At 44.1% G+C, this 142,423-nt stretch overlaps 4 protein-coding genes across 5 annotated transcripts; 2 read left to right on the plus strand and 2 right to left on the minus strand.

The window, feature by feature from the left end:
- Positions 1-6,977: 6,977 nt before the first annotated feature.
- Positions 6,978-17,052, plus strand: DOLPP1 (dolichyldiphosphatase 1). The gene is made up of 8 exons (XM_036748067.1): positions 6,978-7,075; positions 10,452-10,552; positions 11,141-11,225; positions 11,369-11,468; positions 11,956-12,054; positions 12,727-12,855; positions 13,732-13,821; positions 15,247-17,052. The coding sequence occupies exons 1-8, from the start codon at positions 7,000-7,002 to the stop codon at positions 15,281-15,283; spliced, it is 717 nt and encodes a 238-aa protein (XP_036603962.1). The 5' UTR covers positions 6,978-6,999; the 3' UTR covers positions 15,284-17,052.
- Positions 17,053-26,158: 9,106 nt separating this feature from the next.
- CRAT (carnitine O-acetyltransferase) lies at positions 26,159-42,686 on the minus strand. 2 transcript variants are annotated; one of them, XM_036748926.1, is made up of 15 exons: positions 42,383-42,686; positions 37,772-37,947; positions 36,696-36,959; positions 35,021-35,139; positions 33,671-33,724; positions 32,761-32,926; positions 31,812-31,986; positions 30,866-31,044; positions 29,753-29,853; positions 29,179-29,298; positions 28,875-28,997; positions 28,565-28,700; positions 28,294-28,356; positions 27,604-27,741; positions 26,159-27,450 (listed from the first exon to the last, which is right to left on the minus strand). In XM_036748926.1, exons 2-15 carry the CDS (start codon positions 37,799-37,801, stop codon positions 27,235-27,237), a joined length of 1,884 nt encoding a protein of 627 aa, XP_036604821.1. In that variant the 5' UTR covers positions 37,802-37,947; positions 42,383-42,686; the 3' UTR covers positions 26,159-27,234. The 2 variants fall into 2 exon arrangements, with proteins under 2 accessions (XP_036604821.1, XP_036604822.1); XM_036748927.1 differs by lacking the exon at positions 37,772-37,947 and having other exon boundaries at positions 42,383-42,648.
- A 386-nt stretch (positions 42,687-43,072) lies between these two features.
- Positions 43,073-75,547, plus strand: PTPA (protein phosphatase 2 phosphatase activator). Its single transcript, XM_036750979.1, has 10 exons — positions 43,073-43,320; positions 48,115-48,212; positions 50,418-50,504; positions 59,153-59,278; positions 60,511-60,628; positions 62,365-62,464; positions 63,254-63,378; positions 64,365-64,465; positions 69,523-69,630; positions 73,520-75,547. The coding sequence occupies exons 1-10, from the start codon at positions 43,290-43,292 to the stop codon at positions 73,595-73,597; spliced, it is 972 nt and encodes a 323-aa protein (XP_036606874.1). The 5' UTR covers positions 43,073-43,289; the 3' UTR covers positions 73,598-75,547.
- Positions 75,548-87,176: 11,629 nt separating this feature from the next.
- On the minus strand, positions 87,177-90,211 carry IER5L (immediate early response 5 like). The gene has a single exon (XM_036748592.1). It carries the CDS (start codon positions 89,888-89,890, stop codon positions 88,706-88,708), a length of 1,185 nt encoding a protein of 394 aa, XP_036604487.1. The 5' UTR covers positions 89,891-90,211; the 3' UTR covers positions 87,177-88,705.
- Between the last annotated feature and the right edge of the window lie 52,212 nt (positions 90,212-142,423).

Here is a 142,423-nt window from a genome sequence, read left to right on the forward strand (position 1 = left end):
CCAACATTGAGAAAGTCTAAGATAAATGTGGTCCAATAACTAACCCCCCAAACACCGCCCCCCCCCCCACAAAGGAGCAAGGGAGGGAGGTGTCTTCTCAGATCTTTCCTTTGAGGTCAAGCTTGGACATTAAAATTTTGCAGCATTCAGTTTCAATTGCTTTGCTGTTTTCTTCCCTATCATTGTAGTCATTGTGTAGATTGGTTTCCTGGTTCTTTTTACTTCACTTTGCATTCAGTTCATATAAACCTTTCCTTGTTTCTCTGCATTTGTATTCATCATTTCCCACAACACACTGACATCCTGTGACATTCATGTCCCACAACTAGTTTAGCCATTCCTCACACACGTGTGTATTGGGTGTGAGGCCCTTGGCTTTGGATACAAACTGGAATGACACAGTCCACTGAGCTAAAGGAGCTTCAGTCTGGTTGGTGCAAAGGGATAATGGAAATATAATTAAGTGCCATAGGATCCAATCCTATGCTGGAGAGGAAGGCAAAAGAAGGACAGAAAACTTCCTGATCTTTGGAAAGGTTGTGGAGGGTTTCATACTGGAGGGGGGACTAGAAATGGAGACTTATGGGTATAGAGGACTTAGTTATGCGTGTAGAGGATTCAGCAGGAACTTAAGGAATGGGCAGCTGTGTGAAGATCTGTAGGTACTAGAACAGTAATAACTAATACTTAAATAGTGCTCTAAAGTTTATTGTTCAGTTATGTTTGTGACTCCATTTGGGGTTTTCTTGGCAAAGATCCTGCAGTGGTTTGCCATTTCCTTCTCCAGCTCATTTAACAGATGAGGAAACTGAGGCAAACAGGGTTAAGTGACTTGCTCAGGGTCACACAACTAGCAAATCTGAACTCCGGAAGATGAGTCTTCCTGACTCCAGGCCTGGCTCTCTATCCACTGAGCCACCTAGCTGCCCAATTACAAGTGCTATTCCCCTTTAAGGAGAAGAAAACAAGCTTGGCTAAGTTAAATGACTTGCTGGTACAGTCCCCACTGAGGAAGCTGGAATGTTAATGATTTTGGATGTCCATTCCAGTACTGATATTTTAGGATTCCCAGATTTTATTTTGTCATCACCAGTATTTTGATGATGGGAAAGGACCCTACTTGTAGACATTACTGTGGCAGCAATAGATCTTGGTCATTTAAGGGATTCTTTGTGGAACTGAAGTTGTAGGGCACTGGGGATTCTGCCAGGTATTGTTCCAAAGCAATGTTCCTATGGGGAGGTCAAGTCTCTCTCTACCTGTCTTAGGCCCTCAGAGAAAACTTAGGGACTTGGGAATGCATGAGACATGAGAATGGCTGAGACCTAGGGCATAAGACTTAACTGTTCCAGGGGCAGCTAGGTGTCTCAGTAGATAGAGCATCAGCCCTAGAGTCAGGAGGACCTGAGTTCAAATATGACCTCAGACACTTACTAGCTGAGTGACCCTGGGCATTGCCTCCAAAAAAGAGAAAGAATTGACTGTTCCAGTTATGTTATTCTTGTTAGTATTTTGGGGGAAAGGGAGTATATAACACTAATCCTGTTTTTTTTTCCTTTCAATTAAATCATAAGCTATTAGAAGGCAGAGATCATATTTTTTCTTTCTTCCTAGAGTTCTTTCCCTGAAGTCGGGGAATACTAAAGTTAGAAACAACTCGAAAATATAAGATGTTCAGAATGTGGGAGCTAGAGGAGATTTTATAGGGACCACCTAATTCAACCCCTTCATTTTAAAGATGAGGACATGGTGATTCCTAGAGGGGAAGTGACTTGTCATACATTACATAAAAAGCAAGAAGCAGATCTGGGCCCTCAGATCTCCCCAGTCCCAGACTGGTGGACTTCCCAACTGCACCCCTCTGCTCTTACTGTCCTACCTCCTCCACCCTCCCCTCCATGATCCAGTGCTGTTCCTCAAATAGCACTCCCAATCTCTCTACTCTGAGCATTCTCCATGGCTGGCCCCCATGCTAGGATGCTCTCTCTCCTCATCTCCAGTTACTGATAAAATCCCACCTTCTTCTATAGGGAGCCTTTCCCAACCCCTCAATTCTAGTATTTTCCTTCTGTTGATTAAAGTTGTCCACGTGTTGTTTTTCTCATTAAACTGTAAGCTCCTTGAAAGCGAAGACTGTCTAACTTTCTTAGTTTCTCCAGTGCCTGACACATGGTAGGTGCTTAATATATGTTTATGGACTGTTTTTAATAAAACCTCAACTAGAATGCTTGAGGAATTTGGTGGGGAAAAATGCTGGTTAATTGAATGTTCAGATTAACAGTGGGTTAAGCATAAAACCTTTTAGGGCTTATTTTTTAAAAATTGAAAGCGTCTAGATCTGTGATTTTTCTTGGTATGGGAAACTTCCGGGTGAAGAAATTTCCTTTACTAATACCTTCTCTACAATTTAGAGTTTTCCACAGCACTGAGAGGTTAAGTGATTTGCTGAAAGTAACAAAGCCAGGATATGTCAGAAGTGGGACTTGAATTCAGGTTTTTCTGACTCTGAGGTCAACTCGGTTCCCAATGCCATGGTGCTTCTCCTGTATTTTTATGGCCCCTTGATTCTGAATATATCCCTCCATCTTCCCCTATCCTTGCAAGCCATTCCTTGCAACAAATGATAAGAAGAAAGAAAAAAGTTAAAACAAGCCAACACGTCAACTTAGTCTGATGATGGTACATGCAGGATTGAACAGCCGTAGTCCTTGGCAAAAAAGAGGAAGGATGTGTCTTTTTTCAATTCTTTTCAAGAGTTAATTTTCAGATCATTATAATTATATAGAGTTCATTTCAACACTTCTTATTAAAGAAATACAAAACCAAAAACTTAACTTGAACTGATTTTTCTTTTCTTAATAAGTGTAGTGAACACAACATATTTGATGATGGGGAAATTAGTAGAAACCCTCCATTTCTTCCATGGTGTGAAATAAGACCCTCTCCCTTAGCCCTGAGAAGAGCCCTCTATCTTGGATCTCTACTTCCTTTGCTCTCCCCTGCAGAGTAAGTCTTGTGACTATTTGGACCTTCGGGTGTGCTTCCTTTTTATATATATTTTAATTTATATATTTAATTTTTTTCCAATTACATGTAAAAACAATTGTTAACATTCATTTTAAAAAATTTTGCATTCCAAATTCTCTCCCTTCCTCCCCTTCCTCCTCTTTGAGAAGACAGGCAATTTGGTATAGGTGATAGATAGATAGATAGATAGATAGATAGATAGATAGATAGATAGATAGATAGAGAGATGGATATAGATATAGATATGTATGTATGCAGTCATGCAAAATTTATTTCCATATTGGCCATGTTGTGAAAGAAAACACAGAACAGCAACAACAACAAAAAAAAAACTCCAAAAAACAAACAAGAAAAATAAAATAAAATAGTATGCTTCAATCTGCATTCAGACTCCATCAGTTCCTTCTCTTGAGGTAGATAGCACTTTTCATCATAAGTCCTTCAGAATTGTCTTGTATCATATTTCTGTAAAAGAAATGATTATTTTTCTCATATTAATAACCAATTATTAATTGAGATTAAGATTTTTCCTTTTCTATTTCCTCATGCAAAATCCAGTTTCAAGGAGATTTCTAATCTTACCCCCAAATTTACCACCACCTCTCCCTCCTCCCCCCAGACCATTTTATCTAGATGGAATTCTTATCCCACCCAACTAGAAAATCTTACAAAGAGAATCTAAGCTAGGTGAATTCCAGCCCATTATGTTCTACAGGCTCAGGTTGGGGGTAGATCCCTTTTTCTAGATTGCCCAGTTAGGAGTAGTCTGGCTTGAGATGAGTCTTTGTCCATGAGTAACATAATCAGTCACATGTCTAGCCCCTCATTCGAATAACCTCTCATTATAATATTCTCATTAATTGTTAACCAATCAGAGTTGATTGTGGAAACCCACACCCACTCTTCCAAGGGTATATAAGCATCAAGAGACCTCCATGAGAGGTCTTTGGTTTACAAGAGAAAGCCAAACAACCATCCTTTTATTAATTATTCACTAGTCATAATTAATAAAATGATTACCCAGAAATTATGTTTCTTGAACTTTTCATTTGTCACAGCTGAAAATAGCTAAGTCATTCACAGTTGATCATACTATTACAATGCTATTACTATGTACAATGTTCTGGTTCTGCTCCCTTCATTTTGCATGAGTTCATATAGGTCTTCCCAGGTTTTTCTGAAAGCATCCTGCTCATCATTTCTTATAGCACAATAGTATTCTATCATAATCATGTACCTCAACTTGTTCAGCCATTCTCCATTGATGGGCATCCTTTCAATTTCCAATTCTTTGCCACCACAAAAAGGGCTGCTGTAAATATTTAAATATTTTTGTACTTATAGGTTCTTTCCTTTCACTTTCTTTCCTTCTTTCTTTCTTTTCTTCCTTCCTTCCTTTCTTTTTTTTTCTTAAATTTCTTTAGTATACAGACCTAATAGTAGTATTGCTGGGTTGAAGGGTATGCACAGTTTTATAGCCCTTTGGACATGGTTCCACATTGCTGTCCAGAATGGGTAGATCAGTTCACAACTCCACTAATAATACATTAGTGTCCCAATTTTTTCCACATCTCCTCCAATGTTTACCATTTTCCTTTTCTCTCATATTAGCCAATCTGATATAGAGGTTAGGTGGTACTTCAGAATTGTTTTAATTTGCATTTCTCTAATCAATAATGATTTAGAGCATTTTTTCAAATAATTATAGATAGCTTCTTCTGAAAACTGCCTGTTCAGATCCTTTGACCATTTATCAGTAGGAAAATGACTTGTATTCTTATAAATTTGACTCAGTTCTCTATATATTTGAGAAATGAGGCCTTTATCAGAGACACTTGCTATAACATTCTCCCCCCTCTTTTCTGCTTTCCTTCTAATTTTGGCTGCATTGGTTTTGTTTGTGCAAAATCTTTTAAATTTAACATAATCTAAATTTTCCATTTTACATCCTGTGGTGCTCTCTATCTCTGATTATAAGTTTGGTTTGGTCATAAATTATTCCCTTATCCATAGATCTGACAGGTAAAATATCCTGTGCTTTTGGGGTATGTTTCAAAGTCCAAACAGAGTTAGGGCTGTCTGAGGAGTATGAAGGAGGGTGTCTGAGGGCAGGATGTAAAGGAAAGTTTCCAGTGGCTTTTGTGAAAAAGGGGCAAAATGATGCTGACCTGGAAACACTGTAAGTTGCCTTGAGGGCAGGACCAGAGTCTTTCACATCTTTGTACATCCCCAGAAGAGGGGCAAATGGAATGTTTTGAAATGATAGAAAACAAGGGTTATTATAAGCCAGTTTCCTATAATGTTTCCCCATACACCCACCCCTGTAAGGTAGATAGGACAAGTATTATTATCTCTATTTTACAGATAATAATAATAGCTAGCATTTATATAATATTTTAAGGTTAGGAAATACTTTACAGATAGGATCTCATTTTATCCTTACAACTCTGCTATTATTATCCTCATTTTACAGATGAGGAAATTGAGGCAGACAAAGACTTCAATTGGAAGTGACTTACCCAGGGTCATAGTCATAGCCAATAAGCATTTATTAAATACATACTACAGTGCCAGGTACTGTGCTAAGCACGTACAAAGATAGATAAAAGCAGGTACAAATGCAGACAAAAGAAAGTTCCTGCCCTCAAGGAGTTTATAATCTAATAAGGGAAAAACACTACACAGAAAAGGAAGCTGAAAAGTTGGAGTGACAGAGGAAGAGGCTGTGGGAATGTATTCTGAATAATGGAACATGATGGAGAGAAATACAAAGAAACACAAAAGTAGTGTAGTTGGTGGGAAATGAAAACATTGGGGTAGGCCCCCTCAAATCCCCTGGAGCAGATTCAATCTTGTGGGATAATGAGATTTCCCAGATCACACAACTATTTTCTAAAGCTGGATTTATAACTCAGGTCTTCCTGACTCCAGGTCCAGTGCTCTATCCACTATGCCAGTTAGCTGCCCTCATAAGGGACCAACTCCCACAGACAAGTCTGTGGATATAGGCGTAGGAGTTTAGTCTGAGGGATAATGAAATTTTATTCTAACACTGTAGTTGATAAAAAGTGCTATCCACCTGCAGAGAAAGAACTGATGAATTCGGAACCATGCTTTGCTTTATTTTTCTTGCTTCTTTGTGTTTTCTTTTGCAACACGGCTAATATGGAAATATTTTGCATGACTTCACATACATGATTTTATATTGCTTGTCTTCTCAAAGAGGGGAGAGTAGGAAGAGAATTTGGAAATCAAAATGTTAAAAAAGAATCTTAAAATATTTTTACATGTAATTGAGAAACAGTTAATGAAATAAATGAAAATATATTTTAAAATAATATAGTCTATTCTAATTGTCTTTATTCTTCCAAAGAGACTGATTTGGGTCCTCCCGATTAATAGTGGTTTCTGGTTCTCTGGGCATCAGGTCGGCTGACTTGTGAACTATGGATGCCCCAGTCCCGTAACCCTTGTAGCCTCCCCCTGAGCTCCGTCGAGGAGTTGGCGGTCCTAAAAGCCCAGAGTCAGTATCAGGGCGACCCCCAACTACACTAGAGCACGAATAAGGTTAGAACCAGGACCCCAAACTAAAGCTCCCACCAAAGGCCAACACGCCCCCCAAGCTAAAGACTGATTGGTTCGTTCTGTCCGCCCCTTTAGCGCCAATCTCTCCTTCTGATTGGTCACACTGTTCCAGTTTATGGGCTGTAACCTTACCCTATCCTGATTGGCTAGGTTCGTACCTGTGCTCGCAACGGATTGAACCCTGGTGGGGGAAGCTCAAAGGTTCCATGAGCCCCACTCTCTGATTCGTTGCTCTGGCTAGGCCGATGGCCTGCGCGCTGATGGGCTGCGCCACTACCTGTAGCGGCCGACGATTGGGTGTGAAGAGTCTTCCAAGCGGGATAGGTCAGGACCATCTCCCCTCTTTTTCCTGATTGGCTAATAGGCAAAGCCCGGTCTCCGGGTAAGATGGCAGCGGACGGACAGTGCTCGCTCCCCGCTTCATGGCGGCCGGTGACCCTCACCCACGTCGAATATCCCGCAGGTAAAACTCAGCCCCAGGCCCTCAAAGGAGAGCTCCTCTGTGTCTCGCCCCTCCCCACCCGACCTCTCCCTCCCCGGGTGAGCCAGGGGAGGGGGCAGCAGGGGGCTGGGGTGGCAGCTGTCAAATAGTGAGCCATTGAAGGCTCCCTTCGAGGAGCATAACGCGCAGGCGCAGTGAGGCGGCGATGAGCTGTGCTAAATTGTGAGCCGCTGGCTCTCTCACTCTGCGCCTGCGCGGCTGGCTACCTGGGCTCAGTGGCACGGACCCGTGAAGTGGGCTTGTGGGGTGCGGAGACATTGGGTGCGTGGAGTGGTTAGGGTCTCTAGACCCCCTCTTCCCCCGTCATTGCCCCCTGAGGACTAGAGAAGCAGGCGTGCAGAGGGGGGTGTTGCCCCTCGGCTCCGGAGGGGACGGTGCGTGAGCACTTGAGAGTTTCCTTGTCTCGGACCAACCGCCCACCGTCGCCCCTTCTAGATGCAGCCTGGTCTCCTCGTTGCTTTCAGGAGCTAGGCAAGCCCCCACCGGAGCTGCCTCTGATTCCAGCCAGAAGACCCTTCCTTCTGGCGCCCCGGGGCCAACCCCAGCCCCCTCCCCCTGCCCTTGACCCCTACCCTCTTGGAACCCTTTGGGCCCCGCGGTGTGCCCCCAAGGCTGGACTGAGCCCAGGTTGTCTGGAGCGAGGACGACGTGTGAAGGAATGAGTTTGCGCCTGTTTCTTGTGAACTGCTAGGAGTGGGGAAAGGATGCTGACCCAGAAAGCTTGGCCCTGCCCTTTGTCCGCACAACCTTCCCAGGCTGACACAGAATTCAGAAGTCGCATTTTTTACCTTTTTAAGTTTACAAAGTGCTTTCCCCCCCACCATCTGGCGAGGCCAGGTAGCAATACAGAGATAATACAGGTTGTACCAAAAGTCTCGGTGCAGTTTGAAGCTTTAATAGCGGTATGTTATTCCCATTTTACAGATGAGAAAACTGAGACTCAGATGAAGTGAGTTGCCCTACATCTATCTCACAGCTCTTTGGGAGCAGTACCTGGTACAGTATTGCTTTTGAAACAGCCAAAGGCCATGTCCATCCTGAGGATGAAACGATATCCATATGGGAGAGAGTCTCCTTAGGCTTAAGTTAGGGTGTACAGGGGTTCCAGGGCCACATAGCCAAGCACCATCCTCCTGCAGGAAGGGGACAGCTAATGGAGTATCAATTTCTGTGATGCCCACGTAGCACACAGTCTTCCTGCTAATTTAAGGCCTAGTCCAGAGGGAAATGTATGTCGGGCTAGTTTCACTCTCTCTCCCCCTGAGCCGAGTCATGACAGAAATGTCTGTCCTGGCTCACTCATCTCCCCCAAAGGTGAAGGTATGCAAATTTTCCTAAGCCTTTTTTTTTTCCCATAGCCATCCAGATAGTTTTTTGGGCAACATTAACCACCAGCACCCCCAAACTCCCAAGCTGAAAAAATGTGGACAGTGATTTCTTGCTGAAGTCAGTGAGAATATCCCTACCCTTCCTGCCTCCTGCTTGCTTTAAGAAGGATACATAATATTGATGGGCAGATTTTGCTTCTTCAAGTGTCCTTGCTTTTGGGCTCTGGAAAAAGGAGGGGAATCCACAAAGGGACATCCCCTGTCATATGCCATCATCGTGTGTTCACTGTTCTGTCCCTGTTGCTGCTGCCCAAAAAAAACAAAACCACAACTCATTTAGACTCTTTGTAGGGAGTGGAAGTGGGCAGGAGAGCCATTTGTGGCCCTCAGGGAGATGACTGAAGGCATTAGAGGCCGTGATCAGAAGCCTTTGCATGTGTGGCTGTACGAGGTACTCCCAAGAACGCAGACTCGAGAAATGCAGCCTGCTGGGCTTCTCTCGTCACTAGTCTTAGAATCAGATAGCTTGGGTTTAGAAGTCTCATCTCTGACCTCGGGTGGTTGACCCAACCCTCCTGAGCCTCAGGAGGTGTCTCCAAATTGAAGCAACATTTCAGTGCCTGCAATGTGCCAGACGCCGTGGTAGGCGCTGAGCATAAAAGATGAGAATGAAACAGCCCCTGCCCTCTAGGAGGTTTCATTCTGTAGGATATTACAGGTGCATAAATGAGTTCAGTTAAGGTAGGGAATGATGGGAACCAAGAGACCCAAACAGATGCTCTTAGAAGCTTTGAGGTAGGAAAGAAGATAGAAGATAAGTTCTTAAAACTACAATTGGGCTTTTTATTACCATAGAATTTTACAGTGTTAAAGCTGTGCGGGACCTTAGAGATTCTGTAATTTAACACTTTGTTTTACAAATGAGGAAACTGGCCCAGAGAAGGAATGTGACCTGCCCAAGTCCCACATTTAACTACAGTATCAGACCTGAACTTGTCTCTTCACTTTTAGTCTGGTGTTCTTGACATCTCCTGCCCTAGCTCTTTGCTATGATTATGCTGAAGGAAGTTTGGAGTGAAGCCTGCTTGGCGTATGCTTCCCTCTCGGCCTGGGTTCCTTGAGTCATTCATTGGACTTTGAGGGTGTTGGTCTCCTCTCTCTCCCCCGGTCTTCTCTACCTGGGGCTGGGGCTTGGCTTGCTGTCCTCTGGATTCCTGTGCAGACTGGCTTATGCCCAGTTAGGTTTCTTTGGGACCGTTTCCCAGGTTAGAGTTTTTTCAGTGTGGATCTGGCCTTTGGCCTGGGCTGTTTTCTAGGAAATGTACCAGGTATTGGCCTTAGGGAGAGGTTTAAGAGGGGTAAAGTGCCTTCTGGCACAGGCAGTCTGGATGAGGTGAAACTAGAGGTGAATAAGAACTCCCCATCAACATAACCTCTCTGTCTTCCCTTCCTACCCTCCCCCCCTCTGAGTTTTAGTTGAGCCTAGGGTAAGAATTAGGAGCCTGGCTTGGTCCTGGGACTTATTCCTGAAAGAAGGAGAGAATGCTCCAAAACCCCAGGAGCCTGTGGGAGGTCAGTGAGAGGCAGCCACACTAGGGCAGGGGGATAGGGGTGGGGGTGTGCGCCTCAGGCTGTGTTGAGTCAGTTTGCCTATATCCCCCTCTCTGGTCACTGCAGGGAAAGACCCCGAGCGTCCTCTCCTCCTTTCCTAGGCTTTCCTCCATGCTGTCTCTGGGGAAGTGCCAAGGAGATGCAGCTTTCTTTGGAGCCTGCTTTCTCCCATTGCTAAGGCTGGCTAGCTGGAGCTTCTGCTCTGTGATTCCTGCTCCCTTCTTATGGTGTGGAGCCGGCTGTCACTAACGGAGCTCCTGCTGTCCTGGGTCAGACTGGAAGCTTCTCCTGGGCCCTGTGAGCCCTTGGACTGGCTTTCTCTGGGGTGGCTCGGTTTCTCCTTTGAAGAGATGGTTTTTGACCAGTTCGTCCGTTTCTTTGCCTCCCACCTTCCCCAGGTGATCTTTCAGGCCACCTCCTTGCCTACCTGAGCCTCAGCCCCATCTTCGTTATTGTTGGCTTTGTGACACTCATCATATTCAAGCGAGAGCTTCACACTGTGAGTCTGCCTTGCCTCCTGCCACGCCCACCCTGCAGTCCTTTCCACTGTGACCAATGTATACATTCCCTCTGCTCAGTGGTGGGTGGGGGGCGAGGGAGCCTCACCTCTACAAGGCTGGCAAGAGGCAGTGGGGATGCATCGACCACTGGGAAATGGTCTCCTTTCCATGTTGTGGGCAGTTGTTCATGGTACCTTAAGGCAAACCAGAGTGGTCCCTAAAGACAGGACTCCTACTGACAGGAACCTCAGAAATCATCTGTTGCTGTTGTCTCAGTTTACAGAGGAAGAATAGAAGTCAAGAGACATGATGTACTTGCCCAAGGATGCTTGGTAGTAGGTAGTACAGGCATGATTTGAACCTACATCCTCTGGCTCCGAATCCAGTGCCTTTGTCCATCGCACCAGGATGGCAGCTCCACCCCCACATACACACATAGGGATCCATGCGCCAGTGTTTTTGAGTCTCCTGCTGGCCTCAGAGTCTGTCATCTAGGAATAGTGGCTGGGGTCAGCATCTGGGGGGGCTGGGAGGGACTTGGTTTATGGCTTCCAAGGGCAGAGTTGACCCTACTCCTTCTTTTACAGATTTCTTTCCTGGGGGGTCTGGCACTCAACGAAGGGGTCAACTGGCTAATAAAGAACATTATCCAGGAGCCCCGGCCCTGTGGAGGTATGGTGGGACCTTGGAGGGGTGCAATGGGAGAGCCGAAGCTGGATGAAGGCATCTCCTTGCTTGGGGGAGCTGGATATCCAGGGGGAACACAGATCTGTGGCCCAGACACTGCCTGATGGACATTGTCTGCTTCTTCTTAGATACGCACTCCATGGTGAATACCAAATATGGAATGCCTTCCAGTCATTCCCAATTTATGTGGTTCTTCTCAGTCTACTCCTTCCTTTTCCTTTATTTAAGGTAAAGTACCTTCCTGGGGAGGGCAGGGGAGGGCAGTTGGGGTTACCGGCTTTTCAGACTTGGTAGGCATTTTTTCCTGAGCCCTCGTCTGCTCCAGGCCTCCCACTGACCCTAGCTTTGTCTAGGGACTGGCACCTCCTGTACCCACCTCGTAGAATGTCAGTGACATTCACCTCCACTTGGGTCATTGTCCCTGGGTCGCTTGGTTGGGATATCTTCAGTTAAGAGCAAGATAGAAAAGTAGATCCATGCAGAGTGATTTAGGTGAGCAGTAAGAGACGAAGGAGAATCAGGCAAATGTGGTGTTCCAGAAGCCACATTTTCAGAAGGGGGTGGTGGGCATCAGGGTCAGAAGCTGCAGAGCGGTCAAAGACGATGAGGACTGAACAATGGAGACTGCTTCCTTCCTTCCTGCTGAGGAGCGGAAGGACAAGGAGCCGCTTTACCTGTCCCCTCAGTGGCCCCCCTTTCTTTCCCCTTTCTTTAGAATGCATCAAACAAACAACGCCAGATTCTTGGACTTGTTATGGAGACATGTGCTCTCTCTGGGCCTCGTGACAGTAGCCTTTCTCGTCTCATATAGTAGGTATGCAGCAGTATTTGCCCTTTCTTCTTGCTCCTCATCTTCCTGCTCCCTTCCATTCACAGCTCCTTCAGTGGCCAGAAGACCGTTCCTCCCCTCAGGGCCTCTCCAGTGTCCCTGAGGCCCTTTACTTAACCCCAAGCTTGGCTTCTCCCCTTTTTGGCTCCTTTTTTGGCCTGGAAGCTTACCCTAGGCCTCCCTCCCATGAATTCAGCCATAGAGGCCACCAGATTAATCAGAGTGAAGGATAGAGTAATCCACTGAGCAGGAGTATATGGTGGAGCTGTTTCTTAGGATTCTATTTAACATTGAAGAGGGAGGCCTAACTACTGCTTGTAATGGTTCATCATTCCTGGTCCCTGCTCAGCTCACCACATTTTGGTTGGATCAAAGAAACTCCCATATGTGCTAGACTTTGCCCTGCTGTTCTTGGCATCCTCCTTGGGTTTGGAGTTCAGGGATCCTGGGCTTTAGGTCAGGATCTGGCTGAGCCATTAAGAAAGGAGCTGTCCCACTGAACCAGTGCAAAGGGTGGGTCTCATCTCAGGTGCTAGGCACTTGACTATCTTTGGTTCTAATCTCAGCTCTAACCTGGCATCCTGGTCTGCCAGGAACTGTCTGTCTGATTTATCCATTTCTATCTCATTGGTTCTTCCCCATCCCTTTCTGCTGAAGAGTGTATTTGTTGTACCACACCTGGAGCCAGGTTCTCTATGGAGGGGTTGCAGGAAGCATCATGGCTGTCGCGTGGTTTGCCTTCACACAGGAGATCCTCACTCCACTGTTCCCCAGGATAGCAGCCTGGTAAAATTTCCTCCCAGAACCCTTTTCCCCACACTTCCCCTCTCCCAGGGAGTTCAGGGACCTTTCCCTTCCCACCCCATATTCTCATTCTTTGCTGGGTCCATTGGGAGCTCTTCTTCCAGGGCTGGTTTGCACACTGAGGATTCTGACCTATGGCAAAGTTAGGAAGAGAACCTGCCTGCATCCTGATTCCTAATCTAGGCCTCCATTGTCAAGGCTCTCTTTCTGCTCTCCAGACTGTGGGCAAGCCTTTCTTTGCAAAATCCCAAGTGGATTCCCACTGGCCACTGGGTAGACGTGCAGGAAGAAGGTGTTTTAGGATTCTGAGTGAGCCTCAGGAGCCATATGTGGAAGACCTATGTGTATTGGTTATCCCTCCCACCCCATCTTCAGACTCAGGAGTTTGCTGCTTGGCCTCTGGGCATTCCCCTGGGTTAGGACCTTTGACTCAAGGACAGCATCTTCTCTCTGTGTAGGCACAGTTCATAATCCTCAGGTCTCAGAGTTGCATGTACCAGGCTCTGTGCTCAGGAATATGTGGGAATATATTCAGTGGAACTTTGACCCTAGTCCGTGTGTCAGGCCAGTGCTATCTCTTTTGACACCACCCATGCCCTTTGCAGCAAGAACTGGCTGCTGTTTGACCCAGTCTCTCCTCCTCAGGACTTGGATCACCCTCTCCCCTGCCCCACCCCAGACAGTGGAACTCTTTCCCCAGGACTTGGTGGCTAGATCGATATTTTTCGCCCTTTGGAAAGTTACAAACAAAGGGGAAGGGGGCGTAGCCTGAACCCTTTAACACCTTGGAATTTGGGGGGCTTCCAGGATGACTTTGTCAAAAATGAGCACCCTGAGTGTGCTGTTCTTTTTCCCTAGGCCCATATCTGAGTTCTTCTTAATTCGAGACACAAGCCTCATCCCCAACGTCCTGTGGTTTGAGTATACGGTCACCAGAGCAGAGGCCAGGTGAGTAAGATAGAAAGCCCATTTAGACTCCCATGACTGGCCTTGAATAAAGAGCCTATCCCTTTGGCCAAGGTTTCTCCTAGAACAGCTCTTACCTATGTAGGGTCTGGGATTTAGGGGGCATTTGACCCCATTTCTCCAATTGAGGGTCAAGTTGGAAGAGCCTGGATTATTAGGTTTTATTTTTTCCCAAACCTTTGAATTTTATTGTTATAGAGAACACTTAGTGAGGAAACTCTCCTACCAATGCAGATTGGCTCTTGCTTTCTATTTGTAGTCTTAGAGAAGTGTCTGGGCCAGTGAGAAATTTAGTGCCTTACCCAGAGGTCACATAGCCTGTATGTGTCAGAAACAAGATTTGAACCAAGCCTTTCTGTCTCCTAGGTCAGCTCTCCATTCACATTCCCTTCTAATTCTAGACTATTTGAAGCTTAATTTTTAGAACTCAAAAGAACAGAAGCCTGCATAGAACTCAAGGCCAAGAATTACACAGGTCATAGAATATTAGATCTGAAAGGGCCCCAGTTTCTGAGTTCTCCGACAAAAAGGCCAGAAGCAGGGGAGCGAATGGTACTGGAGGCAGGGGTGGGATGGGGTGGGGAGGGGATGGTCAGAGAAAGTTGATGTGGAGCAAGGGATTAGGAGGAATGGAAAGGAAGAGGACAACATTCTTTCCTATTTCTCTTTAAAATTTCCAGAGGATTTTTTTTAACTACAGCTCTATGAAGTAGATAGGGCAGCCTTATGGTTTTCCAGTCCTGGAGGTTAATAGTCCCAAAGCAAGGGAGTTCATGAAGGGCTGAAAAGAAAGGCTTGGTGGTGTGTGGGCTGGTGGGTGGCTTGGGAGATGTGCGTTGTGAATGCATCCTGGCCAAATTATAATAACAAGCTGAATAGGTAAAGGGCCCATCTGTTAGGAAAGGGGATTTGAAGGCTTTGGGGCAAGGCAATCCCATTAATGGCATAAAGCACACAGCTGGCCAGAGGCAGAGAGAGCATTCCTGCCTGCCTGGGGATTATGATGTAGTGAAGATAGTATTAAAAGGGATTGAAGGTGCCTAGGCCCAAGTCTACCTCTTTTTGGCTATGTAACCTTGAGCAAATAGCTCCCCCCCACCCCGCTCTGAGTTTGAATTTCCTCCTCTATAAAGCAGACATGATAGTTCTTGGCCAACCTGCCTGCCTGCCTGATGAGGTTGTCGCGAAGAGCAAATGAGACAGTGGACACGAACCATTTCTTTCTGAACTGAGAAGTGCTATCCACACATAGGGGGGTGTTAATAAAAATAACTGGGTAGAGAGCAGGGAAAGGCTCTTTTGGAAGAAAGGGAAGTAAATGATTTGCTTGCCCTTTGTAGGGGAAGATCTCATTTTTTGTTTCTTTTTTACCATTCTCCGGTCCACCTGTTCAATGTCACCTTGCAGAAACAGACAGCGAAAGCTGGGTACAAAGCTACAGTGAGAGTGCTTGGGCGTGGCTGTGCCAGCCCCACAGATCTGACTGGTAGGATGCCGCCACGGAGACCTCGACAGACCCAAGTCACCACGTGGAGCCTTTTTCTTTCTTTTTTTCTTCTTTTTTAAAAAAATCAACAAGATGGACCAAAGGCCAGTCTGGGGCCTTCAGCAGGAGTCTAGAGGCCTGGGCGTTGGTTTGGGCAGCTTGCTAGGCATCCCCACTGCCCATGGGACCAGGACGCAAATGGACCTTGCCCATGTCACCACCGTACGCTGAGAGGCAGAATGTACCATAACTTCCAAGGCCAGAGGAAGGATCTTAGGGTGGGATAATAGGGGAGAAAGAAGAAGACTTTCATCTGAGAGCTTGAGACAGGGTGGGTGGGGAAGAATCTGACAGCCAAGTATTCTGTGGAGTTTAGGTGGTATGAAATATACATGCTATTTATTTTTTTTCCTAAGGTTAATTTGATTTTTTGAGTTGGGAGCTGGGGCTGGGGTAAGACCTTTCTGAAGAGGAACCCATTGAGTGGGATTAGTTTCTCAGTGGTGCAGGGAGAGTCTAATTCCAGATCATTTGGATGATGTCAGTTCCATCTATCTGTACTTTGTAAGGAAGAAACAAAACTTGATGGACATTTTGCTTTGAACACCAGAAAGCAACCTACCTCTCCTCTTAATGTGGTTGTGTAACATGGGGGCTTAGGGCAAGAGCCCTTGGGGAAATGAGCCCTTTCTTTGATTCCTAGTTCTTCTCTGCCGATAACAGCCTCATATGGTGGACACTGTTTCTGAGTCTTGTTCCCTGTAACACAGCTATTTCTATATCTGGGAGAGTGATAGCTCAGAGAAACAGTGCTTCTTCATTGGTCTGGTGATGACATTTCCTTACAACAGTAATCTCATTCAAGGGCCTTCTCTGATCCCTGTCCATGCCATGGGTTGTACCTTCTATAATGAAAGAACTTTTTTTAAAATGCTATTTACATTGTAGATGGGGAAACCTGAACTGTTTTACAGATTTCTTTTTGTCTTGCCATCAGGTAGCAATTGCTTTTCAATTCCTTTCATCCCTTCCCACTTCCAGTATCCCAACCACTTCAGAAACCCCCTACCCACTCACCCAGAACAAAAGGCAAAGAACCAGGAGCTCAGCTGGGTGCGTGCTTGACACCACCCTTCTTCCCCTGCTGTGCTCCAAACATTTGTCTTTTCATGAGACTTGGCTCCAAAGGAGCTAGGTCTCCACTCTTTCACAGGCGGGTACTACAGACTGGAGGGAAATGTGCTGGTTGGCAGTGTGTTCGGTCAGACCAAGTCTCATGCCGGACAAAAGAACCTGGATGTCTTGAGGAAATCATCATCAGGGTTATTTTACTTGTACTTGGGTCTCTTGTTTTAAAGTTGCTTTCAAAAGGAATCATTGAAGTAGAATGATTTAGATGAGTCTAAAGCCCAGGGAATATCTAGAATTGAACTGGATGGTTTGGGACATGTTGAAATCATTGAAGAAACAAAGATTGGTTTCCTGAGCTGCTACTGCTGCTGAAGCACGCCTTGGTGGTGCTTTTCTTTTCTTTCCTTTTGCAAAGACAGTATCTACAAGCCATTCCAGATGTCAGGAAAATGGGCTTATTTCCAGGGATGTTAGGTTAGCCCCCATGTTCCCTTCCCCTCCCCATTTTACTTTTTGGCCAGATAAGCCAGATGTCAGGTGGTTTGGATTAAGACAATAAATAAAATTGTTTACTATTGTTTTAAAATAAAATATGGAAAACAACATGAGTGTATGATCTGCAAGATGGCTGGAGTACTGGGGCTGTCCGTGGGATGTACACCTTACAGTGGTCCCCATTGAGGGGGAAGAGATTCAGAAACAAGCCACTTAGAGGACTGGCTCAGGGAATGACTCCTCTGGCAGCAGGAGCTCTTAGGTAACTCAAGGTATGTCCTTTGCCCTCTCTGGGCCCTATCGTTCTCATCTACAGAATAAGGGGGTGGCAGCCCTAGTCTAACTGATTTAATTCCGGTGACCTCTAGTCCATCCTCTCAAGAAGGCCTGGAGAAAGCCCTCTGCCTGGGGCCAGAAGTTTAGGACAGGAAACTGACACCTGCCTCCCCCAGCAAAGCCAGCGCAGGCTGAGTCATCAAGTCTCTGTGGTGTTGCTGCCTATTGTTCTTACCACTTGGGACGTTATGTGGATGGGCAGAGCTGCGTCTCTGACTAAGCTGCCTCTCTGCCAGATCTTCATACATTAGCTCAATTCTGGGAGATAGGCATGGGCAACATATTTGGAGGAAAAAAAAGAATGTTGCATTAAATGAAGGCGAGAAATGGTGCTCAGCTTCACGGATGATTATTTCCCAAGAAGTGCTGAAAGTCATTGTTCCACTTCCTCGCCAGAAGAGTCATTTCAAAACTAGGTAAATGTAAAACAGTAGTGAATAGCTGACACAGAGAGCCACACAGTTTAGACAACACTTGGATCGTGGTCCGGTTTTGAGGTAGGTGGCATGAGTGGCTGTTCTCATTTTACAGATCAGAAAGCAGTCTGAGATGGAGAATGACATACCGAGTTAGGAAGAACACTTGAAGCCCGGTCTCTCAGACACCAGATCCAATTCTCTGTCTGCTATCCCACGGTAGCCTGCCTAGCCACCATAAGGATCGCTCCCTTTAGATGTGGGTGGAGTTTCAGGCAACCCAGCCTTCTGAAATAGAACTGGGTAGAAGTTTTTGCTTCAACACAGTGAAGGCAATATCAGGGGTATGTATGGAATTCCTAGGTCAGGAAACATTAGCCACCAGGCTAATGCAATAATCTAGGTGTGGGATGTTGAGGGTTTGTACTAGGTGATGAAGGCATTGTCAGAGGGGAGAACGGGGCTTATTTGAGAGATGTTGCAAGGGTGAAATCCACAGGTCTTGGCCACAGATTGAGAAAAGGTCATTGGGTTTGGTGTCTAAGAGATCATTAGTAACTTTGGGGAGAGCAGTTTGGGTGGAATGGAAAGCAAAAGTGAGACTGTAAGGGATTAAGAAGAGAGTGAGAGGATAGGAAATGGAGGCACCAATTGTAAGCAGCCTTTTCAAGAAGTTTGGCCACAAAGGGCAGAAGAGAAATAGGATGATAGTGAGGTTGGAAGAATCAAGCAAGGATTTTTTCAGGATGCTGGTGGGCATGTTTGTAAGTCATAGGAAATGAACCAGTAGAGAGGGAGAGATTGAAAAGAAATGAAATTGGTGGTAATGAGGCAGTCCGTTGGAGGAGACAGGATGGAATGGGATCCCTTCAGCAGGTTAGCCTTGGTAAGGAGGGAGGCAGGGTGAAGGAGGAGAGTGGCAGAAGTTCTCTGATAGGAGATGAAGAAGAGGGGAAAAGTGGGAACTCACCGCAAATAGCCTCGATTTTTTCTGTAAAATATGAGGCAAGATTCTCAGCTGAGAGAGTGAGGGGAGAGGGCAGGGAAGGTTTGAGGAAGGATGACAAGGCTTGGAAGAGTTACTGTGGAAAGTAGGATAGGGTTGAGAAGGGAGGTATAATAGGATTTCCTAACAGCAGGGAGGGCCCACTTGTGTAATATAAACATGTGGTGGGCCCAGTTAGAATGGTTGTGTGATTGTTTTTTCAGTCGTGTCTGACTCTTTGTGACCCCATTTGGGTTTTTCTTGGCGGAGGTACTGCAGCGGTTTGCCATTTCCTTCTCCAGCTCATTTTACAGATGAGGAAACTGAGGCAAACAGGGTGAAGTGACTTGACCAGAGTCACACAGCTAGTGTCTGAGGCTGGATTTGAACTCAGGTCTTCCTGACTCCAGGCCCAGCACTATCCACTGTACAAACTAGCTACGCTGGTTGTGTGATTTTTTTCCATCCGTGTTCAGCAGCACTAAATCCAATGTGCTTTCCATCCATGGAGTTGAAACCAAGCAGAACTGTTAGTGGAGAATGGAGAATTACCTGGGAAGTTCTGAAAGTTGAGCCTTTATAAAGCAAGGCTTTGGGTAGCTACCCTCCAGCCCTCCAGTCAGATGAGGGAGGCAGTTGACTAGGTGCCGAGTATCAAAAACTGAGTCAATCAGCATGGTGGTGAGATTTCCAAATTTTGAAGTCATCTTGACCTTCAGGTTAGTCACAAGTCCTGTACATTTTGGCTTTATAGAACTGTGTCCCCTCTTTTCCATTTCTGCTGTAACCCTAATCCAAGTCCTTGTTACCTCATTCCTAAATAATTGCGCCAGCCTCATTAGTCTTCCTGTCTCTTGGGGGCTCTGCTCCATCCTGCAAAAACTATCAGACTGTCAGTCAGCCAGTCAACTACCATTTAGTTGGCACCACAGTGCCAGACACTATGCTAAGCACTGATGATTTGTTTAGTCCTTTTTCAGTCATGTCCAACTCTTTGTGACCCCATTTCGAGTTTTCTTGGTAAAGATACTGGAGTGGTTTGCCACTTCCTTCTCCAGCTCATTTTACAGATGAGGAAACTGAGGCAAACTAGATTAAGTGACTTGCCCAGGGTCATACAGCTAGCCAGATTTGAACTCAGAAGATAAGTCTTCCTTACCCCAGACCAGGTGGTCTATCTACTGTACCATTGACAAAGGTGGCAAACAAACAAACAAAACCCCTAGTTGCTGCTCCCAAGGAACTCACAATTTATCATCCTCTCACCCCCTGTTTTAAAACTTTCATCAGCTCTCCACATAAAATCTAAACTCTGATGGGTTTTCAAGACTCTGTGTGATCTGGCCACATTTTAATATAGGAAAACTACCACCCACTACTCCTCAGCATATATACTCTAATGCTGCCACGCTGACCCCTCCCCCAACACAAATCACTCTCATTCCTATCTCTCTGCCTTCTACTTATCTGTAATGTCCTGGTCCTCTTTGCCCTTCTAACCAAATTCATCTCTTCTTTCAAGGCTCAACTTAAGTTCTCACTTCTGGAGGTCTTTCCTTGATTATTCCAAATCCCTTCCCAATTAATTCATTGAGCTCCACTTATAGGCAGCTGGGCCGTCTCCAGTCATCCTGAACTATATCTCACCACTGGACCCAGCTGGCTTCAGAGGAGAAAGTGAGGCTGATGACTTTGCAGGGCCCTCTGTCATTAAATCCAATTCATTTGCAAGTCATGGAATTATCTTTTTGATGTCATGTACCTCTTCAAGAACAAAAGACAAACAACCACAACTTATAGTCAAGTCACCTGTGTTGGTACTGGGACGGGAGAGGTGGGGTTTGCATGAGAACAAGATGTGGTTCTTGACTTCAAAGACCTTCTAATCTAATAGAAAATGATGAGACAAATTCAATACAAAGCAGAATGCGGTAATTGCCATAAGTCAGAAGAAACAGAGACTGTGCAGCTCAGAGTCTGGGTCACCAGCATGTGGCCACCACTCTGAAGTTCTAGGGTAACTTCCGTGGGTCTGCATTCCCTAAAACTATAGTTCAGAAGTCCTCGCCAGTAAGCTTCTCCTTTAAGAGTCAGCCCATAGACACAGTTAATTCAAAGAAATGACATTTACTGAGATATAGTTAGAACACTAGTCACAAAACTTGTCTGTAAACCTGGGTCACAATCTCCCACAGATACAGTATTTGTGAGAAGACCCAAACACAAGGTTAGTGAGAGTACAATGCTAATGAGGCCCAATGTAGATAGCACATGTGGTCAAGACAACTCACATGCCTAGTAGTTCTTGTTGTATTTTCTTTCCTCGTGGAGCTTATGTTCAGTGAATGGTGAATAGTGCAGATTTACTAAAATGTAGGACGCATGAAGGGAAGCATTGGGAACTAGAAAAAACTAGCAAGATAGGTTGGGGGCATCTCTTAGAAAGCCTTAAATTCCAGGCTAAGAATTTTAGATTTTCTTCTTTAGAATGTGATCAGGATTCCATTTTTTGAACTCAGCATTTACTATCAATCTTGCACAGTTTACCACTTGTTATGTTAGTATGGTTTGTTATTACCTTGCATGTTCTAGTCTTATTTCCCCAAAAGAGACTAAATTTGTAGAAGGCCAGAATTTTAAAATCTCAATTTAATGTAACAACAAAATCAAATTAAACCTATATTTATAACTTACACAGTGGCAGGGTTTTTCATGGGTTACCCAACTTTACTTGTAGGTCACCCTTCACCTTGCTATTTGATTTATTCCCCCATAAAATATTATCAGCCTGAGCTCTGTGGTAATCCAGGGACGTATTTGGATATTTTCTTATTAGTAAATAAAATTGCAATCTCTTTCTTACTAATCAGTAGACTCAATTCCTTGCCCCAGTTTATTAAATAGCATTTGTTAAATAAACTGGAGAAGTCTCCTTTCCTCATTGTAGTTAATCATATCTTTCTCTGTATTAAATCCTTTAATCTCATATGATTAAGTAACTATTACAATTATCAAATATACAATTTATTAACAAATGAAATCAGTAATAAAACAGACAGATATTTAATTATAATACACTGGGCAGTGAAAAAGATTATATCCAGGGAACCTCAAAAAGCAGATGATTTCTCTTTACTTCAGGAAATACAATTTTGCCATTCATCTCTCTTTAGATACTGTCTCTTAAGATCCTCCTAATTCTCCTCAGGAGTTAAATTCAGCTTCTCAGGAAGTAAGTTATGGTAGTACTTTTTCTTTGTCTTCTTTTTAGCCATCACAGGAAACAATCTTTATAGAAAATATTTCTAGAAAAAAAAAGTAACTGGAAAGTCTCCACCAATTCTTCATAGAATTCTTTTACAGACAGTTCTCACAAGAAAGAAATTTCTTCTCACTCTTTTAAAAAATTAAAATTTTTTTCAGTGAACACAAATTTATTTTTTCTCCCTCCCATCTGCTTCGTTGTTGAAAGAACAACACTAAATCAATAACCTTACAAATATGCAAATATATAACAAATATGGCTATGTCCAAAAAATTTGTTGCAACCTGCACCCTGAGTCCATCACCTGTGACAGGAGGTAAGTTGCATAAGAGAGACGTAAGTTGCACATTTCACCATCTTTTCACCTGTCTGTATTCTCTGTGTCTCTCTGTTTTCTAGATCAAAGGTTAAAAAACACAATCTCCTGAACTCTGTAGGGAAAAGTACCTCATTGCCAGACAGTTAGAATAATAACTCCAAACTGCTAGTCCCAAATGCCTTTTTTGCAATATTATATTTGACTCTTAAAAGATACCATAACAGCATCTATAGTCTCTGTGGGAGAGTTTAGTGAAACAGGTGCTAACAATACTTTAAAATGAATTTCTATGTACAATATGCCCAGTTTAGCTTGTCCCTTTCTTTATTCATACCTCTCTGTATTTATATAAATATATAGTGTGAATACTGTTTCTGGTTCTGCCTTTTCATTCCATATGACTTTATATAGGCCTTTCCGAATTTCTTTCTGTTCCTCATGTTTATCAGTTATAATGGCACTCTGGTGTGGCAGATAGAGAGCTGGTCTGAAAACCAGGAAGGCTTGGGTTCAAGTCACACCTCTGATACACCCTGGCTGTGTATCACCTAACTTGTCAGAAACAAGGCCTCTGGGCCACATGTAGCCTACAGCCCTCCTGAGTACTGCCTGAACTAGATTAAAATGTAATTGGGAACTATTTAACAAAATAACTAAAAATACAATAAAACACAGCTAACTACATTTTAAAACCAAGTAAATATATGGCCCACAGGGATCCTTACATATGGTTCTGTGGCCCCCATTTCTATTTGAGTTTGACACCATGACACTGGACAATTCTCTAAGTTGCTGAGAAGGTGCCAACCTGCACTGGTAGAGGGCATTTTCCAGGAAACCACAGGTCTGGTCCCTAACCCTAATGACATTGTAGTTTCTAATCATGATGCTATGACTCAGTTCATTCAGCCATTACCAACAGTTTGACATAATTCAATTTGTTTCTAATTCAATTACATATAATCCTGTTTTACATATTTCTAACAAAATTTTCATGATGATATTCTTAGGATATATTCTCAATAATGAGATTGTTGGGTTTAAAGTTATAATGATTATTTTTTGACTCCTTAACTGCTAGATTGCTCTCCCTGAAGGTTCTACAATTTGCAGTTCTACCACCAACGTTTGAGTGCTTTTGTTTCTCTATAGCCTTGCTAGCAATGGATTTTGTCACTTTTAGTTATTTGGGGCAGAAAACTTTCTATTATTTATCTTCTATAGGCATAGAACTAAGTGTATGGCAAGTGTTGAATACCAACATTCCTTGATTCTGAATTTGAAATTCTCACATCTCAGACTAAAAGACCACTGGAATAGAAAGGAGAAGCTGAGAATGTTTGATGCCTTTATTGACAGACACACTGCCCAGTTTTCACTAGTCTCTGCCTTAATTTTTTTCAGGAACAGTGGTGGTACATGGGTTCAAGGATTTAGAGCTGGAAGGGACCTTTGGTCCATCTACTTGAATACTCTAATTTTATAGGTGAGACAATTGAGGCACAGAGGGTGATTTGGCCAAAGCCACAGGAAAAGGGCTGGGATTTGAACCCTAACCCTTTTCGTCACAAGTTCAACATCCCACTCTACCTCATTGCCTGCTATGTTGGACCCTGCTTAGTTTCTAAGATCAGGTGAGACTGGGCAAGTTTGTATGATTATAGCTGGGAAAGCTTATAACTCTCAAAGGGCTTTGCTATGGGATAATGAATAAGAATGGGGAAGGGCAGCACTATTTTGGGGGGTCAGGGCTATTGCTGCTGCTCCTGAAACCAGAATCCTCCCTGTGCTGAGAGCTGGGACTGGTTCTATCGTGACTGGAATCTTGTATGACAAGCACTAGCAATCTTAATCTCTTGGCCAGGGATTTTTTTTTTTTTTAATCTCTGCTCATCATATATCGTACTTTGGCAGAACTTCCTGCATGTGATAGAACAGCATGGGAAATAGTATGGCATAGAGATTTGGAGTACAATTAGATCTTCTGATGTTTGTGGAGCATATAGGGTCTCCCTCTTCCTTCCTTCCCCATTTTGGAAATAGGGGAATGCTTTGTCTTATATAAAACCATAGACAATTACAGCTGAAAGGTACTTGAGACCCTTCATTCCTGTACTCTTATTTTACAGATGGGGAAACCAAAGCTGTCCTCCTTCCCCTGGTGTTCCAATAAGTGAGACATTATTCTGTCTCAAAAGGGCATAGGATTTGGCGTCTGAAGCCACTTATTATCCATGAGACTTTGGACATGTTGTTTAACAGCTGCATGGCTCAATTTCCTTATCTGTAAAATGGCAATGCCTATTTTGCCAACCTTACAGGGTTGTTTTGAGACTCAGATGATGACTCTGAAAGCACTTTTTAATTGTCAAGTGCTATATACATGTTTTACTATGCTCAAACAACAGAATATGTTGAGGGACCAGAAAGGGTTTGTTTTTTTTTTTAACTAAAGCCCTCTCAAAAACAAGGGGATGCAATAGTGATGTTTTTGCATGTCTTGGACACTGAATACATTTGCTCAGGTTTAATTCCCTTTAGGGTTGGCTTCCAGCAAAACGGTGAAATTCCTGGTTTGTCTCATCTGGTCCAAGGCTCTTCCTGACTCTCAGGCCCTGTCTTGAGTCCTGATTTCATTGGGCTAGCTCTCAAGTAACCTGTAGCAAGGTACCACAGCCGGAAGAAGGGCTCTTGAAACCCAATTTTTAAGAGCTATAGCAAAGCATCTACTGTGGGGGAATTTCAGGCATTGGGCTGGGTAGTGAGAAAGTGATTGATTTTAGCCCCTCTCAAATTCTATCTTGTTTCCTTGATGGGCTTAGCTATTGCGGGGGCGGGCGGGGGGAAAGAGTGGGTTGTCTGCTTCTTTACTCCAAGGTTTGATTCATGAACCTCCCTTCCCCTTTCCACCTGGAGCCCCCCAAAGCCTTTCTCAATGCCTTATTAGTTGAAAAGGCTGCACTACCTCCCAAAAGCCAGTGTGTGGCTGTCACACTATTGGTTATTTGTGCTCAAGAAATGGTAGACACAGAGGGCATTAAAAGCCCCATGGAAAAGATACTCCCTTCTCCCCATTAGATCCTCCACAGATGATTTGTACAAGGATTTGGGCAAGAACCACACAGGATGACAATAGTATATGAATGGATTGCAATCTGCACTGGTAAAAAGGGAGTGCCCATGTCAAGATTATGGATCCGTTGAAATTAATCAATTTCCTTAAGGAAATTGCCTTAAGGGCAGGCATATTTTTTTTTTTCTGCCTCCTTTCCTATGCCAAGCAAAGGGTTGGGGACACGGCAGATGCTCATTAATATTCAATGAATGAGTCCCAGAGGTTGGCCCAAAGGAGAGATATGTACCTAGTGTATCCTACAGAGTAAGACTAAAATAATGCCTAGGTGTGGAGTTTATCACGAGCCCAGAGGCTTCCAAGTGCATTGTTAAACAGAGCTGACACTGTCCTGCCCCTCAGAAGGTGATTTGGAAAAAATATTGACCACTTCATTTACTTTTAGAAGTCACTTGTGTTTTCATTTGGAAAAAAATAAGAGGCTGGGATCCAGGGAACCTGGGTCCTCAACAAAGCCTCATTGTGATTTTTTGAGGTACTTTACTTCTCTTGAAAGATAGTTTGCCCATCTGAGTGGCTTTAATCGTGAGGTTTGCTGCTTCCATGGCAGATGGGATTGTTGGAGAATTGGATGAAGTGAAAGTACTTTGTTTCATGTTCCCTACAATCACATCAGGTTTCTGGGAGAAAGATCATACAACTGCGGTAGAGTCTTCCTCTTTCCCCTTGGCCTGCACTATGAAGATGATGCTGGAACATGAATGGGGATGAGGTGGGGGCCGTTTCTGTAGCTGGTCCTTGTATTCCACGTAGTTTTCCAACAGATTTCCCCTTTATTAATTCCCATGTTATTACTATACAATCATTCACAATGGTTCAGGAATCACAATGACAGAATTGAGGGGCCCAGGGCATTAGCAACATCATCAAAGATAGTATCCGAGCCATAACATGAACAATCAAATTCATGCAAACCTGGGGTGGAGTGAGGAAGGTTGAGGTGACCCTTCCCCTGGGGCTCCAATAAAGGCTTGAATCCGGCTAGTTCTCCAGGACAAAGTTCATCATCCCCTGACTCCTCTCTATAAGGCAGGGACTGGGGTGAGGAGGAGGGCCCAAGCTCCAGAATAGACTATTTCTTTCCTTCCACCACAGGGGGCAGGGCTATTTCTTGTAAACTAGGCTGCAGGGGTATTATCCTTCACAGGTGTCCTTGGCTTGCTCTTCCCCAAGATGGAGGATTTGAAGTTGAAGCTCATAGCCACTGTCAGATGCAGCCCAGACCTGGCCTAATAGCTCAAGAATTCCTATTGTAAATGGCACCAGGGGCTTCTCCCACCATAGGCTCGGAACCAGGGAGAATGGGAAACTCCTATGATGGGAACAACAGGGAAAATGCTATTATTGAAGGCACTTGATTTCTGATATCCAAATCTAGCCCTGGTCCCAGTTTACTAGGGAGAGTGGGGTGGCTGAGATACCTCAGACCTCTTCCCCCACAACTACAGCATATAAGGAAGCTGGATGGTGAAGGTCAGACAAGATTTGGTGCTGGCCCTGAGCTGGGGCTGTGGGGAGAGGGATCCTTCTTGTGCTGGGCCCACATGGAGCTATATCAAGAAGAGTTGGAGGTGGGAAGTAAACCTGTATCTCAGGAGGGTAATGAAAATGAGGTTTCAGGAGGAGTCAAAAGGTAGAAGAGATTAGGTCCAATATCCTGGGCAGTGGCAGAATCGGCCGGTGAAGATTGGCTGGGGACCTGGATTTGCCCTGCCAGGAAGTCCTTTTACTCCTGAGGCCCCAGCAGTTCAGAGGCCTGTGGCAAGACAGACCCTGCCCATCTACTCCTGTCTTTCCCCCAGCGTCTCTTCTCTTGAGCCTGAGATGGCTCACAGCTTGGCTCGTGGGTGTTCCTGTAGCAGGGTGCGCATGTCCAGCAGGGCCTTCTCCAGGTAGTGAGCGAGACGGGCAGCGTTGGTCTCAGCACAGCTGTTGTAGGCAGAGATCACAAAGTTGATGTGCTCCGGCATGGGGTTGTAGCAGACACCATAACCATCAGGGACCACCGGCCCAAAGCACATGACGCAGTCAGTCTTGGCAGGGACCTGAAAGACCCAGAGCCTGAGTCTAGAGAGGGAGCAGGCCAAGTAGGAATTGCCAGCTATTATCTTCCATTTTGACCCAGTTCTTCTCCCAAGTGCCCCTGGGCTGGGGCTTACAGCTAAGGATGTCAGGAGTGGGGTTTGGGGGAGCCTCACCTGGCTGGTAGAAAGGTTAAAGTGCATTGCGATGGCATAAGATGTGTCCATGAAGATATCAGGGATGCTCACTAGATCCTCGATGGCCTGAAGCTTTAGGCCCAGGAGGTGGCGATCAATGGCTTCCCCTCGGATGGCCTGGGAGAGACGGGGGATGAAGGAAGAGAGATATAGGGAGTGTGGTGGGGCAAAATGATTAGCTGCTTTCTTGGGGGATATAAGGCTGGCCTTGTTTAGTTGTGATAGAGGGTTGTGTTAAAAGAAGTAGGAAGGAGCCTGAGGAGAGGCTGATTAACTACAGTAAACCAAGGTCATGGAAATATGAAGAGAGGAAGGAACCTCAGGGATCATATAATCCAACCTTCCTGTTTAACAGATAAGGAATCTGAGGCTCAGAAATGACTTATTCAAGGTCTCCTGACTCCAGATCTGGGCTTGTCTCTTTGTTTTCTCTATCTGCTGTCCTCAGGTACAGTACAAAGCTTTGGGCATGGCAGACATCCTCCAAATGTCCATGGAATTAATGAATGAGTCAACGGAAGGTTAGCAGTAAGGGCAGAGGATGTCCAAGGGCTTGAGAGGGAGACAGGCTCTGGCCCAATCTGCACTTTCTAATGGAAACCCTTCCTCCCCCATCCCTCTCCCCCAAGGACCAACCTGAAGAGAGAGGTGACCCCCAAGCCCACTCACCTTGTCAGTGTAGGATCTGTGTGACATCACTGCCTTCCTCAGCAGCTCGACCTTCATCTGCTCCTGCAGGAAGCAGTGGGTCAGAGAGGCTGCTGGCTCTGGGACAGAACCCTGGTTCTATTCTCTGGACTCAGGGGATCCCAAGTGGGTGCCGAGGAGCTTGGCAAACTCTCTGGATTATATGGGGCTCCACCACGGAGATTCTGAACTAGGAGCTACTAGATTTTAAGGGTGAACCACCTCCTCCAACTGCCACCTGGCCTGGACTCACAGTCGTGTTAGCGTCATCCATGGCTTTGACAAAGTTGAAGGAATCAATAGAGTTGGAACGGATGGTGTCAGTACGGCCCAAGTGGAACATTCGGAGCGAGGCACTCTCATAGGTGGAGCAGCTTTGGCCATAGATTCTGATGGGGAAAGTGGGAAGGGAAGGACTGGTCATGTGCTTCCCAACCTAACCAGCACTTTGGGATCTCTCCTTGTGACCCCAGAGGTACATTCAGTCCCCACAGAATCTCAGCACAGTGCTGTAGCCCCCTTCCATCTCCCATATTCCTTCCCTGGGTGGGGGTGGGTCTAACCTGTAATAGGCCAACTGTAGGGCCATCTGGATGAAACCATCTGGGCTAATCTTCTCTGTCTTAGGGAAATTCTTTCCAAAATGATGGAACACTAGCACTGTAAGGTCTAGGTCCTGTACCATGCTGTAGAAAGAGGACAGGAAGAGCAGGATGAAGGGGATCTGAAGGAGGGAGGGGAGGGAAGGACAGGCTAGGCTCCTAGTAAGGGAGAAGGACTAGAGCCTGGGAAGGGAGGTGGGAGAGGCATTTCTTTCCATGGGATAAGAAGGCCTCTAGGGTAGAGGTACTTCTTTCAGGAACTCACATGTTGAGGTTTTGCTTGGCCTTCTCAATGTCACTCTTAATCTCCGGGGTGATGTTGAAGCGCAGCTTCTTGGGCATGGGTAGGGGAATCATGGGTGACCTCACAAGCTCTGGTTTCTTCCTGTATAGGAGAATGGGATTTTGGTCTCTACTCTAAGCCCCAGAGGCAGTGAGAGAATGTGAATATGGGGAAGGGCCCTATCCAAAGCAGAAAACACAGATATATAGGTTGAATTATTTTCACTTTATGGGAGGGGGGAAAGGGAAAAGAGATCTAGGGTCTAGAAGATCATCTAGGGGTCAACGAGGAAAGCCCTCTTCAGCTGGAGGGCTGAAAACTGAATGATTTTCATGCTTTTGAGGTAGATGGGGCAAAAAATCTTCTCAGAGAAAAATGTTCTTCTTCCCCCTCCTTAGATCAAACCCACAAAACACAGCCAGTGATCTTGTAAATGTGTGCCACTGGTCACAAGGGGTTGGTCAAAAAGAATAGCTATGACTCAGCATCAGCCAGTACCACTTTGGGAAGGAAGGCTGTTCTATTTCTTAAGACAAGGAAAGGAAGGGCTCCTCACGAGAACTCCACGATGTGGTCCAGAAGCGCCACAATGGGGGGGCCCTCTGCAGCAGCATGTTCATACACGAGGCCGCAGGAGCCATCTTCTGCCACTATGAACTAGAGCATAATGGTTAGCTGGTTAGCTCAGGGGCTCCGAGAGAGCCTGTCTTCTGCACCTCTCAGGAAGCATGTGGTTCCAAGTATATCTCTCCATCCCTCTATTTCCCTCTATCCTCTCCTGGTCTTGACTCGAGGCAGGGGGCCTGGGTCTAAATCCAGACTCCAGAAACTGCTAATGAGCTCTGGGACCCTGGGAAAGTCGATTAACTTTCTAAAGAACTTCCTGTAAAATAAGGCTAATAGCATATTATTAACTATTAAATTAAATTAAAAATTAATTATCTTAAATAACACTGTTTCCCAACCAGGTTGTTTTGAGAAAAGTGCTTTATAAACCTTACTAGTCATGTGAGATAGGGCCTGACCAAGCTGCCATGGTGAGGGAGGTTGGCTAAGAGAAGGATGATGAGGAGCCTTCAATGTACTATATTATACAGTCTTCACTCAAGCTCCCTGAAGCCCTTGTGCCCCTTAATGACAGGTTGATTGGTCAATAATTATAGAAGCCATGCCTGCATTCCTGGAGCTCAAAGTACTTTATGAGCTGCCAGGTCTGGAGAGAAAACTGTGAGCTAACATTGCCCCAGGATGGGGCGGGGCACCAGAGAAGAAACCCATCAGAGGCCCAGTAGAGACCCAGGATCTACCAGAAGAGGAGTATCTGCATGGGTGGCACAGGCCAGGGGCATGTAGTTTAGTGGAAATAACACTGCAATGGGAGTAAAAAGATCTAGGCTCTACTCTCAGGTCTGCCACGAACTCTCTCTGTGACTCTGGACAAACCTCTTCTCTCGGGGTGGGGGGGGGTGGGGGGCGGGGTCACTTCCTAGTCTGGGGACATAGACAAGTCCTTGGAGGGAAAAAAAGATTGCTGAATTGAATTGTTCTACGTTGCCCTTCTGAAGCTAGGATTCTAAGGTCTGAGTTTGAACTGAGGCTTCCTTTTCTTTCCCGGGGAACATCAGGGATTTTGCTGGATGGCTTGGTGGCTGAGCCCCAGAGCCTCTACCTGCAGGGTTTTATCAAACCAGCGGTTCCCACTGTTTTGCTTGCTGCCTCCACCATGCAGCATCTGGCCAGCCACCCGGCTCTTGTAGATGTCCTCCGACACCCGTGGCATGGGCGCGTCCAGGCACACGATGAAGATGCTCTTCTGTATCGAACGTACTGAAGCCTTGTTTGTTTTGTCTGAATCAGGGATGGAGGGGCAGGGGAGTAGAGACAGGAGGAGAGAATAGGGAAGAGAGAGTGAATCAATCAGCAAGACTTTACCGAGGACCTATTTGCCCAGACCTATGCCAGGCTCTGTGGAGGAGACAGAGGTATAAAATGTAATCCTTGCCTTTGAGAAACTTTAAATTCTAGTTGCGAAGACAGCATACATGAAACCAGGCTGAATGTGATAGGGAGTCTTGGTGGGAGGTCAGAGGAGGGAGAGGTCACTGTTGATGGGGGAGGTGGGATAGGACTTAAGATGAGCCAGATTTGGACAGGCAGAAGAAGGCAGGGTAATATGAGCAAAGGCCCAGAGCTGGAAGGGATGCTAGAACCTCCAGCTTTAAAGATAAGGAAAGTGAAGCTCAGAAAGATTAAGCAGATTGTCCAAGGTATTACAGGCAACAGTGGCAGAACTGGCATTCGAGCCCAGGTCTTCTGAATTCAGACCCAATGCTCTTTTCACTGTACCGCACTAAGGCAACAGGGAACCATCGTAGGTTCTTGAAGAAAGACTAGATCGACCTGTTCTTTTGGAAGGAAGCCTGTGTCTCATGTGGGCCGAGACTAGGGGCACTTTCCTACTTTATCTAGTCCCATTACTTTTCTGAACATTAAAGAGCCAAGGTTCCGGGTCCAGCTGGGTCCCCTCTCCCTCCCTCCCTCCTAGCCAGCCCAATTCCTGGCTTTCTCTGGAGACCCAGGGAATGGAGGGAAGGCAGCAGCTCCTTTGCCTAGACCTTTGAGGAGGTTACTGTAAGCCTTGGCCCAGGTGTTCCGGTGATTGGTGGTGAGAATGCCAACGGGCTCCTTGTTGGTCTGCAGGGATGAGTTCCAGATCTTCTCCAGCTGGATGAAGATCTGGTCTGCGGTGAGGGGTGTCCCATCGCTGTGGTACACGTCCAACTCAAAAAACTGAAAGGAAGAGAAATGTGAAGGAGGGTATGATGAATGAGAGGAAGAGGAGGTTGGACTAAAAAGGCCTTTGGAGACTGCCAGTGGAGAACAGCCTTCTCAGGGCAGGCAGGGATGGCCTCTTCTGAAATGGCGTTCCCACTATCAGAACAAAGACACTCCTGGTGCGGGGGGAGGTAGAGATAAAGGCCGGGTTCCCGGCATGTTGCTCTAGGAACCAGACAGCTACAGTTGTTCGATGACTTAGAGGGAGAAGGGGACCAGGTGACACGGCTGAGGGCCTGAGAGTGGCCACCAGGGCCTTCTTTCTCTTACTTTTCCACACTCACCTTCCTCAGGCTGTGGGTTGTACTTTTGTGCCAGTTTCTACCCTTAACATTCATTTTCAACCAAATTTTCCTCACATGATGCTGTTGGGGGCCTAGTTTGCCACATGCTCTAGGGATCCACTTACACCAGGATCACCTTGGTCACAGCCAGTTTTGCTCCCAGATCTCCCCTAAGGAGCAGGAGCAGTCCCAGACTCAAGGGGCAGGGGAAGGTTGTATCCCTCTCCCTGCCTTGTAGCCACTGTCTGAGAGAAAAGAATGGGACAGCTTTCTCAAGGAGGATGGGAGAATCCCTCATGATTCTGGGCCTTGAAGCAGCTTCTGGGGACTGGGGAGGATACAAGGGGGGTTCAGGTTCTCCATGAATCAGGAAGAGTAACAAGCAAGCGCTGATGGCTTCCCTCCCTTCCTCCCAGCTGACCCCAGCCACTGCCCTAGCTCAAACCTGGAAATTGTGCACAACGGTGATATGTATAGGGGGCTTAGTTGTCTTGCTGTAGTTAATGACCGAGTCCTGCTTGGGGCCTGGGATTCGGCAGGAAGAGAGGATCTGGTAGTACTGGTTCATACATAGTGGCTTTCCTCCAAGATATTCCACTGGCAGAGTCTCACTGGAAAGGGGAAGGTAGGAATGGAGAAGGGTCCAGGGGATGGGTCATTGGGGGTACTAGGGAGATGGTGCTCATGCTGACGCATCCTCCTCAATGGTTCCCTCACTGGTCTCTGAGGACCTAGATGGCTTCCTGCCATTCGTCCCCATGCCCCCGACATTTCCTTTCATTGCTGAGGCCCAGGACCCTCTTACTGGATGCTTAGTGTGACAAGAAGGAACCCTTGGTGGGGAGTTTATATAATGATGCTCTATTGTTCAATGTTTTAGAATTCTACTGAATCATTTCACCCATCCCAGGAAAATCCAGAGAAGGAGACAACACAGCTTACTCTGGATGGCAAACCCAGTTGTCCTGCTTCTCATTAACTAGATTCCACTCCTCCCAACCCAGGGAGGGGCCAGGAAACAGGAAGTCAAACTGACCAAGGCCGAGAGAACTCAACCACCTCCAGCCCAGCATGGGGGAAGGAGAGTGCTTGGCGGCCGAGGGATGAAGCAGAGGGCAGCTTTGACAACAACCCGAGCTGTAATTAGGTTGGGCATCCCAGGCTTGGGGAAGGAGGCACAGTTCTGGGTTCCTGGATTTGCGGAAGGCAATGACTGTGATTTGAAATGACCTTCACCTACCCCCTAACTTACTACCAAATTGGTGGGAGGGCAAAAGGAAGTGCCTACGGGGTTAAGGGCTTCGGGATGGGGAGGAGAGAGATCAAAGGGCAGAGATGGCAAAATGCATGCTCACTTGTCAATCATAGCCTTGAAATCCAAAGCTCCTTCTATGAGTTTGGCTGCAAACCTGCGGGGGCCAATTAGAGATAAAATTAAAAATAAAATTCAGACAACTAATAATAATAACAGATCAGAGGGGAGGATTGCAGGCTTGGCCCCTTGCCTTACCACAATCTGGCTAAGGAAGAACATGTATGCCTGGTGGGTGGGGAAACTTGGCAGGTGAGAAGATGGCTTGGCATAAAGGGAAGAGCACTATACTACCATGGAGTTCTGCTGCAAATTAAGTGCACAAGTGAAGACAAGTAGCTTCTGGGCCCCTTCTCTGGGCCTCAGTTTCCCCATTTGTCAAATGAGGGGATTGGATTAGATGATCTCTAGAGACCCTTCTAGCTCTGACTTTCTATGATGCCATGAGTCTCAGCTACTGCAGAGAGGGAAAAATCCCTTCACTCTACTTCTACCAGAGTCCTTTTCACCTTCAATAGATACATGGAGCCTCAGCTATCCCTGGCCAATGGTGCTGGGTAGGAGAGGAATGTCTTGGAATCTCTCCTGACATATCAGAGCCTTTAGAACCAGGTGCAAGAACTTAGGCCTCTAAACTGCAGCCATAGGCAATCTCTTTTCCCCCAAGGGGAAAATGAAAGGAAGTTGTCAAATTCAGTAACAATGACACATCCTGTTCCAAAGGGCCAATCCAGAAGGGTAGGAGGTGTCCCTTCCCCCAAAGTCTCAGGGATGGGACCAATCAGTGGTTTAACGTGATCTGTCTTCTTCCTTCACTCTGCCCCTATGTATTAAGAATCTATGACTGCGGCCCACCTTGACTTATTGTTCTACTGCACTCACATAGAACCCACCGTGCCGTGAGGGGATGATGGCACCTTCAACTTTAAGGGTAGAGAGGAGTGGGGCTTGAGTGGTCAGGCTAGGCAGGGGATCCCTACTGAGTGGTATTTTTATCGAGAGCCAGACTAGAGTTGAGGGCTGGAGCAGGAGACAAGGCTAAGTATGGAAAAGGTAACCCTGTACAAAGGTCGTCTGAGAGGCAAGAAACATGGGAGTTGGGTTTCAAAGCAGGGGGAGGAGGGGCAGCCAGTGATGATAGGAGGGAATAGACCATGCCTAAACTCAAGGAAGCAAAACTCAAGTCCAGGGGCATGCATCTAGAAGTTCAGAGGAATGCCTCTAAACCCAATGGGAAGGGGTGTGTGTGCGTGTGCGTGTGTGTGTGTGTGTGTGGGACTCCTGAAGGTGGCTGTAGATCTAGGTAGGTGCTAACCTCACTCTCATCTGCCCTAGAATGCTATCACAGCTCTCCCCTCCGCCTGTCCCTCCCCAGAAATACTCTTACACTCACCGAAGTTGACCCTGGGAATCCACAAAGTCTTGTTTGGGTAGCACCAGGCCTGGGCTGGAGTGGATCACCACAGGTTGTCGGTACTGAAGGTAGGCAGTCTTTAGCCACCACTCAGACAGCTGGGGAAGGTAGCAGAAAGGGGGAGACCTGTTATGGACCAGCTGGCTAGGACCTGGAGCCTCTCAGAGGAAGCAGTGGAGGCTGGACTTTATGTCACTCAGTCTGGAGACATGCCACCCAAATCCCTGTTTTAGTTTAGTAAACTCTACGTTTTGTACAAGTGGGTTATCTAAGTCGGTGCTGGCCAATGTTAATCCCAGAATGGCTTCCCCCCTCACCTCAACTGATCACTATCATTCTGCATCTGCCCGGGGGGCCAACATTAGAAAAGTAAACACAAATGTACTTCTCTCACCTCATTCATAAAATCACAGTCCTAGAACTGGAAGAGACCCCAGAGATGAACTGGTTCATTTAATTTAATTCAATTTAATTTTATTTTTTCCTCTTAATTTTATAGATGGAGAGACTGAGGTCCAGAGGGGGGAAGTAACATTTTAAAACCCCATACAGCTGTCCAATGGCCAAAGCAGGACTAGAACACAGGTTTCCTATTATTAGTGTGGACTTCATTCTACATTCATGGGGCTTAGTCCAGGGCTCTGCCCATAATGGGCCTTTGATAAACACAGTCTGATCTCTTGGACAATCTCTAGAGGAGATTGTCTTGCTGGAACCAGTCACTAGGGTAGGAATGGCATGAGGCTCATCTGAATCCCAGATAAAGTCACTTCCTGATTCTGTGCCTTAGTTTCTCCTTATAGTTTCTTCATCTGCAGAAATGAAGGGGTTGGACTAGATAAGGTCTCTCTATTTGTCTGTCTGTCTCTCTCAGAGGCAACTGAAGGTAAGTGACTCACACAGCCAGTAAGTGTCTGAGGCTGGATTTGAACTCAGGTCCTCCTGACTCCAGGGCCAGTGCTCTATCCACTTTGACACCTAGCTGCCCTGATAAGATCTCTTTCAGTTTTAAAATCTATGAGACTATGAGCTCACCCTCAGCCTGCTTCATGGGGTCCTCACAGAGTAAAGACCATTCTGAGACACTCAACTAATATGAATTAGCTAGAGCTAGGGGAAGACAAAAGGCATTGATTCTCAAAACTTTGCTCATAAAGGTAATGTGATGGTGAAGAGAACATGAGAGAGGGAATCAGGAGACCTGAATTCTAGCCCCAACTCTTCATTAACCCACTGTATGACATTGGGCAAATTTATTCCCCTCTCCAAGTCTTAGCCTCCTCATTTGTACAATGGGGGGAAGGATGGAATGATCTTCTGTGTCCCTTCCAGCTCTAGAAGTTCATGATTTAGTACCATGGGAGCCACCACAATCGTTAGAGGTGAAGGAGGCAATGGCTTTCTCTCTGGTGGGAATGGGGGTCCAGGCTTGGGAGCTGAGGCTAGAAGCAGAGAATCTCTCCATCTTGGGGCTTCCTGACTTTCTTGTGGAAGTCTTCCAGAGTTTGGGAAAGTAGAGCTTTCTTAAGTCAAGGTTAAGTGGCAGGACCAAAAAGACAGAATGGTAGGGAGGCTCCCAGTTGGGTGGATGGATGGGATTAAAAGTCTGAGACCATCAAAATCGTAACTCCTACTGCTCGATAAGAGGACATACCCAGTTGTCTGTCTTTCTGGCTCGTCGTTCCAGGCTCTTCTGCAGCCGCTCCCCTACACCTCCGGAGCTCCGGAACTCATCCACCAGCTGCTTGGTGTTATTCCATTCCTCCTCGCTCACAATGGGCTGCAGGACCTCAAGGTAGTTATCCAGGGTCTGCTGCAGGGGCGGCACTGGCAGTCGAGGCAGGGAGTTCTGATGTGCCTGAAACCTGCCCGGCATCTTCCTCAAGGAGATGGGCTTGAGGAAGCCCAAGGGCTTGATCTGCAGGCAGCAAAACATTCTCTTAGGTGCCAGAGCCTTGAAGGACACCTTCACCACACAACTGGAGCCACACCGGGCAAGAATACCCTAACTATTCAAAGATGCTGGACAGAGACTATCCAGTGTACTTATGTTCTCATCCAGAGGATGCAAGGAGAAAGCACATCAATTGCCCCACCCCTTTCCCCAGGCCAAATAGATGTTTCCACCTATGAGGGGATGGAAGGTGAGGGTTGAGGATGGGAAGGGGTGGGGTAAAGGCTGGCCCCATGTGTAGGAGTTGGGCTGAGCTAATGCCATTGATCTTAGCACAGAAGGAATCTGGGACTGTCCACCTGTATACCTTCTTGCCCGAAAAATAGGAGAGTTGAGATGACTCCTCTTCCTTGCCTCCCTCCCCCCCTCCACCCATCCCTCAGGTTAAAAAATATGACAGAAAGGCATCAGAAATCAGAGAAAGCCCAAGGGGGAGTGCTACCTATAAACTTAGGGACATTAGACCCTTTCCCAGAATGTTCTTTCTTTTGTCTTCCTCAAAGGCTGGAAGGAACCTTTGTTAGGGGGTGGGGAAGAGTGAGAAAGAGCAAAATGGGATATTCCCAGGGAACATCTCTTGTGCTTTGAGACAAGGAAAGGGAAATCTTGCAGGAGATGAAGGTCAAAGAAGTAAAAAAGTGAATAAAGCCAGAGAGGTTGCACAGGTGGGGGGGTGGGGGGGGAAGAGGGGAGGAGGGAGGGAGGGAGAGAGAGAGAGAGAGAGAAATGGAGCTGGGGGGAGAGAGAATATCACTGATGATGGCCTTATGGCGTACCTTCTCTCCCTGCTGCTGCCTCCCAACCATGGCCGGAGTGAGGCTCTGAGCTCAACCTGTTTGTCTGCCTCAGGTTCAGGCTCTGAGCCTAACCTGTGCTAGCAAGCCAACGGACGGACGGATGGACTGGACGGACGGGTGGGACCTAGTGAGTGAGAAGCCACCAGCCTCCTGGGCTGGAAAGAGAAGGCAAGAGCCAAGTTTAGGAGGGGCAGAGGGTTAAGCTGGCTGGTTTTCTGGATGCTGTTCCACCTTTCTCGGCTGTCAATAACTCTGGAGGAACCTGAAACAAGTGTTGGGGTGTAATGTGCTTGTGGAGAGAGGGTTGAAGGGAGTTCAGGGATGGGTGGGAGGGAATCTGCTTGGAAAAATGCCCTGTTTCATTTTTGAACTGGCTCTGCACTTGCTCTGCACTCAGAGGTACCTGAAAAGCAAGTAAAAACCTCACTTGTTTGATTTTATCTAGGCCTGCTGGAGGAGAGAATTTGCCATTTGGGTAGAAACCACTTAGCATTGAGGGAATGTCTACTGCTCAGTCAGGCTGGGATTCCAAGGGGCATGGATACCTGGGATGGTGCATCATCTCCAGAATGGTTAAGGGAAGGATCCTGTTGGCCAGAGATCCTGGCTAAGCATCCTTTATGGATTTCCCCAAGAAGCCTCTCGATAGTTAATATAGTATATGTATATGTGTGTGTTGGGGGATCATTGATCCCCATATTTGAACTCCAGCCTTTAAAAAGAGCCTTCTTCTCTAGGTAGAGATGGGACAAACTTTGTTATAGAAAAAAAGGGGCACATTTGCCATGAAATTTTGCTTGATTCAAGAAACTTCCTGGGTAACCTTGGGTAAGTGTCTCTACCTCTCAGGCAACTGTTCACTTTACTCCTTTGTAAATCATTTTACCATGTAGTGTAGACTAAATAATCTCTAATTTCTCTTCCAGCTAGGACAGTCGGTGACTCAGTCATAGCTGCTGAGGTGTTATGGGAATGCTGCTTTGAGGTGGGGAGGGACAAGGGAGGAAAAGAGGAGAATTCCATTCAATTCGATACCACAAACATTTATCAGAGGTTTACTATATGTAAGGCATGATTTAACGGCTGAGACTTCAAAGATGAAACAAAACACAGTACTTACCCTAAAGTGCTTATAATAAGACGTACACAAATAACCATGAGCCAAGAGAGAATGTGGTAGAGAGAGGCCCAAAATGCTATAAAAATTTAAGGAGAGATATTACTTTTGGGGGTGAGACAGGGTCACATGAGATGAGTTTAATGGAGGGGTTTAGCTGAGTTTAGCTTTAAAGGAAGAAAGAAATTTCAACAGGTAGAGATAGGAACATGGAAGGAACCCATTCTAGTCCTGAGGGACAGCAAAAGTATGGAGACCTGAAAGGGCAGGAAAGTAGTTTGATTGAACATAATATAAATGGTAATAAAGTGAGATAAGACTGAAAAGGAAGACTGGAGCCAGATTGGGAAGGGTCTTGAATGCCAGGATAAAGAGTTCACACTACATTTGTTAGGAAACAGGGAATCACTCAAGGTGGTTTTGAGTAGATGTATGATGTGATCAAAGTAGTGCTTAAGGAGAATTACTGGTCAGTGGTACGGAAGGAGACTGGAGGTCGGATGGCTAACTAAGAGGCTTTTACAATTGTTCATCTGAGAGGTGATAAGGGCCCAGGTCTAGGGAGGTGCCAGTGAGAATGGGAATGCAGAAGTAGGAGTTCTTTGTCCAGGGGTAGTAATTGAACCTGTGGGAGGGAACCTGATTGCCAAAGGAGAAAGTACAGGAAGATTCAGAAGAGGAGCTAGGACAAAGCCTTGGGGTAACCCACATTTAAAGGTGGGAGGAAGATGAGGAGTCAGAGGAGAGAAAGAAGTGGTCAAAGTGGGAGGACAGACATCAGGGTGAGGGTCATGGAAGCCAAAGGGGCAAAGAGGATCTAGCAGCAACAGTGTGAAATACCACAGAGGATGAAGACAGAAATAAGACCATTGGATTTGGCAATTAGGAGGCAATTAACATGTGACTTTTGAGACAGTCATTTCTGTGTAGTAGTACGATGGCAGCTAGGTTGTGAGACATTGAGGAGTAAAGAAAGTGGAGGCTTTACTTGGCTCACTGAGTCTTTGAGGAGCCAATGAGCTTGATCCTTTGGGATGAAGCCATCCTATTCTCTGGGGAATGAGGCTGGGGACTCTGATTTTGGCTACTTTAATAGTCTCCTAATTGAGCCTCCAGCCTGTCCTTCTCCAATACATCCTTCAAAGAGTTGACAATCTTCCTTCCAGTCTCTCTCCTGCTCAAAATCCTTCTGTGGTTCCCTACTGCCTCAAGGATAAAATATGAACTTCTCTGTTTGGAAGGCATATAAAGTACTGTCAGAAGATAGCCTGTCTTTATTTGCCTTCCCAGTCTCATTTAGCACTACTCCCTTTCATATACTGTCAGCTGAACTGGACTACTACTTCTTTTCTAATCTTACCTCTTTCCTCTCTGTGCATATGCTATGCCTAGAACTCAATCCCTCTCTATCTCCACTTACTGAAATCTTTTCCTTCCTAGATCCAGCTCAGATGCTATATCCTTCATGAAGCCTTCCCTATGCCTCCAGCTCAAAGTCATTTCTGCCTTTTCGAATCTCCTCCAGATTCATTTGTCTGGGTCCATCTTTTACTCTCATCATATTTCTATTCTGCATACAAGTGGACTGTAAGCTAATAGAAGAAAAGGGACTGTGCCTTTTCATCATTGTTTTCTCTGGCCTGGCATAGGGTGGGTGTTTAATTAAATTAAATTATAGAGGGGTGTCCATCAAGCATTGCATCATTTCATGTGGCTGTCACTGACACTCCCAGGCATCTCCAATCCCTCCAGACTGGATAGCATTGTTTAACCAACTTTCTCAGAAGGAAGCAAAAGGAGGTACAAACAGATAGAGTCTAAGAGATTACAAAGGAGTGATATAGGAAAAACATCTTCCCAGGAATATCTGAGACACGGTGACAATGGGGCAGAGCCTGGTGACCCGACACGTTTAGAGGGTAGGTATGGGGGTGAGAGGAGGGAGATCTTGAATCTTTTGGTGACCTGGCATCATGTTCGACTCTCTTTCTTTTGAATTAAATGCAAAAGCACAGCTCTGGTTAGGTGGTGGAATTAAGGTAGGTGAGTGGGTAAGAATATACCCTCATTTAATTAACAAGTTTTGGGGTCTTTTAGGGGTTAACGTTATCTGGAAAGGCAAACACTTTGGGGGGATTATCAGCAAAACCAAAGTAGGCTATGCTGAGAGCATGGAACTGCTTTTACTGGATCAAAGGTTATTAGAGCAGGAAGGGACTTCGGTTGAATACGCAAGTATTAAGTGCCTACTGTGTGCCTGGCACTGTGCTAAGTGCTGGGGATATAAAAAGAGGCAAAAGACAAGTCCCTCCCTTCAAGGAGCTTACACTCTAATGGAGGAGACAACCTGCAAACAATTATATGCAAAGTAAGTTATGTAAGGGATAAATAGGAAATAATTAAAACAGGTAAAACACTGGAATTAAGGGGAGGAAGGCCGACGGCGAGATTTTAGTTGGGACTTAAAAGAATACCAGGGAGGTCAGGAGTAAGAGTGGAGGAAGGAGTGTTCCAGGCATGGGAAACAGCCAGAGAAAATATCCAGAGCTGAGAGATGGAGCGTCTTGCTGACCAAACAGCCAGAGTGTCTCCGGACGGAAGGTTACTCACTGGGGAGTAAGGAGTAAAGAGACTGGAAAGGTAGGAGATGCCAAGATAGCGTGTTAGAGCTAGGAGAAACTGCAAAGAGCTCATTTTCCGGTAAGACATGGGGCAGAATCACGAGTTTCAGCCCTGGACAGAGGGCAAGGGAAGTTTTCTACGGACGTACACCTTGGGTGTAGTTCTCCCAAACCGTCACTATTGCCTCGTGTATATTTATTCATACCCGTACATGTTGTCTACAGGATAGGTTGTAAGCTCCTCGAGGACGAGGCTTGTTTTATGTTGTCCTTGTATTCCCCCTCCCCTCCCCACCTCCCCCAGTCTAGCGCATAGTAAGCATTTCATAAAAGGTTTGACTGAGTGATTGATTTGCCATCCTTCTCTGCCCTCTGGGTTTCAGTTTCCCCAGCTGTAAAATAAGGAGTTGGGCTAGATGGTCTCAAAGGTCCCTTCTCATGGGGAGGAAAGGGTCATCCTTGGCACAGCTGGCTTGTTTGATCTTCTGGGAGAGCCCGGCTGAATCATTCCCCTGGGGGCCTCCGCATCAGCTCCAATTTCACCAGCTACCTCGCGGCCAGATGGGTCATCCAGACCGTAAGCTCTGGCCACGCTTAAGACGTGGGGGTCAAAGTCAGGGTTAGTCCCAGCCTCCCAAGCCCTCCCGCAGGCCCTCCCAGCGCAGACTGGAACTGCGAGCCGCTCGTAGGGTGCAGCCCCAGGAAACATCACGGCCGGAGCTTTCCACGGTTCCAGCTCCCCGCACCCACCGGGTTGCCTCCTCTCTCGGTTGCCCCCGCCCTGGGGCTTTCCCGGCTCTGGTCCTCCCCTCCTCCAGCTCTTGCCCCGGGCCCCCGAAGGTATGCACTCACCATGGTTCTCGCCGCAAATGCCAGCATCTTGGTGATCCGCGGATTGCCCGCTCCACCCACTCCGATCCGAGCAAAGTACGCGAGCCCCCAATAGATTTCGCAACTGCTTTCCCCAGTTGCACGCCCTCCTAGCTTCGGCCAAAGGGGCCAAGGGCAGACGAGTGCACGTCGCAGAGCCACTCCCGCCGCAGCACCCGCTGCCTCCGCCACCCCGCCGGCCCAGGCAGGGGAGGCGCTCCCCCCGCCCGCGCCAGCAGCCTGGGGAGTGGTGGAAACGGCAGCTGGAGTAACTGGCCGGGAGCCCAGAGCCCAGCGCCCGGGGGCGGGGCCAGAGCCCAGGGGGCGGGGCCAGAGCCCTGACGGTCTGGGCCAAAAGTACCGAGACAAGTAGCGAGCTCAGAGAGCAGACGTCGGTGTTCTCCAGACCTCCCTTCCTACCTGCGTTCCTTCTGTCACTGTCGTTTCCCATTTTTATCTCTATAGGTTTGCCCCTTAACGTAGATAGAAAGCATTAATCATTTTTTCGTGGGGATGATTTCCTTGATACATGATGGCAGAAAACTCTGTACTGCCCCGCACAAAGATGGCAGTGGAGGGGGGGGGGGGGGGGGCGGCACCTCGGGGAGATGTGAATGCCCCGCACCAACATGGCTACCTCCCTTAATAAATATGGCCTCCGCGAGCTCGCCCATTGGTGGATGCGCTTCGCAGGCGCCCCGCATCAACATGGCGGGCGGCTCAGGCCGGGTGACGCTTGGTCGCGGTTTTCAGTTATAGCGGGCGGGTGCAGGTTCCTTTTCAGTAAATTTTTCCGTCTCAGCCCAGGGTGGAGCCAGCAGGGGAGGCAAAGGGGAAAGGTGAGAGGTGACGGCGACGGGCGGGTGGACAGAGCAGCTCGGGGAAGAACATGGCAGAGAGCGGTCGCCAGCAGCCTTCAGGTAGGGCCTGGGCCTGGCCACGGCATTCGGGGCAATGAGGGGCGCTGGGAGGAGGCTGCCGTACAGTCATCCCTTGACTGGGAGAAACCGAGGGCCTTGCTAGCCTGAGGGGATGGGGGGCAGGAGGAGGCCCAGGGTCCGAGGGGATGGGGGACAGGAGGAGCCCCAGGGACTGAGGGGATGCAGGAGGAGGCCCAGGGACTGAGGGGATGGGGGGGCAAGAGGAGGCCCAGGGTCCGAGGGGATGGGGGGCAAGAGGAGGCCCAGGGTCCGAGGGGATGGGGGGGCAGGAGGGGGCCCAGGGTCCGAGGGGATGGGGGGGCAAGAGGAGGCCCAGGGTCCGAGGGGATGGGGGGCAGGAGGGGGCCCAGGGACTGAGGGGATGGGGGGGCAAGAGGAGGCCCAGGGACTGAGGGGATGGGGGGACAGGAGACTGAGGGAATGGGGGACAGGAGGAGGCCCAGGGACTGAGGGGATGGGGGGCAGGAGGAGGCCCAGGGACTGAGGGGATGGGGGGCAGGAGGAGGCCCAGGGACTGAGGGGATGGGGGGACAGGAGGTGGCCCAAGGTTCGAGGGTACGGGGGGCAGGAGGAGGCCCAGGGTCCGAGGGGATGGGGGGGGCAAGAGGAGGCCCAGGGACTGAGGGGATGGGGGGCAGGAGGAGGCCCAGGGACTGAGGGGATGGGAGGGCAAGAGGAGGCCCAGGGTCTGAGGGGATGGGGGGCAAGAGGAGGCCCAGGATCCGAGGGGATGGGGGGCAGGAGGGGGCCCAGGGTCCGAGGGGATGGGGGGGCAAGAGGAGGCCCAGGGTCCGAGGGGATGGGGGGCAGGAGGGGGCCCAGGGTCCGAGGGGATGGGGGGCAAGAGGAGGCCCAGGGACTGAGGGGATGGGGGGCAGGAGGAGGCCCAGGGACTGAGGGGATGGGGGGACAGGAGACTGAGGGAATGGGGGGACAGGAGGAGCCCCAGGGACTGAGGGGATGGGGGGCAGGAGGAGGCCCAGGGACTGAGGGGATGGGGGGACAGGAGGAGCCCCAGGGACTGAGGGGATGGGGGGCAGGAGGAGGCCCAGGGACTGAGGGGATGGGGGGCAGGAGGAGGCCCAGGGACTGAGGGGATGGGGGGACAGGAGGTGGCCCAAGGTTCGAGGGTACGGGGGGCAGGAGGAGGCCCAGGGTCCGAGGGGATGGGGGGGCAAGGGGAGGCCCAAGGTCCGAGGATATGGGGGGCAGGAGGAGCCCAGGGTCTGAGGGGATGGGGGGCAGGAGGAGGCCCAAGGTTCGAGGGTATGGGGGGCAGGAGGAGGCCCAGGGTCTGAGGGTACAGGGGGGGCAGGATGAGGCCCAGGGACTGACGGCTGGGGGAGGGCAGGTGGTCCCAGGGAAGATTGAAGGTGGGGGAAGAAGACTAGGTAAGGACTGAATTTGGAGTCAGAGGATCTAGGTTCCAATTCTAATGCTACTGTGTACCACTTACATGACTGGGCAAATTGTTTAGCTTCTTTGAACCTCAGTTTGCTTATTTGTAAAATGAATTGGACCATCTTTTTAAGGTTTCCGGCTTGAAAGCCTATGACTGAGAGATGAGGGCAGGATTTGTTAACTTGGAAGGTAAAATAGAAGGGATTGGTGATTTAGAGGAGTCATGAGAGGTGGAAGGCAGTCTGAGGAGGTGAAAAGAGAGAGTTTGGTTCCTTTGAAGAAGAGGGCCAGGGTGAATGATAGGGAGAAGATCATCTAGAGGAGGGCATTTTAGAGTGGGCCACAGAGGGAAAGGGGGTCGGATTGAGGGCTTGGTGACCTAGAGGAAGAAGGCTGGGCAGAAGGGAGGAAATTAGAATCTTGTTCAGAGAATTTGACTGGAGGGAGCAGTAATTATTAATGGTGAGATGTTATGAGGGGAGAAGAATTACAGAATTCTAAAGCTTGCAGGAATTTTAGAATATCTCCTATTCTATACTTCTTAACAGAAAACCAAGGTCCTGACATGTGAAGTCATTTCCCAAGTCCAAAGCTAGTTTAGTGATGTAGTCTGGACTTCCTAGGACCCAAGTCCTTTCTTTCCCTTACATGCTGTGGAAAAGCCTCCTGCTTTTAGGGAGTTAGACTGAGATCTTAATGTTCAGCGTACTCACCTAGAAAGGGAAGCTTTTCCAGGAATGGGGCAGAGAAAGCAATATATAGATTTAAAGTGAGGCAGTCACCTGGAGTGGAATTTGGCTGGAGGTGTGAAAGGAGGTACCTGATGTTTGTCGTACATATAAATGTAAGAGATGGTACTATGACATTTGTAAAGGCTAGTATACTCTTTCTACTGTACTTCACCCTGTCCTGTCCTGCCCTGACCAGTTGGGCCGTTTCCATGGCATGACACACTCTTGTAGTTTTAGAGAATTTGAGAGAAGCTTCCCATGATATTAAGACAATCAGTTTCAAATGGTTGATTTGCTATAAGATTGTATGAAAAATTCCCTATCTTTTTCTTCTGTAACTTTGGTTGCTACTTGAGTCAGCTAGGTGATGTAGTGGATAGTATCTGTTACTTAGAAGACCTGAATCCAAATTCTGCCCAAGATACCTAGCTATGTGACCCTGGACAATTCACTTAACCTCTCTATGCCTCAGCTTCTTTATTTGTAAAAATGGGGATAATAGCATGCAGCTTAGAGAGTTATGACTATCACATGAGATGATGTAGGTGAAACACTTAGAAAGCATTAAAAGATTGTTTATATGTTAGCTGTTGCTGCTATTAACTACTGCTATTATTACATCCTTGACCCTTCCCTCCTGCTCCCCGCCCCCCATTCAGTTGCCAAATGTTGACTATTCTACCTCTTCAACATCTGTCACATCCTTTTTACCAAGGCCCCTTTCACTTCTTGCCTGCACTAAGTTCATAATAACTTCCTAGTTACTTTCCCTGTATTCAGTCTTTTTCTTCTCTAATTCTTCTTCCACACAGCTGTCAAAATGATATTCCCTAAGTGAAAATCTGACCATGGTCACTTCCCTACTGGTGAGGCTTCGCTGGTTCCCTGTCGTCTTTAGGATAGCGTATAAACGTCCTCTCTTTGGTCTTCAAAGCCCTTCCTAATCTGGAGCCAGCCTGTCTTTCCATGATGATTATATATTACTCCCCATCAGGTGTTCAGTAGTGTAGTTAAATTGGCGTGCTTGCTGTTTGATGTAACAGACATGTTTTCTTTTACCTTTATGTCTTTGCACAGGCTGACTCCCATGCCTTAAATTGTTTTCCTCATTTCCTGTCTTGGAAACACTGGTTCCCTTCAAGGCTCAGCTCAAGTGCCCCCCCCTTTAAGAAATTCTTGTTTCTCAGTTAGTGCACCCTTCCCAACAGTTTGTATTTACTTTACACATAGCTTGTAGTTACTCATTTGTGAGCATGCTAATAGAATATAAGCTTCTTGAAGGTGGGGACTACTTTACTTTTGTATTTGTATCTCCAGTGTCTGTCACAAAGTAGGTACCTAATAAATGCTTATTGATTGATTGGCATTCCTGGCTGAGGTATGCTGAATGGGATTCGGTATGGTATTTTTCATGTTCTTGCATTTTAAGGCTCATCTTAAGGCCTGTTTTTTGCTATTGTTTGTTCAGGTGTCACTTCTGTGTGTGTTCTGATGATGCCTGACTCAGGGCTATTCAAGAATGACGAGCCCAGATTGCTTCAGGAATTTCTCTTAATTAAGGGATGATGTTGGGATCAGTGCCCCATTAAGTGCTGGTAGTCTCCAACTCAGTAATGAGTTTTTATTTGGAACTCAGCTAGCACTTTACCATGAAAATGATGTTGTAAATGTTGGTAGGTTCCTGGACTAACTTATTTATCCCATAACTAACTTATTTATCCCATAGTGTAGTTGAAATTAATAATTCATTGCTAAAAATACTAGTTTGAATTGTAGGTCCTGGGAGCAGGGGTCCATACTTCCAATAGCAGGGCTCATGCTAGATAACAATTTATAGCTCAAATGTGGCATCTTATAGATCAAATGTGGCACAGCCAATCAGTGCCCTCATACTGCCCTGAAAGCCTCCCCGCCCCAACTTTGTCGCCCTACTGGAGTTTGTCCTACCACCTTGAATGTTCCAAAATTACCAAATTGCTTACCCTTCAATCACACCTCCCTTTTCTTTAGTGTAATAGACCTCAGTTTATGTATTAGGGAGAAAGGATTGAATCTAATAAATGCCAATATGATTCTTTGGTTTTTCTTTCAAGAGATAATTCCATTTTTGAAGAGGAAGCTTATAGGGTTCTTTTAAGTGATAAAATTTCAGGAAGTAAAACAAAGTGGAAGGGAATATCAAGTAATGTGGGAGAATGTATTTTTTTGGGAAAGGATCACTAAAATAGGCATACCGATCCTGCCTAGGCCTTGTCCCAGGTTGGCTCTCTCCAGATAGTTCTGTTTTTCACAGCTTCTTCCCATCCTCAACTTTTGAATCCACAGATTTTTTTAGGAGTCCCTTTGTTTCCCATAGTGGTTTGTTTGAAATGGTTGACTGGGAAGAAGGGAGGAGCTAAAAGCAAGAAATCATCTGTTGTGTGTATTAGTCACAAATTGAATATGTATTTTATAATTTTTTTGTGAAGAAATGCAAAGGGAGGACATCACTGGCTTAATTTTGACAAGGTTTTTTGCTTTGGTTTGAGAATGGATGTCTGTGTTCATGTTTAAAGTGTTAAGACTAGGAGGTATCTGGGCCCGAGAAAGAATCTGACCTCCTGATTCAGAAGCTGTTTGCTTTTTCTTTTTCTTCATTCAGACTCTTTGGAGGAGTCCCCTCCTACTGCTCATAACTTCATGATTCCAAAGAAGGAGATAAATACAGTTCCTGACATGGGCAAGTGGAAACGGTCTCAGGTACAAGTGGGCAGGGTCGGTGGGGGAAGGACTGGATGTTTCAGAAGATATGCTATAGGGTCAGAACTGAAATGGGGCTGCGATTCTGTTCGGAGAAGTCACTCTTTGTGCTTAGGGTCTCGTGGATTGGGGAATTCAGGTCCCAGCCTCACTTGCCTGTAGAGTATGGTCCATCTAAACATGAGTTTGTTGTTGTTCAGTCGTATCCAACTCTTGGTGACCCCATTTGGGGTTTTCTTGGCTCATTTTATAGATGAGGAACTGACGCAAACAGGATCGAAACAGGGCAGACCCAGCTAGAAAGTGTCTGCGGCGGGATCTGAACTCACAGTCTTTTTGACTGTAGGCGTGGTGCTCTATCCACTGCTCCACCTAGCTGCCTTAAACATTGGGAGGGAAACTATTATTTGATCTTCTACAGGAAAAGTACTCTGGAACGTAAACTTCTGTAGAAGGTCTTTTGGGTTTGGGACCAGGAAATTTGCCCTGGTTCTCATGAGCCATCAGTATAGTTGCATTTTGTTTAATTTGCTGAATTAGCATATGAGAAGCTAAGTGATGGAAGACTGGGCACTCAAAAACCATTTTTGTCCTTTGCTTTCTTTTTGGAGTTTTGAAAAGTAGGAGGCTTAACTTCTCTTGGCCTGAATATAGTCCTGAAGTTAGAGTCTTGGTTAAGCCACTTGGTAGACCTCTTTAACACCTAAATTGGTTTCTCCATATGTTAAGTAGCTGCATTGCCTCATTATCTAGGGCAGGATGAGCCTCAACTGTCAAATCTCTGGAGATCTTGGCTGATTAGCAAGTAATGTTAAGTTTCAGTGGATTAGAAGAGAAGGAAGACAATTGCTTTCATTAGTGTTGATTGTGGAGATGTTGTAATGGTTATCTATATTCTTGTAATTGTATTTTACCCATTGAAGCTATATATGGATGAAGCCAAGAATTCTTTTTTTTTTTTTTTTGGCCCCAGAACTAAGTTGTTTGGCTGTGTCACAGCCTGACTCTTCTTCTGTCCCTAGGTTACATTAAGTGGATTTGGACTAGGGTGTTAGGGACTTGAATCAGCTTCAAGATTATTTCTTTGAGTGTAGATCAAGAGTAATGCAAGGGCCCCACGGGCATAGTATTCACAAACATATGCCCTCCTTTTCTGCTGTAGAAGTTCCAGGGATGTGTGGATCAAAGAAAGTCTCCCAGTCTGATGATGCATGCACCTAATTTTTTTTTGTTTCACTTATTTCCCATCGTGTTTTTTTTCCTCACTGTGTTTTTTAAGACTTTAATTCTTATTATATCAGCAGGAGGTAAATTCTGACTTGGAAGGAGATTCCCTGGGTACAGTCTAGTATGGTAGCTTTCTTTACATTTAGCCTTTGCCTTAGCACTTGGTTGTTAGTTGGGTGCATACTCAGACAATTGGATCCATGTTGTTTCTTGAGGAAGGAAGTCTTTGGAGAGAGTTTTTATAGAAATCTGCCTGACTCTGGCTTGTAGATTCTGCCCCAAGGTGTTCTTTTATTATTGGCCAAAGAGGAACACCGCCTTCCTAGATGATGATTATTTGCCAGCTCAAAGTGCTGCTGGAGAAGCAACTCAAATCTGGGGGGATGAGGGAGGAAAGAGAAAAAGAGGTCCTGAAGGGGCAGGCAGTAGGTAGATTGTCTTTAGTAATTTTTTCAGGAACTTCTTAGTATTAGGCATGTCATATATTGCTTATCCTTATGGTAGCTTTAACCTTTAGATTTTGGGTAATATGAGGAACATAGATGGAAACTGGGATATGTGTGCAGAGGAGCTTAGTAGTTATTGGTTTGATTACAATGGGAGCCTGCTTCTCTACCCTTTGTGAGAAGTGGTCTCTGCCTCATCCAACCTTTATGAGATGGGCTAAAATAAAGATAAAAAACAGACATATAGTTGTTGGAGGGCCTGGGTTGGGGGAAGGGGCCGTGTGGTATTGTGTGTCTCTGAGTGATTCATCCACTGAAGAAATTTGTATTTTTCAGAGTACCTAGTGTTTGGCAGGTGGGGGTGGATGGGAGAGAATTTAGGTGCGGTGTTATTGTCTGCAACCAGGGCTTAAGAGCCTCGGAGCACCTTGGTGTGATGTGTGCTGAATAGTTAGAGATGAGAAATAATCGTTACAGACCTTTATGTTAGGTTCAAGGTGATAGGGCTGATTCTTTCTCTCTTTCTCTGCAGGCATATGCAGATTACATTGGTTTCATCCTCACCTTAAATGAAGGGGTTAAGGGGAAGAAGTTAACCTGTGAATACAAAGTCTCTGAGGTAGGAGAAAGCAACTTCTGTGCCATTTTAAGGGTAGTTTGTTTGGGGGGGGGTGATAAAGAGGAAGTTGGAGTGGTAAAGTGCTCTGTCTATTCATTTATGATACAGAATTCCTATGGATGCTATAATCCTATAGGTTGTTTTGCCCCAGAGATTTTTAATTAATTTCCATTGGTTGGGTTCTGGGCTTTCCACAGCCTCTCTGATACCTTTACCCCAAGTTTCACCAGGACAGCTTTCATCATGTCCTAGGACATTAAAGTCAAAGCTGAGTTCTAATTGCTCAGCACCACCTGTTTTGCATCTACAGCCTAAGTCTGTGTTGGGTAATAATAGTTCCTGCTTATGCTCCAGTTTCACCACCTATCCTGCAGATTAGGCAAGTTTCCCATTACTGGGAGAGTATTGAATGGCTTTCTGATTTGTATAGGTCCCCTGACTTAGCCTAACAAGAGCTAGGCCAACTATCCTGACAGTGAGCCAATTGGACTGGTGTTTGAATTGTTTTGTTCCCATCCCCAGTATCCCTTTAAGTCTAAGGGTTGTTGGCTTCATGACAAGTTAACACCTTTTGACATAACTATTACCTTGGGGGAAATGTAGTGGGATAGACTTGAAGTCAGGAAACCTGAGTTTGAATCCATACTTTCCTGCTTAATCATCATGTGACTTTGGGTAAGTTATTTTTCTGAACCTTGGTTTCTTCATCTATAGAAGTTGAATAATAATACTTGTTTTACTTTCTATCACCATATCTGTGAGGAACATGTTTTATAAATCTTAAAGTGGGAGATGGGGCCAAGATGGTGAAGTAAAGGCAGAGACTCGCCTTAGCTCTCCCAGATTCCCCTCCGTGCAATTTTAAAATATTGCCTCGAAACCAATTCTGGAGCAGCAGAACCAGCAAAAGGTGTGAAACAATTTTCTAGCCCAAGACAAATTAGGAGGCGAGTAGGAAAGGTCTGTCTCCCTGGCATGAGAATGGAGCCCTGGCAAACCAGCAGCAAGCCTTGAGGCAACTGAAGTGGCTGGGATAGAAGCTTCTGGAGCTCTTAGCCCACAGACAGTAAGGGAGTAAGTAGACCCTTTGCTAGCACTGAGTGCTGGACTCTGTTACATTTCTCATATGCAGTTCTGGGTCTCAGTCCTAAGGCAAGGAAGAGCCTTGTGACCTTTGACCCTGGTCACAGTTCCAGGGTCAAAAAAAGAGCTTTTGAGTGCTCACAGACCAAAGCATAGGCCAGGAGATCAGTGACCACACCTCTCCTTAGATCATACCACCTTGGAAGAATTGAAAACTTACAAACCCTGAAAACAGCAGCATAAAAAATCTGAAGCTTGAGAAAATGCCTCTTCTGCCTCAGGAGCAGAACCCAACTTTAACATAGAGAAAAAGGCTGGAAAAAGAGCAAAAAAAAAAAAAAGAACCTGACCATAGAAAGGTACTATGATGACAGGAAGATCAAAACACAAACTTAGAAGACAACTTAAAAAAAAATTTAGTTTATAACATTCAGTTTCACAAGCTTTTGAGTTTCAAATTTTGTCCCCCTGCCTAACTGCCTCCCTCCCCAAGAGTGTGTGCAATCTGATACAGGCTCTACATAAACATTCACATTAAACATATTTTCATATTAGTCATGTTGCAAAGAAAAATTGTAACCAATGGAATGAGCCACAAGAAAGAAGAAACAAAACAAAACAAAAAAAGAGATAGAACAAATAGTATGCATCGATCTGCATTCAGACTCAGTAATTCTTTCTTTGGATGTGGATAGCACTTTCTATCTTGAGCCTTTTGGGAGTTGTCTTAGAACCTTGCATTGCTGAGAAGAGCCAAGTCTATCAAAGTTAGTCATCACGCAGTGTGGCCATAACTGTGTAGAATGTTCTGGTTCTGCTCCCCCCACTCAATATCAGTTCATATGAGTCTTTCTAGGTTTTCCTGAAGTCTGCCTGCTCATCATTTCTTATAGCACAATAGTATTCTATTACATTCATATACCACAACTTGTTCAGCCATTTCCCAGTTGATGGGCTTCCCCTCAATTTCCAGTTCTTTGCCACCACTAAAAGAGCTGCTATAAATATTTTTGTACATGTGGGTAAAAGACAACAATTTCAAAACAGCTGTGTGCAAAAACCATAGCTCATGGTCACCATCAATTCATTTGCCCTTACTCCAGTTAGCCAGAGGACACAGTTAACTCAAGGTAAAGGCATTTACTAAGTCTCATACTATAGCAGCAGCGTAAAACATTTCCTTTAAAAGCCTAGGATTCTCCCTCAAATATACACAGGGCTAGAAGCCAGAATTGAGACTCTGCTTTGTTCCTGGTATCTGAGCCACACAATTGCTGCTTGCTTCTTTTCTAACTTTTAGGAAAGTTAGATACTATAGATAATTGGATAATATTGAATAGGAATAGAAAGGACCATACCTATTTCTCGGCTGCATCTTAAAATAACCTGATCATGTATTAGGGCATAAAAATGTTACACGTAAATGTAGAAAAACAGGGGGAAGAGGAGGGAACAACTGTGCAAAGCCTCAAAAATGTGGATTGGTCTCAAAAAGAATTGTTGGAAGATCTCAAAAAGGATTTTAAAACTCAAATAAGAGGAAGAGTTGGGAAAAGAAATGAGAGTGAAAATCATGAAAAAAGGAGTCAACAGCATGGTAAAGGAGGCACAAAAACATACTGAAGAAAATTACACCTTAAAACACAGAATAAATCAAATTGTAAAAGAGGCACAAAAATCCACTGAAGAGAAAAAAAGCAGAATTGGTCAAATGGAAAAGGGAGTACAAAAGCTCACTGGAGAAAATAATACCTTAAAAATTAGAATTGGGCAGGTGGAAGTGAATGATTCCATGAGACATCAAGAAACAATAAAACAAAGTCAAGAGAATGAAAAAATAGAAGAAAATGTGAAATGTCTCATTGGAAGAACAAATGATCTTGAAAATACATTGATGAGAGATCATTTAGGAATTCCTAGACTGCCTGAAAGCCATGATCAGAGCCTAGACATCATATTTCAAGAAATTATCAAGGAAAACTGCCCAGATATCCTAGAACCAGAGTGTAAAATAGAAATTGAAAGACTGTATTGATTACCTCCTGAAATAGATCCCAAAATGAAAATTCCAGAGCTCCCAGGTTAGGGAGAAAGTGTTGCAAGAAGCCAGAAAGACACAATTCAAATACTGTGGAGCCACAATCAGGATAACACAAGCTTTAGTAGCTTCTACATGAAAAGACTGGAGGGATTGGATTATGATATTCTAGAGGGCAAAAGAGCTAGGCTTACAACCAAAAAATTACCTACCCAGAAAAACTGAGTATAATACTTTGGGGAGGGGAATGAGTATTTAAAGAAATAGAAGACTTTCAAGCATTCCTGCTGAAAAGACCAGAGCTGAATAGAAAATTTTATTTTTAAATACAAGACTCAAGAGAAGCATAAGAAGGTAAACAGGAAAGAGAAACCATAAGGGATTCAATAAGGTTAAACGTTTTATATTCCTACATGGGAAGAGGATACTTGTAACTCCTGAGAACTTTATCATTATTAGGGCAGTTAGAAGGAGTATACATAGAGGACACAGGTGTCTGTGATGGGATGGTGAGAAAGAGGGATTCACTGGGAGAAGAAGAGGGGTTAAATTATCTAACAAAAGAGGTGCAAAAGAGCTTTTATGGTAGAAAGGAAGATGGGGGGTGGTGGCAGGCAGCACTTCAACCTTACTTTCATCAGAATTGGCTTGAAGAAGGAATAACATACCAACTCAGTTGGTTATAGAAATCTGTTTTACCCTACAGGGAAGTAATAGGCAAAGGGGATAAGAGAAGGGAGGGGGGACTCATAAAATGGAGGGTAAATTAGGGGAGGTGGTGGTCAGAAAGAAAACATTTTTGAGGAGGAAACAGAGTGAAAGGGGTGTGGAGAGAGAGAATAAGTTGGAGGGATATACACAGCAATCATAACTATGAATGGGATGAACTCACCCATAAAAGGGAAGTGGATAGCAGAGTGGATTAAAAATCAGAATCCTACAAAAATTGGGGGAAAATTTTTACAGTAAGTTTCTCTGATAAAGGCCTCATTTCTTAAATTTTAGAGAACTGAGTCAAATTTATAAGAATAAGAGCCATCCTCAATTGGTAAATAGTCAAAAGATCTGGACAGTTTTTAGAAGAAATCCAAGCAATCTATAGTCATGTAAAAATGTTCTATATCACTATTGATTAGAGAAATGCAAATTAAAACAACTCTTGAGTTACCACCTCACACCTATATCAGATTGGCTAATATGACAGAAAAGGAAAATGATAAATGTTTTAGGGGATGTGGAAAAATTGGGACACTAATGCACTGTTGGTGGTGTGGTGAACTGATCCAACCATTCTAGAGAGCAATTTGGAACTATGCCCAAAGGGCTATAAAACTGTACAATCTCCTTGACCCAGCAATACTTCTGTATCCTTAAAAGATTAAAAAAAAAAGGGAGGGAAGGACCTATATATACAAAAATATTTATAGCAGTTCTTTTTATGGTGACAAAGAATTGAAGGGATACCCATTAATTAGGGAATGGCTGAACAAGTTGTGCTTTATGATTGTGATAGAATACTATTGTGCTATAAGAAATGATGAGCAAGATGGTTTCATCTGGAAAGACATGAACTGATGCAAAATGAAATGAATAGAACCAGAAGAATACTGTTTGTTTTTGGAAATAATATTTTATTTTTTCCAATTACATGTAAAGATAGTTTTCAGCATTCATTTTTTATAAAATTTTGAGTTCCAAATTTTTTCTCCCTCCCTCCCATCCACCCTCCCCAAGACAGCAAGCAATCTGATATAGATTATACATGTGCAGTTATGTAAACATATTCCCACATTAGTCATATTGTGAAAGAAGAAACAGAACAAAAGGGAAAAAACAGGAGAACATTGTCAATAGTAACAGCAATATTTTGTGATGATCAATTGTGAATGACTTAGCTATTCTTACAATAAAATGATTCAAAACAATTACAAACTTGTGGTGAAGAATGCTGTCTACCTCCAGAGAGAACTTGAATATGATTGAAGCATACTTTTTTTTTTACTTTATTTAAAAAAAATTTTTGACTCTGTTTTCTTTCATAATATGACTAATATGAAAGTATGTTTTGAATGACTGCACATGTATGTAACCTATATCAAATTGCTTGCCTTCTCAGTTAGGGAGGAGGAGAGGAAGGGAGAGAATTTGGAACTCAATTAAAAAAAAATAAATGTTAAAATTGTTTTTATATATAATTGAAAAAAATAATTTTAAAAATAAACAAAAACATCTTAAAGTGTTGTATAAATGTGAGCTAATATTACTTGGGCTAAGGTTAGTGATGGGGAAGGAGTTAAAGAGGGGCTTTATAATTACTTAAGCAAATCCTTGTTTGCCAGGGTGCTTTCTGGCTTTGATTGTTGTTGAGACTCCAGTGTTAAGTGCTTTTGCATGCATTTTTTTTCTTAGCTCCAATATTTTTTTGATTGAGACCGTTCTAGGGGTAGAGAGGCAGAGGGGATTTGCTCGGTCTCTAGGTCTCTAGAGATATAGGAGCAGCTACAAATAGCTGGTGAGGATAGCATGCAGTGTAGTTCAGTTTGAGTTGAGGGCAGACAAATGGGTTGTACTACTTGCCCGAAGCTATGGAATACAATGATGAGAGTAGCTGCTTTGTCTTCCCTAATCTCCCTGTACTTCCCCCCAGAGATGGGTGCATTTTGGTACTGGGAAGAATTGGCAAAGTGCTCTAGAGAAATTGAAAGCAGGAACTGTTCTTTTTGGTGGGAGGGCCCTTGACTTGTGCTAATTCAACCTTTCTCCTGGACCCATTCTCTCTGCCTCCAACTAGACAATAGGCAGTTTGCTTTTTTCAAAGAGAAGTCCACAGAAGCTGAGCGCCTTTTAATTATTCAACCTAGCTGAGCCAGTGGCTCTAGCTAGCCACCAGTATGCCCTTCAGCTTAATCCCCTTCAGCTCGCCTCTGGAGGCCAGAGGCCTAGAGAAAATCCAGGTTTTGTTGGGTCTTTTTCAGCTTGTAATAGCTGCTCAACTTTGTGCTGTGGAAATTATGTGGGGTGAGTTAGGTCTGTTCTCAGACCCTCCCAATAACCTAATTCTCTATGCATTGAAGTCTGAGCAGCAACTCTGAGTCGTTATGGAGGTGCCTTTATCTTTCCAAGCAGGCAGAGAGGGAAATTTCCCCTCTTTCAGGAATTCCAAATTTCTTTTGTTTGCAAAGGTAGGTTGAAGCAGGGGGGAAACGGGGGAAATACTAGGTTATCGAAGCATATACTCTCCAAGTATACTTAGTAGCCACCAAGGAGTGTCCAGATGTTGACTCTGTCTCATGCAAAGGATCCTGAATAAACCACCCCTGTCTATGTCTGTCTAAGGACATTACTACTCATATATACAAATATATACAGATTTTCTACAAACTCACTGACTCTGAAATTGCCCTTCCAGCTAACATAGTTATTCTTTATCTCTAGGGCTACCTAAGTTTAGATATTGCCCACATCTTTGTACATTTTGATTAGCTAGCCCTAGCGTGATTCTGTAATCCATTTCTAGTCTACTACTTACTTCTCTGTGTATGACACTTTTCCTCACCTGCTTTCTTCAATCCATGGTTGAGGCCTGTTAGCTTTTGCAACTTTCTTGATGATAGAATTGTTTGTCTACAAATACTGTTTGTCCATCTACTGTCACTTTCCCCTGCCCTGTGATTATGATACTTTTCTTACCGCATTCTTCTCATCTCCCTTTCCCTGGATGCTCAGCTTGAAATCTTAGATTCCCCTTCTTTTTTATAGCTCAAGATAATCAGAATTTTCCCTTTCTATTTTATAGGATGTCTGAGGTGAAGGATTTGCCATAATGACATTTTACTCCCAGTGTAGAAGGGGAAGGATATTTTCTGGTTACCCCTATAAAACACCTTTCCTTTTCTCTCTCTTTAGTCTTGAGACCTGAACTGAACCTTCAGACTCTAGTTTTTCCTTTATTGGGCAGCTAGAGGAATCAGCTACTACTGTAGAGCCCTGAAGAGACTCCCTTCTTCACCCCTTTCCTTCCTAGAGGTCACCACACACCTTTGATACCCATTCTTTCTTATGATGGTTTGGGCAAAAAGGGAGATGGAGGTCACTTTCTACATGGACCACCTGTTGCAGTTGAGAGTTGATAATTATGTATGTATGATAGTTCTAAAGGAAGCTAGTTATTGCCTGTATTTGGTTATTTTTATCGAGGCCTTTCATTTTCACATCACTTCCTTCTTAATATACCACCCTGCTTGAACTCTCCCTTTTAATAAAGAAAAATAACTAAGCAAAACTAAAAAAGGGCCTGAGTCTGATAGCATATGCCAAGTCTGCATCCCTAGTTCCTCACATCTCTACTGAGAGGAAGGAGATGTATATTGTCATCATCTGTTTTCTGGGACCAAGATTGGACATTATAATTAATCAGTTTTATTGACTTTTGGTGTTTTCTTTTACATTATTGTAGTCATTGTGTATATCTTCTCATAGTTCTTATTTCGATTTGCCTCAATTCATACAAATCTTCCTCGTGTTTCTTTGAATTCTGTTATTCATTATTTCTTAAGGTACAGCACTGTTCCATTCTTTTCATATACCAGAATTTATTTAGCCATTGTCCAGTTGGTGGATATTCATTTTGCTTTCAGTTTTTTTGCTACCAGAAAATGTCAAAGCATCATAAACTCATACATTTAGAACTGAAAGGGACCCTAAAGGCCATCAGGTCTAACCCCCTCATTTTACAGAGGAGGAAACTGAGAGATGGAAAGGTAAAATGGTTTGCCTAGGGTCACACATCTAGTAAATATCTGAGCAGGGATTTGACTTCAGGTCTTCCTGACTCCAAGTCCTAGGCTCTGTCTGCTACACTAAGCTACCTTTTCTTATCTGTGTCTAGTGCCTAATGCAAGTGTTTAATATATGAATGAATGACTGTTAAATGTAAAGAGCTCTTAGAGGTAATAGAGTCCATATCTTCTCATTTTCCTTTGAGGACAGGAACCCAAAGAAGTGAAGTAATGTCCCTGTGGTGACACAGGTAGCGTGTTAGCAAAGCTGAGGTTTCAATCTAGGCTCTCTGACTCCGAATTCCGTGTCCTGTTATACCACACTAAAAATCCTACATGTGTGCATAAGCCTGTGCTCTTAAGACACTGAAATAGGCAGTTATGTAACCAGGGTTCTTTAGTTAGTTTGTGATTAGAGTCCTGGGGTCCTGACTCCCTGCCCAAGACTTTAAAAAACAAAGTCACCAGACCTAGTAGGGCTTGCTTGGAGCCATTGATCTTGTTCATTATATTCCCTGGTTGAAGTTTTAGGACAATATTTGTTTTGTAAAGGGAATCTAGCAGGGTGCTTTCTTTCCCATTTGTTTGAGAATACTTTGTGTACTATTGGTACTAATTATTCTTTAAAAGTTTGATAGTATTCCTTGTAAGTCCATCGGACCTAGGAGGTTTTTTCCCCCTTGGGTAGTTCCTCTATATCTAATGCTATTGCTTATTGTATTCCGTTCTTTCTGTCTTGTCTCATACAGCCCATTAATAAGCTTGTCGCTCTCCTCAACACATTAGACAGATGGATTGATGAGATCCCTCCCATGGATCAGCCCTCCAGATTTGGGAACAAAGCCTTCAGGACTTGGTATGCTAAACTTGACCAGGTAAGCATTTTATATGTACTGGCCTAGTCAGGAGTGGGTGGTGTAAAATTGGAATTGAGACATATCAGGGATCAGGGTATCCTGACAGTTGTGAAGGGGAAAAAGTGCTGTCCCCAGATATTGGGTGAGCCTTAAATTAGGGTAATCTTTGGGCATCTAGATATAATGCATATCTTCAATTCTTTTTTTTTTTTTAACATTTTTTTAATTTTAGAGGGGGGAAGGCAGGGCAGTTGGGGTTAAATGACTTGCCCAAGGTCACACAGCTAGTAAGTGTATCAAGTATCTGAGGTCAAATTTGAACTCAGGTCCTCCTGACTCCAGGGTTGGTGCTCTACTCACTGCGCCACTAGCTGCCCCAAATCTTCAGTTCTTCAGGAAGGGAAAAAGCTTTTTGTTGCCTCAACTTCTTCCTGTTTATTTAAAAAATGTAATAAACACTTACTGTATGCTTAATACTGTGTTAAGTAATAGGGAAGATACAAAGGTTAGGTCATAGCTCCTACCCTCATGGAAATTACAGTCTAGGGGATTAAGATGAACACAGATATGCCCAACATTATGGAAATGAATTAGAGAAGTGCAAAGTAAAGTGCTATGTGATATCTTAGGGGAAAGTTGTAGAGAAGGTGGCATTTGGATTGAACCAATTAAAAAAAGCATTTTGGGCATGGGTGTATTGCATAAATAAAGGTGTAGAAGTTCTTGGAGTATTTGGGAGCAGAGTAGTTCATTTTGAGTGGCACATATAAGGCATGAAATGAGGGAATTGGAAAGGTTGAATGCTGCCAGATTGTGGAGAGCCTTGAAAACCAGGCAGAGGAGTTTGTACTTTAGTCAGAGTAAGGGAGTGGAGGCCTTACAGCAGAGTTCTCTTACCTTCCCCTAAGAAAGGACAGAAGTCCCTTTTAAAGCTAATCTTTTTGTCGGCTATTTCAGTCTTGAGCTGGGTCAGCTCTCCTTAATGTGTCTATGAGGAATCCTTTTCTGTGCTATTTCCACAGCTTCTCTCCTTTGGATTCAGGAGAGGCTGCCATTTACAATGGCCAAACAAGGGAGTGAGGCAGAGGTATAGAGGCTAGCCACTTACTGGGGAGGCAAGTGGGATTGATGGTGGATGGTTTTTTCCCCTCTACCTCCCCTCCCCTCTTTCTTTACTTTCATGTTTCTCAGCTGCTGCCCATTCTGAATGCTGAGCAATATGGTACTAATTCTCTATCTTGTTTTATCAGGAAGCAGAAAACCTAGTGGCCACAGTGGTCCCTAGTCATCTGGCAGCTGCTGTACCTGAGGTGGCCCTTTACCTAAAGGAATCAGTGGGAAACCCTACCCGAATTGATTATGGCACAGGTAATTTACTCTGGCCTGGGACTTGCAATCTTTAAGGGCCTTGGATGGTGGGAGATGGTGACTACTTTGCTTCATCTTTGTCCTTCTTAAGGTTGCCTTTTTTCTTTGTTTTTGTCTGTCCTGCTGCCATCCCAGGTAAGCTGGGGTTTTGGTAGCTTGTGTCTGTGAAATGTACCTTTCATGAAGTTTGCTATATTCCAGAAATGAGAAGCTTTGGACAGGAGCAGCGTTTTGTGTCTGAGAGTAGCACATGGCTGGTGTGGTACTAGTTTGGTCCACCAGGGGGAAGTTTTGCCCAAAATATGAGTCCCAGAATAGTTGCTTTTTCTGTTCTCCCCTTCAAGATGGATCTCTGTTGCTGTTAACCTGGTGCAGCTTTTCTTCTCCTTGGCATCTTCAGGCAGCATTCTGTAGAACTCTGCAAAGCTTCTTGAAAGGCTGGTTTGCTCTTGGGGCTTATTCTTGGTTTCCTTGCATTTTGACAAATGCTTTCCCTGAAGTACTGTCTTCTTGACTGATGTTACTAGGTTCCTTTTGGGGCTTCCAGGCTGACTTTGACCTCATGAAGAAGGTCAAACCTTAAAAAAAGTATATTTTCACTCCAGGTATCCATATACCCAGGGAGACTTGGAAGAAATGGACTTGTCTTTCTTTGTCTTTGTTTTGCTTTGTCTTTCTTCCCCATCCTGAAATGTACAGCCCTGTAAGCTCCTTGTGTTAGCAGTAGCTCAGGCCTCCAGCTTTGGCTAGTACTTAGGTTTTTAAAGCAAGAGCTTGAGAAAATCCAGCTAGACCTTGCGTTCCTGAATACATTTTGTCTTGACTTGTTCCCTAGATAGAGGGAATACTTAATAATTGCTTTGAGTTGTACGTTTGGGAGGATTTGACCAAGACCCAAAATTAAAGACTGCAGGTAAACAAGATGGCTGTGTGTTCTTTTTGAGTCTCTTGTTTTTGATCATTGCCATAGTCGGTGGTTGGTCGAGGTTTTGACTGGTTTGAGGCCTGAATGGTATTTATTGAGGACATAAAATGTGTTAGGCCCTAAAGAACACACATTCCACTAATAATGAAAATAACAACAACATTTATACAGTGCCTACTGTGTGCCAGGCGCCATGCTAAGTGCTTTACAAATTTTATCTCAATTGATCCTCACAACCACCCTGGGAGGCAGATGCTATATTGAGGCAGACGATTAAGTGGCTTGCCCAAAGTCACCCACCTAGTAAATATCTGAGGCTGGATTTGAACTTGGCTTTCCAGGCCCAGCACTCTATGCACTTCCGTGAGTGTGTGCGCGTGTATGTGTGTCTGTAGAATAGGGAATTTAGTGTTGTGCTTGAGGTTGAAGCTGTCCAGGCAAAGCCCTAACAATTAGCAGTTGATTTTTATCTGGCCATCCCAACCTAATGTGGTGACTGTGGGGAGTAGAGTTCTTAGTATTCAATACGGGATGAATTATGTGTATCAGATGATATGTACTTCTATCTTTTTTTTTATAGCTGATAGCTCAGACATATTTAGGAATGAGTTTACAACATTGGTGGAGCTAAAAGAGGCCTAATCTGTTTTGAGTAGAGAAGAGCCTGTGTAACTCAGTATATTCCCTTTGTTAATCCCATTTCTTAATCTTTCGGGGATAGTCTAGGAGAACAGGAAGAAATCCCTTTCCTTTTTTATGGAAGTTGTGGTTTCCTTCAGCCTGTGGTTTTTTTTTTCTCTCTCTCTTCCAGGTCATGAAGCGGCCTTTGCTGCCTTCCTTTGCTGTCTCTGCAAGATTGGAGTCCTCAGGGTAGATGATCAAATGGCCATTGTCTTCAAAGTATTTAATCGGTGAGGGAAAGGAGGAACTGGGCCTGATGGGGATGGAGTTTGTTTCCTTGCTATTGTCACACTGGGACCCAGGAATAAAGATCGAAGATCGAGGGAGTCTGATTACCATGTTGTTCTTTAGTTTTTCTGGTTTTCTCTTTTCTCCAAACGTTCATTCTGCTGATATAGTTTAGTTATCTCCTCGGTAAACAGATGCCAGAGAAGAGTTGCCTATGGTTTTTCGCCACCTCGTAGTATCTCAGTACGCTTGAGCAGGGGTCCTCATTGCTTTATTCCAAATGTTAATGTCATACATTCTCTGACCCCCTGGGAAGTATTCGCAGTTAGCATTCTTTTCACTTTAGAAGGTAAAGCACTTCTCAGAAACACCAGACACGGATGAAGCAGATGAGGAGATGATGTTTTGAGGGGATGGGGGTGGGGAGTGAAATGATCAGCTTTAAAGGGAGCAAGGGGATAGGGAATTTTGAGCTAGAAGGACCTCTATAGATTAGTCTAATTTTTCATTTTATCGATGAAGGAGCTGAGGTCCAGAGAGTTTGACTTGGCCAAGATCATATAGGAAGTCAGTGGCAGAGCCAGGATTAAGGTTTAGGTTGCCTGACCTGAGGTTTAGGCCTTTCTTCAATATCATATGAGTTCTCAATATGTAAAAATAAGACTTTTTACATGTAGGTTTTAATCAAAATAGGATCTCCTTGCTCCCAAGCTATCTCTTTTGCCCCATGTTCTCTGGTATAGAAGAGTCACAAATCTGTTTTATACTTTTTCCTATCTTTTTCACCTCAGGTACCTTGAGGTTATGAGGAAACTTCAGAAAACCTACAGGATGGAGCCAGCTGGAAGCCAAGGAGTGTGGGGTCTAGATGACTTCCAGTTTTTGCCCTTCATCTGGGGCAGTTCTCAGCTTATAGGTACCAAAGAAGACTCTTCCTCCCTCTTCCCCAGGGCATTCCTCTATCTTCCTGTACTGCCCCTCCTCCTTCCTCTTTCCCCTTTTACCTCCTGTCCAGAGCCCAGCACCTGGCAGCCAGTGACAGCTTGTGAACTAGGGTACTAAACCAGCTATTGACTGAGGCTGTTTGTTGTTGACCTTCTGCTGTGAGTGCCGGTGTGGTGATGCTGTGGGAGGAGGAGGCAGAGTGCTGGGGAGATAATGGGAAGTGACAAGGACTGAAGGAGCAAGGCTTCTTGCTTAGTGCTTAATGGGTTGATGGGAAATTTAGATCCCAGCTCCTGGTGGCAGCTGTGGCATTTTTATATTTAAAATGAGGGATACTCTTGGCTTAGTGACCAGAAAGATGTAATGTCATCCTCTGTTGTTATTGAGCAGTATGCAGAACCCATCAAAAAATATGTCATTCCCCATTTGTCTCCCCCGCCCCCGCCGACTTCTTAAATCAACTAATGATTTGTTAAGGTCCATGTCAAACCCAAGGGTAGGCATACTTTGACTCCCAACTTCTGGGTCAACTCATTTTGGCTGAGCAAGACTTGAAGAAAAGAGAGTTGCTTTATTTTCCATTTTGCTTGGAGTATATCAGCTGCAAATTCTATGTCCAGATCAGGCACTGATTCTTCGGAGTCTGTCATGGCCTCTATTTGTCTCTAATAGGCAGATAGGAGTGCTGGACCTGGAAGCAGAAAGACCTGAGTTAAATCAAGCCTCAGACTCTTACTAGCTGGTCACTGACCCACTGTTTGCCTCAGTTTCCTCATCTATAAAAATGGGAATAATAGTAGCACCAACGAGGCAACGTTTGTGAAATGTTTTCTAAACTGAAGCGCTGTGCGAATGCAAGCTGTCATTATCATCATCATTATTGGTAGCTGGGTTGTAAAACTGGCATTGAGAAGGAGTCCATCGTTTCTTCACTATGGGGTTTTCTACCTTCCTTAGAGCACCCCCATCTGGAGCCTAGGCACTTTGTGGATGAAAAGGCGGTGAATGAGAATCACAAGGACTACATGTTCCTGGAATGCATCCTATTTATTACTGAGGTGAGGAGGACTGTGGTTTTCTTTTTGGGGGTGGAGAGAATATGTAGATGGCATTCTCCAATTTAGAACCTTCTTGTGAGCCTAAGTGAAACATGACCCTTCATAAAGGTGAGCTTTTGAATCTAAGATAGGAGATAAATTGGATCTGAGGAGTCATGGTATCAGTTCCTAGGGAGACTGAGAGGAGATAGTAAATAAAGATAGTTTATGGAGAAAGAAAGCTTCCCCTTCAATTATCAAGTGATGATTTTATGTTGGACATTTAACAGACCATATACCTAGTGAGGTCCCTTTCCTCTAGGAGCTTCCATTCACATTGTAGGTCCATAATTTCTTAATGCTGGTACGGTTAGTTTTGATTCTTTCTCCTCTTAAAAAAAAATCTAAGGAGCAGGAGGAGCTGGATGTACCAACATATATGAGCTGCTTGTACACACGTATGCCTGGAGGCTCTGGTTATTTTAAGAAATGCCTTCTAGCTTTAGGCCCATGTTCTTGCTAGATTGACAGAATTGTGCACATTGTCACTGTTCTTGTGGGTTATATCCCACTCAGCCCCTCTGAAGTCTCAGCTTTTTAAGAAGGGACATTGATTAGTCTGTGATACAAAAGTTACTCCGTAGTCATTGTTAAGCTTTGGCCTCTTTAGAAATCAGAGGTTAAAAAGGAAAAACATTTTTTTCCCCAAACTAGCAAAGAGAATCTGGAGTTGGTGGCTGCTTGGCCAGTTCTTCATTCTAGGAGAGGACCAAGGTCATTGGGGATGGGGAGACCCAGATGAGAGGACTCAGGTAGTGCCTGGCTCACTGCTTTGAGAGACAATAACATGTTTTTGCTTGTGTTCAAAGTGGAAGTGAGAATGTCTACAAAAGGAGGAAACTGAAATGAGAAGAGCCAGGGTAGGAGAATTTAATTTGGTCTTGTAGAACAGTCTTTTTCTTCTTTCAGTTTTTTAGTGAGTAAAAACTTGAGTGGGGCAGCTAGGTGGCGCAGTGGATAGAGTGCTGGGCCTGGAGTCCAAGCAAGTCTTATCTTTCTGATTTCAAATCTGGCCTTAGACACTTACTAGCTGTGTGACCCTGGGCAAGTCCCTTCACCCTGTTTGCCTCAGTTTCCTTATCGGTAAAATGAGCTGGAGAAAGAAACAGCAAACCAGTCCAGTATCTTTGCCAAGAAAACCCCAAATGGGGTCATGAAGAGTTGCGTATGACTGAAAAAAGACTGAACACCAACAAAAACATGAGCCATTTAGTAGATGTTTTAGCTCTCCCTGTTAACTGTAGGCTCCTGGGTTTAGGCAAAGCTGGGGTGGTCTGAAATTCACAGTGTGTAGGAGATTACAGTTCATATTTCTGATAAACAGCTTTTACTGAAATTTGAGTTGCCCAGTTCCTGCAATAAAAGGAAACCCATTGACAGCCACTAGGTGGCAATAAAGGCATGTTGAACACTTAGGATTTGGTGAAGTTGAAAAGGGTGGGAGCCAATGTATAAAGGTGGGGAGGGTTAAAAGTTTTTTCTTTCTTCATGTCTTTTTCTAGCTCTCTTTCTCTATGTTTTGGGCTTTAGTCTCCTTATTTCCTGCTCTAAAGCAATATTGGTAGTTGAACATTAGGAGTTATACTAGGCAAGGGCCTGATGCTGGTGAGGATTCATTTTGATTTACACATTTACACAGAAGAAATAGATGAATGTGAGTAGGGATACTGTATACCTGGTAATTCTCTAGTAGTCTGATTTGTGCATTTTCTCTTTCCCTCCTCCATATAGCACCACCAGACCCACTTCCCCCAACAGTCCTTCACTACTGTGTGATTGTTGAGTGACCAAATCTTATTCACTGCAATAAAAAGGAGTGCATATGATACTTGTGGAGAATGAGAGGCTTCCATCATACCTGGAGATGGGGGTCTTAGGGAAGAGCTTAAGGCTTTTAGAGAAGTCCAGCATTTTGAGTTTATTATATGGTTTGTGGATTAAAAAAGAAGCAAACCCTTATAGAATTAGTTAGAGATGGACTTCCCTCCAAAATCTCCCTAGAGAGAGAGCACCATATACCAGGGAGGCTCTTAGGGAAGTCTCAGTTCTTTGGTGACCTTGTGTATCCTAGATATTGGAGACTGTTCTAGGAAGCCTGTTGCCCTGGGAAATGTAGTCTTGGTGCCTTTAAGAGCCTAGGGCAGGCAGGAAAAGAATTTCAGTTTCAATCTGGCTTCTAAATTTGGAGTTTTGGGAAGGGAGGGATCAGATTTCAGCTGGAAGGGAAGGAGCTGACAGGAAGGCACTGCACAGAGCCTTCCCTCCCTCTTCTGCCCCTTCCCCTCCCCCCCCCCAGCTTTCCTCCCCTTCCCCCCCAGTTACTGACAGAGGAACCATTTACAAAAGGCCGATTCTCTTGGGAGCAGAGAGGCAGGAACGCAGCGTCTGTGAGTAATTTCCTGCTCAATATGGCTGCTCTGACTCACTCAATTCCCCTGGGGTCACTGCGGGACTGCAGCTTGCTTGCCTGCTCTAGTGCTTGCTCTCTCTTCTCCCTTTGTGGCTAGAATGAGCTAATTTTTTCTTCTCACCCCTATTCCTTCTCTTCCCTTCCCCTCTGCTTTCCCAAACAATTATAACTCTCCTTGCAGTGACCCAGCAATGGCCAACCTCCCTCAGAAATGGGCCGGTTCCCACCATGTTGGGTGTTTGGTACTATTCTTGTTCTCTTTTCTATTTCCTTTTCAGCCTTTGTGGGGAGGGGATTTTGACTCAATGAGAGCATGACCAAATCCTATCCCAGCAGACCAAAGAGGCCTTCTTGGGAATATTTCACCAAGATACAGTGTCCTTGGGTATGAATGAGGCACCGCAGAATTAGCTGGAGAGCTTTCATTTCTAACCTTACCACTTTCATTTGGGGATATATACTTGCACTGGGTCGGTTCCCAGAAGCCCATGGAATAAGGAATTTGACTTGCTGCACAGAGTAAAGCATTGGCGTTCCAAAGCATTTCTCCATTCACCTAGTTTTAACAAGCATTTAAACTGTTTGTAAAACATTTCAAAAACCTTGAAACTGTGTAACAGTGCTGGTTATCATCATCATCATCATCCTCACAAAAAAATTATGCAACCTGGTTGCTCTCCTCCCCCCCACCCCCCAGTCAAGTTGAGATGACACAAACACTTGTAAATCAACTGAAAATCAAACAAGGCTCTGTATGTATGATTGGCCAAATGAATGCTATGGGTAGTAAATGCTATGGGACACAAAAGAAAGGAGAAGGAAAGCTCCATGGAGCTTATGGGATGTAAGCTGGACTTGGAAGTGTAAGTAAAATTTGGATTGAGAGAAAAGAGTTGAGATGATGTTCTAGTCAGGGGAAAGCAGCACAGACAAAGCCACGGGTGAGAGCGTGGTGTGTTTAGGAGCCTCTGTGTTGGCATTGCCTCCTCTGGAGCTGGGGGCTGCTTCCTAGTGAGTGCAATGATTATGGTCACTGAACTTGTACATCTAGCATCTTTGGGGGCCTAATGTTTTGTGGTGTATCCCATTGAAAAGAGCTGCTTTTCTTGATTGAAATATTAAATGGTCTGTAAGTCATTGTAATTGGAAGGATGCTGCTGCTTCAGGGTGTGATTTCCCAGTACCTTAAGCAACAATAAGACATAGGACTGAATGAATAATGTCCGAGTTCTAATCCTATTTCTGCCCTGGTGTCCATGAAACCTTCATCATTAGCAAAATGCAAAATCTTTATATCTTAGTCAGAATAAACAAAGAGAGAACCCCCTCACATCAAGGCCTGGGGTAGGAGGAGGGTCAGGATTATACGAATGAGAGGAAAAGAGAATCATTGTGAAGGACTTTGTTTATTTGCCATACATAAAAAGGAACTCTATCCCAACAGGTAGTAGGTTTAGTGCTTGTCTTTCATCCCCAGGAACAGGGTTAATGATAATGCACTAGCCTAAGGCTGTTGCTATAATATAGGACCTGACATACTCATTTGTCAAGCTGAGCTCTGCTCTGGGTCCTGTTCTTCTGGCATATGTTCTGGGTACAAGGTAGCCCTGATATCCCCAACCTTTCCATGAGTTAGGAATGTCTAGATACATGTAAGGGTAGAGACTAACTGTTCAGTTAATAAATAAAAATGTGTTTGCCTCATGATGGTAGAAAGATCTACTCAGGGAAATAAAAGCCTCTTGGCCTCCGTGCTGTGGTTTCTGATGTCATGGGAACTTCTCTCAGCAAAGCAGACTACTGAATTTTTTTTTTCTCTCCCTGAGGGGCTGAACCACTCTCCAAGGAGAAGGGGCCAAGGAGCAGAATGGTCCTTGTGATAGTGCCTGCTGTTTGCTGCTGCCTGGGTTCTTTCCACCTCTCTGTTGTGGCTGGTAGAGAAAGCTTGGGCTAGTTTTTAAAAAAAAAAAAACCTTCTCAAATCCACTGTACCCCAAAGACCTTTCTGCCACATGTAGTGCAGTGTAATACCTCTCTTAGTTTTTTCACCCACTTCAACCATCCGAAGACAGAACCTCTCTGTGCCTTCCTTTCCCTTCCTCACTCCCCCCTTCCCAACTCCCCCTTCCTATCCCTACCCTGGGCTCTGTGGCAGGTATAAGCTGAGAGCTTCTATCAGAAGGAGGCTATGCTTTGTAATGCTGTGTGTGTGTTTGGGGGGGAGTTGTTTATCTGAGTGGGAATGAGTCATAGTATTGGAAAGCTCAGCAGTGTTGCACTAGGGGAATGGATGGAAGCTGTACCAAGTGCTAGAATGGGAATTTTCTCTTCCTGTGTCTGCTGTTTTGGTGGCAGTGGGGGAGACCATTTCTATCAGACAGGTATATGGGGCAGAAAGGTGGTTGTCAGGGGAGGCAAAGAATTCTTGTGTAAAGATGGAAAGGGGATAAGCATGTACAAGTATAAAACCAGGACCAGGGTCACCCTGTTTGTTTGAAATCAGTGTGACTCTGAGTCACTGTGGCTATGGATAAACTTCCCTGCTGGCTTGGTATACCCCCTCCTCCCCATCCCCCACTTCCTTGAACTCTTCCATTGTCCCTTCCAGATGAAGACCGGCCCCTTTGCTGAGCATTCCAACCAGCTGTGGAACATCAGTGCTGTACCTTCCTGGTCCAAAGTGAACCAGGGCCTCATCCGCATGTATAAAGCTGAGGTGAGTTTTGGTGGGAGATCTAGTCAACTGCCTACTCTTCCTATTCTTGATACAATTCAGTCCCTGGAGACAATCATTTCTTCCTCTTTTGTGGTTGAAATTAGGACTATACTCGGTAGAACTCTAAACTGCGAGTCAGAAGACCTGGCTTCTTAGGGTCTGCTGTCTTAGTGACTTTAGTCAATTCACTTAATCCCTTCTGCTTAAGCCTCTCCCTTTCTAAAATGGAGAGAACCCCCCTCCCAACTCATTTATTTCATTAGAGCTCATTAGATTTAGAGGGTACTTTTTCCCCCTAAGTGGTAGTGAATAGGTTGTCTCTGCCCGGTTTCCATTAGTGCCCTCTGCAGGGAGGTTTCCTCTGCCCTTAGCTAATGAGAATTTAGAAGCCTAACTCTTCCTACTTCTTCAAACCAGTCCTGAAACTATTTGCCATGCCTGAAAAGGTTTAGAACCAGTGGGATTGCTCTTCATAACTAGAGAAAGTGGAATTGGGCCTCAGGCTCCCTGCCTGGAGAATTAAAGAACATGGGTCCTTGAGGGCCCCTTTTCATGTCTCAAACTGGTCCTGGGGATTGGCTGCATTGTATCCCTTAGCTGTCTATGTTGAGATGGTCTATTTCTCTTGACTCAGACATCTTGTTCTGTTTCTGGAAAGATATGATCTTTCTGCTTTTCTGTCTTTTCAGAGATATAAAGGTTATAAAGGTGTAAAGGGTTATGGGTGGAATGATGTAGTTTGCAACACCAAAAATTCTGTGAATATGTTAAGCATTCCTACTTAATCCAAGTACTTGAAAGGGTTAATGGAGCTGGAGCTGACCAGGCCTAGCCCTCTCTCTCCCTTCCTTTCACCCCCCCCCCTTCCTCTGAACTTCACATCCTGTGTTTAGGTTCCAACCCACATACCTCTCTAATCTAAGAGGCGTCATTCGCAGGAGCTGTGCTGGCTCCTTCCGGCTGCAGCCTAGCTCTCTTCTCTCCCCTGTCAGGAGAATAATAGGGTCATCTTTCCCTGTCCCAACCTGATCCCTTAGGGTTTGTGTGTGTGGGGGTAGTTGGCTCTTATATTCTTGTCACCTACCTCCCATATTCCCCCCATCCCTTCCCTCACCCCACTGCTGCATTGATCTGCCTACACAGCATGCACCAGAGGCTAGTCTTCCAACTGTTGATCTTTTTAGTCCTATACTTCTTGCATACTTTTTAGGGGTACTACTCGGAACACAGAGTCTCTGGGTAGCAAAGACAAGGCAGATCTACCAGGGTCGGGTTTATGTAACATGAAGCTTGTCAGCATAGTTGCTTTTGGAAGGACTTTCATCTCCTTCATTTTCCAGGGTTGCCTATTTTCTTCCTTTTCTGGCCCCAACTTTTTCAATTGCTAGAATCTAAGAAAGACCTCTCATTCTAGCTTCCTAGCTTGTGCCTTAGGCATGGAAGGATGTGGTAGGAGGAGGGAGTTCCCTGGATAGCGATGGAACTGTTCTTACCCAGGCCCAGGGCGTTGGCCTCTAGGGGGACAATTAGCAAGGCTTGGCCTTGCTGAGTTACTATGTTGGCCAGAGGCTCCCATCTGCTCCATCCCCAAAGGATTAAACTTTCCTGTCCCCCAAAGCCACTGTTTTGTCCCTAACCCGACTCCCCACTTCCATTGTTGCTCTTAAGTGCCCTGTAGGCTTTGGCAATGGGGGAGCTAAAACAACAGAATGTGCTCCTAAATTCTCTGGACTTGTTCTGGGCTTGATATGCCAGTGCCTGGTCCCCAAAGAAAGCATGATTTGGGATGAAGGGTTGTGTGGGTGGAGCAGAGAGAACATCTATCCCCTCACCAAGAATCCTTGTCTTGGCTGATTCTCTTGACTGAGTTCTTGAAGCAAACTGACCTTTAACCCTTGTTAGAATTCCAGGGCCCTGGTGGGGTGGGGGTTGGGAGAGAGGCTTTCTAAACTCCCATTACTTTCTTGATGACATAAGTGCAATGGTAGCTGCCTTTGCTTCTGTCCCATCACATCCTTCTCTGGGTATGACCTCCCCCTTCCCTGCCCAAATGCTTGCTCTCTCCTGTTTCTGTTTACCCCCTGGAGTCTGGCTGTGATTGAAGCTGTCCTGTACTGTCATCTGGGGCTTTTCCTCTCCTTCAGCTTCAATATTCTGACATTTTATAAAGATGTTCAAGCTGGTTTTCCCATTTGTAGTGAGACTTGGCCTAGCCCTTCTTCCTGGCCCCTTGAGGATGTTGGCCTGTGAGACCTCATTTCCATGTGACTCAACCCCATGAAACTTCCCCCTTCTTTTTGTAGCTGGCTGTTGAGGTGAGAAGATAAAGCTTTGTTGTAAGTCTAATTTCATGACTATGGCTTGCTTTTGCCCCCTGGGACTTGGAGATCAAGGCCATAGTTTGGCCCTTGCACGATTTCCTCCAGCAGTGGTAATCCGTCTCTCGATCTTACCCGAGAGTCATACTCCGAATTTGTTAATGTGGCAGGAGGCATGAGAAAAGGCTTTGTGTCAGTGTTGTAGACACCCTCATGCCTGAAGTCACCTAAGTGAATGGTTAACAGTTTAGATTACTTTGGCTTTCTTTGGAACCCAGACTGGAGCTAGAAGATTTAAGGGTAGGAAGAACTGGTAGGTTTAGATCCGTATTCAGTTCAACAAGCACTAAGATACAAAGCATTGGGAATACAAAGACAGAAATGAAAAACGGTTTCTGCTCTCAAGGAACTTACAGTCTGCTCTGTGAAACAACATGCAAGCAAGGTAGTAAACGTAGGGTAGTAGTCTCTCCCTCCTCAAATGAACACTAGATAGACCAGGAAAAGCTTCCTAGAGGAAGTGGTACCTGAGCTAGGCCCTGAAGAAAGCTTAGGCATCTTAGTAGCAGAGGTGAGAAAACAGTACTGTAGGCTGGAGGTGGAGGGGTATGTTCATGTGGCATTTTCTGAGGGAGTTGGTACATTGGAAGATACATTTTGAGTCTCTGTTCCTGAATGCTTGTAGCTAGAGAGAGCACTGCCCTATGAACTGCATGCTCTGGGCCACAAGAACCTCTCTGTAGCAGTATCCCTTTTCCTTTGGCAAATCTCCCTTCCACATCACTCGAGCCTTCAAGCTAAAGGTTTGGGTTAGGTTGGGCTTACATGGTGTTTACAGCGATCTTGCTTAGCTTCCCTTTTTCTTATACAGTGTGTTGGGGTGCTGGGAGTTATTGTTGGAGATTGGAGGATTTCAGCTGGTTCTTATTGTCTTGCTTTGGAGTGCCAAGATGCCTTCAGTCCAATAAACTTAGAATTGTGAAGCTGGGTCCTTGGCTGTTGCCCTGTGGACTGGTGTGAAAATGATTTCTAGCCTCGTGTCCAGAGGATCCAGGACAGGAATCATCCACATGATTCTGGGAGCTGCTCTCTTGGCTTCTTGTCCTGAAATCTCTATCCTCTGTCCTATCTCTAGTGCTTTTTCTTGACTCTTGGCTTTCCTTTTTATCCTTACTGTCTTTCCCTGTCCTGGAGGGATTCTGTCAGTGGGATTGGGTTTCTCCCAGGATGGTGTTCTCTTTTGGTAGCAGGAACTCCCAGAGATCTAAGATGGAAGGTAGGTAGTTTATTAGATAGAAGAGAAAGGTCATTAGGAAAGATGGGATTAGTTTTGAAACTCCTGGTATTTCCTCTGTGTAGGCTCAGAGGTGGAGAATCTTTTCCTCTAAACTTCCTCGGAGTGGCCATTGCTGATACTCCACTGTAGGCTGTCACCTCAACTTCATGCATACTTAGGCCTGATTTAGAAGTGTGATTCTTCTTCCAATAGGTAAACTAATGATTTTAGAGATGCCCTTCTAGCTGCTAATATTAACTTATTTTGCCTCACTCTCTTATTGTGTTCCCTACAGTGCCTGGAGAAGTTTCCTGTGATCCAGCACTTTAAGTTTGGTAGCCTGCTGCCGATCCAACCTGTCACATCATCATAGAAGAGGCGGGGCAACAACCACTGCTACCCTGGAGGTCACCAGCTCCCTCACCCTACTCCCTTCACTTTTCCAATACCACTTCCCTGCTGATCTCTTTGGTCCTTGAGGCAATTCTCCAGGATATGTGAACACCCAAAGTGCAAGTGCTGAAGGACCCAGAATGGGAAGAATGACCAAAGCCTGGCCAGTCTCCTGCCTTTCCCCCAGAGGCGAGATGAGGGTATATCTCTGGGGAAGCAGGGTCCTTGTGGCTACTTGACCCCCACCCTGCCTCTGTCCTTACCCCACCCAAATTCCTAGTCCCACTTCATGTGCTAAATTTGCTATATACCATCATATGTGTGGGGGATTGATATGTTTTACTGTTTCCATTAACTTTCTTCCTATTTCCTGTTGCCTTTCTGAGTGTTGAGTAGCAGTTGCTCCTAATGGGAGTAGGAGACCATAGACCAGTCCCCACCTCAGGGTGCTCATAGAGCTGGAGAACGAGGGAGAGCAGGAGGAAAGAGAAGCCCTGGCTGTTTGTTGGCTATCTTTTGTGTTTCCTCCCTCCTTTCCAAGCTCTTCTTTTAAACACCTGGTGTAGATTTCAGGGGCTCAGTTTCCATACCTGACCTCCTGAGGCCTGAGAAGGGGGTTTTGGGCCAGGGACCAGTAAAAATACAAGGCTAGAGGCAATTCCACCATATTCTGACAGTGGTGAGGCAAAGAACAATTATAATCACACACATTCTAGCTCTTTGTCTCTGGGGTGCTCAGGTCTGCAATCCTCCCTGGGTATAGCCATATTGCTTCACTTTTTTGCTGCTGCTGTGAGATTCTAGGATAACCTAGTCCCACTCTCAGCACTGATGGTTGTCCTCTGGGTGGGTACTAGGCTTTTGGGAGGTGGGGGCAAAAGCCTCATTAGATGGTTATATTGGTCCTGTTGTATGAAAGCTTTCCCTCAATGAATGGTAAGTGAGACACACTGGTGGGATTTGGGGCTGATCTAGTAGAGACCTTGGCTCCTGGATTGCTGCAAGTAAAGCCAGCTTTAAGGTTAGACTCATACTGGCCTACTGCTTGCAGCACTGTGCTGGCTACAGGTAGGCCACTGTAGGGCCACTAAAAAGAGGAACTTGTTATCTCAACTCCCTTTTTCCTTTGGAAAGCAATTGCATGCCAGTGGGATTTTCCCAGGTCCTAGGGCACAAGACAGAGGAGGTAACAACACCTACCTTTGGGCAAGCTGGTCTTACACTGTTAGAGCCATTTGGGGGCTGAGGTAAGTGACTTGCTTGAGGGCCAAGTTACAGCACTCTAGCTCTTGGATATTTGGGTTCAGGAATGGGGGTGGTGAACTGGGATGGGGTGATGCTATCAGCACTTAAGTTCCAAGTTTTCTTCAATTCAACAAACATTTATTGAGCTCTTCCAGATCTGTTACAAGGAGCTGGGTTTTGTAGGTTTTCCCTATAGAATCCCCTTCTCCATTAAGTGTTTCTTCCTCTGCTTTTGGTATCAGGGTTGTTTTTTCTTTTTCTTTAAAAAAAAACATTTTATTTGGCTGCTTAGGCCCATCCCCTCATCTTCTTTCACACATCCCCAGATCTGGGCACCACTCCTTTTGGGTAGGGGAACACCCTGACAAGCACAGTGTGTTGGATTTCCTCTCTGGTCTGTGGTCCCATTGCCACTTGAGCTGGATTGTCATCCGGGGCCACTGATCCAGAGCATTCTCAGGGCTTGAGCTGGGGGAGAAGATATGAGTTATATAAAGTTTTCCAAAGGGAGGCCAAATATCTTCCACCAGGACCCCTCATGGAGTTAGGTAGGCTGTCACCTTCCTGGCCTCTCATGCAAGGGCCTGCCCACTATGTGCCAACACCACTCCATTTTGAGGCTGCTTCACCCTAACCCCTTGCTCTTTCATTGCTGTTCTGATTAAAAATGTGTTTTGCACCTGGAGCTGATGTGGATGTCTGTCTTGTGTACCATATACCATATGCCTGCTGTCCTTCCCCATGGTAGATCTAGGATCCATCTCCCCTTTCTCCATTCTCCCCTTATGGTTGCCTGGTCTTTAAGGTAGACACCCTTGGAGTAGGCTGTTGTAGCCATGTCCTGAGCCAAGCCTATTTTGATTACCTGTGTATTCCTGCTGTTGGGAACGGGCCACCCTAAAGCACTGAATTCTGCTTGGTAGACCTTTGGCAGAGCTGGAGTGAAGCTTTGAATAGTTCACACTGCCTGGCTGGACCTACTGAGTGCGGTTGGTCTTTTAGAAAAGGCCATACTGGGGCAGCTAGGTGGCACAGTGAGTAGAGCACTGGCTCTGTACTCAGGAGGACCTGAGTTCAGACACTTGATACACTTACTAGCTGTGTGACCTTGGGCGAGTCACTTAACCCCAATTGCCTTGCCTTCCCCCCTCCAGAAAAAAAGGCCATATTCTAATTATGCCACGTGCATCAGTTCTGACCCTTCAAGCCAAACTGGAGAGACTTGATAAAAACATTTTCCTTGGTAGTTGCTACACTTACATTGTACAACTTTCCATCCTCAGAGCTTCCTTGTTCTGTGAGCTTAGGCCCATTTAGCTGCATCCCTTCTGATTCAGTTGAGCAGAGAGAACTTGACCATTCATTCCTATTGGAATGGAGAGGGAGAGACCCAGGCTTCTAGAAACTGCTTGAGCCTCATGAAACTTAATAAAGAAGTAAAAGTTCTAATTCTAGGAGCCAACCATGGCCATTCTAAGAGTATCAGGAAGTTAGGTGGTCCACACAACCACCAGTAGATGTGATTGAGTTGTTATCAATAAAATACCTGGTTCCAGTATTAAAATAGTAAATAAGATTTAGAAGGGGCTCCTGAGGACATCTCCAGTTTACATACCCCTTGGCTCATAGTTGCAGGATTGAATGCCACCCATCAAAGACTTAGAAATGTTTATGAAATCTCTGCTGGGCAGGGGAAAGACAGTAGGTGGCATTGCTGAGATTGGCACGGAAGGCTGAGATTCCCATAACTTTGTCCCAAGTTTGGCATTTCCTGAGTCCTGCCCTAACATTCATTACTTGGAAAAAAAATGAGTGACTTGCGAATGGTGCTGCTGTTAGCGGAATTACAAGTTAGGAAGGTTCTCTGTTTTGAGGAGTGAAGATGAAATTTGTTTTTAGATGTAGGTTCATAAATTTAGGGATGGATGATATCTTGGACGTTGATTGTGAGGTGCCAGTGGGACGTTTAGGTGAAGATGTCCCGCAGTTAGTTGAAGATAAGGACCTGAGGAACAAGCATTTCTGTATTTTCCTTTTAAGTCTGCTTTGTGTTGAGGGATTTCTCAAGTGGCTCTTTCAGGCCAAAGTTCCCAATCACCTCCCAAGTATCAATATCTGTTAACTATATTCCAACTCTACCCATTAAGATCAAGGGATACAGGAAAACCTGCCAATGTTTAGGGTCTCATAACCATTGGCTTATTGAGTTCTGTGGACTTTAACTTTCTTCATTCTTTTTTATGAGGCTTACACTTGGACTCCTGAATCTTAGTGGTATTGAGGGACCACAGGAGAAACCTCAGTCATTTTGGGGACTGATCCATTGCTGGAGAGACAAGCTGCTGAGAAAGAGAAGGTTGAACTATCCCAACTTGCTCCTTAGAAATCAAGTGTGTTTATAAAATAGGGTTCCATCAATTGGCAAAGGATTCTTTTCAGTCATTTCAATATCCTTGTTTCTCTCAGTACCAAAGGAATTGGATTGTGCAATTACATGGGAACTTTGGCTTGAACATTCATAGTCAACTGAGAGCTTGGGGTGGAGGAGGAGAACCTCTGAAAGTCATGGATCTCATAAACTCAGATTTAGAGCTGAAAACAACTTCAGAGATCATTTAGACCAACTCCTTAATTTCTTAGATCAGCAAACTGACGCCTAAGGAGGCTTAAACTGCCTTTCCTCTTGTTCATTTGGAGGCTATGTTCATTTTACTTGTTTTAAACAAAAAGTGTTGGGGACAGATTTTATTAAAGATAATTATGTTGCGCTTTAGATTTGCAGCACTAGTGGAAATACCTATGGGCTGGCTAGTATTTGGACATCTAGGTTCCATGCATAATTCCCCTATAAATCCATATTGTTCTCTGACTACTTCCCTTTTTGAGGTCCAGTTTTCCCCTCCATACAAACCTCTTGTTTCTGGTGTTGAACAACTGAGTGAATCAAAGTAGATGTGGAAGGAACCGGGAGGTAGGAGACAAATGTATCAAATAGAATGGCATGGATGGAGGTATTTGTAAATTTTAACTTTTTCCTATAACCGATCATTTTTGGAAAATGTGGGAAGAGGGAAGGAAGGGCATTGTGGCATATTAAGGCCTATGCACGATGAAGGTTGGGATAGGATTTTGTCTTTGAATCCGTAGTGCTTAGCATAGTACCTGATGTTTAATAGGAGACACATACTTGTTGATTGATTCCCCTTAAAATGAATTCAAGAAATATCTGAGCATCTGCTTCTCTCTGTTAGGCCCTGAAGATATAGGGAAGTATGAAATATGGTTCCTGCCCTTCAGGAACTTACAATTATTTAGACAGTCAAGACTAATACCTGTGAAGATACGTGACTACATTGTGATTGAATCTAGTGAGGATCAGTACAATTGTGTCTGCCTCCTGGAAAAAAGCTGAACCTGGGATTGACTGGGAGGCCAGAGGAATTCCTAAAGTGACTTGGGGGAAGAGAGTGTGATTTTGAGATGGAGAGCCTAGGTGTAGTGTGTGTGTGTGTGTGTGTGTGTGTGTGTGTGTGTGTGTGTGTGTGTGTGTGTGTGTGTGTGTGATGTGAGAGAGAGGCACACACAGACAGTGAGAGAGGCAGAGACAGAGTGCCCATACTTCTTTTCCTGCCTGAATGTGCTGACATCATGATTTATTTATCAGGTGCTTATGAATATGCAGATGAAGGCTCTAGTTTCTAAGCGCCTGTTTCAGAGAGGCTGAGCTGGGACTGGGACTGCAGCTACCATCTATGTTGTTAGGGAAAATGTAGCTAGGGAGAGTCCTTGTAAACCCTTCCTCCCTTCCCCTCAAACACACACCCAAGAACCCAGACACTGCCGTCTTACCCTATCTTCCGCTCAATGCCTCTGCCAGAGGACATTGCTGGAGAAGGGAGGTCCATTTGGCCCTCTTTAGGTAGAGGTGGCCTGGAAAAAGTGGAAAGCTGGGGGGGTGGTGGTGGAGGGAGAACATTCTGTCGGAAGATAGAAGGACATCTGTGTAGAACATAATACTGTTCCTTAAAGTTCCAGACTTTGGCCATGAATCCAGAGAAATAGGCTGAGGCAACAGCTGGCCCTGTTTAATGAGTTGGGCAGAGAAATTACGGGATGTTCACAGGAAGGATATGGGTGAATGGGAAGACCTCCATCAACAAGCATTTCTTTATTAATCGCCTACTGTGTGCTAGGCAATTTGCTAGGTGCTTGATATCTATCTATCTACATATACATGTATGTATATATTTATATATGTAATACATGCCCCCAACAGAGATATATATGTATATATATGTATATTCATACACGTACATAAAATAGATATAATTTATAGGGGGTGGTATTAACTACTAGAAAGATTGGGGTAGGCTTCCTATAGAGGCAACACCCGAGCCAAGCTTTGGAGGAAGCTAGTGAGATGGAGTTGAAGGAGTGCTTTCTAGATATGGGGGTGGGGAGGGGCAAAGAGCCTGTATAAGGGCAGGTGGACCTCATTCCAGTATTTCTTACCTTTTCACTGATAGCTTTTCTAACTGCCATATAATCCATCCTCTTGCATATTATAGTTAACCTCAATTAAATTGAGACAGCTAGGGCAGGAAAAGTGTTAAATGAATTTTTTAAGGACTTAAATTGAAAAGGCATTTATTAAGTGCATACTGTGTGCAAGACACTACTGGGATTTTGAGGACACAGACAAAAACAACAGTTCTTGCCCTTAAGGAGCTTGTATTTTACTGGGGGATACATTTGTGTATAAGTAAGTAAATGTAAAGTAGTCTGAAAAGGGAGAAAGAGCACCAACAATTAAGGGGCTCTGGGGGAGGCTTCACAGAGGGAGGATGATACTTCCTTGGAGACTTGAAGGAAGATAAGGATTTAGAGATTAGGGCAGGAGGGAAGTATGTCCCAGGTATGAAGGATTAAACAGAAATCCCTTTGGAAATCCCAGAATTGAAGTCTGAAATACTTGGGCATTCCTTGGATTGGAAGAGAATCTTAGAAGTCATCTAGTTCAACGCCTTCATTTTGCATGTAAGGAAATAGAGACCTGGAGAGATGAATCATGATTCATGTTGCTTATTGACTTCTCTGATTTGTGAAGTGACTTTCGTAAGGTCACACAGTGAGTGCTCTTTCTGCCTACGCCATACTTCCTCTATGTCAGTTAAGCTTTGAGTATCGAAAACCTTTACAAAATGCATTTGTTGTTAAATGCTTGTTGATAGAAAATATCTTTCCTATGAATACCCCTTACTGTCTCTTCTCAAGTCATTAAAATGCAGCAAAGCCAAGTGTTGCCTTAGCCCACTTTAGTAGTCTGGTGAATGTGAAGGAACCTTTAAAAAAATAATCTTGAAGGGCATTTGGGCTGCGGTGGGGGGAATCATAAGATTCAGAGTTGGAAAGGGCTTTGGAGAATTCCTAGTGTACTCTCATTTTACAAATAATGAAATTGAGTATCAGAGTGTTTAATCTAAGTCCGTTAGATTGTGAGCTCCTTGAGGGCAGGGACTGTCTTTTGCCTCTTTTTGTATCTCCAGCATTTAGCATTGCATTTATATTTGTAAATATTTAACTCTCTCTCTCTCTCTCTCTGTTCTGAAGGCCAGAGGGTTTTCTCTCCTTTTCTATTATCTTTTCTCTAGTCTCCCTCCCTTAGTTCCCCATTACCCTCCACCCCAATTTGACAATAACCCTTGTTTGTTTCAAGATTTCCACCTGATGCCCCTTTCCTTCTCTGGACTTCTTTTCATGTTTGTCTGCCTTCTCCAACAAAGTCAAGTGCCTCTCTTTTCTATTCTTTCTTTCATTCTAGTCAGAACTGTGTGCTCCTTATGGCAGAGGCCATCCTTCTCTTTTCAGATTTCTGCTCTTGTTTCACCTCCTCCCAGAAGCCTACTTTGGTTGCATAGGTAATCATCCTTGTCTTGGAAGGCTTAGACGATAATGTATATATTTAGCAATGCATTTAACCACTGCAGCAGGCTGGTTGCCTAGAGTAAAGCTCTCAGCTAGGACTGAGCAAGATATATCCAGGACAGCAAGACAGGCTTCCAGTACCTGGCACATAGTAGGCGCTTAATAAATTTTTATTGGTTGATGTTACTTGCCCAGTGTTTTAAAGATGGTAAACAGAAGTCAGAATTTGAAATGAGGTCCTTTGGACCTAAATCCACTGCTTTCTCCACCACAGCACATACTGCCTCTCTAATTATGATCAACAATTTACAAGACATATGGCATGACTCCCAGATCTATATATCCAGCCTTAGTCTGTCTCCTGAGCTCTAGTTTCTTTTCACTAACAGTCTGTTAGATATTTTGTACTGGATGTCCCACGGACATCTCAAGGTCAACATGTCTAAAACAGAACTCATCAGTTACCCCAAACTTACTCTCTTCTGGCTCATTTCTTACCTAGCCTTAATCACTGAATGGTCTCAACCTCAGTCAAACTGAGACCTGTTAAAGACCTCAGCTTTAAAAGGCCAAGGTCCCTTACTTCATTGGGGCCATCTCCAGTCATCCTGATCTATATCTGGCCACTGGACCCCAAGGGCTCCGGAGGAGAAAGTGAGGCTGGTAACTTTGCACAGCCTTGCCTCACTTAAATACTTGCAAGTCATGGTATCACTTTCCTGATGTCATGGTCCTCTTCGAGAACAAAGGACAAACAAACAGCAAAAACAACTCTCTTTCAAACTTGTGAACACTATCCTTTTAGTCACACCTGGAAGCCATTCTCAACTCCTTGTTCTCTGTATCTAATCTGTTGTGAAGTCTTGTTTCTGTCTTCACAACATCTTTTACATCTGTCTTTTCTTTACTCAGAGAGGTACAATAAATCTTTTCTCCTTTAACCACTCTAGGCCCTCATCCCTCTTGCCTGGCCTATAAGAATAGCTTCCTAATTGCTCTCCCTTAGGTCCTTCACTAATTTTTCCTGCTTACAGCTGTCAGTGATTTTTCTAAAACACAGGTCTGATGAGGTTACTCCACTACTTGATAAACTCTGGTGGCTCCCTATTACCTTCAGGGTCAAAAACAAACTCCTCATTTAAGGTCCTTCATAATAACCTGGTTCCAGCCTCTTTTTTTTAAGCCCTTTGACACATTAGTATTCTTCACAAACTCAGCTGTTCAATCTGAAATTACTGTTCTTCACACATGACACTCCATCTCTGAAGTCTGTACCTTTGGACTGGCGTACACTCCTTCCTCACTTCTATCTCTTAGAATCTCTTAATTTCCTTCAAAGCTAGGCTCAAACACCTTCTATATGAGACCTTTTCTGATCCTTCCAGCTGCTAGTGCCTTCTCCAAATTATCTTGATTTAGAAACTTATTTTGTATATACTCATGTGTATGTGTTGTCTTCCTCAATAGAATGTGAGCTCCTTCTTGCCTTTGGGCAGGGTCTCCTTCATTTTTGTATTGGTATATACAGTGCCTAGCACAGAACATGGCACATAATGGATGCTTAATATTTATGGATCAATTCATATAACTGGAGAAAGTGTAGGAGACTGGACTAAATGAGTGGTGGCCCCAGGATGCATCTGGCTTTAAAAAATAAATGCTGTGTGTATACCACTCTCCTTGTCATGTGTCTTTTTCTTTTTGATAAAATAAGAGTGCAGGGGGGAAATTCCCATTCATTCATTCAGCAAACAACATTTCAAGTCCTGGTTTAGTGCTAGAAGAGAAACAAAATAAGACATACTCCTTGAACTGACAAAGAACTTACTATTTATTAGGGTTTCTGGTTCATTGAAGTGTTTCTGTATGCTGCAGACATATATACAACTATGGATGTACAAGAAACACACATACATGCTCTAGCACACGTTTTTTTTTCAACTAGCACTGACAAGGACAGGAATAAATATTCAGACAATCACTACGGTGAAAGATACACACTGGTTTATAACACTAAGGTGCCCATACATGCATGGAGAAACATCTGACACGAAGTCCCTCTGGCTGTTCCTTCCTCTAGGCCCAGGCCCTCCCCAGCCCAGGGTTTCTCTTGAGGCTAGAGGCAGATCCCTGAGGGTCTTGGCTCTTTCCACTGCAGCAGGCTGGTTGCCTGGAGCAAAGCTCTCAGCCAGGACTGAGCAAGACATGTCAAGGGCAGCAAGACAGGCATAGTCCCAGGGTACTAGGAGAGCCTTACCTCTAGATGACCTGGGAAGATGGAATAGTCAAGGGCTCCCTGGGGGAGGGAGTACTTTTAGGCCACTTGTGTTTTTATCTCTCCCACTTTCCTTCTACCAGTTCCCTCCAGTCTGTCTCCCCCCAACATCAGTCTGTAGAGACCATCTAGAGTCCCCTAAATCAGTCCACAAGCATTTATTAAGTAGTTACTATGTGCCAGGCATTGTGCTAAGTGCTAGAAAGAAAATCCCTTAGAAGATGGCAAAAATGCATTTTAGGAGATGGGCCTTGTCTATGGGCTACAAAGCCCTTCTGCTCTTGTGAATTAGAAAAAAACATTCAGTTTCTGCTTTGGGCTAACAGAAAAATCCAGTAGAGGCAGTGCTCTCTAACTTCCAGAATTACTGGGCAGACCAGCATCCCCCAGATGTTCTCTTTCTATTAGACCCGAAGGCCAGATGGCTTTCTCTCCTTTTCTATTATCTTTCCTCTAGTCTCCCTCCCTTAGTTCCCCATTACCCCCCACCCCACCTTGACAATAACTCTTGTTTGTTTCAAGATTTCCACCTGATGCCCCTTTCCTTCTCTGGGCTTTTTTCCATGTTTGTCTGCCTTCTCCAACAAAGTCAAGTGCCTCTCTTTTCTACCCTTTCTTTCGTTCTAGTCAGAACTGTGTGTTTCCTATGGCAGAGGCACCATCCTTCTCTTTTCAGATCTCTGCTCTTGTTTCACCTTCTCCCAGAAGCCTACTTTGGTTCCATAGGTAATCATCCTTGTCTTGGGAGGCTTAGGGGACAATGTATTTCAAGGACAGTATCTGTCCTTGAAAAAAAATAGTCAAGTTCCTGAGAGCAAATATCTTGATTGGGTAACTGGGCTTTCTGCCATTCATAATAAATTCTTAAGGCTTTTTGATAATAATGATAGTCTGTTTGATGTCTGCATCCTGAGGGCAGGAGCTTTCTCTTCTGCTGTGTGTAGAGTGCTGTGGAACAGTTATATATAGTGGAAAAATTATATTATAGTCAGTGATTATACAGGAGTCAGGGAAGCAGAATACAGTTTCCTTGAAAGATGGCGCACTTGCCACTTGCCCCTCCCTCTCCTGATACCCCAAGCCTCTTTGTCTGCCTTGCTTTCTGTTACACCAGTGGTTCTCAGACTTGTTGGTCTTGAAAATTATTATGGACACCCCAAAGATCTTTTGTTTATGTGAGTTATATCTGTAGATATTTACCATGTTAGAAATTAAAATGTTTTAGTGTTATTATGAAAACGATTCTGACCTCATAGACCTCCTGAACAAGTTTTGGGGTTTTCCAGGAGTTTCTGGATCACACTATGAGAACTGTTGTAGTAGACTAACCAGGACAAAGACAGCCAAGACAAAGACCTGAGATTCCCAGGTTGGGGTGGAAAGGATTCCATATCCTCGAGGTGACAGAGACAGTCAAGTGTAGTGAAAAGACTTGCCTGGAGCACAGGATATTAGGTTCAAATTCCAGTAAGGATCACTTACTCCTTATGTGATCTTGGGCAAGCCACTTAATTTCTTTGTCTCCTTGTGTGTAAAATAAGGGGATAGGTTTGACTAGATCTGGGCTTCTTAAGGCTTTCTTCCATAATGGACCTCTTTGCCAGTCTTGGGAAGCCTATGGAGCTCTTCTCAGAATGTTTTTTTTTTTTAAATTAGTAATTGAAGGAAATGCTAAATTTCAGTTAGAGATTAGTGAAAATAAAGATGTATTTTTTTCATCCAAGTTGTCGGACCCCTGAAATCTCTCCAGCAACCTCTGACTCCAGGTTAAGAACCCTTGCACTATAAACTTTTTTCAATTCTAAAATCCTATGATCCTACAGGCTAAGGGGGAAGGGGGGATGTATGTATGGGAGGGGGTGAGATTGGGATTAAATTGGGTGGGGTAGAGGGCTTCCCTATCCCCCAACCTGTACCCCCAAAGCCCTAATTGGGAAGAAGAGAGAATTCTGAGAGATGAGTTGAATGAAGCTGGGGGAAAAATTTTTTTTTTGGTGGGGGGAAGGTGTCCAGGGTGTTGTCTTGTCTTACTCTTGGCCCCTTTCTGCCCTTCTCCTTTTCCCTTTTCTCTGGTTATTCATATCCTCTGCCCGCATCTCAGTGGCCTGGATCTCCCAACAAAGAGGCGCGAATCATAATTAGGGCTCGCTCTGTCCGCACAGGAGAAACATCTGTTCCTCTTCCCATTTCCCCATCGGGTTGTTTGCCCCCTTATCCGGAAAACAGGGATTCATGCTCCGGCAGGGAAGTCCCTTTCTCTTCCCCTGGTTGACATGCAGGGCCGCGGACAGACAGATGCTCAGATCAACTTCGCCTCTCAAAAGGCGGTGGAAAGGAAGCTCTTTGCAAGCCCCGGCCCTCATTTCCAATCTCCCCCCACTTTCAAAGGAAGGCTCGCTCCACTTCCCCCAAATGGGCACTAGGGGGAGCTCTGGCAACTGCCTTCGCCTTCTCTGCACGGTCTCTATCTGGGTTAGGTTGAGCTTAATAAAACATATATCTCACTATATATATTTCCACGGACTTGCAAAAAAAAAAAGGTGGTGGTCGGGGTGGGGAAGGTATCAGATTCCCTCTCCCCCCACTCTAAGGGAGCATAGAGAAAGTTACGGTTCCAGGGTAAAATCGTCCCCTTTCTCTCTTGTTTTTTCCTGAGCCCCCAGGTCCCCGTTGCCCCCCACGGACTCAGTACCCAGGGGAGGACGGATGGCAACTTCGCCCAGGGCAGGATGAAGGCAGGCAGGGAGCCCGTGCTGCAGAAGCAGTGCGCTCCCGCGCGGAGATCTAGTTCTAGGTTGCAGCAGGGGAGGGGCTGGGAGGACACACTTTAGGGTTGGGGGTGAAGGTGAGAGACACGCAGGGAGAGCTTTAGCGCAGAGAAAGAGAGGAAAGGCACACAAGAGAGACCGTGACTGACTGGGAGAAAGATGCTTGCGGTTTTCTTCACCACCACCCACTCCCTCCACTCCTTCACCAGGCTTTTTCCCTCTTGGAGACACAGAGAGAACCCCAATCCCAAACAGCGGCAAAGGGCTTCAGATATGAATTCATTTGGTTCTAGCTGGAAGACTTAGGAGCTTGGCATTTAAACGCTCTTCCATTCTGGAAGGAACAGGGTGATTTTAGTGCCTTCATTCATTTGGCTGCGGGGGGGCGGGGGGGTTGGTTAAGAGGGAAGAGAGGAGACAGAGGAGAAATCATATGTATGTGTGTATATGTGTGTGTATATATATATATCTATATATATATCTATACATATAGATATATATATCAGTACACCACCAAGTGGCACAGAGCAGTGATAACTAAACTTAGAAAACTTGCCCAAGTTACTGTCAAGGAGGTGAAGATGCATCAATTGACAGAAAAGCGTTGGGAAGAACCTAGTCTCCTGCCTTTTTGGAGACAAAACCATCTCTCCCTCTCCTGTTGTTCTCAGACAGACCCATTTCATTTTAAAGGGACTTTAGGAATCCCATCTGGAGAGATAATTTTGTTGTGACCTTTGGGTGAGATTCATTTTTTAGATGGACCCTCCCGCCCCACAAGTCTTAAACCAGGCTGCCTTAAAGCCAGGCTCAGTAAACAGTCTTAATCCAATAATACCTCCAATCACCTCCATCTTATACTATGTTTCTTATGATTGAACTTTGAGGAAGAGGTCAGGTGGGCTTCCCTATTTGGGTTGCTGGAGACCTAGTCTGGGCCTTTTTATTCTAAGGGATGAAAACTTTGGAGACCTCTTTCCCCAGGAGAGGAGGGAGGGACTCAGGTGAAGAGTGCTGGCTTCAGAAACCTTCATTTCAGAGATGTATGAGGATCTGTAAATGAGAAGGTTGGACTAGATGCTAAGTTCTCCTTCAACTCTGACATTCCAATGTTAGATACTGGGGGGCAGGGGAGAGGGAGGAGAGGAAGCAGGAATAAGGTCCTTATTGGAGTCATTCCTGCACTCTTTGTGCCCAACACTAAGCCCTCCATGGACATATGGTTAGCTGTCAGACACTCTGAGGTAAGAAGAACTTGGGTGGCCCTTCCCAGGACTTCTCCTACCTCAACCCTGTCTTTCCCTTCCCCAAAGTGTCTCTGAAGAAGAAAGCACAGACGTCATATAATTGACTTTTTATTAAGATTATAAATTTAAACAAATAATCTCAACAGTTTTACCCGGTGATATACAATTTCATATGCACAAAATACAAGGATACAAACAAAGAGGGCAGTGAAGGGAATGTGTGGCAAACTAGCAACTTTTGGGTGAGGACACACAGTGTTGAGTGTGGCCTGTAAGACAGGCTGCCCAGAAACCCACCTTTTTACAACAAAAGGTCTTTAAACTAAACAAAAAAAAATATTGATACATATCTGAAGACTACAGGACAGTATTCCTCACAAGACCAAAGGATGCTGGTTTTATGAAATCCGATTGAAGGCTGAAACCAGAACATTTAAACTTTAATAAACACACACACCACACTTGACCAGAGACTTGGTTAAAAAATGAAAAAAAAAGTTCTAAGTCGACTACTTTTCCTGGCTTCCCCATGGAGGGTGGCGGAAGGTGGATGGGTTACAGATCAAGGTGAAGGGATAAATTTCCTCCCTTCCTTTCTTGAATGAAAATTAAGTCCAAAGAAAAGGCCTTAGTGCTGTGCATGATGGGAAATGTAGTTTAGTTTGCATCCCCTCCATTGGTCCCCCCACAAACATAGTGTCCAGCTTATGGGAGGGTCCAAAGATTTCTGGGAAAGAACTAAGGTCAGAGAAGATTGAAGCCCTTCTGCCTATTTTCCCCAGAATTACAGTTGTGGAGGAAGAGAGGGAAGGAAGAAAGGTGTACATAGAAAGATGGGGAGAGTGGGTGTTTTAAAAATAGCATTAAAAAGTTGAAATGTTTTTATTTCTGCCTTCCCTTTGAAAATGCTAGAGATCCAACTAGAGTCAGAGGCTAGCCAGGAATGGAAGTATATGCTAAATGGAAGCCTTCCTCAAGCTATTCCTCTTTCTCTAATTTTTCCTTTTTGGGACCAAAATTTTTCAAGGGGGAAAAAATTTAGATTCACCTCTTACCCTTCCAGTACAGTTCCCTCTCAACTGATTCTTGAATTCAGTTTAAAGAACTGACAGCTTTGATGTGGAATTGATCAGACACTAATCCTTCCAGGGATATGATAAATCTTCCCTCCATTTCCCCCTTAACCTGAGTGCCCCTAAGGGTAAGCCAGGGCACTCTCCTCAAACAGGGTCAACACCAGACTCTAGGCAAAGCTTTTGGCCTCTGTGCAAGGCTTGTAACCCGTCTTTCCCCCCAAATTTCCTCTTGTAGCAAGCAGCTCTCGCCTCACGTGGCTGCCTCCTCCACCGTTCACCATTGCAATCGATACAATTAAAAAGAGAAAGATAAACACAAAGAATATTTAAATAGGCGCTTTTTATCTCTGCAAAAATAAAGTCCAAGATCTTACATTTTTATTTTACAATTTATAAAACATTAGCTGTCTCCCCTCCTCCCCCACAGAACACCCTATAACTCCCCAGGCACCCCCTCCCCTCTTTCCCCCATTTCCCCGTGTCTTTTGTCTCCCACTGTTCCCGCACCCCTAACTGTGGCCGGGCACTCTCTATCCCAGTCTCCCCTGGTCCCTAGAAGGCCACGATGGCCCGAGTCCAGGCTCCCAGACTGGACAGAGCCTGCTTGCTGCACAACTGCCCGTTCAGAGACTGCTCCGAGTCCGGCTGCCGGCTCACTAGCCCAGTGAATCCCGAGCCGAAAATCGAGATCAAGTTTGATATGTTGGAAGCGTCCGGGGACGTCTCTGGGCAAAAGTCCTCAAAGCGGGCACGCTTGCAAGGGGTAAAAGGGGGCCCGCCCCCGGGGGGGTCGCCCCCCAGTTCCCCTCCCTCCTCCTCTTCCTCCTGTCCGGGGTAGTACTTGCGCTTGGTGCCTGGCAGCGCGGTTGGGGCCGGCACTGCGGGGCCCAGTCCCGGGGCGCCCTGCCCGCCGCCGCAGCAGCAGGGGCACTGCGCCGAAACGCAGCAGTCTTGGTGCAAGTAGCCGTTCTCCACTGTAGTCACCACGTGAGTGTCTAGGTCCAGGACGGTGGTCTGGCTGCTACAGTGTAGACTTCCCCCGGCGACCGGGAGCGGGCTGCCACCGAAGTCCGAGGTGAGCGGGTATACGCTGCCCGGGGCGCAGCAACCACCGCTCCGGTAGAAGCCGGGGGAGGCAGTGGAGGAGGAAGCAGCAGAAGAAGCAGCGACGGAAGAGGAAGAGGAAGGAGAGGAGGAAGGGTCCCGGGTACACAAGACAGGAGGCGGCGGCGGCTGTTGCTGTTGGGAAGGGCTCGGCTGGAGCGCCAAGGTCTCCTCCCGGTGGTGCGCGCCGGGCAAGAGCGCAGCGCACACGGGCTCCAACAGCTCCCCAGCGCCCCCGCCTCCGCTAGCTCCTCCCGCGGGCGCCCCAGCGGCGCAGCTCCGGTGCTGTTGCAGCTGCTGCTGGTGGTGGAGGTGGAGCTGATGAAGCTGATGTAGTTGCTGCCGGGCCCCGGGATCCCGTTCCTCCGGGTCTCCGGGAAGTTGGAGAGGGCTGAACTCGGCCATTTCACCGGCGGAGCTCATCATCATGCCGCCACCGCCCGAGTACGGGTGCTGCTGCCGACGGTAGAGTTCGGCGTAGCGCTCGCTCAGGTAGAGCTGCCGCGCGTTGCGGAGCACGTAGGAGACCAAGAGGTTCTTATGCAGCTTAATGCCACCGCGCTGGGTCCGCGAGCTGTGGATCTTCCGCAGAGAGATGGTGATGAGGCTCTGAGCGTCCAGGGCGCACTCCATACTCCTCCGGAGGGACTCAGCACCACCAGCCGCCACCGCCTCCTGCCACCGCCGGGCGCATAGACACGCACAGCACCGCGCGGCGCGGGGACCGGAGAGACTTGGTGGGGAGAGCGAGGTGGAGGAGATAGAGATGGGGGACTCGGGGAGGGGGCGGAAGGCTGTGGGCAAAGGGTGGGAATGGCTGCTTCCACAGCCTGCTGCTGAGATGTAGAAGAAGGAGGGAAAGGAAAGGGGAGTCTCCGTTCAGCGGGTCGACATCGCTCGGAGAGGCGCTGCCACCATCCCCACCGCGCGCCCCGTCCGAACCCGACCGCGCAAAGCAATGAGCCTTCGCCGGCCCCAGCCCCCGCTATTTATCCGAACGCCAGCGCCCCGCCCCTCGCTCCCCAGGCCAACCAGAGCCCCCGTCGCGGTCGGAGTGACAGGGACTGCCCGCCCCAGAGTCGTCTGTCCGTCCAATCAGACCAAGGCGGTTCCTTTGTCCTATTCAAATAACGAACGGACCCAGGGCCACTGCCGGCGCCGCAGTCAGCGCTGCCTGGAATGTTCTCAGGAGAGAGGGCTGGAGCTGCCGGAGCCTGGAAGGCTGAACCTGCGGCTGCCCCTTGTCCGGGACCGCAGTAGCTGTGAGAGACACACACCCTACCCCCTCCACGCTCCTCTGGTTGCAAAAATAAACAAAGAGAAACAAAGCCACAGAGATTCTTCCCTTCCCTTACGCGACGCAGCCTTCCGGCTCCCCAGGGAGCTGTACTGAGCGTTCACCTGCACGGCGGCTCCTCCCCTTCCCTGCCGCTCAGCCTCACCTGCGGCAGGTGTGTGCGCGCGCCTCCTCCCGCGCTCTCCTCTTAAGTAGGTTCCCGCCCACGGGCACGTGACCTGCCCTTCGGCGCTCTCTCTCACCACACCTGCAAGCACAGAAGCTCGCACAGGTTCGGCTTCTCTCGAGGCCCTCTCTCCCAAAGTGCAAGGTTGGCTCAGGGGCTTCATCCAGTTCCTTCCCTGACTTTTCCCCTTTATTCCCCGTCCTATGGACCTTCTTTCCTCATCCCAAACGGCCTGCCCTGTGCCTGACTGCTTCCTATGTCTCTCCAATGGAGTTTCCCTCTCCTCTTCCCCTTCCTTTTGGGCCCCATCCATACACAGTCCATCAACAGCCTTGACCCTTCCCAGTCACTTGGACACATGAAGCTTCATTGCAGTTCAACAGGGATCCAAGCAGCCCTGTAAATAAAAGAGTTGAGAAAACAGGAGAACCTAACTTTGGTTCAGAGTAAGAGAACTTGTCATAGAGCTGAAAAGGACTCTGCTTTGACAGATAAGGAAACAGGATCAATGGTGGTCCTCTGTGGACCAGGGAAATGAGCTGCCTGGTCTGGCACTCTCTAAGGTCCTATAGGTGGATTAGGAAAGTTTCTCTTCCAGACCTGTGCCATTTTACATCACTCAGAAGGTAGAAACTACAGAGTAGGCTTTAAAGGTTTCTGGTTTGATAATTTTAGTCCTCAACTTCTACCACCTCAGAGAGTGACTGAACCTCCTGGCCTCAGAATCTATAGTGAGGAGATGATTTCACCATTTTGAAAATGAGGAATATTGAGACCCAGAGATTCTTTTTTATTTTTAAAAAATTTAACTTAATTTTTGGATTATATTTTAAGTTCTGAACTGTCTCCCTTTCTCCTTTCCCCACCCCACTTCACACACACACACACACACACACACACACACACACACACACGCGCACACACACACATATATGTAACCATGCCATGTACACTTCTATTTATCAGTTCTTTCTCTAGAGATGGATAGCATCTTCCTTCAAAAGTTTTTGTAATTGATTTAAATATTATAAAACTCAGAATAACTTAATCATTCACAGTTGTTCTTCAAGTAATATTGCTGTTACTGTATGCAACGCTCTCTTGGTTCTGCTCATTCCAATCTTCATTATTGCATACAAGTCTTTCTGTTTTTCCAAAATCAACCTGCTCATTATTTCTTAAGGCAAAGATTATTCTTGACAAGAGAGAAGTCAATGACACGAATGCAAGTGAAAACGTTTGTTCAAATTCTCATAAAGTCAACCTACTAGGATGACTGATGTGGTAGAAATAGCATTGAGGGTCGGGAGATCTGGGTTTGAATCCTGCTTCCAACATTTACTAGTTGTGGGAACTTGGGCAAGTCACTTTACCTCTCCAAACCTCAGTTTCCTCATCTGCAAAATGGAGATTATATACTTGTAATTACTACCTTCAAATGTTACTGTACAGAAAGTGCTCTACAAAAGGTAAAATGCCATTTAAATGTAAACTATAATGAATATTGTTGGGTCCCAGAGTCAAAACTCTATTCTGAATCCCAGAGAATTTGTTCAGTTTTATGATCTGAAACAGGGTGAAACAACCATAACTATTATTAGGGGAAGTTTTAATTCACTTTTAAGTGTGTTCAAGTAAAGTAGGAACAGAGGAAAGACTTGAACCCAATAAGCACTTTGGCTCCCAGGTTAGGGGTACTTTCCATCCAATGGACCATGCTATTTTCTCCCCCTTCCCCCATCTTTTTTGAAAGAAAATCAGAGCAAATTGCCTGCTTTTATCCTGAAGCTCCTGGAGTTGAGCTAAGTTCCTGGCACAATTCTGGACACATAGTAGGTACTCAATAAATAACTTGTTTAATTGAGTTGAACATCACTAATCCTCCAGCTTCACTCTACTCTGATCCTGAAGTTCTCCTTGTAGAATTGTTGGGAGATTAATTCTAGCCTCACTATTTTGATTCTTGGGGGAAGTTCTGACATGCTGCATCTCCATCTTTTGAGTTTATGGATTTCCCCTCTTGATTTCAGAGCAACAAATCCATTCTGGTTCCTGCCCCCTCCCTCTCATTATCATCTCCTATCCCTGAGGATGTGAGGAGTACACAGTCCCCAGACAAATGGAAATGATTAAATAAGCACCTAGTTTTTGTCAGTCTTTGCTTTGGGGTTGGATGGGGCTTGGGGATATAGGAGAGGTTACTTTTGATTTTTGTAAGAAAAATATTTGCCCAAGCTGTTCTTTTTTTAAGTTCTACCTATTGGGATCCTTGCAGTGAATGGGGGAAAGAATAGGTATAAGCAGAATTTAGCTTCTCAGGTTTATAGAATAAGGGAACTTTAGAAATGGAAAAGACCAGTTTTTAGAGAGTATCTAGTCAACTCCTCTTAGAACTTCCATAATAGGTCCAGGTGAGAAAGTATCTTTCAAGGTAAAAGGCCAGACTTGTTTATTTGGACTTCTATGGAGATTAAGGTTAAGCCTTTTAGAGTAACTTAGGTATCCCTAAGAGAGGAAGGATTGGGGAGGTAGTACACCAGGCTAGCTTAATTCCCTTCTAATGTCTTGGAGGCAGCTAGGTGGCTCAATGAGTAGAGTGGAGTCAGGAAGATCTGAGTTCAAATCTTGCCTCAGATTCTTACTAGCATGTGACCCTGGGCAAGTCACTTAACCTGTTTGCCTTAATCTAACAGAGAAGGAAATGGCAAATTACTCCAGTGTCTTTGTCAGGAAAATCCCAAACAGCATCACAGAGAGACTGAATAATAAGAGTGGATTGGAGGAGGTTGAGCTGGACCTCTGAAGGGCAGGCTGAGAGATCATCTAGTCCATCTCTCTTCATTTTCAGATAAAGAAACAGAGGCTAGAAATGGAAAGAGTGACATCCTTAAGAGTCAGAAAGGCCTGGGTTCAGATCTCATCCCTCCTAGTTACTAGCTGTGTAACCGACCACGTTTTAGAACTTCAGTTTCCTCGTCTATTAAGTGGAGGTAATAGCAGTATTAACTGTAACTTCACATAGTCAATGAATAATTGTTGGTTGAATTATTAACGCCCAAAGTGCAAGACGGGTTGTGTCAGATGGAATGCTAACCTATTCTAGGTGCTGACCAGGGCTCCCCAAATCAGATTCCCTGATTGACAACAGAGTTGTCAGCTAAATTCTCATTCTTGTTGTGAAACTCAAATAAAATGATATTTTTTCAAACACTTTGCAAACTTGAAAAGACTGTTGTTATTATTGTTATTATCATTGTGAGTTGGAGAGTGTTAGATTTGGAAGGTATTCTATAGGTGAGGAAACTGAGGCCTAGAGAGTGGGAAATGACACCCCAAAGGCCCAGAGTGAGTTGGTGACAGATCCCAGACTCTTCAGACGCCCAATTTTCTCTGAATTGGGGCTAGAGGAACAGACCTGTTCAATTCCCATCCAGCAGTGCCCTTACTTTTGCTATCCTTACAGAACCTTTTCTGATAACTGAGCAGATGGAAGGATGAAAAATGAGAGGTTTCTTTTTTAGCTCCGAGCTCCTTCTGCCTCTCCTACTCCCTACTGTGTCCCCTTGCAGTGTGACTGCACCTTTTGACAAAAGACAGCTCTAGCTCAGGCCCTTTGGAAACTGCTCTGCCGTCCACAGGGGTCACTGTTGAGGCCGCCTGCCTTTTCTCAGCTTGAGTTCCTTCCCCACTTTCACAGGTTTTGATCTTGGGACACAAGCAAAAAAAATATTATTTTACAATTAATTATTATAGTTAATAAGTCAGTAAGACTGACTGCTGATGGGAATTTGGAAGGAGTACGAGGAGTCTGATTTGGGGGGGACTTTGGTAGCACCCAGAGTAGGAAGCACTCACCAGATCTTCCCTGCCACTACCTGACTTGGACTTTGGGAGTTAATGATTCAACCAACAATTGTCCATTGAGTGTCAGCTGTGGGCCTGGACCTTTGATAGACACTGTGTGGAATACAGGAGGACAAAATATGGTTTGGGCACTAAAAGATGAAGAAAAGAACAGAGGGTCCCATTTCCTGTGGTTCTCTAGGGCCCGGGAGGACTGAAAAATCCATTTCTTTGTTCTCTTGTCTCCATTCAGGCCCAGAATTCCAGGCTGGGTGATAAAAAAAGCTCAAAACCTGTTCCCTCTTTGAGGGAGTCCCACCCTGCTTTCCCTAAAACCTTGGAATCCCCACTCCCTGCTGGACTCTGCTGTGTACTGTAGATACTACCCTACATACTTTGCTTCCCCACTAGATAAAATAATCCAGGTTAGTGGCCATATTTTGGGCTTCTTTTTATGTCCCCACAATGCCTAGAACACAGCCCTGTATATAGTAGAACTGTGGAATGAATGAACTTTAGGGAGTGGGGGAATGTGAAGGGAGTTCTCTGGAAAGCCTGATCTTTTAGTGCGGTCTAATGGAAAGAGCCTGGGACTGGGAGTCAGGAGCACACAATTGTCACCCTAGCTTTGCCAATCAATGGCTGGATTGCTTTAATCAAGTTGAATCATCTCTGGGCATCCATATCTAATGAACAGCAGTAGTTCAAATAGAGATATAATACCTGCCTTGCCTTTCTAGAAGGGTTGTAGTAAGGATCAAATGGAAATGCCTTGAAAAATTTCACAAATGGATTATTATTAAAGTGAAGAGAGCTCTCCATTTGTTATACACATGCATGACCCTACATTATATGTAGATTACATGTAGACCTCTATAGACATCTATTGCTATTATCTATCTATCTAATCTACCCATCTCTTCTAGTTTCACTGGGAGGTGCCAGACTTTTCAGATGTCCAGCCTGGGAAAGTTTAATCCAGCCCAGCAATAGTTAATATCTGAAAGTATCGGAAGAGTGGGAGGGAGGGGGTGGGGGGGGTGGTTGGGGGAAGGGAGAAGAGAGTATCTATGCTTCCTGTACAGGAATTGTTATAATTCACTTAGTAGAGACCTTTGCTCCCAATATAGTGGGAGACCAGAGCTTAGGTCCTAGATAGTTCTAGTGAGAAACCTCCTCCAGAGTGGAATCCTAGTGCTTCTTTTGCATAGGGGAAAGACTCCTCCCCCTTTCCTCCTCACCCAGTGAAGGAAGCAGTCTCCCCACTTAGTATTTACCCTTCCCTACCTCATTCCCAGACATTCCATCTCATGGCTTTGGCATTCTCTCTGGCTGTCCCCCATTCAGGGAATGCTCTCCTTCCTCACCTCCTCCTTCTGGCTTCCCTGGCTTCCTTCAAATCCCAACTAAAGTCCCACTTTCTACAGGAAACCTTTCCCAACCCCTCTTAATTCTATTGCCTTCTCTTTGTTAATTATTTCCTATTTATCCTGTATCGTGTGTAGCTTGTTTGTACATATTCATTTGCTTGTCTCCTCCATTAGATTGTAAGCTCCTTGAGGACTGTCTTTTCCCTCTCTTTATATCCCCAGCACTTGGCACAGTGCCTGGCATATATACCCAGTAGGCATTTTATAAATGCTTATTGACTGAATCAGATTTTCTTTAGATCATGTTGGACCCAGACAAGGAGATGATGAACGAGAAAAATTTGGGGTGAATTTGGCCAGTGTAGATGTAGATGTGAAGATATACCTCATTAAGGTTTCCCCCTTGGTCTAATCAGCTAGAATTCACCAGATCATAGAATCAGATTTAGAGTTGGAAGGGACTCTAAAAGTCATCTGGTACAATTCCCTCCTTTTACAGATGAGGAAACTGAGACCCAGTGGTTAGGTGACTTGCCCAAGGTCATACAGTGATAGGCAGGAATGGAAACCCCAGTGCCCTTTCCACTAGGTTGCTTCCCTTTGTCTTGATCTGGCTTGATCTAAACTCTCAGAACATGTATTATACCATTTAGCACTTGACTCCATATTGCCTTGTCCTTATGTATGGTTTTCTCTACCAATTCAATACATATAACTTTTAAACCCTTGTTAATAATACAACCACCTTTGGTTTATATGGTATTTTTAAATACATTATTTCATTTAAGTCTCACAACAGCTTTGCAAGAGGATCAGGGCAAGTATTATTATCCTTACTTTACAAAGGAAGAAGCACATAAAAACTGATTTAAAAAAGGTACCTTACCCAAGGTCACACTAGTGAGTGGCAGAAAACCCAGATTTTCTGCAGCCCAGCACTATGGTGCATTGGAAAGCTGGAGGTCATGCAGGACCAGGCTCAGTTCCTTCTGTGAACCAATATTATTAAGCTCATATTTCCATAGTGCATTGAGGTTTACAAAGTGTTTTCCTCCTACCCTATGAGGTAGGTAATCCAAGTATTACCCCCTATTTACCTCAGAAAACTGAGGATCAGACAGACTGTGACTTGCCAGATCACACAGCTAGTAAGTGGCAGAAGTAGGATTTGAACCCAACTCTTCTGACTCCAAGAATACCTTCGATTACACTCTGCTGTTTCCCTTTTTGAACTGACCTTTAAAAATATAAGCCCTCATCGACAAATGTAGTAGAACCCCAACCCACCTTGCTTGATTGGCTGGTCTGGTCAACACTGCAGCCTGGAAAGAGATTCTGATATAACTCTCCAGCTCTTGCCCCCTGGGTCTGCAGAAGGGGCATTGAAAAACCCTGTGGGTTCCTTTCTCCCAGTGGAAGAATAGCTTCTGCCAATGGGGGAGGAGAGGGAAGAGTCGCTGCCAGATTTTTCTTACAAAGGACAGAGAGTCGGCTTCACTCCTAGAAAGCCCAGCCTTCTTATTCTAATCCTGCTTCCTGTCCCTCTGGACACCTCCTCTATAAAACTGGGTCTGTCTGGGACTCTGGGGAGAGAAAGAATTCCCAGCGAGTGAGTCTGTGAAGGCTCTTCAGGATCTCAGCCTCAGTGCATTCGAAGCATCTTCGATTCTAAGCCAGCAGAAGAGGTTGTTTTCATCCCTTGTTTACGAGCTTATTTATCTGTCTCATCTCAGATTCCTCCCTCTATTCCCCCACCTCCTTTAATTGGTTCTGCCAACTAGACCTTTCACTCCAGACCTTTCACTCCTCTGTTGGTGTTTTGCTCCCTCTCCTTACTCCCCCCACCCCACCATAGCACCCACATCCCCTTCTTCTGATCCAAATACTCTTGCAATCTGTTCTAATTCTGGGAAGAAGCATCAAGATGTTTTGTAGTCCCGTCAGTCTCCCCCCAAGTTGTGAATTTTTAATGTTGCTTACACAAACAAAGCAGGTTTTTTTTTTTGTTGTTCTGAGAGTTTTATTTTTATTATTATTATTTTTATCATCGATTTTGTTTGTGTGACAGTCCAATGAGTAACAATTTAGCAGTCTCTATTTTATACCTCTGGGCAGATGTTTTTATTTATTTTTTTTAACAGTTCCTGTTAGGATTTCACTTGCAGAGTTTTCTATAGTTCCCATGGTCTATAGGGTCGGAAACTAGTGATAAATAGTGATAAAATAATAGCTCCTTGAATTGCAAAGTAGCTTATTAGGACTTTTTTGTATAATAATTATTTGGAACTTGTCTTAGTTACCTAAGTAGATTGTAAGCTATATTGAGGGCAGGACCCAGTCATCTTTACCTTTCCCCTCTTAGCTTTTCCTTGGATCTGCTCTCCTTGCCTCTTAGTCTCTCCCTTCCCCAATACCATTCTTCACATAGCTCCCAAAATAATCTTCCTAATGTACAGATCTGGCTGTGGCACTCTCTTGCTCAAAATCCTTTAGAGGCTCCCAATTGCCTATGCAATAAATTATATGGCTGGCATTTAAGGCCTTTCTACAATCTGGCTCCAACCTACCTCTCTGTCCTGATCTCACACTACTTCCACTCATGTGATCGATGTTCTAGTCAAACTGGCATCCTCCATATTCCCTGCCCTCATTCTGTCTTTTCCTGGCTTCGTGCATTCATTCCAACAGTTATTCATTCCCTCCATTCCTGAAAGGCACCTCTCCCTCCTCCTATTTCTTGTGGTACTTTATTTTGACTCCTTAGTTGTTGTTTTTTTAATCACATCCTATCTTGAATTATGCTTTTTTGCATACAAGCTATAGTCTTCTCCTCATTAAAGCGTCCCTTCCAGGCGGGGCCTGTTTTGATTCTCATCCTTCTATCTCTTGCATAGGATTCTGTACATATCAGGCACTCAATAAACATTTGTTAAATTGAATTGAAAAGGGAATTAGTATTAATTAGCTGGGATGATATATTTTCCAAAGAGAGGAGTGAGAAGGGATCAGGTTGAAAGGCAGGACTTTGTAGTATGAGCTTGGGCCAAGGGCTGGGGGGTTGCACTGCCAACACAGTTGTCTTAGGGGATCCCAAGAGATTATTCTAGGCATGATGCTGATTGATCCCTTTCCTCTCATCCCCCCTCCCAACCCCCAGGAGCTGGCTAGCAGCAGAAGAGGTGGCTATATCAAGCGGTAGTTAAAAAAAAACCCTGCAAGCTCTTGGACATGCAATCAATCACTCACTAAGTCCTCTCCACCAACTTACTTGTGCCATGGATCTGTGATCTCATCAATGTGGACAGTGGTGCAGGTCACAACCCATTTATACCTTATGATCCTTTGTAGCTCTTGACTGTGTCTTCTCTGTGGTAAGAGGATCACAGATGGGTCCATTCAACGTGCTAAGGGCTTTCCTTAACTGTTGTGTACATTCCAGTGGAGCACGTGGCTAACCACTGGTTAAGCCTCACTCTCCACACATGACCAGCCAGATGATTTCCTCTCTTTCTCCACTAATATGTTTTGTGCTACTTATCCTGCACGATTCTACATTGGTGATATGCTATAACCTACTCATGCCCATTAAGTATCTCTTAGTAGTCCCTTGTGTAACCTGGAGCTTTAATTCTCCAGAGGGTTTGGTATTCCATGCTTTATAGACATCCAGCATCACTGGAGGATAGCATGTTTATCATAGAATATAGCATGCTGGTGTTGAAAAGACATGTCTTTGATTTAGGGAGAAGCTTTGAGTCGTTAAAAGCCTAGCACATTTTCCCAAATGCAATCTAGCTCAGTCGATTCTCCTCTTCCTCTTCAATTCTGGGTCCAATTCACTGTCCATCTGCAGTTTCTGCCTAGGATATACTGATGGGTAAGCGGAAAAGGCATTTGAAGAAAATATGCCAGCATTTCAGTGCTGTTGAGACTCCTGGCTCTGGGAGGGGAGGTCTCAGAAATACAGGGAAGTATATAGTTTGGTCAGTTGATGGTTTCTGCAAACAAAGTCAGCAGCTATATTTGACTGTTAAAAGTAGAGTTGGCCAAGAATCAATGTGGAGCTGGGGATGGGGGTTATGATTTCTAATCCTGGTCCAGCCTTAGGCCTTTGCTTTGCCTCAGTTTTCTGACAAATGGGGACAATAATATCTGTTCCCTTCCCTAGACTGATAATTTGAAGACACACACACACACCACACACACACACACACACACACACACACACACACACACACAAAGTATTTTGTCATAATCAGTGAGATAATGAATGGGAAGTGCTTGAGGACCCTTGGGAAGGAAAACCTTGTATGACCTGAAGTAGTTCTACTTATAAGTAGTTAATAAATTCTTTTTCATTGATCAATTGATTGAAAATTGGCAGATCTCTCCCCTTTCCACGGCATTGCTACCTGTAGCTTCATGGTGGGTAAGACATCTCCATTTTTGGAGCCTAGGATTCAGATACTTTTTGGAAAACAAAATTTCTGTCTGCCACCTTGTTTGCAGAGATCAGGTTTTGGTTTTATTTTTAAAAATTACAAATGCCTGTAGCATCAGGATCCTGTAAGCCAGATAAATAAGTGGTAATTGTCTCTTTCTACTGCCCATTCCTCTCTCTTCACCGTATCAGACCCCTACAAATAACTTTGAAAACTATGGTGGATTTGCAAAAAAAAAAAAAAAAAAAAAAAAGCTAAAATTGAAGTCTGTTAGATCTATTTTTCCTCCTGTAATTTTTGGCTTTCTTGAAGTGATTGTGATTACGTCAGATATCTCCTGCAGGGTTTGTTATAATAAACATGAATGAGTCCTTCAAATAGGAGGATAAAGCAGAAGACTTGGCTAATTAATATTTGACTCATGCTGGGTGTGTTTGGGGGTAGTTGTAGGGAGGACCGTTTTCTGTTTTTTGGTTTCTCTTCACTCTTGCATTCTCCTCTAGCAATTACTACATTGGGTTGCTACATTGGCTTTTGGTAATAAAATTTGCATTAAAAATTGTACTAGGGATGCCTAGAGGCCTTTTGGGGTAGCAGACTTTAAAAAATCCCTCTTCTATCTACAGGGTCATATCCATTTCCTTGGATGTCGCTGGTTCTTAGGGAGTGGGAGCATCATCCCTGAAGAAACAGGAAACAAAATCTTTGTGACCTGTGGGTTGCTGACCACTGTTGTAAATGAGTGATTCTAAAACCTCAGAATTCCCAATGATCATAAGATCATAGATGTAGAGCTTGAAAGGACTTTAGAGGGCAGCTAGACTAACCTCCTCATTTTACAAATGAGGAAACCAGGTCTCAAAGAGGTTATGTGACTTGCCCAGAGTCACACAGGTAGTAGAGAGCAGAGTGGAGATTTACATGGTATTATATAATTTCCCTTGATAACCGCTATCTGTTCCCAATTCAATTCAACAGGCATTTATAAAGTGCCTACTGTGAGCTAGGCACTGGGCCCCTCCACTAAAGAAATATGTTGTAGAATTTCTCTACTATGAAGAACCTGGAAAGACTTACATGAACTGATGCAAAGTGAACTGAGCAAAGCCAGGAAATCACTGTATACAGTAACAGCAATATTGTACGATGATCAGCTGTGAATGACTTAGCTATTCTCGGTAAAACAAAGATCCAAGCAAGGCAATTCTGAAGGACTTATGATGAAAAATGCTATTTACCTCCAGAGAAAGAACTGATGGAGTCTGAATGCAGATCAAAGCTTATTTTTTCTTTATTTTTCTTATATATTCTTTCTTTCTTTTTTTAAATTTGTGTTCTCTTTTGCAACACGGCTAATATGGAAATATGTTTTGCATGACTGCACATGTATAACCTATATTAAAGTGGTTGCCTCCTGAAGGAGGGGGGAGGGTAGGGAAGGAGAGAATTTGGTATTCAAAAAATTATAAAAAAAAACCTCGTGTTAAAATTGTTTTTACATGTAGTTGAAAAAAAATAAAATAAAAACATTTTTTAGGGGACAGAGGAGGCAATTGGAGTTAAATGACTTGCCCAAGGTCACATAGCTAGTAAATGTCAAGTGACTGAAGCTGGGTTTGAACTCAGGTCCCCCTGATTCCAGGGCTAGTGCTTTATTCATTGTACCACCCAGATGCCCCAAAAACATTCTTAAAAAAAAAGAATTTCTCTGCTATTGAGAAGTGAAGAATAATAAGATTACCCCTTTCTATCTTCCTTTCCCCCCCATTATTTAAGAAATAATGGAATTCATTATTCATTCCCCTTCATCTATGTTAATAATAATAAAGGTAAGTATATGGACTGAACTTGTGATTTAATTAGTATTGGGAACTCCCAGGCAAGAAAAATCCCTCTATCAATACAGGTTAGCATTTTCTGTGTAACTTATAGTCTCAGAGGGTCTCTAGAGCCCTGAGAAATTAAGTCACTTATTCAAGGTCTCATAGTCAATACATATCAGAAGTGGGACTTGAACCCAAGTCTTTTTGACTTGGAGGCAGGGTCCCTGCCATTGCAATACACTGCTTGATAATGATAATAATATCTGAAATTCATATAATACTTTAAATTTTACAAAGTATTTTACATATATGATCTTATTTCTTAATGGCATTAAGGTGTTCAGGGAATATAGCATAATGGTGAATGTGTTAACAGACCTGGCCATGCTGCAAACTGGTTAGGTGACCTCTGACCATTTATTTCCTTTTTCTAGGGCTCAGTTTTCTCTTCTGTCAAATGATGGGGTCTGACTAGACAGTCCCTAAGGTCTGGCAGTCTATGATTTTGTGAAAGTCTAATCTGGGAATAAGTCTCTGAAAAATGAGTTCCAGAGCCTGAGAGTAAAGAGAGGGTCTTCTTCTAGTCCAGTCCCCACACCAGAGTGGGGTTTGTGGTTCAGTTTTCAGTTTATATCAGAAGAAATTTACTATCCTTAACTTGTACCTTCCTGTCTTGGAGGTGGAATGTGAGGATTCCCATATTTCTGTCCCTGGAGTACCTGGATCTCCAAGGAGGAAGCAGGTATAACAAATGAATGCCCAGCAGGGAAGCAGGGCTATCTTTGGAACATAATATTGTCTAATGGTTAGCTTGAGGCATTTGGAAATTCTTGGCTTCTATTTCCAGTTCTATTTCTGACTTACTGTGGGACCTTGGATAAGCCTCATCCTCCTCTGTGCCTCTAGCCTCCATCTGTGTTTCCATCTTCTCTTCTTGTAAGATGTGAGTTAATCAGCGCATCATAGTGCAAGTAGCACTCCTGAATGATAGTGGTATGTTTACTGTCCTCGACTTCTTTTGGGATTAGGCAGCAAGTTACTTCCTTCCCCGATGACTTATTTTTCCCTCAGTAAAATGGGCATATTATCCCCTTACCTAATCATCAGAAGGATCGCTCTACTTTTGAGTACTTTCCCAGGCTATCACCTCTGCTCTGGCTTGATTTTCTTCTCTTCCCTATTTCTAGCCTTTAGTTAACCAGTTTAAATCTACATCTCCCCCTACTATTGAATTGCTTTCCATCTTGGCTTAACACTGCCTTACTGAAACTGCCATCTGCCTCCTCTGATCCTACTCATTTACTGCTGAATAGAGCTGGAGGAAATCTTGAAACTGTACTGATTCAGTCCATTGAAAATTATCTAATACCAACTGGGCTCTCGCTACAGCAAGGCAATCCTTTTACTGCTCTCTAATTGATTTTTTATTTCACTTTCCATAGTGGTTGTTTCCTAATATCTTTTCTTTCCTCAAGTCTCACATCTACCTTACCTCACAGCTGAGAACCTCTTCTACTCTACTAAGAAAATAGAGGTCTTTCACTGAGCTGCCTCTTGATCCTTTTGACATGGTGCCCTACTCTCTCCTCCTTTCCTCCAGTCTCTGATCATGAAGTGGTTCTTTTCTTTGCCAAGACCAGCCCTCTATATGTGCCTTTGATCTTATTCCCTCCTATGTTACTCAGCAAACAACCCATACAGTCATTCCTTATCTCTTACTTTCACTGTCTCCCTATATACTAGTTCCTTCCCTGATGCTTACAAACATGCCAAGTCTCCCCTACCTTTAAGAAATCTTCTCTAGATTCTATCTTTAAGCAATCGTTCTGAGCCAGACTTCTAGAAAATGCTGCCTTCATTGGTTGCTTCAATTCCTCTTCTCTTTCTACTCTTTGCCATCTGGCTGTGGTCCTCACTGATCAACTAAAACTGCTTTCTCTAAAGTTTTCAATGATCTCTTAACTGTCAAGTCTGGTTGCCTTTTCTTAATTCTCAGCTTTCTTGAACTCTCTTTACAGCATTTTGACCCTGTTGATCTTCTGTTCCTGGATACCCTCTCCTCTCTGTATTTGTGTGATATGGCCCTCTTGAATCCCTACCTTTCTGTTATGTCTCCTTCGTTAGATGATCATCCAGATCCCACCCTCTAAACATGGTTGTGACGAAGAGTTCAGTCTTGTGCCCTCTTGTTTTCTTTCTCTACATTCTCTATCTTGATGACTTTGTCACTAGACAAGTCCTTCCCTTTATAAAGACAATAAGTGATATGCCCACATAGGTTTAGTTGTCTCTATACTGATGACTCTCAGATCTAAACATTCAGCTGTAGTCTCTCCTGAGCACCAGTCCTGCATTATGAACTACTCAACATTTTGAATTGAATGTCCCATAAGACACTTCATATTTAACATGTCCAAAATGGAACAAATTATCTTTCCCCCCAAACCTATTTCTCCTAATTCCCTTTTAACATTGAGGGTACCACCATTCTTGCAGTTACCTTGACTCTTGGCCCGTTCTCATTCACTCCACATCTGTCAGTTGCCAAATTTTGTTCCTGCATCCAAAACATTTTTTAATTTTTGTCTTCTTTTCTTCACTCACATTGCTACCACCCTACTTTAGGCTCCCATTACCATTTATTGGGAAATTTAGGATAGCCTCTTGACTAGTCTCTCCCCACTCCAGTCCATCTTCCACACAGCTTTCAGTGATTTCCCCCAATGTTGGGGTCAACGATGTCATTCTCTTATTCTTTACTCTAGTGGCTCCCTATTTTCTTTAGGATCAAACAAAAACTTCTCTGTCTGGTGTTTAAAATCCTTTACAACCAGGCCTCCTCTTACGTTTTTGGTCTTATCCCATGTACTCAGAGGTGTCCTTACTGTTCCCCATTCAAGCCGTCCATCTCCCATCTCAGTGTCATTGTGTCCGCAGTGTGATTCCTCCTGACTTCTGCCCCTCAAAATCTCTAGTGTCCTCCAAGGACCCTACTCATTTGTCAACTTTTACATCATTGAAGCCTTCCTGATCCTTTTTTTTTTCAAAAGTCACTGGTATATTTTCCTCAAAATTATCTTGTATCTTTTTCTTATCTTTATCTTATGTCTCCCTTTGATGGATTGTAAGTTTTTTGAGGGCAGGGATTGTTTCACTTTTAAGTTAAACAAGATAAAAGGATAAAGACAAAAATAAATAAGCTAAAAAACACAGTATTTGGTACACAGTAGGCACTTAATAAATATTGATTTATTGATTGATACAATCATAGACTTTTAGAGCTAGAAAGGACCTTATGCAGAGATGTAGCTAAAGTCTTATAAAATTTTTGTTATGATGGATACTGATTGAATACCAAAAGAGGGTCTTTAATTTGAGACCCATTTTAATGCATTGAGTTCCTTTGCATTTGTATAGTGCTTTATGTTTTTCAAAACTTTCTCACCCAACATAATCTCATTTGCTAACCAACAATAACAACCAACAAAGTATATAGGAGCAGGTGGTGTCACCTCCGTTTGATTGATGAGGACGCTGAAAACCAGACTTTTCTGAAGTCACAGGAAGAATTCATGATATGTGTTGTTGCTGTTTTTCAGTTACGTCTGACTCTTTGTGACTCCTTTTGGGGCTTTCTTAGCTAAGATACTGGAGTGGTTTGCCATTTCCTTCTCCCACTCATTTTGCAGATGAGGAAACTGAGGCAAACAGGGTTAAGTGACTTGTCCAGGGTCACACAGCTAGTACGTGTCTGAGGCTAGATTTGAACTCAGGAAGATGAGTCTTCCTGACTCTAGCACGGGCACTCTATCCATGGCACTACCTATCTGCCCTTTGACATTATTAGGACTAGAACCCAGGTCTCCTGTTTCATTTCCATTATACCATGTTGTCTTCCAAAGCACCTTTCTCTCAGGGAATAAATTAAGCAAGAGGAATAATAAATATCTACTGTATGTTTCTCATAATTTGCAATCCATATTCTGAAGGGAAGGAGGTATGTGTGGGTGTGTAGATCTTAGGCAGGGGACTCAGAGGCTACTCTTCATCCCATTGTATATTTATTTATCCTAGAGGCAGATAGAACAGAAGAACCCTGTTTGGACTGAATGTCCTTGAAGAATATTCTTTCTTGACATAACTTGGGCTGTTTGGGATTTTATCTCATTTGGCACAATTTTTGTTGTTTATGAAACACATACTTCTTTTTAGCTAGAAGGGATGTGTGTATGTGAAGGTGAATATATGTGTATATTAATAACCATTTATTGAGTACTTCTTATGGTAGATACCCTCTCTGCCCTCAAGGAGCTTATAATATAACAGGGGAAGACATGACTCACCTGTATATGAAGCAATGATGACCGGTGTGAATATGAGGACTTGATTCTTATGGAACAAATCCACCATCACCATCCATCCAACACTTGTAAGAATAAGAACTGCTTACATTTCTTTATAGAATATAGATAGTAAGAGCCAAAAAGGGGCCCTAGCCTATTTTATTTTATTTTTTTTAAATATGGAGAGCTTTAAGAATTTACATGTCATCCCTAAATGGAGGACGTGCTATTCTCTGTATGGCGCTACTTTTAGTATTGTGCTGCCAAAGTGGGCACAGACGCCATCTAATTTAATTTCCCTTTACAGCTAAAGAAGCTGAGGCCTAGGAAAGGGAAGGGACTTGTCCAGGTTACGTGGTTAGCATGTGGCATTAGCTAATTTGATTCTTTTGAGTCTTTCTTGTATGGAACATCATGTGAAGCTCTAGAGATAAAAACAAATCTCTGGGTGTATTAGCTTGTTGTCTTTCCCCCTCAACCCTCATTGAGATTCCATGATTTCTGTGACAACCCACTTTCACACATCTTGCCATGTTGGAAACCTTTTCTTTGACCTTTTCAATTAGCACCATTCTAGGCACTGGGGATACAAGTACAAAGACTGAATCAATCTCTACTTGTAAGAAGCTTACATTCTTTCGGATTTAGAGATGTCACTATCAGGCAGATGGAAAACTCTGCTGGTTCATAGCGACAGAACTATAGTCTTCCCTTTGTTCTACAATTTATGCCCTTGCTATTTTGCTGCTGGCTTCAGACTGTTAGAAGCTGGAACTGAGACCTTCAGCATCTTTGGCTGGAGACCTTGGAGCTTTCAGTGCTCCCAAAGTGGTCTGATTCAGGGCAAAGCCTGATTTCTTCTCTCCTGGTCTGAGTTTTACAAGTCCCTGACTTGGATTTGGTTCTGAGCAACATGCTGATGGGCTTGCTTCTGGGCTCGTTCCTTGCTTAGTACGTAGCTTAGGAGCCTTGACTTCTGCATCCTGAAAGGTCGCCCCTAGACCCAGGTCCTCTCCTTAGTCTGCCCTAGACATATCATCCAGAATTGGCTAGTGAGCAATAATGATGATGAACTTATTCCTTCATCCTGAACAAGGGTAGGTCCCTCTGTATTGGTTTTGGAACTTCTTGTATAGCCTCTCCTTACTCTGGGTGCTGCAATTGGCTGTTCTGGCTAAATTATCTCCCTAGTGTCTGCAGATCTCTCTGTCTTATCAATGTGGACCTGGGCTGAAAAAATGATTTACTGTGATTTTTTCTTGGATTTTCTAATCACAGTTTTGTTTGGTGCCTTTTCTAGGTCTCTTTGGAGGAGCTGTTGGGGGAGGGGAAATTACTGTATTTCTTCCTGCTATTCTACCACATTGCCTCTCTCTCCCATTTCAAAGACGGAGAGACTATGACACAGAGGAGGGAAATTTCAGTCATTACCAAAAACACTCCCTTCTTATTCCATGCCTAGTCTCTCCAATGAGGTGTAAATACCTTGTTTTCTGTTTTATAACTTCTTTTAAAAAAGTTAATCTGACAAGCACATATGCAGAATTATTAACAGCTTCTCCAACATTTGCCATTTTCCTTTGTAAGTTTCCTTTTAGTTCTGACATTTTATGTTCTGACATTCTATATTCTAACATCCCATTCTGGACTGTAGCATCTATGAGGTATGAATTTATAAGGTGGGGTTTTCATACCTGTATACCATGGCAAATATGAAAGATTTAGTTCCTTTCTTGAATGGAGACAAAGTGGGTTTTGTTAGAGGTCACTATTGTTGGAGCTAGTTTTTTTGGGACCTGGATATGACCATTTTGGGTTTAGTTCTGCAGGTCTAACCATGTTGCACATCCCCACCCAATAATGTAAACAACATTTACATTTATATGCTATAATTTGTTCAGTTAGAGATATACAAATAGCAAGTACTCAAATAAATATAATTTACTTGTCTTCAAAGGGGAGGAATAGGGCCACATGATCTTAAAGATTCAATCAGTCAAATAAGCATTTATTAATGCTATTAATGCTACCACTGTGGTAGGCATTGGGGTACAAATAAAATGAATGAAATAATCCTTATCAGCATGGAGTTTGCATCTTAGCAGGGAAGACAGGCGCAAATGCAGAATAAATATAAAGAGGATAAATGCGAATAAATACAAAGTAGTTTAATTCAAGGTAGTTTGAGAGGGTGGGCACTAGCTTTTGAAGGGATCAGGAATGACTGAATGTAGAAGGCAGTGCTCAAGCTGAGCCTTGAAGGAAGAGAGAGATTCTATGAGTCTGAGGTCGGGAGGAAATGCATTCCAGCCATGGGGTGACAGCCAGTGCAAAGTCTCAGAGATGAAATTTGGAGTGTCCTCTCTGTGGGACAGAGAGACTAATTTGGTCGGCTTGCAGAGAATAAAAGGGGAGAAATGTACCATCAGGCTGGAAAGGTTCCCTCCAGTTCAAAAATTCTGTGGTTCCATGTCTTGCCCTGAGGGTTTGTCTCCCAATACTACAAATAAAAAGCTATTGGTATATTTTGAACTTATTGGGAGTCCTTTATAATCCTAATGTTGGTGGAATAGACTCCATTATAACAGGCTTCTATCACTTGTAATTGCTTCTTTTAGGAGAACAAGTATATTATGTGAGATTACCTAATGGATTCAGAAGTATCGTGGACTTGAGGTCAGGAGATCCAAGTCTGGTCCCAGTCCTGTCACTGATTAGCCATGTAATCTTAGCTTCTAATCTTTCCCATGCCACTAGGCAGCTATGTGACCTTGAGTATGTCATATTACTTCTTGGGTTTTCAGTTTCCTCATCTGAAAGGGCTGGACTGGATGTTCTTTAAAGACTTTTCCCACTCTCATATTCTGTCTTCTAGTCCTAACATTCTATGTACTGAGTTTCTGTCTAGTTCCAGCATTATGTGCTCTAAGGTGCCTTGTGGCTCTTACCTTGTATGTTGTAGGGTCCCTTTCATTTTTTTTCTTCACTTACCAAGCATTTTTCTCTCCCTTCCACTCCACATCCCTTTCTAATCTGAAAAACAAAAACTTTGTTAACAAATATACTGAGCTAAGCAAAACAAATTGTCCATGTCCAAAAATTTATTTCTCATTCTGCTTCTTAGATCCATCATCTCTCTGTCAAGAGTAGGTAGCAGTTCTCTAGAATCATGGTGGGTCATTACATTGATCAGAGTTCTTAAGCCTTTAAGAGCTATTTGTCTTTACAATGTTGTTATTGTATAAGTTGTTCTCCTGGTTCTACTCACTTCATTCTGCATCATTTCTTGAAAATCTTTCCAGTTCTATCTGAACCCATCCCTTCTGTCATTTCTTACAGCAGAATAGCATTCTATTCCATTTATATACTATAGTTTGTTCAGTCATTCTGCAAATGATGGGCACCCCTTTACTTTACAGTTCTTGGCCATTTCCAAAAGAGCTCCTATAAATATTTCTGGACACGTGTTCTTTTTTTTTATTTGATCTCTTTGGGGGTATTGATGTGTCAAAGTATATACATAGTTTAATGACCTTTGGTGTCATGGGCAGCTGGGTGGTATAGTGGATAGAGCGCTGGGCTTGGAATCAGGAAGACATATCTTCCTGAGATCAAAACTGGCCTCAGACACTTACTAGCTGTGTAACCCTGGGCAAGTCACTTAATCCTTTTTGCCTCAGTTTCCTCATCTGTAAAATGAGCTGTAGAAGGAAATGGCAAACCACTCTAATGTCTTTACAAAGGAAACCCCAAATGGGGTCATGAAGAGTTGGACGTGATTGAAATGACTCAACAACAACAACAAATGACTTTTGGAGGATAGCTCCAAATTGTTTTCTGGAATTTCTGGACCAGTTCATAGCTCCACCAACAGAGCATTAATGTACTTGTTTTCCAACAGCCTCTCCAACACTTGCCATTTTCCTTTGTAAGGTTCTTTTTAGTTCTGACATTTAATATTCTGACACTCTATATTCTAACATCCCATTCTGGACTGAAACATCTATGAGGCATGAATATATAGGGTGGAGTTTTCATACCTGTATACCACGGCAAATAAGAAAGATTTAGTTTCTTTCCTGAGTGGAGCCAAAGTGGATTTTGTTAGAGGTCACTGTTTTTGGAGCTAGTTTTCTTGGGACCTGGATATGACCATTTTGGGTTTATTTTTGCAAGTCCAACCATGTCACCAGCACCCCCTACCCCCAGTGCCAGTGGTTCCTTATTACCTCCAAGATGAAATACAAAACCCTCTTTTTTTTTTTTGGCATCCAAAGCCCTTCATAATCTAGCCCCCACCAACTTTTCCAATCCTCTTACCCCATCATGCACTCTCTCTGGTCCAGTTGAACCGGCCTTTTTGCTGTTGCAGGAACAAGACACTCCATCTCTTAAATCTGGGCATTTTTTCTGGTTGGAATGCTCTCCCTCCTCATCTCTACTTACTGGTTTCCCTAGATTTCTTTAAAGCTCAAATAAAATCCCATGTACAGGAGGTCTTTCCCAATCCTTCTTAATTCCAGTGCCTTCCCTCTTTTAATTATTTTTGATTTATCCTGCATACTGCTTGTTTGTACATATATGTTTGCGTGTTGTCTCTCCCATTAGATCTTTAGCTCCTTTAGGGCAGGGACTGTCTTTTGTCTCCTTTTGTATGCCCAGAGTTTGGCACAGTGACTAGTACATAATAGGTGCTTAATAAATGTTTATTTGCTGACTGACTTCTCGTCTGAAGCAGAGGCACCATTGGGTCCCTAGGCGAGCAAGGGAAATTGGAAGACTAGCTCTTGCTAGTAATATGATTTCCCCTTCTGGGTCTTGCCAAGAGGCTAATAATTAAACACATCAGCACATGGTTCAGCGAGAACGGTGTGGAAAGAGATTCAGGGAAAGTTTCCAGTGGTATTGAAAGCCAGTCTGTGGTCAGGAAAACAACTGCTCCAACTCCAACATAGGCAAGGTGTTCTGGGTTTATTCTCTGTTGACAATTCCCCATCAAGTGCCTGGAGCCTCTGAGCCAGAGACAAATGCATCAGTGTGAGGCTTAACTTGTAATGGGGAGAGAAAGAGGCTCTGATATTCCTTATGTCCTTTGAGGGTAATAGCAGGTATAGCAGTCCTGGTATCTTCTAGAGCCAAAGGTGTTGTTGTTCTTAAACCCAGTGATATTGGCTCTGGAGTTACATAATCTATATGGGAAAAACTTGCTTTTGTCAGTAAACTAAGCTGACCATGACTCAGAAGATACTTAGAGAGCCTGCTATGTGTAGTGTCAAGAGGCTGATCTTTAGTTAATGTTTATAAAGTGCTTCAAAGATGAAAAACACTACATAAGTGCTGAGGATTTACATTATTTTTCAGCCCATAATCTTTCCAGAAAAACCACCCTCTCTACCTTTTACCCCTTGAGATTCTTGGGCTGTATCAGGCTGTACAGCTCTGGATGTACACATCACATACATTGTCACCACTAGCAGGAAGTGCCAGCTGTTTCTGCCTGCTGCTTTACCCCTGTCCTGACCAGGTGAGACCCCCTTAAGGAGTGGGGAAGGTAGCTTGGCCTCTTTTGTTTAGAGGAAAGGACTGGTGAATTTTTGGTGCTGGGGCCACAGTTCTATAATGGGATAGAATGAAAGGATCATTCAGTTGGAAGTCTAGAGTCCTGGATTTTAGCCCTAATTCTGCCACTTACTAGCCGTGTGACCTTATGCAAATTAGTTCTCCTCCCTGGGTCTCAGTTTGTAAAATTAGGAAGTAGGGGTACATGAGCCTTAAAGTTCCTTCCAGATTTGAAATTCCATATAGCTATGTGCATATAGAATCAGTTAGAAATTGAGATGGGTTTTTAATAATAGCTGATGTTTATACAGGGTTTTAATGTCTGTAAAGTGCTTTTCATACATCATCTCATTTGACACTCACAATACCTCTGAGAGCTAAGTGCTACAGGTATTATCCCCATTTTATAGTTGAGGAAACTGAGACTCAAAGAGAGAAAATGGTGGAGGTGGAGCTCTCAGACTTGGATCTTTCCTAACTCAGGAGTATCGATTTAGAACTGGAAGTCACCTAGTCCAAGCCTCTTCCTTTACAGATGAAGAAACTGAGTGAGGCCCAGAGGGATTATGTGATGTGGTCATACAGGTAGGTAGTATATGGCAGAGTCAAGATCTGAGGTCTTCTGACTCCAGATCCAGCTCTCTTTCCATTACACAGTGCTGGGATTCCAATTCTAACACTTTCCTCGGAGCTCACAGGGCTGATAGGAGGAATAACGAGATAATATATGTAAAATTCCTTTGTAAACATTAAAGCACTACATAAAGTCAGCCTATGAATTCGATTATACCATGTTGCCTTTTTAACTTGTGATGTAAAAGTCCCCTTAAATGCTTTATTCTCTCAAGGAGGTGACCCTGAATTCTTAAAGGCTATGCCATTGTTTAGTAAGCTGATGTTAAGGTTTTGAGTATGGCCGTCTTGCAAACTGTGTGTTTTCTAGCCAAGACCACTGGTCTTGGACCAGACCAGAGCTGGACTATTGCAATAGCCTCCTGGTTGATCTCTCCACTTCATCTCCAATCCATCCTACTCTCAGTTATCAAGGTGATCTTCCTAAAGTCTGACCATCTCACCCCCGATTCAGGGACTCCCTCCTGCCTCCAGAATCAAACATAAAATCCTCTGTCTGGCTTTTGAAGCCCTTCATAACCCGGACCCTTGCTACTTTTCAATCTTATTGAATTTTACTTCCTTCCATGAACACTAGGATCCAGTGACTCTGGCTTCCCTGCTGTTCCTCAAACACCAGCGCTCCATCTCTGGAATCCAAACATTTTCACTGGCTGTCCCTCACGCCTGGAGTGCTCTCTCTTCTTATCTTCGCCACTTAACTTCGAGTACTGGCTTCCTTCAGGTATCCCCTGAAATTCCACTGTCCCCTATCGGAATTATTTCAAATTTACGCTGCATACATCTTGTTTGTACACAATTGTTTTTATGTTGTCTTCCCCATTAGATCTCTTTTGAAGGCAGGCAGGGACCGTTTTTGCTTTTCTTGGTATTTCCAACGGTGCTTGACACACAGTAGTTGCTTCATAAATGCCTGTTGAATGAGCGCTACAGGGATTTGGGTAAAGGGAATACCCATTCACATGTATTCAGAGGGTCTATTAAAGTACTTCGAGCAAAGCTAGTTGCGTGTGGAGACTTTACAAATGGACCGACACGTTTGTATTGTGCCTTTTTCAGTTTACAAAGAATCTTCCTATCTATTATGCCATTTGACTCTTACATCGATTCTTAGGGGGTAGGCGGGGCAGCTGGTATTATCTCTATTTTACATGGGAGAAAACACGCTGAGAGACTGACAATTTGCAATTAGAATGCTAGTTAATTGAAAATCTCCGTGTTCCCATAGCCTTTCTTCAGGAAGCTTACGGTCTAGCCAGGAATTTGAGACAGCCGCAGGAGAGCACCGCAGAACACACCTTACAGAATTAAATGCTAGACTGTGGAGAACGCTGAGTTAGTTGTCAGTCGGGATGGGAGTAGTCGGAGGAGGTTGAGACTTGAGTTGGACCTTAAAGGGCAGGTAGGGTATGGGTATGGATAGCGTCAGGAAGGCAAGAGAAGGCAGGAAAAAAGGGGTGTGATTGATGTGGCGCATGGACAGGGATAGAAGGCATGGAGTTCTACCGCTTCAGCCTTATCTTCTGAACCCAGACCCGGGGTACGCGCAAGGCACTGGCGGGAATCGCACCCACGCCCGCCCACTCTCCCGGGTTTGAGTTTGGGAAACAGGAACCGAAGGGTTAAACAGGGTTCCTTCCTTCTGTAGGAGAAAAGGAGAGTTTCCAGGGAGGTTAGGCGTTCCGGAATGGGAGGCGCTCCAGCTCTGGCCGCACCGCCCGGAGGAGGGCTGGAAAAACCAATTCTCCACAGGGAAGGAGGGTCATCTTAGCATGCTCTTCTTGGCTTCTCCAGACCCTGAATCTACCCAAGAGCAGAGTATTGTGGGAGTTGTAGTCCAACCCCCTCTTTCTCTGTCTCCATTTCTCTGACTAGAGCCTCTGAGGCTTTAGGCAAGATGTAGGGGAGGAGCCCAGGGCTGCTGCATTAGCAGGATAGGCTGAATCAAGGGGTGGACCGAAGTTTGTTTGTTTGCTTTTTTTTTGTAGGGGGTGGGGGGGCGGTAGTAATCTCTTTGTATTAACCCTTCCACAGCCCAGGATGACCCAAGCGTTTGGTAGATGATGGATATTCTCCCTGGGATCCTTTAAGGGGTGTGGTTTAGCAGCACGTGGTCGTGCTCTGGGACTCTCCTACCCTAAAGAGGTCTCCAGAGTAGGAGGTAGATATTTCAAGGGGGCAGGGTCTAAAACTCAGGCTTTTGAGTCCTGAGACTCGATCTGGTGCTTAGGTGAATTTGTCCTTTTGAGGGTTTAATGCAAGGCTTTCCAGGACAGCATTCTCTGCAGTAAGGAGCAGAACTATTCATAGACTCACATAGCTTTAAGGCAGGAGATAATTCCCAGTTTTAAGCATCATGGATTTAGAAATTTGAGGAAGGGATGTGGAGATAGGGTCGATCAACCCCCTAATTTTACAGATGAGGAAACTGAGGACAAGGAAGTGAAGTGCCTTGCTGTTCGTGTTCAAATTACTTGTAAGAAGCAGGTCTGGGGTCCTCCAATCCAATTAGGGCTGTAATGACAGCGGGGAAGTGGACCCAGATGGAAATCCCTTTCAATGTATATTCCCCAGGAATAGTTATGGGTCCAATTATTACACAATTCATACATATATCGCACTGCGGAATCTAGCTGCCCCAAGGCATGAGTCTTTTTCACAATCATCCTCCCTCAGGTTGGGATCACTCAGCCTCTGTTCAAATATCTCCAGTGGCAGGAGACTCACCATCTCATTCCATTTCCAGACTTTCCAGATGAAACAAAGAGGCCTGACTTGGCCCCATTTATAAGAGGTGGGTGCAGAGAAGCTGTGTGGCTGAGGGCAGCCTAGGGAAGAAGGGTAGTGTTAAAAATTTTCTAATGAGCACTAGTGTAAAGGCACCTTTGTCCGTTCCTGCTTGGAGGTTTCTACATCTAGTGACTGAAAAATTAGGGTAGAAGTATATTATAATCTCCTTAGATTCTGTAGTGGTCATGGGACTGGGAAATACTGGAGACTTTCTTGAACTTTTTCGTTGTGGCAGAAACAGATATTCAGTCCAGATGTTAAAGGTCTAGAGGCACAGGGGAGATTAGCCAGATGTGGCATTGGACAGTGGGCCCTGGGGGAAGAGCAATCTTCAAGATCCTAACTTCTCATTTTTCTGCTCTGGAAATTTCATTGTCTCTTTTTTCCTCCTGTAAAGTTTAAGGCTAAGTTCATTTATTTATTTATTTGTCATGAAAGTTGACTTTCTAATTCCAAGGGAAGCTTCTCTTGGTCTAGTTACCTATAAAAGGAGAAATATTTAATGTGTGCACAATGCGAACATTACCTTTATTTTTATTTAATATTCAATCTTGATAGGTTGATCTCAACATAATTTCCTATAGGCCAGGGGCTCAAAGGCCCTCTTTTCTCCAGACCGAGCTCTAGAATATTCAAAGTATTTCCATTACTGTGTAAGTTGCTTTGAGAAAACACCAAAGAAAACTTTTGTACTTGAATTATTGATGCTGCTTGCAAGAGAGAGGAATTCTGAATATTTTGGAAACTAAAGTTAGGGTGTGTACCTTCTGTGAGAGAGAATGAGAAACTATGACCTGGCCCTCCCTCCCTAGTGTAAATAGAGTGTTTCTCTTATGTGATCAGATAGAATCACAGAATGCAGAGCGAGAGGTCACTAAGTCCCAACTCCTGCACTTTGTAGATTGCCAAACTGAAGAGCAAAGAAGTTAAGAACTATATGCTTATACATTTTTTTTTTCTGGAGAGTTGATTGTTGGACATTTACCAGAATACCCCTGGGTAAGCCACTTAGTCATGATCACATAGGTAGAAAGTGTCAGAGTCTGAATTGTAACCCGGGTCCTCTACCTCCAAATCCAGGAATTGTTACCATTGATCATGCTTTTATATGTAGTAGATTATAAAACCCTGGAGGCAAGAACTGGTTCATTTTGTCTTTTGTATTCTGAGAGCCTAGAGATCATTGGCTTTCATATAGGAAGTACATAGTAAATGTTTGTTCAGTTAAACTGAAAAAAAAAAAGAACTATATGCTTAGCCCTGTATACTGCCTACTTACTGTGGGGATATAACAAGATTAACCAGATTAAAGAGCCTGGATTTGTTTCTTAGGCAGTAGTGAACCATTGTGGACTCTTGAGCCTAGAAGTGGCATGAAAAAGACCTTATTTCTATCTCATATGTTCCTCTCCTAATGGAGCCTCAATCTCTCCATTTGTAGAAAGGGAGTAACACTCTTCTATTTCGTTCAAGCAGTTTGAGTTAACATTTGTAAAATACTTCAAAGAGTTTGTTAATTCTCTAAGCATTTATTAAGCACCTGCTAGGTACCAGATGCTGCAGTAGATGCTAGTGATACAAAGACAAAAGTGAAACTGTCTCTGCTCTTAGGAAACTTAAATTTTTATTTGGGGAAAACAATATGAACACAGAGGAGTGAATACAGGTTGTATACAAATTAGATATAAAGTAATCGGGAAGCTGGGTGGCACAGCGGATAGAGTGCTGGGCTTGGAGTCACGAAGAAGTCATCTCCCCGAGTTCAAATGTGGCCTCAGACACTTATTAGCTGTGTGACCCTGGGCAAGTCACTTAACCCTGTTTGCCTCAGTTTCCTCATCTGTAAAATGAGCTGGAGAAAGAATGACAAACCACTTTAGTATCTGTGCCAAGAAAATCCCAAATGGGGTTGGGAAGAGTTAGACAAGACTGAAAAACTACTGAACAAGGAGGGCTGAGCATTAGCCCCTGGGAGATTAGAACAGGCTTTGTGGAGGGCATAATACTTGAACTGAGTCTTGAGGGAAGCTAGAGATTCCAAGAGACAAAACTGAGGAGGAAGAAAGTTCTAGTTATGGGGAATAGTCTGGGCTAAGGCATAAGGTGGGAGAGGAGTTAGTTTGGAAAGGCAACGAAGTGGAATAATGCAGCATTAAACTTGGAGGGTAGTCTGGAACCAGGTTGTGAAGGGCTCTAAATACTAGACAGGGTTGTTTGTATTTGATCCTCCAGGCATTAGACAGTCCCTGGAGCAGGGGAATGACATCATGACAGCCCGTGCTTCAGGAATATCACTTCGGGCAAAGAGGAGGTGAGGTCCTAAATTAGAGTGGTGGCCATGTGAGCAGGGAAAAGGACAGATAGGAGGGCCGCTAAGGAAGAAGAATCAGCCGGAGTTGGCAGCTGGCTGGATACGGGAGCTTAAAAACAGGGGATGAACCAAGAATGAATCTGAGCTTATGAACCCAGGTGACTGGAGGGATGGTGTTGTCCTTAACAGAAGCAGGGAAGTTAAGAAGAGGGGAGGATTTTGGGATGGTGAAGAACTGTGGACGTGGAAGGACATGTAGAGGCAAGGACTTACTTTGAAAATCCTGAAGTCTGTCTGAGAGATTGCTTGGTTTAGTGGAAAGTGGCATCTGGAGTCAGGAAGAAGGCCTGAGTTCCTATCTGGCTTCTTGTGTCTTAGAGCACAATTATTTAACCTCTCGGTGCCTTAGGCAGTTCCCTAGGACCTTTCTTTAATGTCACACATGTCACAAATTTGGTGGAGGGTGATCTCACACTGGAAGCTCCCTACGCTGATAGAGCCTTTACCTGATGATCCGTGTATTTGCAAAATTCTAAATATTATTGTTACCAGGTTGCACCTGGTCTTAATAATAATAGAAAAACGTAAAGATGGGATGAATAAACTCTCCCTTTGCCTATTTACCCTCAACACTTAAGTTAGCAGAATCTGAAGGCAGTTTCTCTTCCTTTAACAATTAACGCTGCGTGTCAGATGCTATCTACTTAGAGAAGCTAATACAACTAGCTCTGTAATTACATCCCCAGGCTTGACGTGTTACTTGTAAACATCTGTCCAGCTGTTAAGAATGTTCACAAGGATGGGTCAGTTGTCACTATGAACGTACCTTAGATTTTCCAGGAGGTTGCTGCTTGGTAATGGTTAAAATGAATTCTGCCCAGGTTTCTGGTTTTTCAGGTTTAAGTATGCTTCACTTTTTTTTTTTTTAAGCCTGGGATTGGTCAAAGAAGCCCCACTAGGTCCATGGCTGAGTCACTTAAACCCTCTGTACCTCAATTCTTTCATCTCAAAAATGGCATTGATAATTATGCTTATACTACTAGTTTCATAGGGTTGCTGTGGGGAAACAAGTGACTTTAAATATCAAGGTCTACTGTTTTTAATCGTAAAGAAGGTACTTTCCAGTTACACATTGACTGGTCTTTCTGGTGCTGCTTCTGGTCATTGCTTAGAATGGGGGAGGGTGTGTGAGGTAGAGCTGGCCCCAGAGGGATGGAGGAAGCTGGGACATATCAATGTTATTGTTTATTCTCTTTCCTTCAGTATAGCTAAATATATATATATATATAATATATATATATATATAATACACACATATATGTATATATACATATATAGTATATGTGTGTGTGTGTGTGTGTGTGTGTGTGTGTGTGTGTGTTTCCCCTTCCAGGAGAGATCTGCCTTAAAATTATCCTCAAGGCCATTCTTGGAAGAAAAAAGTTACAAAGCTACAAGAGGCAGCCTAAGTGGGGGGCGTGGGGGGGGTGGGACGATACTCTCTTCAGTGGGTGATAAGGGGGCATTGATTGGTTGACCATATGTAGGAGAACCTCCGGTTTCTTCCTTTCTCCCTTTCCCCTCTTGTTTCCAGCTATTCTGAGCTATTTCTCCTCTTCCCTATTTTTCTGAGTAACTGTCCAAATAGGGAGGGGCCTCCTCAAAATGTGGGCCTAGTGTGAGGCAAAGGAGGTCTTTTGGAAAGTGATCACAGGGTCAGAGTATCCAAATTAGAATCTTGTTTCTGTTTCATCCTTATTCGAGTCCCTTTAATTCTTTGAGCCCTAGCTTCCTTATCTGCAGTGGTGATACTACCACTGCCTACCTCCTAGGGCTGGTGAGGGAAAAGGGCTTTGTGGGTCTTAAAAGAACTATAGAGACATAAACTCTTGTTAAATCCAATTCACTTGTGAATTCTCTATCGCAGTGAAACCCCAGGTCTGATTCCTGTCCTTTACTCTAATAGCTTATTGATTTAGAAACGATAAGGGCTGGGTCCATGATGTTGTTGGTAAGAGGAACCCCCAGAAAAGTAAACTCCTTTTACCAATTTGGGCCCAGATAGGGCCTAGACATAGGACAGCATTGATATGGGGAGCTCCTAGAAAAGGAAATTCTCAGTACGATTGCAGGTCTGTTCTTCAACTTAGAGTATCAATGTGAGTTGTCCAGAACTCTGGGAAATTCAGTGACTTTTCCAGGGTTACTTCACCAGCATGGATCGGAGGAGAGACTTGAATCAATTGATCAGCATTTATTAGCTTCCAACAATGTGCTGGGCACGTGGAACTTGATCTTGAATCTAAGTTTGAACCCAAGTCTTCCTGGCCTGTTCTCTATCCCTTAGCTCACACTGCCTCTCTATTTGCTTAGCAGAAGGTATAAGAGCACTCATCTTTTTGGTTCTTTCTCAGGCTTTCTCAGTTTCGTCGTTTGACCAGTTGAACTTACATTGCTTTGGGTGGTCTTCCAGTACCAAGTCAATTTGACTTAATGCAGTTCAATCTTAATTAATCACTTGCTGAACTCCTGCTATGTTCAAGGCATCTGGTTAAGGCCCTGAAAAGATGACTTACTATTTTATGCATTTAAAAAATGTGCTTTTCAATATTCCAATGGATCTGTGATCTCATTCAAATGGATATTCCTCCCAACAATGCAGGGTGAAATCTATTCCATCCCACTTCTCCTGTGCCACTCCCATCTATGTTCTGTACATTCATGCAGGGGGTTTACTCAAGGTTAGGAGTCTTCTTCCATATCTCTGGACATTGATAAGACATGAGTGGAGCATCTAAGCTGCTGCCCCTCTTAATTTATCCTTGGATGTTGCCCCATGACCAGCTTTGCTTCTTTCTTGTTTTGTTTTAGCCTTGTTTCATTTTAATTTCTCCCATTAAGTCCTTTACTCTAATTTTTCTTTGTACTTCCAGCCTGTTTGTACCCAATGTGCTTCTCTCTGTTGGCCTATGAGGGATAACTTATTTTAATTCTTCCAGGTTGGGGTTGCATGTCTCAGAGTGAGGCAACAACAGTGTTTTCTAAAATGCAGGCAAATAATTCTCTTCCTTTGTAAGGTTTTGACCTTGGCTTTCTACCACCATTTTATGTCCACACTTATTTTAGTTGGACAATAAATGAAAACACTGCCCAGAGCTTTCTAGCATAGTCTTTTCTGGCGGTGCGGTTTTGAATTATCAAGTCACAGAATGGTTAAGCTAGAAGGAGCTAACCTTTGGAGGGACCTCCTCTTACGCTGAGCAAAAGTGCAGAGATCCTCACCTGTGGTCTTTACATCCTCACCCATGATCCTTTACCTTCCCTGTTCAAACACCTTTAGTGTTTAGAAAGTTCTTCCTTTTTGGATAAAGTATATGATGACTAGGGGATGGATGAACATGGGAAGACATTAATATGAAAAATCATATTAACCCAGGAATATGAGAGACATGTTGAGACTAAATTGTGAGAAGAAATATTATTTCTTTTTCAAAAATAAATAACTTAAATGTTGTAAGCCTAGTTCTTATCAGCAGCAACACTCCTATTTACAATTAGTATTGCCTAATGAGTTGATTGACTGTAGGAATAATTTCTCCTCTAACTGGTGAGTGAATTGTGAATTGTTTTTAGAGTTGGGAAGGATGCTAGCAATCATCTACTCCAACTTCTTCCTTTTACAGATGAAGAAACTGAGGCGTAGATAAGTTTACATGACTTACTTGGGGCCACAAAGCTAGTATTTGAGATGTTACTTGAATTCAGGTTTTCCTGATTCCATGTCAAGTCTCCTATCCCCTATTTCCTATCTAGTCCATGCAGTGACTTTTTCAAGGTCACATGGTTGGTGGTGGGGCTAGGACCAGAACCAGTGGTATAATGACAAATGTTTAATAGCCAGTTCTCTGGAAAAAAAAAAGTACAGATGGCATGTTTTTAAGTTAAATCTGATTACTAACGTTTTCTCTATCACTTTCTTAAGTTTGGCAATCAACAAAACACTAAATCAAGCTCTAGTCTGTAGTGTTTGCCAATTTCTGAGGTGTGAATGCCCAAATTGAAAATTTAACAATCAACTGTCTCCCCCACACCCTTGAGTCTAGAACCCAAACTACCAGTTTCCCACTCCGTTTACTATGCCATGCTGCTGACTAATAGAAATTAGTTCACCAGAATTTACTTTCAGGTAAAAACTTATGATGATTTAAAATCTCCGCCTTTATCATGCTTTCTAATGATATCTACTTTTCCAGTCTTACTTTATATCACTCTCCTTCATACATTCTACTTTCTGGATAAACTATGCTACTAGCTGCTTTTTATCTTGTCCTACTCTCTAACACGGGTCCAGAACAAGGCTTCTTAACTTGGCAAGGTGAATGGTAAATTGGAGTCCGTGAAGTTGTATGGGAAAAAATTATACCTTTATTATTATCATTATTAACCTTTGATTTCCTTTATAATCCTATGTATTTTGTTTTATGTATTTAGAAATATTGTATAGCTTCACTCAAGTGTATGTTGGAGAATCAATTGTTCAATTTTATGGTGAGCATTTACACTTACATTTACATTTACAACTACAAATCAAAGTTTGATTTATTTTGTTGATTGTCTAGACTTAAGAAATGTGTTGAAGAAAAGGTTAATGATACAGATTAAACTTTAAAGTATGTCATACATATATTATTTTCTCCCCAAAAGTTGATTGTTAAACATTTATCAGCACACCCCCTGGCCTTACCAAATTTGCCAGAGGAGTCTTTGACACAAAGAAGGCAAAGAACTCCTAGGACCAGTAACTGCTTCCTTCTTATCATTACATTTTGGTTCTTTCTCTTTTATGCACAGTCCATGCTACTCTGTATTTTACTTTGTGGCTGTTATCTTCTTTAAGAGATTGCAGGCTTCATGGGGCAGAGATTTTGTCTCTTCTTGGAGTTGTCTCCACCTCTTTTCTGGAAAATTGGACTCTGCCTCTTGAACCACCCGTTAATAGACATTAATAGGGCATAATGGACAAGCTTTGGCATTTTGGCATTATCTTGTCCTGATCCAAACTTTTATATTACTTCCCCCATCGCCCCACACCATATCACCCCCACTTCTCTAACCCTTCCCATTTTTAGCTTCTTTTAATGTACTGTCTTCCCCCCATAGGGCTCAGTATAAGAGGTCCCTCCAAAGGGACCCTTGAGGTCAGGGACTATCTTATTGCTTGTATTGGTACTACCTAGCACCTAGCACACAGTAAGCACTTAATAAATGCTCTATATATCTATCTGTCTACCCATTATCCATCTCTCTCTCTCTCTCTCTCTCTCTCTCTCTCTCTCTTCCTCTCATATCTCAGAACCCCAGCACCTAGTGCCTTGATGGGTGAATGAGTGAATGCTGTATGTTAGGTTTACTTGAACTGTTTTTGACAGCTTAATTTTTTTTAATCACCCCCTAATCCTAAGGATGGAAGGAAGTGTGGAAGGTCATTGAGCTCATCCCTGAAACTCTGGATACGACTTCCTTGAAATCCTCCTCTATAGGCTTACACCTTACTCCCTGACACGTACTTCTGGATCCAGTGACAGTGACCTTGCTGTTCCATGAACCAAACATTCCGTCCCTCTGCTCCAGGCATTTTCCCTGGCTGTCTTCCCTGCCTGGAATGCTCTCCCTCCTTATTTCTGCCTCCTAGCTTCCCTGGCCTCCTTGAAGTCTCAGCTAAAATCCTATCTTCTCTAGGAATCCTTTTCCAACCCCTCTTGCTTCTATTGCCTTCCCTTCTGTTAATTATTTCCTAATTATCCCGCTGCTGTTGTTGATCAAGTTTGTCTGACTCTCCATGACCCAGTTTGGGTTTTTTTTTGGCAAAGATACTGGAGTGGTTTGCATTTCCTTCTCCAACTCATTTTACATATGAGGAAATTGAGACAAACAGGGTTAAGTGACTTGCCCAGGGTCACACAGCTAGTAAATGTCTTTGGCTTGATTTGACTCCAGACCCAGTGCTCTATCCCCTCCACCTAGATTTATCCTGTGCATAGCCTGTTTATATATATTTGTTTGCTTGTTTCCTCATTTAGACTGTGGGTTTCCTGAGGGCAAGGACTGTCTTTTGCTTCTTTTTGTATCCCCAGCACTTAGGCACAGTGGCTGCCACATAGTAAGCATTTAATAAATGCTTATTGACTCACTAGTCTTCTACCCTTTTTAGAAAAGTTTTCAGTAGAGGAACCTTTACTTCCTTGATAATGTATCCTAATGTTTCATAAATTACTATATTTTGTGATCATATTTTATTAGCTAAACATCCTTTTGTAACATCTCATTAGAAGTCTTTTCTTGAAATGGGCACTTTTCTAGAGGACCTGGGACATAAGGTCACCACACTCATAAATCTCTTTGCCAAGTCTTTCTTCCTAGTGTCCAACCTGAATCTTTTCCTATCAGTTTGTCTGTCTCCTCGAATCTCCTCTGGACTACCAATCTCTGTTACGGGCTGCCAAAGGTAATGAAGAGACCATACCCTCATATAAAGTCATATAGTCCTAATAGGAATAGCTGACATTTATAAAGAACTTTGCATATATTATCTCCTTCCATCATCACAGTAATCCTGTGAGTCAGACAGAGTCAATGTTTTTATCCCTATTTTTATGGGTGAGGCTCAGGTAGGTTAAGTGATTTTTCTAAAGTCACAAAGCTGGCGGGGGTAGGGGGGAAAGAGAAGAGAAAGGTACTGTGCCACAGCCCCTTCCTTGAGAAGTATTAATTGTGAGAGAAATTAGAATCTGATGAGAGGTGGCAGCAACATGGTGGAAGAACAACTGGCTTGGGGGTCTGTATGTCTGGACGTCTGGGTTTTAATACCAGATCTGCCACTAACTTGTTGTGTGATCCTGGAAGAGTCACTTAACCTCTCTGAGTTTCCTAGAATGAGGCAGTTGCACTAGGGCATGGGTTTTTGACCTGGAATTTGTGAATTTGTCTTAAAAATTTTTTGAAAATTGCATTTCCATATAATTAGTTTCCCTTTTAATCCCATTATTTTGTTTTATTCACTTAAAAGTATTATTCTAGGAAGGCATCCATGGGAAGTATAGGAGGGGTCCATGACTAGTAGAACCTCTGGGCTAGGAGTTCTCTGAGTTCCCTTTCAGCTCTAACATTCTGGGCTTGCTTATTATATGAATTACTGGAATGAGAGAAAGGTCCTTTAGTTTATCCCCTCTGGTTCATTTTCTGCCCTGGTCTTTCTACTCTTAATAACCTCTTGGGAAGGTTTAGTAAGAGTCCCTCTAAGTCAGGATAAAGCAAAGTGATTTAGAAGGAAGAGGCCTGGCCTGGGAAGTGGGAAAGCTTGAGCCTAGTCGTGCCTCTCCTATTAACTTTCTGTGTGACCTGGTGGCCCCCTTTGGAGCCACAATTTCCTCCTCTGTAAAATGAGAGGGCTGGGCCAGGCAGGGTCTCGGGTCCCCTTCTTGCTCTGACATTTTGGAAAGTTCTGATTGCTTTCAACACTTCTCTAGTTATAGGTGGAAAGAGTGGAAATCAAACTGCAACTGGGCCATCCTTCCTCTGTGTTCTCCCAAGCCTTTCCCCCTCCACTGGATTGCTATTTAAAATCATGGTGGTTTGGCTCTCTCCCTTAAAAAAAAAAAAGGAAAAGAAAAGGAAAGAAAAGGAAAAGAAAATTTCCAGAACTGGAGCTGAGTTCCAGAAGGCCAGCTGTCACCCCTAAAAATGTCTGTAGTGTGACAACCACCGGCTGAGGAGGTAGGAGGACAAGCTGAGACCAGTGTGGATGGATTTAAAACCCAAGCAGAGGTGGGGGTGGGGAAGAGAAAAAGGAAGATTTTTGCATCTTTGTTTGGAAGCATTTTAATCCTTCTTTGGCTTTTGCATATGCAAGCCCCTGGCTCACAGAATGACCCTGGGAGGAATGAATGACAACTGGTCTTAGAGGCTGTTTTTAGTGAAGAGGCAGAGTTGGATCATTCCTGCCTTTGTTCTTCTGGAAGTCCCTTCCTGTTTCCCTGAAAGCTGGCTGGCCTTTGTTTTACATCTGTGACGTGTTTCATCTCTGCATCTTAATGAGGCCTGCCCTCTCCCTGGGAAGGGTCCTCCTCTCTTCCCCGTAGTCCCTCTCCCAGGAGCTTGAGTGACTCTTCTCTCAGAGGTGAAGGAAAACTGAAGCTTGGAGCTCCAGGGTAATACGCAGTGGGAGCATGCCTGAGGGCAGAGTTAATGTCCCACATCCCTCCCTCCAAAATGAGAGGCAGCTGGTGGAGTGGATAGAAATCTGGCCTCAAGAGTTAAGAAGAAGTCCTCGCTTGGGTTCAAGCGTCGCTTCTGACACAGGCTGGCTGTGTGACCCTGGGCAAGTAACTGAACCTCTCATTGCTCTAGGCAACTCTCTAGGACTCTAAGTTTCAGAGTAGGTATGTATCTACACTGGAATAAGAGACCTCACTTGGTTATTCTTTCCACTAAGAAAATCCCAGGTCCAGTCCCTATTTTTCCTGATTAGGCTACAAAGGTAGGGAAGTAGATGTGCTGATAGTTCCCATTTCCGTTTTCAGCAGCTGTAAAATGAAGTTGGTCTTTAAGCATCTCTAAGGGCACAAAATTTGTGGTTGCTCCATCCTCCTCCATACCTCCCAGATCACATAGGCAGTAAGAAAGCTGGGACCTCGGCCCAGGTTCTGGCATGTTATAGTGGAAAAACACTGGATTTAGAGTCAGAGAACCTGGATTTGAATCCTGGTTCTGCACCTTGCTATCTGTGTGGACCTTGGGTGAGTCACTCAACCTGTCTCAACTTCAATTTCCTCACCAGGAAGATGAAGGTGGTTGGACTAACTTCCCTCTAAGGGTCTTTCCACTAGACCACACTGTCCCTTCCCTAACATTCTGATTCTGGGAGGTGGAGAGTATGGGGGCATTTGAAAGCCTGTTGTGCCTCCTCAGACTGCAGTTACAGGCTACAGGGCCACTTGACTTGTGGACTGGAGCCTGCAGGGCAGCTCCCTTAGACTCGGGGTTTCTCTATGCTTGAGTAAGGGAAAGAACACCGCTGTCAGGAAAGCTGGGTAAGAATCCTTGTTCTAAGACCTTGGACAAGTCACTAGGCGTCTCTGAGCTTCAATCTCCTTCTTTGTAAAAAGGGAGGGTGCTGGGCTAGGTGACCTCTAAGACTCCTTCCAGCCCAGATAATAATCTTTTATTAACAGAGAAAAATTTAAAACCATAGCACCGCTCGGCTCAAAAACTTGCCATATTTCTCTGTTGATCCAAATAAACTCCTAAACTTGGTGTTCATTAAGACCTTCCCCCAACTAACTTCACTTTATCTCTTCAATCTTTTCTCTCCTTATTCCTTCACTCAGTGTTCTCCAGCCAAGGCAATATACATGTCCTGGCTGTATACTTTGCACAAACCAGGTGTTCCCTATTCCTCCTCTGACCTTCCAGATCCAGACTTAGCTCAAAACTCACCTCCTCCTTCTGGGGTTAATTTTAACCAAATGAGATAATTTCTTTGACTCTGCTAAAGGGTGAGCACTTATGTATTGAACTTGTATCTTACTTGATGTAGAATCATGGTAAAAGAATTTTAGGGCTCTGAGAGACATAAAGTCATAGCATGTTAGAGCTGGAAGGGCCTTAGGAATCATCTAGCCCAAAGGTCCCCCAATAGTTTTTGCCGGTGGCTCAGTCTGCTTTTCTGTGTTTCAGTTGACATTGCTAGGACAGACCTGCACATGCTCAGTTTCCCTTCATAGAGAGCAGCCATTAAAAAAAATTCTTTGTTAGTTCAAGTCTAGTTTGTGTGTGTTGTAGGCAAATTTTGTTTATTAGGTGAATACCATACTTCTCATGCTACAAATTCTGGGTGAGTATGTTAAACAAAACATAAATGAAATTTTATTTTTTTCCTTCAAGAAGATAATATCCTGAATTTCATGGCACACCTAGTAATACTTGCAGCACACCTATTTGGAATCACTGATCTTATCAGATTCCTTCATTTATCAGTTGAGGAACTTAGGGACCAGAGAGATAGACAGCAACTTTCCCAAGGTCACACAGCTAGTTAGCTGTGACCTCAGCAATCTGTGTCTCCAAAAATGCCTTGATCACAGTAAACATTCAATAAATATTTATTAAGTACATGATTCTAGTTCAACCATCTCATTTGTTAAAATTTAAATTAAATTAATTTTAAAAACTTGTAACTTTTTATTGCTGTCTTCTTTTATGTACCACCTTTATTTCTGAATATATTCCTCTCCCCTTCCCTCCCCAGGGAGCCATTCCTTTTAACAAAGAATGAAAAAGAAAGAGGGGGAAAAAAAGCAGTTCAGCAAAACTAACCAAGCCAGCAAATGAGTCTTATAGCATAGGCTTTGTCCCACAAGCACAGGCTCTCACCTCTGCAAAGAAGAGAGAGGGTTGAAATTTGTTTTCCCTCTCTCTCTCCAGGGTCAGGCTTTGTCACTGTAACTATATAGTCTTCAGTTGTATTTCTTTGCCTTTTCTGTTTATACTGGTGTAGTCATTGTGCATATTGTTTTCTTTATTCTACCTCCATTCTGTATCTGAATTCTCTTTATTCACTTTTTCATATGTCTAGGTAATAGTCCATTATATTTAGGAACCACAAATTTTTTTAGCCACCCCTCCCAATTAGAAGACAACTGTTTTTGTTTCTTTGCTACTCTGAAAAGTACTTCTGTGAATATTTTATTATCTTTTTTTCTGTCTCTCACCTCCTTGTGGTTTGGACATTTTTGTCCCATTTTTAGTGTAATTCTGAATTGCTTTGCAGAATAGTTGGGCCAATTCACAAATCCACCAATAATGTATTAGTGTACCTATCTTTCTGCAGCCCCACCAATATTGAATGTTACTGTCTTTATGCCATTAGGCAGCTAGATGGCTCAGTGGATAGAGTACTGGGCCTGGAGTCAGGAAGGCTGAGTTCTAATCCAGCTTCAGATACTTACTAGCTGGGTGACCCTGGGCAAAATCACTTAACCTCTGTTTGCCTCTGGAGATGGAAATGGCAAACCCTTCTAGTATCCTAACCAAGAAGACCCCATGAATAATATTGGCGTGATATGTTCCACAGGGTTCACAAAAAATTGGACACCCTGGACACCAAAATCTTTTATGCCATCATTGCTAGGTGTGAAATGAAACCTCAGTTTTGTTTTTATTTGTATTTCATTATCAGTGATTTAGAACACTTTTTCATGTGAATGTTAACAATTTTCAGTTCTTCATTTGAGAACTGTTTGTTTATATTCATTGACCACTTAACCATTGGGAAATAGTGCTTGGTCATAGATTTGTGTTAGTTCTCTATCTTGTATATCAGATCTTTATTAGAGATATTTGATATAAGAATTATCCCTCCTACTCTATAGCTTCCCTTCCCTTTTTAGGTATATTGATTTTGTTAATGCAAAAGCTTTTCAATTTCATACAATTGAAATTATCTATTCATCTTTTGTGAGTGTTTCTATCCCTTATATACCAACCCTCTCATTTTGCAGTAGTAGTACGTATAGGCTCTGAAGCTACTATCTCAACTCTCATTCTAACTGACAAGTTTGGTCCCCAGAATTAGGCTACTACATCTTCCCTCAAGGCTCTAAGGGTAACAATGAGGGGCTGAGGAGGGTGTCTTTCTAATAGCTTGTGAGCCACCATTACTGTACTTTCTACCAGGCTACAAGCTAAGACTAAAGTGGAGGGAGAGTTGGTGCATGACTTTTTGTTCTCAGATGATTGTGCACTCAATGCAGCCTCTTAAACTGAGATGCAACAAAGCATGGATCAATTCCCTGATGCTTGTGCTAATTTTGACCTAACAATTAACACCTAGAAAACAGAGCCTCTCCACCAGCCAACACTGCACCATCCCTATATGGAACCATCAGTTACAGCAAATGGAGAAATTTTGAATGCTGTGAATAAGTTCACTTACCTGGGCAGTATACTTTCCAGGGATGTATACACATAGATGATGAGGCTGATGCCTGAATTTCCAGAGCTAGCTCAGGTTGGGAAGGCTCTGAAGGAAAGTGTGGGAGAGAAGAGTTATTAGACTGCCTACCAAACTGTAGGTCTACAGAGCTGTTGTGCTGACCTCATTGTTGTATGTCTGTGAAACCTGGACAGCATACCTAGCACCGTGCCAGGAAACTGAATCACTTCCATTTGAATTGTCTTAGAAAGATTCTGAAGATCATCCGGCAAGATAAGGCACAGGACACTGAGGTTCTTTCTTGAGCTAAACTGCCAAGCATTCAAAGAGTGCAGCTCCGGATGGGCTGGCCACATTGCTCGAATGCCAAATGTATGTTTTCCTAAAAGACTGTTTTATGGAGAACTCACACAAGGCAAGTGCTCACACGGAGGCCAGAAGAAGCAATACAAGGACACTCTCAAGGTCTCTCTGAAGAGCTTTGGAATCAATTCTGAGACATGAGAGACATTGGCATAAGACCACCTAGCATGGCCCACATTCAAAGAATGCTCTATGAGCAAAGCAGAATTGCAGTACCTCAAAGGAAACATGAGCTGTGCAAATTTAGAGACGTCTTCACTCCAAATGTTCACATGGACTTTTTGTGCCTGACCTATGGTAGAGCCTTCTGAGCTCGCATTAGTCTGATGAGCCACAGTTGGACACACTGTACCTTGACCCCAACATCGCGATGTCATTTTTAGTCCTCTTTGAGAACAAAGGACAACAACCTAAATGAAGACTCATTTAGTCAGCTAGACTTGTTGTTTGTTCTTCGTTCTTGAAGATGACCAATGACATCATGAGGGCGATGTCTTGACTTTTGGGTGCATTAGATTTAAGTGAGGCAGAGCTGTGCAAGGTCATCAACCTCATTCTCTCCTCCAGACCTCAGTGGCAGGACATGAGTCAAGATAACTAGTGATGGCCCAGAGCTAGACTTAAGTAGCTTTTTAAAAACTGGTATTTACTAAGGTGGTATAATTAATGCAAAACATCCTTGCACCCCTCAACCCCACAAAGTCTGTGACACATGTTCTCTGAAATACATACAGGGTCCAGGGGAAAGTTGTTCCAGGCTTAGAGAGCACATGAGGCAAAACTCTTTTTTTCTCCTTTGTGTTATGCTCAAGAATTTCTGGTCTGTCCTTGGTTTCCAGTGCAGATATTGCTACCAAGCATTGCTGTCCTATGGATGATTCTAGGACCCTTCTGGGAAGATGGGAAGTCCCAAATCCTCCAGACTTTTTGAAGCTCACAAGATCTTCTTCCAGCTAAGGGACATGGGGAGGAAATAAAGGACAAAGCTGAAATACTCTCCTCTTCTCTTCTTCCCCTCCCCTCAAGTGATTTCCTTAGGAGGCTTCTCTGGAGCACTTCCTCATTCACTGCTCATTAGTCTGAATTGGCTTGATACTTTATAGGTGACCCTGAGCTCATGACCAAGTTTTCTAAGCCAGTTTGAACACTCTTCCAGTTCAGTCACTTCAGTTCATCCAACGGCTAGCTCATCAGAGACATCTAAATTAATCAAAGTCTTCTCACAATGCCTTGGATTGATTTGATTCATTGAAATCAATTCTTACCTAGTTAAGGTACCAGGGCTTAGCATTTTGTAACTTTTTCTACTTGGGATGAGAATAATTTGACTTACTAAATTGACTCCACCCTTACACAGATAAAGGAATTGTAGCCAAGAAGGGAGAAAAGATTTGCCCAAAGCCACAAAGTGAGTTAGTGGCAGAACTGAAACAAGACCAGGACTTTGTTCCCATCTCTGTACTAGATTGCAAACTCCATAAAGACAGGTACTATGTTGTAGGCAAACTTTGTATTTCTCTAACACCTAGCATAATGAATGAATGACTAAATAAATTTCTTCCTAGATCTATTTCCTCTATGTGGCCCTTCCCGCCGCCCCGCCCCCGCCAAGGCCAGACAGTACAGTTCAGTATATACAGTACAAAGACTGGTGAAACTGTAGTCAAAGAGTTTGAATCCTGGTTCTTGAAAAGACTAAATCACTGTGGCTGTCATTGATTGGCCAACAGGTCCCAGAACAAGCCTCATTTGGTCATTGTTTGGGCTCAGATGGTTCAGTGTAAATAGCAATTATTTCTGTTTTGGCCAGAAACCCTGAAGGTCCTTCCCTCCCAGACTGATTTTTTTTTTTTTTGACTAGGTAAAAGAGGCCATTCTTTGCCTCATTCTTACTTAGCCTTAATCATTGAATGGGCTTTGCATTGGGGCCATCTCCAGTCTTCCTGATCTATATCTTGCCACTGGACCCAGATGGCTCTGGAGAAAGAGTGAGGCTGGTGACTTTGCACAGGCCTGCCTCACTTAAATCCAAATCCTGGTCCCCTTAAAGATAGAAGGACAAGCGACAACAATTATGACCTTGTCATACCAGACAAGTTATTTACCCTCTGCAGAACTCAGGATTTTTTTTTTTTTTTGGTAAAATGGAGGGTTAGAGTAGATGATCTTTAAAGATCCTTTCAGCTCTGAGTCAATTACCTTAAAAAAAGTGCTCCTTAATAATAACTAACATTTATATTGTTCGGGTGTTTTTTTCAATCATGTCTGACTCTTCATGACTCCATTTTTGAGTCCTCTTGGCGGAGATGCTGGCATGGTTTGCTATTTTTTTTCTCCAGTTTGTTTTGCAGATCAGGAAACTGAGGCAAACAGAGTTAAGTGACTTGTCCAGGGTCATATAACTAGTAAGTGCCTGGGGGCAAATTTGAACTCAGGAAATGAGTCTTCTTGATTCCACACCCAGTGCTCTATCCACTGAGCCACCTAGCTGCCCCCAAACATTTATATAGCTCTTACTATAAGCCAGATGTTGTGCTTTACAAATTGTACTGTACAAATTTGTAACATTGTACTTTATAAATATTATCTTGTTTCCTTACAAAAATCCTGGGAGGTGGGTGTTATTTTATTAGTCCCTTTTTACAGTTGAGGAAACTGAGGAAAAGTGATTTGCCACAAATCCCACAGCTGGTAAATGTCTGAGGCTAGATTTAAGCTCAGGTCTTCCTGACTCCAGATCCAGTGCTCTATCTACCCAGGGGTAGGGACCCTGCGGCCACATATGGCCTCAAGGCCACAGGTTCCCCACGCCTGACCTGCACCATAGTTGTGCTGTCTTTTGCTGATTTAGACAGAATTTGGATCTGGATCTGGAATCTTCTTCCTTTCTCTTCTGTTAAGCTCATCATGATGTCAGAAGCCGCTGTCCTGCCTCCTCCCCATCCAAACGAGGACTCAGAACAAAAGTCCTTCTCAAAATGCCTCACCTGTATCGTGCTTCTGGGACTTGTATGCTTGAAAGTTTTATTTCAATCTCAGCAGGTGGAATAGGGAAAAAGGGAGGGAGGGAGGAGAGAATGTTTAACTATCTGTTCAACCTCTCTCAGTGCTCCCCAAAACCCCAAAATAAATTAGACAGAATCAGAAATCAGCCTCTCTTCATCAAGAGAAATTACTCATTTCAAATATTTGCAGCCGCTTGAACTGAAATTTAGCGAGATGAGAATTTAGAGGAATAATCTGGATCCTTTTGAAAGACACTTTTTACTCAGCAGTTTTACTGAGATGCTCCATCCACCTCCCATCTCATCCTTCTCCCAACCCCTCCCTCCATCACACATTTCATGCCTCTCTCTGTCTACCTCCTCCTCCTATTCCCATATAATTCATCCTTCTTGCATCTCTATTCCTAGACCTTTACACAGAACTTGTTTGTGGGAAGAATTTATTATCATGTTTATTGTAAAGATTATTGTAACATGTTTTTATATTTGCAAAGTTTTAAAATAATTATATTTATTATTTCTATTAATCATTGTTCTTCCCTTCTTATAAGACAGAGAGGAATGGTAGTAACTCTCATTGTGGTCTCTGGGAACCCACCTGACTTCACTTCTTCCAACTCTTAAGACATTTAGTTACTGAAGAGGGTTGGTCAAATCTAGGCAAACAGGCCTGCTGAAGACAAATTTGTAGAAAGTGAGCTTGGAAATTCCTGGTGCTCACTGGGAAAGTGAGAGTGTAATATAAAAGAAGGCAGAGAGGCAAGTCATACTTGGGATCCATCTTAGGCAGTCTTAGAATGGAGTTCTCTTTCTCTGGTTTTGAGTTTTGGGTATAAACCATACCTCCCTTCCATCTCACCACTGCTTGTTTCTGTGTTTGAGAAGTGTGTGTTGGGGGTAAAATTACTGTTCTTTTTCCCTTTGGGGTATGTATGTGTGCGTGTGTGTGTGTGTGTGTGTGTGTGTGTGTGTGTGAGAGAGAGAGAGAGAGAGAGAGAGAGAGAGAGAGAGAGGAAGAGAGGAGAGAGAAAAGGAGGGAGGGAAAGAAGGATAGAAAGGGAGAGAGAGAAAAGGGGGGAGAGAGAAGAAGATGCGGGGGAGGGAGAGAAAAAAGGAGAGAGAAAGAAAGAGAGAGAAGGAGAGAGAGAGGCGGGGGGAAAGAGTGAAGGGACAGAAAGACAAACAAAAAGAGAGAACAGAGGGCACTCTGGTACAAAGACAAACTCCAGCTGCAAGTGCTCCCAGAGTCTTCTGATCCAGGCAAAGCAGTGATAATTTTTTTCTCCTTTTTACACCTAAATAAGTCTTCTGTTTGGGTTAAGGGAAGACTGAGGAATTTGGTCCTGATAAAAAGGCAACTCTCTGCTAAAGCCAATTCTGCTGCCTCATTGTGGCATGAAAATGACCTGGCTCCTTGAAGACTCTGCCAATGGAGTACAAGCTCTGGCAGGTTCTACCTAGCTGGGAGCACTTCCCTCTCCTCTTATTCACTTCTTCACCCTTTAGACTCTGGCTTCTGACTTTATCACTTGCCTGAAACTGCTCTCTCCAAAGTTGCCAACGATGATCTTTTAGTTGCCAAATAGGATGGCCTCATCTCAGGCCTTCTTTTTTTTTTTTGACTTCTCTGTGGCATTTGATACTGTTAGCCATCCTCTCTTCCTAGATGCGCTCTCTTCTTTGAGTTTTTATAACATTACTCTCTCGGTTCTCTTTCCTGTCTGGCCACTTCTTAGCCTCTTTTATGTAAAAGAGTTGTCATGGGTTGTCACCCATGTCCTAAGCTCTGTTGTGGACAATTTAATCTTTTCTCTCTACAGCCTCTCTCTCTGTGAGCTCATGAGTACCTGTGGGTTCAGCCATCACCTCTATACAGGCTAATCCCAGATTTAGACATCCAGCACTAATACTACATCACAAACTGTCTATTTGGACATTTTCTGCTGGATGGCTAGTAGGCATCTCAAATTCAACATGTGCAAAACAATACTCTTTGTTTTCTTCCGAACCCATCTCCTTCCCTATGTCTGTTCACCATTCTTCTAGTCACCCAGGTTTGGAACCTCAGGGTCATTCTTACCTCTTTCCAATCTCTCACCCTCCACATCCCATCAGTTGCAAGGTCTTCTCCATTCTACCTCCCCAACAGCCTTCCTGCTCTTCCTCCTCTCTCTCTATACAAGGCTGCCACGCTAGTTCAGTTGTCCTTTCAGTTGTGTCCAGCTCTTCGTGACCCCATTTGGGGTTTTCTTGGCAAAGATAATAGAGTAGTTTGCCATCTCCTCCCCCTTCTCCAGCTCATTTTACAGGTGAAGAAACTGAGACAAAAACAGCGTTAAGTGACTTGCCTAGGGTCACACAGCTAATAAGTGTCTCAGGTCGGATGTGAACTTGGGTCTTCCTGAGTCCAGGCCTAGCACTCTAGCTGCTGCACAATCTAGTGCCCTGAATCAGGCCCTTGTCCAACTCTTTCCTGGACTGTTGGAATAGCCACTTAATTGGTTTCCCTGACTCCAGTCTCTTCCTTCTCCAATTCATCCTCCATAAAGTTGCAAAGTAAAATTCTTAAAACTCATGTCTGACCATTTTACTCCCTTGCCCAAAATAATCCAGTGGCTCCATATTGCCTCTAAGATAAAATATAACCTCTTCTACTTGTTAAAGGCTTTCACAATCTAGCTTCAGCCTAGCTTTCCAGGCTTATTATGTATTATTCCCTTTCATGCATTCTATATTTCAGCCAAATTGACTTATTTGTTTCTCATACACAGCATTCTATCTCTTGCGTCTGTGCCTTTGCACAGGCTGTGCCCTCTTCCTGGAATGCCCCCCCTCCTGAACTCTGCCTTAATGTTAACCTAGTTGAGTATGTAGAGGCATATCACCAGAGAGTCAGTTACCAGGTGATGTATTTTTTTTTCTTTTGGCTCTGTTAGTTCACTAAGACTCTCATGGAAGAGAGGGAAAAGAAGGAAAGGAGCAAACATTTTTTGAAGTGCCTACTATGTTCCTTGTGACAACCTTTATTAGCCTCATTTTGTAGCTGAGGAAACTGAGGTAGATAGAGGTCAAGTAACTTGCTCAGGGTCACAAAGCTAGAGAGGCATTGGGGGCTGGGTTTGTACTTCTGTTAGGGTGGAGCTCTGCACACTTCTGGAGGGAAGGTCTGGGCTGCTTCGGTTGCTACTTTCAGGATCTTAGGGACCATTTAGGCTGGAAAGCTGCAAGTGTTCCCAGTCTTCTGATCCAAGACAAAGTCTGATTTCTCCTTTCCTGGACTGAGCTCTGCCATTACTTGACTTGGGTGTGGGTCTTAGCAACAATAGGCTGCTCCTGGATTCAGACACTCTCACTCCTCTGGGGAGTTTTGCTGGTTCAACGATGGACTCCAGGCTCTTTTTTTGGTCTGGGATTCCTGCTCTGCTTATTTCTCTGCAGGTTTCAGTCTGGATGAGAAGCTTGAACTGAGACCTTGCCCCGTTCTTGGGGTCTGATCCACATGGCTGCTACTTCCTTCTGAACTTGCTTTTCTCTTGGTATGTAGCCCAGGTCATGCAAATGGAGAGAGGGGGAGAGAGGAAGAGAAAGAGAGAGAGAGAGAGAGAGAGAGAGAGAGAGAGAGAGAGAGAGAGAGAGAGAGAGAGGAAGGAGGGGAGGGGAGGGGAGGAGAAAAGAAGAGGGCCCAGGACAGCCCTCTAAGGCACATTCATGCAAAGGGAGTAGGAAATCAGTGGTGAGCTAGAGGAGAACGAAGAGTTGACAACTAGGAGGAGAACCAACAGAGAACATTACAGAGTAACCAGTAACCAGGGGGAGTAAACAGTGTCAAGTATATACACTAGGAGATTAGGAGGGATGAGGACTGAGAAAGGCAATTTGATTTGGCTTTTGAAAAATCGTTGGTAACCTTGGAGAGGATAACAGTTTTAGCTGAGTGCTGAGGTCAGAAGCCAGTTTGCAAAAGGTAGTGAAATGAGTAGGAGGTGAGAAACTGGGGGCAACAAGGGTAGAAAGCTTTTTCTAGGAGTTTGGCTATGAAAGGGAGGAGAGATAAAGAATGAGGTTGAGAGGATGGTTGGGCCAAGTCAAGTCTTTTTTATTTTTTTAAGGGAGAGATTTTGGTGTGTTTATAAGCAGAAGGGAAAGAGACTCGAGTAAACAAAGCTTGAAATTATGGAGGGAGAAGGAATGGAAGAAACAGGAGGGATTGGGATCAAGGATACAAGTAGAGAGGCTGGGGTAGGCAAGGGAAAAGGCCGCTTGGCTTCTGCCCTGGATTCTGTCCTGGGCTAATATTAATATGTGAGCTTTCACCTTACCTTGCCCAGAACTCACTGCTTCCTGATCATTTCCTTTTTTTTTTTTTGGAGGGGGGAAGCAGGGCAATTGGGGTTAAGTGACTTGCCCAAGGTCACACAGCTAGTAAGTTCCTGATCATTTCCAAACCATGCCATCCTTGCCTGTCCAATACCCACTCCTTTCCAACTCTATTTCTCTTTATGTGTTGCTGCTCTATTCTATTAGAATGTTCTCCTTGAGATCAGGGAATGGTTTGCTTGCTTGTATTTGCTTTGTATATCCAGTGGTTAGCACATTGCTTGGGACATAATGTACTTAATAAATTTCCTCCCTCCTTCCCTCCTTTCCTCCCTCCTTTCCTCCCTTCCTTCCTTCCTTCCTTCCTCCCTCCCTACCTCCCTCCCTTCCTTCCTTTCCATTATTCACTAATCTCTTACTCTGACATTGGAACAATGGAGGTGAGAGTAAGGGATGATGTTGAAATGAGTCTAAGTGTAATTGGAGAGAATAGGAGGGATGACCTCAATTTTTTTTTTCAGTGACATTTGAGCTTAGGTCCCCTGCTAAAAGTGAGTACGGAACAGGTAGTGCAAATAGCCTGAAAAAAGACCAGATTCTGTGCAGAATGGGATGGTCAGTCAGGAAAGAGTAGAAGTGTTGGTGTGCTTCAGTAAGGGTCTAGTTGAGATTATATGACATATCTAAACTTTGTGTCTCTTTTAGGCTCTGTACTTTGTATACAGTGGGTGCTTAATAAATATTTATTGAATTAAACAACTCAATGCTACCCAACAAGTTAGTGTCAGACTCTTTGAATCCATTTTATCTCTCCTGCCTCTGGGGTAACAAGTTCCATATTTACTATCCATTGTATAAAGTAAGGCTTCCTTTTATTTGTCCCGAAATAACTTTATTCAAACTTGGAGAAGGAGCCCTTAGTGCCAATATTCTTGTATTTGGTGGGCAGATCTCTCTGCCCACTTCATTATTTATAACTACTCATCCTGTTCAATCATCATTAGTAGTTTTTCTCTCTCAACTGCCTACAGGATAACTTATTAGCTTATCATTCAAGACCCTCTCCAGTCTGGCTCCAACCCAATCCTTTTGGCCTTGTACTTGAGGCAAACTAGACTATGTTTAGATTTAGTTGTTGATACATGATGGAGTCCAAGAGCATCCAGTACCTTCTAAATTTCAGCACCCTAGGACAAAGATCTAATTGCCCCACCCTAGTTCTGCTCAGAGTAATATTTCTCATGTTTTATGGCTATTTGTGTCTATATCTTATTTTCCCCTGCTAGTTGCAAACTCTTTGAGGTAGGGCCTGTGTCTTAGTCATCTTTGTATCCCAGAAATCTCTAGTATAGGTTTTGCAGGTAGTAGGCACTTAACAAATACTAAAAACTCTCTCCTTAGATCACCTGGTATCTATTTTGGATCTATCTTACACGCTCCTGTTATCTTCTCTAGTAGAATATAAACTCCTTGAGGGCAGGAACTTTTTTGCTTCTGTCTTTGTGTCACCATCTCTGAGCACAGTGCTAGGAATATAGCAGGTTCTTGATAAATGCTTTTTGATTGATTATTAATTAAATACTCCTGATCTCTTAAGTCTCCTCTTATTTTATATGCAATCCATTGTTGTTTCGATGAGCTAGGAACCATGAACACAAAGTCCTGGCAGTTGGCTGAGAAATAGGACAGTGTTGCTGTCACCAGTTTCTTCACATGTATATAGTTGTCTGCTCTACTGAGGGGTTTTTGTTTTTTCATTTAGTACCTTGGTCTTTTTCTCTGTAGTGACCCTGGTGCCTGGCTGAAGGCGGATGGCATTAGGCAGATGGTGCAGAGATTGGTTTGCAGTCAGACTTTTTGCCCTCTCATAGCAGCCCCCCTAAACCCTGACATCCCGGCTACAAGTCTTGGAAGTCATGTGAACAGCTGAGCCTGGCTGCCGGAGCATCATTGTTAGCACCGTTGTTAGGTTGTAAGGGAAAAAAATAATGGGAGTTGGGCTTTGAAACCCATTTTGACCTTATCTTAGTCATTTTCTTTCTGAAGAGCCGTTGAAATGTTGACAAAATGCTTTTTGGCTCTCACATGTGGAAAGCAGACATGTTCAGGTCTCCAACGCTTTCTGGAAACTAGTCAAACAGCTTCTGACTATAATGACGGGCGAAGGGGAATTAGGAAGCATTCTTACCGGGAAAAATCGGCAGAATGTCAGCACCCAGGAGGGTATGGGAGGCAGCAGAGAGCCGAGGTCATGCCAGTTTCTGTCTGTCGGTCTCTGCAGGTGCCTTCACAGGCTCAGAAGTGACAGGTGAGAGAGGGCATCCCTTGCAGCACTCTCTGCCTTCCGTGATTCTCTGCACTGGACTACTGCAAAGGTCCAGTTTGCTCCTTAGCTCCAAAGACACAGAAGGGTAGACGCAAGAGGTAGAGGAATGGCAAAAGGAGACAGAAGAGGCAGGGATTAATTGGATAGGAAGAAATGTAGAGGGGAGGCAGAGGGAAAACCAGATGGGCACCAGGGACAGAGGTGAGCAGTCATACTAGAACAGTTGCAGTTAAATAGGGAAGGAAATTAGAGACATTTCAATTGCTTTCTCTCTCCGTAGTATTTGGAGAGGATTTAAACTCTCATGACATTTTATAGAAGCTGCCATTGCATTATTATATTATTTCATTTATTAATTCAACAAATATTTTAAATGCCTACTATGTTCAAGGACATGGGGGAGATATAAAGATAAAATATGATCTCATTTATGTTCATGAGAATTACCTCCCTGCTTCTAGAATCTGAGTGTTCTGCATTGCTAAAATGGGGACAACAGTCATGACCCTCCTTATGGTTTTTAGGAAATGACTTAGAAAAAAGAAAATGGATAAAAAGCACCCTTTCCTCAGTTGGAGGAAGCAAAGTGAAATGACTTTTGTCAATCCTTGTTGGTTGAAAATATTCTAGAAAGATCACAAGTAAAGAAGGCAAGCCAGCAGTCTCACATTGTCAAAGTTGAAATGACCTAAGAACTCTGCTCAATGCCGTGACCCACTAAGATTCCAGAAGAGTCATGACGAAGAATACCTCCCACTTCCTGGCAGAAAGGTGATAGGCTCAAGGTGCAGAATGAGACATAACAGTTTTGGAGATGGCCAATAGGAGAATTCATTCTGCATGACTATGCATATTTGTTACAAGAGTTTGATTTTTCTTTCCTGGGGGGGTGGGAAGGGGAAGGAAAGAGGATAGAGAGAAAATAGATGCTTCTTAATTGAAAAAAGCTGCCATGGTGTGCTTAAATTCTGGTCCCAGAGAACTGTAAAGCACATATCTCCAGCAAGAGGGTCTCTCTGAAATATAAGGGCTGCTTGGGAGGTATTTATAATGTCCTATACACAGAGAACTCTCAGCAAATGTTAACTGATGGATTCTTCTCTGCCTCTTTGTGGTCACCACTCTCCTCTCTTCCCCTCCCTCTAAATCTTCGCTCCCTCCCCTCTTTAAATGTTTCTTCCAATTTGACTTAGCAGGGCACTAACACAATTGTCTTTTTGCTATTTGACAGTCTAGTAGGCAACAAAGTGAAGTTCCCCACCCCCATACTCTTGTGATATCTTTTTCTTTGACTCTTTCTGTGTTCACAATTGTTGGGGGCAGTTCTTGGACAAGTGCTTTTTTGGGGTGTCAGCACTTTCTGAAGTCTGTGGTTAAGCTTCGAGTTCAACATTAAATGCTACATGAATTTAGGATTTCCTTTGATCTGACACCAGGGGTTTTCCACACCTATGAGGGTGGATATGTGTGCATGTGTGTGGGAGGCAGGGCAAGAATAGGTGAGAGTCAGGGAGAGGAGAAGAAGGGGACGAAGTGATAGAGGCTTAAAAAGAAAATGCTTTATAAACCTCCTTCAGAAACCTTCACTAGGGGAGAGGTTATAGAAGACAGAAAAATTATCTAAAGGATCTTTATTGAATCTATCCTTTTTGGCTGTGCCTTCTGAAAGAAGGCAGATATGTTTGAACATATCCCAGAGAAGGAGGCAGAAATGGATAATATCATCCACTAGCCCCCACACTGCAGCTGGGGGTGGGGTGGAGGAGGACACCCTTTCTGCTGAGGATCTGTCAGGGTTACAGTCAACAACTTTTTGGACATTAAATTTTGCAACTGAATTGGTGATGGGATGTGGGAGTGGTGAAGTCTCTTGAGAGGCAGTCAAAGTAGAAGGATATTTGGAGAAGGGAGCTACATATCCTATGTATTGTGTTAATGCCATTGATGTTCAGAAACCTGTCCATTTAGACAGAGGCACTCATTTATTCCAATACATAGTTGAAATTGAGAGGAATTGCCTGTAGATGATGAGGTTCCTTACTTATTCCTGTTTGCAGATGACATCATGTTGGTCCCATCAGGCCCTGGAACTTGGTGAGATGCCTAAATGAGGCCTACTCAAGTAAGTACTCAAAAGAGTTGGCCTATCCTCTCACAGAAAACCAAGATGACTGGAGAATGTCTTTTGTCTAGGATATGAGATGTAGTTGTACTGGATAACCCATGGAGCTGGTCTATCAGTTCACATGCTTTTAATGGACACTGTTGGATAAAGAATTGAACCCAGAATTGAAGAGGAGGAGGAGAGTGGGTTAGATTGCATTTAGGAAACTAGACAGTGCTTTTAATTGCCCCAAGATTTTCTCTGAAAACCCTATATTTGTAACATCAATCTGCTTTTGGTGATGTTGTGTGGCGACAAGTCATAAAATATGAGTCTCCAAGGAATTTAAGTTGTAGTTCACACCCAAAGGGCAAGGGAGACATGCATGATGGACATGAATAAGCTGTAACATTTTGCCAATGAAGAATTGCACAGGAGAAGCAGCACGATGTCAGGGAGAGATGCATGACCAGAAAGGGAGG

The sequence above is a fragment of the Trichosurus vulpecula genome, chromosome 3 (genome assembly GCF_011100635.1).
Source record: "Trichosurus vulpecula isolate mTriVul1 chromosome 3, mTriVul1.pri, whole genome shotgun sequence".
In the NCBI taxonomy this organism is placed as follows: Eukaryota; Metazoa; Chordata; class Mammalia; order Diprotodontia; family Phalangeridae; genus Trichosurus; species Trichosurus vulpecula.

Excerpts from the sequence above, each read along its gene's own strand:
- DOLPP1 (XM_036748067.1), top strand. The coding sequence starts at position 7,000 with ATGGCAGCGGACGGACAGTGCTCGCTCCCCGCTTCATGGCGGCCGGTG. Across the intron at positions 7,076-10,451 it reads CCACGTCGAATATCCCGCAG|GTGATCTTTCAGGCCACCTC; the intron begins GTAAAACTCAGC and ends CACCTTCCCCAG. Across the intron at positions 10,553-11,140 it reads TCAAGCGAGAGCTTCACACT|ATTTCTTTCCTGGGGGGTCT; the intron begins GTGAGTCTGCCT and ends CTTCTTTTACAG.
- CRAT (XM_036748926.1), bottom strand. The coding sequence starts at position 37,801 with ATGGTTGGGAGGCAGCAGCAGGGAGAGAAG. Across the intron at positions 36,960-37,771 it reads GGCAGCAGCAGGGAGAGAAG|ATCAAGCCCTTGGGCTTCCT; the intron begins GTACGCCATAAG and ends TGCTGCCTGCAG. Across the intron at positions 28,998-29,178 it reads GCCAAGCAAAACCTCAACAT|CATGGTACAGGACCTAGACC; the intron begins GTGAGTTCCTGA and ends CTCTTTCTACAG.
- PTPA (XM_036750979.1), top strand. The coding sequence starts at position 43,290 with ATGGCAGAGAGCGGTCGCCAGCAGCCTTCAG. Across the intron at positions 43,321-48,114 it reads CGGTCGCCAGCAGCCTTCAG|ACTCTTTGGAGGAGTCCCCT; the intron begins GTAGGGCCTGGG and ends TTCTTCATTCAG. Across the intron at positions 60,629-62,364 it reads CCGAATTGATTATGGCACAG|GTCATGAAGCGGCCTTTGCT; the intron begins GTAATTTACTCT and ends TCTCTCTTCCAG.
- IER5L (XM_036748592.1), bottom strand. The coding sequence starts at position 89,890 with ATGGAGTGCGCCCTGGACGCTCAGAGCCTCATCACCATCTCTCTGCGG.